At 44.0% G+C, this 143,868-nt stretch overlaps 3 protein-coding genes across 12 annotated transcripts; 2 read left to right on the plus strand and 1 right to left on the minus strand.

Annotated features, from left to right (window-relative positions):
- Positions 1 to 14,653: 14,653 nt before the first annotated feature.
- LOC133262745 (mothers against decapentaplegic homolog 4-like) lies at positions 14,654 to 40,899 on the plus strand. 5 transcript variants are annotated; one of them, XM_061442197.1, is made up of 11 exons: positions 14,667 to 15,500; positions 16,416 to 16,590; positions 17,011 to 17,040; positions 18,041 to 18,256; positions 22,213 to 22,332; positions 22,458 to 22,568; positions 30,628 to 30,678; positions 31,579 to 31,762; positions 36,657 to 36,825; positions 38,259 to 38,397; positions 39,550 to 40,899. In XM_061442197.1, the coding sequence occupies exons 1-11, from the start codon at positions 15,252 to 15,254 to the stop codon at positions 39,759 to 39,761; spliced, it is 1,656 nt and encodes a 551-aa protein (XP_061298181.1). In that variant the 5' UTR covers positions 14,667 to 15,251; the 3' UTR covers positions 39,762 to 40,899. The 5 variants fall into 5 exon arrangements, with proteins under 5 accessions (XP_061298186.1, XP_061298181.1, XP_061298182.1 ...); XM_061442198.1 differs by having other exon boundaries at positions 22,237 to 22,332; XM_061442199.1 differs by lacking the exon at positions 22,213 to 22,332 and having other exon boundaries at positions 14,677 to 15,500.
- LOC133262743 (mothers against decapentaplegic homolog 4) lies at positions 19,093 to 107,054 on the plus strand. 6 transcript variants are annotated; one of them, XM_061442193.1, is made up of 12 exons: positions 19,093 to 19,114; positions 79,992 to 80,357; positions 81,273 to 81,447; positions 81,868 to 81,897; positions 82,898 to 83,113; positions 87,070 to 87,189; positions 87,315 to 87,425; positions 96,776 to 96,826; positions 97,728 to 97,911; positions 102,808 to 102,976; positions 104,414 to 104,552; positions 105,705 to 107,054. In XM_061442193.1, exons 2-12 carry the CDS (start codon positions 80,109 to 80,111, stop codon positions 105,914 to 105,916), a joined length of 1,656 nt encoding a protein of 551 aa, XP_061298177.1. In that variant the 5' UTR covers positions 19,093 to 19,114; positions 79,992 to 80,108; the 3' UTR covers positions 105,917 to 107,054. The 6 variants fall into 6 exon arrangements, with proteins under 6 accessions (XP_061298177.1, XP_061298175.1, XP_061298178.1 ...); XM_061442191.1 differs by lacking the exon at positions 19,093 to 19,114 and adding an exon at positions 57,205 to 57,319; XM_061442194.1 differs by lacking the exon at positions 19,093 to 19,114 and adding an exon at positions 57,205 to 57,319 and having other exon boundaries at positions 87,094 to 87,189.
- A 17,634-nt stretch (positions 107,055 to 124,688) lies between these two features.
- Positions 124,689 to 132,698, minus strand: LOC133262747 (ATP synthase subunit alpha, mitochondrial-like). The gene is made up of 12 exons (XM_061442205.1): positions 132,639 to 132,698; positions 131,562 to 131,640; positions 130,291 to 130,460; positions 129,326 to 129,499; positions 129,081 to 129,247; positions 128,788 to 128,936; positions 127,725 to 127,876; positions 127,372 to 127,596; positions 127,160 to 127,267; positions 125,937 to 126,081; positions 125,573 to 125,723; positions 124,689 to 124,893 (listed from the first exon to the last, which is right to left on the minus strand). Exons 1-12 carry the CDS (start codon positions 132,696 to 132,698, stop codon positions 124,812 to 124,814), a joined length of 1,662 nt encoding a protein of 553 aa, XP_061298189.1. The 3' UTR covers positions 124,689 to 124,811.
- Positions 132,699 to 143,868: the final 11,170 nt, after the last annotated feature.

Genomic DNA, 143,868 nt, shown 5'->3' on the forward strand with positions numbered 1-143,868 from the left:
CAATGCTGATTTATTGGCTCTCAGAGTTGTTCTTGTTGATCTCACAGCTTCAGAATGTTGTAACTTACGTAGAGCCGGTATTTGCTGTGATAGTGTTTATCAAGTGTGGGGCCTGGGCTAAGGCTCTTGTCTCACTGTGCTTTATGGCAATGACTTGTAATACGGGCGGGCTCCAGTAGCAGGGCGGGACGGACGTGGCCGTGGACTTGTACCTGGCCGTCTGGCTGCTCTTCACCGTCCTGGTCCTCACCCTACTCTCCATCTTCGTGAGGCTGCGGGGAGCCGAGGGGGAGAGGTCCCGGGAGGCGGCGGCTGCTGAAGCGGCCCGGGAGAGCAGCCCCGGGGACCAAGCGGCGGCGGGACCGGGGCCGGAGGCCGCGAGGGGACGGCTGCCGGTGGAGGCGGTCGGGGCGGCCGAGGAGAGGAAGGAGGCGGCTGCCGAGCAGCGGGAGAAGGCGGCGGAGGAGCCGAGCCCCGCGGAGGAGCCGAGCCCCGCGGAGGAGCCCAGCCCCGCGACGGCCGAGAGCATTCCCCGGAAGCCGCCCGCCGAGCCCCAGGAGGATGCAGGAGACCACGCAGCATTTCCCAGCAAGGCAGAGGAGGAAGAGCTGGACTCAGGAAAAGAGAAGCCGGTGGTGGGAGAGCCGGCAAGCACAGCAGCTACACCAGCCCCAGTGACAAGCACAGCAGCATCGTTTGAGAGTTCTGAAGGCTCTGAATGGCCTTTGGGTATCCTTGGGACCTGCCTGCTGATTGTGATGGGGATCAGCATGTTGGCACACACACAGACTGTGTTCTACCCACAACCATTTTGTCTGATCTCAAAAGTTAAGCAGAGTCAGGTTTGGGTCTTGTCTGGGATTAGACGACAATATAGGGGGACCAAGAGGTTTTCCCCAAGGCTGGACAGTCATGAGTTGGCAGGGTGTGTGGGACAGTATGGGCAAGTATCTATTCCACTGGGCCCCTCCAGTGCTTTGGAAGCGTCGGAGATGGAAGGCAGCTGTATGGAGTCCCCAGCAACAAGCTGCAGAAACTGCTTAAGGGGACAGTGAATTATTTTAAGCCTGGTGTGCCCATGGCACTTCAGGCCATCAGAGCAGAGATGCAACATAGAGATGGACTCATGATCGAGGGGTGGACTTAGCAATGGACACTATTGCCCAGGTTATTCACAAGTGTGAACACTGCACACAGTCTCTCCTGCTCTGGAAGACTGTTACAAGAGATGGAGCCTGACATGGACCAGATGGACGCAGCAGCTTTATAGGGACTGGTCCATGCACTAAGATAAGAGTGCACCGAGATAAGAGTGATGGTATATTGAAAATGTGGGATCTGAGCATGACGTGAATGGTATGGAATAAGGGGTGGATAATGTCCTGGGTTCAGCAGTAGCAGTCATGTTTCTCCTTCTTGGTAGCTGGTGCAGTGCAGTGTTTTGACTTTCGGCTCGGGAACAGAGCTGATAGAGATGTTTTGGTTTGGCCAAGGACTTTGTGAGCCTCATGCTCTGCCAGGGAGGAGGGGAAGCTGGGAGGAAGCAGAGACAGGACACCTGACCCAAACTGACCAAAGAGGTATTCCATACCACAGCACGTCATGCCCAGGATGTAACTGGGAGTTAGCCGGAAGGGCTGGGAGACTGCAGGGTTGGAGGAGGTATCGGTCGGTGCTTGGTCAGGCTTGGGGGCGAGTTATCGGTCGGCTGGTGCTGAGGTGTTGTATTCCCTTGTTATTTCCTTTATCATTATTATCATTGGTGGTAGCAGTAGTGATCTGTGTTATACCTTAGTTACTAAACTGTTCTTATCTCAACCCGTGGGAGTTGCATTCTTTTCGATTCTCCTCTCCGTCCCTCCGAGAGCAGGGGGAGGGCAAGAAAGGGGGGGAAGTGAGCGAACGAATTACCTGACTGGGTTTAAACCATGACACTGTCCATTTGTCTAACCCACACTTCCTGAGCTTACCTAGGAGGATGTTATGGGAGGCAGTGTCAAAAGTCTTGCTGAAGTCAAGGGAGATAACATCCACTCCTCTCCCCTCATCAACCCATCTTGCCATGTCATCATAAAAAGCTGTCAGATTGTTCAAGCAAGATTTAACCTGTGGTAAGTTTGTGCTGACTACTCCTGATGACATTCTTTTCTTCTACATGCTTGGTGATGACCTCCAGAAAGGCCTGTTCCATCACCTTTCCCGGGATGGAGATTATGCTGACTGGACGGTAGTTTTTTGGGTACTCCTTCTTACCATTTTTGTAGATGGGAGTGACACTGGCCTTCCTCCATTCATTGGGCACCTCACCTGTTCTCCATGACTTTTTGAAGATGATGAAGAGAAGCAGAGCAGAAACATGTCCCAGCCCCCTCAGCACCAGTGGGTGCTTCCGATCAGGGCCCATGGATTTATGGGTGTTAAGTCTGTCTAGCCAATCGCTAACCCAACTCTCTACAACCAGGGGGGATGTCTTCCTTTCTCTGGCCTTCTTTTACCTCCAAGGTCTGGGATGCCCAAGGGCTGTTGGCAATAAAGACTGAGGCAAAGAAGACAATAAGTAATTATGCCGTCTCTGTGTCTTCTGTTACCAGGACACCCATCTGATTCAGCAGTAGCCCCACATTTTCCCTTATCTTCCTTTTGCTGCTGAAATACTTGTAGAAGCCCTTCCTGTTGTCCTTGATGTCTTTTGCTAGACTCAGCTCTAAGTGGGCCTTGGCCTCTCTCATCACATCCCTGCATATGCTGACATCCTTTGTGCTGCTCATCAGATGCACCCTTGCTGAACTGTGATCCCTCTCCAGTCTCTGGGCATCTCCTACTGAAACCAAATTAGCAAGTTTTTCATTGTGTATAGAGACATACTCATGGACAAGGTGTGGAATAATTATAAATTAAACTTATATTTGAAATGTAGCATTATTCACACATAAAGGAAAAATGGACTTTCAGGGGAAGATGCAGCTATACCTGGTCTGCCAGGAATGTGCACTCCACAGCAGTTCCCATGGAAACAATGATGGAGGATGGAGCAGAGTGGAGATTCTGCGGTCACGCTCTTCTTTACACCAGCAGAGATGGGAACTAGGTGGTACTAGAAACTGATAAGCTGCATAATTGCTATCCTGAGCCAACAGTCTGTCATCTTTTGACAAAGTGCTGTCCTTTGTGCAAACTTTGCTTCATAATAATGCATTTTAATACATTATAATACAAAAACACACCTCCATCTCTAACGCTACCCTCCTCCAAAGTGAGATCACCTCTCTTTGAGCATGCTCTTTGAATTCTTTGAGGTATATACCTTTAAAAGTGAAGCGAGAGAATTTTACACCAATAATAATAAAGGTACGTATGACTAGAGTCACACAAGTGGACGAGTCGAGGAAAATTCCATCAGCAGATTAACCTTGATTCCTGGGACCAGTTGACGGGCTGGATCTTTCTACCCCCCCATAGGGACACTTTTGGGTAAAACTTGCACTGTATTAAGTGCTTCCTGGGAAAATCAGGAATCTCTACATAGAGTTACTTTTCACTTTTTACTTTTATATTTTAAAGCCATGCTGTGTTATTCATAACTTTATTGTGTGTTTGTATAGCCTATTATTTGAATGTGCTTTTGCAGACAGTGTATTTATCACTGGCAATCTTTAAGAACCTGTAACTGTTGCTTTAATAAACTGCACTGTTTAAGTAGCTAGTCACAATATTTTTCTCATTGAACACGACCAAATCCTTCAGTGTGGCCATGTTAGTTCATGATCACAATTAGACTGAAGGTGCAGTGCACTATTAGTGCATCCAGAATCGTGATTTTTTGCCCAGAATATAACTTGCTAGCGCCGATGAGACCAGAAGAAACCGAGCAAACTGCCGAAATAGGCAGGGTGCGCCTTTTGCTCGAATTCCCTTAGGCCCACAGAGGCAAGGCAGGCTTTCTTCTGGATGAGCCCCCATTTGTGAAATACGAACTCACTCCTCTATATGAGATAACAAGGTTTTATTGAGGGACAAAGTCAATAAAGCAAAAGCAACAGCGCTGGGCGTGTGACCGTAGGCAGAGGCACATTGATTAGCATTTGTTACAGGATTATATACTTTCACTCTTGCATTAGTCATATACATATTCATAATTCCCACATATAGGCGGGGAATATTATAACTAGCTCCAGGAACTTATCATAAGTCTCCTCTTCTTGGCGTCTGCGCACTGCTCTCCGGTGATTGTGGGCAGGGGTCTTGAGGATGAAGTAAGCAGACTTCGTCATGTGGGCAGGGGTCTTGAGGATGAAGTAAGCAGTCTTCCTCGTGGTGTACTTTTCACCTTTGGCACAGTTGGATGCCTCAGTAATCACACAACTAGCTGAAACCAGACATATCTGTAATTCTTTTGATAGCTGGCAAAGATTTAGAACAGTGTGACCTTCCTGCAAAATTTATTGCAGGATGGGCAGACAAAGAGTATCCCAAGCTAGCAGATGTTTGGGAGGCTCTGTCTCTAAACTAACTGATAAGTAGAAGGGTGATGTGAAATAATTCATTCATGTTTAGTGGGGCCACTAAATTCCACAGACTTGTAGCACAAACATTGTTCTTTATCTTCAACCTAAGTTAGACTAAAAGTACTTTAACCCTGTTTTCCAGGCACTAGTTTTTCTTATATCAAGCCCTCCCAACCCTTTTCTTTTACCTTAACAAATTCTTTTGCTATGTGACTCCATTTTGCTCAAGAGTTCTGGCCCTTTTTAACTTGTTGTCTAATCTTGTGTCTTTAGGGAGCTTTGCGAACTCATGCAGTTATATCCACATAGCAACACCTATGATTTGCGAAAGCCAATACATTTATGTGTTTAACACATTTACCATTCCTCATCACCTCGTCCAGCAAAGGCAAACTCTCTAAAGGAATTCAGCTAAAAAGGAAAAGTTTTGTTAGGTCTTTTGTTTATTTGTTTGTTTTCTTTTTAAACTAGAAGCTGACATCTTTCTACATTTGTGGTGTTGGGCCACTGTTAGAATCATAGAATAGTTAGGGTTGGAAAGGACCTTTCATCTAGTTCCAACCCCCCTGCCATGGGCAAGGACACCTCACACTAAACCACATCAACCCAAGGCTCTGTCCAACCTGGACTTGAACGCTGCCAGGGATGGAGCATTCACAACTTCTTTGGGCAATGCACTGAAGTGCCTCACCACCCTCACAGTAAAGAACTTCCTCTTTATATCCAGTCTAAACTTCCCCTGTTTAAGTTTTAACCTGTTGTCCTATCACTACAGTCCCTAATCAAGAGTCTGTGTCAGTGACAATAGATAATGGTCCGTGGTGAAACACACACAGATGGCAAAGTATTGTTTGTACGCTTTGGCTCCTCCCCAAATAATCCTGCTTTGGTTCTTCCCCAGAAATTTCTGCTTTAGAACTCCCCAGAAAACTTCCGACCCTTGGAGACCTTACTAGGTAGGGCTGGCCACTTCTTCTGATGTAGGCTGGCCTCCTGCGTCAGAATGAGTGTGCATTTTTGTTACTATAAAAGCCTGAGTCTCATGCAATGCAGAGAAGCAGAACTTCATACCATCCAGTTCAACATTCCCTCTGCGGGGACACCCGCTATGGTAGAGCCTGCCTCCTTGCACTGCGATGATGATTCTCAGAGCTGGTTTCCTGGTCATCTTCACAGAGTCCTAAGGGATGGTAAAATATCCACTCTTCAGAAATATCCTTTGCTGTATCTATTAGATTCTCTATATTTTTCGATATTAATAAAATAGTTGAGAGTTCCTTATTAGTGTATTGTTTGTCTCACCCAGAATCCTTGAACTCTGGAACAGAGGCCCTCCCAAGCATCCCTGTAGGCCCCCTTCTTATGCTGGAAGGCTGCTATGAGGTCTCCATGCAGACTTCTCTTCTCTAGGCTGAACAGCCTCAACTTTCTCAGACTGTCCTCATACGAGAGGTGCTCCAGACCCCTGATAATCCTCATAGGCCTCCTCTGGAATTTTTCCAACAGTTCCATGTCCTTTTTATGTTGAGGACACCAGAACTGTACAGAGTACTCCAAGTGAGGTCTCACAAGAGCAGAGTAGAGGGGCAGGATCACCACCTTCAACCTGCTGGTCAAGCTCCTTTTGATGTAGCCCAGGGTACGGTTGACTTTCTGGGCTGCGAGTGCACACTGCCAGCTCATGTTCATTTTCTCATCAACCAGCACCTCCAAGGCCTTCTCTGCAGGACTGCTCTGAATCTCTTTTCTGCCCAACCTGTAGCTGTGCCTGGGATTGCTCTGACCAAGGTGTAGGACCTTGCACTTGGCATGGTTAAGCTTCATAAGGTTGGCATCAGCCCACCTCACAAGTGTGTCAAGGTCCTTCTGGATGGCATTCCTTCCCCCCAGCATATCAACTGAACCACACAGCTTGGTGTCATCGGCAAACCTGCTGAGGGTGCACTCAATCCCACTGTCCGTGTCACCGACTAAGATGTTGAACAAGACCTGTCCCAACACCAGTCCCTGAGGGACACCACTGGTTACTGGTCTCCAACTGGACATTCAGCCATTGACCACAGCTCTTTGCATGCGGCCATCCAGCCAGTTCTTTATCCACCGAGTGGTCCATCTATCAAATTGATGTCTCTCCAATTTAGAGACAAGGACATCATGCGGGACAGCGTCAGATGCTTTGCACAAGTCCAGGTAGATGACATCAACTGCTCTACCCCTGTCCATCAGTTCTGTAGCCCCATCATAGAAGGCCGCCAAATTGGTCAGGCAGGATTTCCCCTTAGTGAAGCCATGCTGGCTGTCACCAAGCACCTCGTTGTTTTTCATGTGCCTTAAGATGCCTTCCAGTAGAATCTGCTCCAATATTTTGCCATGCACAGAGGTAAGACTGACTGGTCTGTAGTTCCCTGGGAATGCAAAACAGAAGGTAAAAGGTGCGTGCAATACCATAGCCGTTGCAAAATGCAGTATATTTTTGCTAAATAAATGGTGTGTTTGGCAAGGTGCTGGTATACTATGGCAGCTGCTCTAATAAGAACGAAGAATGATGTAAAAAAAAATAAAAAAATTGCTATACCAAAATTTCCTGCTCATACTGATAAGTCATTTATAGTCATTTCCACGTCCTTAAGTGATGAAAAGCAATGTGAAATGCTGCTATGTTTGTCATCATTTCCTGCATAGATTAATCAAAGCCTCTACATGCCAGGATTTGCTGAGTGTTGATTCAGAGAAATCTGCAGGAACTCGCCAACAAAGTTTAAGTTGAGAAGCAGGTATTCTTTATTGCGGCTCCGGGAGATACAGGGAATTGCTCCTCCTAGTGTGTCTCGTCCAAGAATCAACAAGACTGTGATTATATTGTCCTTAAACATACATATTCATTAGAGTACATACCTTACATCATACTTTTAGAGAATCCCTCCTGCATGCACACTAAAATGTGGTAGTGGGCTTTGGGACCCCTGGTGGTTATTTCTTCTTCACTTTGTTTTAGGATTGTTGTCATATCAGTAACCACCAGGGGTTCTGGCAAAGCTTATCATAGTAATTTACTTTTCCCTATACTTGCTAACAAAGCCTAACGTCCTTGAAGTTACTTATTTACAACCTTATTCTTCAATCAACCCCATTCTTCAATCCACCCTATTCTTCAATCAGCCCTATTCTTCAATCCCCCCTTTTCTTGTCATATTGCAAGTTCTTTTGCAATGGGTTATTTCATTCTTATTTAAAGTTTCCTGAAGTATTTCCCTGTTTTCCATTTGTCATAGTTCATCATGGATTGTTTGCAACACCAAAAGGAGCATTGGACCGTTATACATGTAATCAAAACCATTCCTGTTATTATCAATGCTTTAAAAAACCAACTGTCTCCATCAGGAGAGATTGGGTTCCCGTAATGTTAATTTTCCCCAGATTTCCTCAGATCCCCATGAGGTGTTATCCTTTGCCACCTCATGAAATATTTTAACTTGTTTCCGTATCTTATCTATTCCAATTTGTCTTAAATGGGATAGGGAGGCCAATTAAAGAAATACCCAATCTCTCTCCTGATTTAGGTAGCTGAGTACAGATCCAGCAGTCACTCTTGTTTAAGACACTAGCAACATTTTGTATCAATCTCAGATATCGATTTTGATTCCATGCTTCTACACCTATTATTTTACAAGTCCAAATTATGATCGATGTAGTCTCATATGTGTGGGTCCTGAAGACTCGACGCACCATACTCTTTTCTCGGTTCTGGCGCCGCCTTGATTCTTGAGTAATGTATCCAAGCAGGCTGTTCCTTTATCTTCACTCCTGTAAAGATAGTCTGTAATACCTGGTATGGTCTGCTCCACTTCTCTTCTAGGGGATCACCTGCAAAATTCGTAATAAAATCCCAGTCTCCTGGCTTAAAAGTATGAATAGGATAATCTAAACCTTTGGCCCTGGTCCCTAACACTCTGCCATTTATTTCTTCTAACTGTTTTCCCAAGTTTACCAAGAACTGTTGAAGATATCCTTCTACTTCTTGAAGGCTCTCTCCTTTAAACTGAGATTGATATGGCCTTCCATATAGAATCTCTAATGGGCTAATTCCTTCCTTTGAGGTTTTGTTCTGATTCTCAATAAGGCCAATGGTAATGCTTGATACCAATATAACTTAGTCTCTTGACAAATCTTCCCAAGCTGTTCTTTAATTAACTGATTCATTTTTTCCACTTGCCCACTGGCCTGAGGTCTATATGGAACATGTAATTGCCAATCTATTTCCAATTTCTTGCTGATTACTTGTGATAATTTTGCACTGAAATGTGTACCGCAGTCAGAGGATATAGTTGTTGGTACTCCAAAATGAGTTATTATTTCACTTAATAGCACCTTAATCACTTGTTTTGCATTATTTGCCCTGCAAGGGAATGCTTCTGGCCACCCTGTAAAAGTATCTGTCAATACCAACAAATATCGATAACCTCCTTTTCTCAGTAAATCAGAAAAATCTATTTGCCACCATTGTCCCATATAATTCCCTTTTCCAGTTGTCCCTACCTGATTCCTGTTTTCAGTCTTAGGGTTATTTTTCAGACATAGTTGACATTGTTTTGTCACTAATTACACTATGGTATAGAAATTTCTTCCTATGATCTGTTTGTTTAAATGTTTATACAAGGCATTACTTCCCAAATGAGTTTTGTTATGTTCTTCTTATATGAACTTCCATAATTGATTATAAGGGATCACTACTCACCCATCAGGTATTTTTATCCAACCCTTTTCATTTTCCTGTCCTTCCAAGTCTTCAATTAGTTTCATATCTTCTTTAGAGTACCTAGGTTTATTTTGCTCAATTACCAGTTTGCCATCAGGAATTAAGGACATAACCTCAACTCTTTCTGTTTCTGCCACCCCTTTAGCCTCACGATCAGCCAAATTGTTTCCAGTCTCTTGATCAGAGTTACCTTTTTGATGTCCTTTACAATGTATGATAGCCACTTCATTAGGTAATTGTACAGCTTCTAAGAATTGCAGAATTTCTTTTGCATGTTTAATTTGTCTTCCCTGGGTATTTGAAAGTCCTCGTTCTTTCCAAATTGCTCCATGTGCATGAACTACAGCAAAGGCATATTTGGAATGAGTTCGTATGTTTATCTTAGTCTTTGAGCCAAAACCCCCAGGGCTATTCCCTGTTTCTCATAGGAATATAGCCAAAAGTGTTTAGTTATGTCTGGGAGCCCCAGAACTGGAGCTCTCATGAGTTCTGTCTTTAAACTTTAAACACTTCTTCAGCTTGATCTGTCTGTTTTAGAAAGGTTGGATTTTCTTTTAGCAGCTCCTGTAAGAGTCTTACCAAGCATCATAATCATGGATCCAGAGTCAACACCATCCTGTCATTCCCAGAAATGTCCGGAGATCTTTAACCGTTGATGGTCGTCGTGTTTGACAGATTGCTTCCTTCTTAGCTGCTCCAAGTTCTCCTTGTCCTCCTGTTATTTCCTATCCTAGATAAGATACTCCAGTTCGAATTAGTTGAGCCTTCAATTTAGATACCTGGTATCCATTTAGCCCTAGAAAGTTTAACAATTCTACAGTCCATTGAACACATTCTTTCTCAGTCTCAGTAGCAATTAACAGGTCGTCAGCATACTGTAGTAAAGTTCCTGTCTGTGTGGGTGCTTTCCAGGATTCTAATTCTCATGCCAATTGATTTCTGAAAATGGCCAGACTGTTCTTAAATCCCTGAGATAACACTGTCCAAGTGAGCTGTGTCCTCCTTCCTGTTTCAGGGTTTTCCCATTCAAAAGCAAATAAATTTTTACTTTCTTTGGCCAGGGACAGACAGAAAAATGCATCCTTTTAAGTCCAGAACGGTAAACCACTTCTGATTATTATTCAATTTGGTCAGTAAGGTATACGGACCAGTAAGGTATACGTATCCTCCACAATTTTGTTGGTTGCTATGACATCTTGAACTAATCTGTAACTTTTCCCATTGGATTTCTTTACTGGCAAGATAGGAGTATTATATTCCGATTCACATTCAATTAATCATATTTTAAAACATTATCAATTATTTCTTTGATTTCCTTCTCATCCTCCAGTTTTAAGGGATATTGTTTTATTCTAATTGGGCAGGCCTCCCTTTTATTTCTACTTTAACAGGCAAAGCATTTTTCCCTTACCTGGAACTTCAGATGCCCATACTCCCAGATATACCTGATTAAGGATTTCTTCTACTTCAGGGAGGTCCTCCTGTTTGCTTTTCTGTTGAATTAAAGATAAACTCAAGACTTCAGTTAATTGATTGGTTTTGACTCTTAATTCCATTTTGCCTTCTTTAAATGTTGCTTCTTGCCCTAATAAAGATTTTGGAGAATTTGGCATGCATAAAAATTTATGCATTCCTATTTGTTTTCCCAATTTATACTCTATAGGTTTTAGAAAGAATGCTTTTTTTTTTTGGTGGCCCATAGCTCCCACATCTGTAAAAAATTCTTTTCCCCTCTGATTAAACACTGAATAAGTTGCTTCTGTATCCCTTAAAAATTCCACTTCATTTTCTGTAGTCCCTAGCTTTAATTTAACCAGTGGATCTGCTAGGGTAGATTCCTCAGGTCCCTTTCAGTTTAGTTCTAATTCAGTCACCAAAAGCACTTTGTGGGTATTCCTTTTAGGGCAGTCTCACTTCCAACGTCCAAATTCCTTACAGTATGCACACTGATCCCTTCCCACAGGAGAATTTACTCTTTCACCTCTGCCTGACATTCCTCCTCTACCTCTGCCTTATCCTCTCACATTAGTCCCTCCCCCAGTTTCTACCTGCCCCAAAGCAGCCACCGTAGCTGTGGCTATAGCACACACGATTCAGCTTTTTCTTCTCTACATGTTCCTGACGCCTATATGCTCTCCACATTTCTTTAACATTCTCATGTCCTTCTGCTCTGTTGGCAGTGACATCAACCTCTTCCTCCTTATCAGTTGGGGTAGGTGCAGAGGGTGCTCCTCTCAGAGGTACCTGTGATACATAATCTTCCAACTTATCTTCCTGAGTAGTCTGTTTTTTTAACTTTAAACATCATTCCCCCAATATCACAGGCTGAACAACATCTCTCCAACTTAGTTTTCTGTTTTTCCCTGTCCTTTTCCAAAGCCAAAATTAGGGATCTGGCAGACCTATATTAATTTCGCTTTCCGTCTGTCACTCCAGGTGGTTTCTTACAGTGAAAAACGTATCTGCATACATCACTTCATCCCATTTTCCTTGTCATCTTAAAAATAACATTAATTGTAGCAACATATGATAATTCAAAGTCCCACTTTTGGGCCATTTTTTCTGATTCTCCAGGGTATATAATGGCCACCATTGGTTACTATATTTCATTAAAGTCTTTTTATTTACCAAGGGGGATCCTCCTAATTCTTTCCAATGAGCCAGAATACATCCCAAAGGACTCTTTTCTATTATTTCTCTGCTCCGTTTCCCATTATTTTCTTATACATGCTTTACACACACAGAGTCACATTGGATCCCAGAAATTCCACTCACTTCCTCACAATTTTGAAAACAAAGACAAAAACATACACCAAGTACACAAATACTAATTAGCAACATGATAAAAGCAAAAACATATGTCAAGTATGCAAATACTAATTAGCAGCACAATAAAAATAAAAACAGTTCGTCATTCATTATTTTCTCAAGCACAACATCAAATACCGGTTTCCAGAAATTGCATCAGATACCAGAAAAATAAAACCGTGTTCCCTTACGGAACAATTCAGAATGTATACCTGTATACCAAACGGACGCTAGCAGCCGGGTATACGCCTTTACCTACGAGATTTTCCTATCCTGATTTAGGGAAAGCTTTCTTATTCCTGCATACGCCTTACAGAATATTAACCACGTTCCTGCGTTTCTGCGTTGGATGTCTCCTACGCCTTATGGAACGCTAATTGGCATTCCTGCATAGGATGTCTCCTATGCCTTATGGAATGCCATAAAATAATCCAAAGAATATCTTTACAGTGATGGTGACGGTCCTTGCCTGCTCCCACAGTGATCTGAGTGAGTCAAGGGGTCCCTCAGAGGAAATTTGTCCCGGGGGCCCTAGGGAACCCTGTCCTCAGTGGGTCCTGCAGCCGAGCAGAGAGTGTCCCATCTGGGGTGCCAAATAGATTCAGAGAAATCTCCAGGAACTCGCCAACAAAGTTTTAAATTGACAAGCAGGTATTCTTTATTGCGGCGGCGGGAGACACAGGGGATTGCTCTTCCAAGCGTGTCTCTCCCAGGAATCAACCAGGTTGTGATTATATTGTCCTTAAACATACATATTCATTAGATTGCATACGTTGCATCATACTTTTAGAGAATGCTTCCTGCATGCACGCAAAAATGTGGTAGTGGGCTTTGGGACCCCTGGTGGTTATTTCTTCATCACTTTGTTTTAGTATCATTGCTGTATCAGTAACCACTAGGGGGTTCTGGCAAAGTTTATCATAGTAATTTCCTTTTCTCTATAGTTGCTAACAAAGCCTAACATCTTTGAAGTTACTTATTTACAACCCTATTCTTCAATCAACCCTATTCTTCAGTTGTGTTATTCTTTATGAAGAAGGGTAACTGTGCATTTACACTGTAATTTGTGTGATGCATTAACTTCTTAAGTTAGCATCCCACTCTTGTGCAATGCATTTGTTTCCAATAAATAGCTGCTACTACTGTACCTCTAATAATGTGGAAAATTCCAGTGAAGTAGCAGGTCTTTGATTGGATGTGTTCCTCAGGTAATGTTGAACAGACTTTTCTTCCTTAACTATTGAAATAAAACTTTATATATATACATTGCTGAGAACAGCATGTTGTTTTCAGCAAGGCTTATATTTTAAGCTTACTCAGGAAATGTAAATGTAGTAAAATCACTTAGGTGTTTTTTCTGGCAGTGTTTTAAGAAAGTCAGACTATGTGGTTCGTAGAATGCTGTTAGTGGAGACTACCTGTCCTGGCTTCAGCAGTAGCAGTCATTTTTCTCCTTCTTAGTAGCTGGTGCAGTGCTGTGTTTTCGACTTTAGTCTGAGAACAATGCTTTGAATGCCAACGTTTTAGTTGTTGCTAAGTAATGCTTACTTCCATCAAGGACTTTTAGTCTCATGCTCTGCCAGGGAGGAGGGGAAGCTGGGAGGAAGCAGAGACAGGACACCTGACCCAAATTAGCCAAAGGGGTATTCCATACCACAGCATGTCATGCCCAGTATATAAACTGGGGGGAGTTACCTGGAAGTGCCAGATTGCTGCTTGGGCTGGCTCTCAGTAGGCAGGTAGTGAGCAACTGTATTTTCTCCCCTTGTTATTTCCCTTATCATTATTATTATTGGTGGTAGCAGTAGTAGTTTTGTGTTATACCTCAGTTACTGGACTGTTCTTATTTCAACCCATGGGAGTTACATTCTTTTGATTCTCCTCCCCATCCTTCCAGAGCAGGGGGAGGAAGAAGTGGGGGGAGTGAGTGAATAGCTGCATGGTTCTGAGTTACTGGCTGGGCTTAAACCATGGCATTACCTGATGCCAGAGCTATTTGAAGAACCAAAGCAGCTTTTTGATGACATTAGACTCCTTTTCTGTGAGTGCACAAATCCTTCCATTCTGTTTTTCTGGTTAAAGCATAGTAATTAGCTCATTCAGAATTGAGAAAATCAGGCCAGTTCTCCTAATTTGTGAATTAAAGGGAACTTCAAAAGGCTGAGGTCTGCTGGCTTTAAGAATGACTTCATGACCTTAAACCAGTACAGGTTCTTAACAAATCAAGTGTAAAGGCCTAATGTATTAGGAGGGACTTATTCCTGCTCTTCCATTTAGTACAGTTAAGGCAGTTTAGTTTGAACCAATTTGGAAGTGCTTTTTAAATTACTTCAGTTGATTTGTCTTGATCCAGATGAACCTGGATCCAAACAAGTAAAGACAATTGTGCCAGCTGGGATTTTCATATAGAAAGATGCACACAATATTAATTTACTTAAATCTGTATTAAGCTAATGGCCAGGTACTTTTTTTTTTTTTTTGCTTTTCTTATTAGCAAAGAGTAATAGAGTTAGTCTGAGGTCAGAGTGTAGCTGAACTCCTTGAACAGGCTTATTAAGTAAAGATGATGGATGATTTTGGTGTGCGTTCATGCTTCTTCAATATTCAAATTGTATTTAAATCGATGCCCCTTGATTCCCAGTCAGTATTTTCACTTGTTTTCATCCTACCAGTATAAAACATAGGAAATCATTGTCACCGTTCTCTGTTTCCTGATTTAGAGCCTGTTCTTCTAATAATCTTTACCTTTCTATATGTACATACTGTGTGTACATGTATATAAACTATAATCTTTGTTTAAATATTGTTACTTGGGGGAAACCCCAATGATCTTATATCTAAAACTGTGCAAGCAGTGTCTTAAATGTGCTTTAGCTATCATGGGACAAGCAGCGCAGGGTTGTGGTTTTTTGTTTGGTTTTGTTTGTTTGCTTGTTTTTCATGTGTTTTTAATATCCTGCACTTAGCTTGAAAATAAAAGAAGAAAGATGCCACAGACTTCCTTTAGAAACATGATCTGCAAGTTATTAAAAACAATTCTAATGTAGATATTTTTTTCCTCCTAGGTTTTACCAAGAGACAGTACCTCTAATACTTAACTTGGATCATCTCTTGTTCATCAGCTTGAAAGTCATAACAGCCCTCAAAACTGACATTTGATCTGAAAGAAAAAGCTGTGACAAATGGACAATATGTCTATTACTAGCACACCAACAAGTAATGACGCTTGTCTGAGCATTGTTCACAGCTTGATGTGCCATCGACAAGGTGGAGAGAGTGAAACTTTTGCGAAACGTGCAATTGAAAGTTTAGTTAAAAAGCTAAAGGAGAAAAAAGATGAACTGGATTCTTTGATTACAGCTATAACCACAAATGGAGCTCATCCCAGCAAGTGTGTTACAATACAGAGAACACTGGATGGGAGGCTTCAGGTTAGTACAAGTGAAAATCAGATGTTTTCCTCCTAGCGAAGCTGGAGCAAAAGTGACACAGGGTTCTAGAGTGTTAAGGAAGAGTAGCTCTTCTCTTACATCCCCCTTTGTCCCCATTCATAGACACGTTTTGTGCCTGGAGCTCTGGATTCCCAAAAGGAGCAGAAGGTGTTGGATCAGCTGTTCTAAATGAGTGTGTGTGGGGAAATAAAATGCAGGGTCACATAACAAATTTGTCTGTTTATCCTGGTATTTTCACTACAAGCTTCTGTTAGCTCTGTGTTGGTCAGCAGTGTGAAGACAGACCTGTGATCCCTTGCTAAGGTACTCCAAGGACTCTGCACTGAGGATATACGTTAGCCTTTCATCATCAGTACTTAGTACCTGTATAGCTTGGGTTGCGATTTCCTTGTTCTATGACAGATGTCGTGTTTGCTGGCTAGCTGTCTACCCTAGAAGCATTATTTTTTATTTTCAGTATAATGGATTGGTGTTCTTATACTTGTAAATTTCTTATAGTGTAGCTTACTGCCTTGTTCCTTCTCTTCTGGGGCAAAGCTCCATCATCATCCATAGTGGGGAAGGTGACCATACATACTATATTAAGCACAAATTCTGCTTCTGATGTTTTGTATCCAGTGTTTTTTCTTAAGAATCACACTGTTGACTTGACTGTAGCAAAACCATAATAGAAATTTTTCTGTCGAGTACAGAACTTGGGTAAACTGTATACCTTGTTGATTTTTTTTTTCCCTCCATATTTTGATGGAGAAAGGTTGTGGTGGTGTTTGTCCCCTTATAGCTTTGCTCCTTACTAAAGAAGGTAAAATGTCCTTCTTACAGCTTTGCTCCTTACTAAAAAAAAATAAAATATCTTTTAACTGTCCCAATCAACTTTTGTGTCTAACTCTTTAGGTGGCTGGTCGCAAGGGATTCCCTCATGTGATTTACGCTCGTCTTTGGAGGTGGCCTGATCTTCATAAAAATGAACTCAAGCATGTTAAATATTGTCAATATGCTTTTGACTTAAAATGTGACAGTGTCTGTGTAAATCCTTACCATTATGAGCGTGTAGTATCACCTGGCATTGGTAAGTAGACTCTTGATTTAAAATGGAACAGTGGGACTAAAATGTAAAATGTTTTCCTTTTGAGTGTAGAGAATACAGGCCTAAATTAGAAACATTAATTTTTTTTAATGATCTAATAATAAATTACTCTCTCATGCTCTTGTCCATCTTCTTCATGGAATTATTCTTTTACCTTTATTCTAAATTTGAAAGAACAGTTTGTGGCTTTTTGCTTAAGCCTTTCTGTTGGTTTGCACACAGTTCTTGCAGTTAATGTGTACCTTGGGAATAACTTGGCATTGAGATTTGTGATGGAAGGGGTATAATACGTAGAGTCTGTAGTACTAATTTGTAAAGTCTGATAAACTTAATATTCAAACATAGCTGAAGATCTCTGTGTATATAATCCTCCACACCCCCTTTTCTTTTTTCTTTTTAAAGATCTCTCGGGACTGACACTACAGAGTTCTGGTAAGTAGTTCTGCTTACTGTTGCATTTCTCTGGGCACAAACTGTGTTAAACTCTTCAGTATGTATACAGTTTATTCCTGTGTATCTCCTTGGGAGGGAGTATAGAGAGCAGATGGAAATACATTTGTCTTTTTGGTTTTGGAAAACCAGAAAAGTAGCATATGAGAGGCAAGTATTAATAAATTCTTTAAAATGAGGCTTCAGCTTAGCTTGTAGGTATGTTCTGTTTTCATTGCCTGCTACTTAAAAACACCAAGAAAAAGGGAAAACAAAAACCTCACTCTTTTATTTAATAAGCATCATTTAACAAACACATGATAATATGTGCACCTGTATGATATACTAATTAATTGGATTGGGAATAATAGATGCTTATGTTTTAATAAGTAGTTTAACAAGAAAATAATAGAAATTCTGTAACTGCTATTGTAATTCTGCATGTCTGCGCTGTTAAATATAAGGTAGTGTTATAGTGTCTTTGTGAATTTGATTATTCTAGTCAATTTGGGAGCTGCTTAAAATTACTGAAGGAGTGAATGAAGTTTTTTGTGTTGTGCTCATGAATTACATTTTTCATAGGAGCTTTATTTTATTACTCTTATACTAGAAATTGGCTTGTTAGCTACTTCATTAACATATATTTAGGTGCTTGATGAAAAGCATGTTTTTCCTTTTTATTAACCATGTCCAATGACTCAATGATGGACTGGAAAACAAAACGTGGTTGGAGTCTACTACTGTGGGACTAAACTGCTTGTTTGATAGCAATCAGCAAAATAAACAGTTAGCTTTTCCATCCAGTTACACATCAAAATTTCCTGCTGCTGACTTGAAGTGTTTATTTGTAATTTAGAGGAGTGCTGTAGCAATGTTTAGATAGGTTAAATACTCCCCCAGTAGTTTTAATATCATTGCTGTTCCTTAAAAGTAGGAGTGTGACTTGTAGTTAAATCCTGAAAATAGATTTGCTTTGCATGTTTAACCGTTTGCTTCTTCACAGCTCCATCAAGCATGCTGGTGAAAGATGAATACGTTAATGACTACGAGGGGCAGCTGTCATTGTCTTCTGCCGAAAGCCATTCAGTCCAAACCATCCAGCATCCACCAAGTAACAGAGCATCTACTGAGCCTTATAGCACCCCAGCCATGTTAGCTTCTGCTGAGGCTAGCACTACCAGCACCACTAATTATCCCAACATTCCTGTGGCTTCAACAAGTAAGATTGTCAAGATTATATGAAGTACTAAACTGAAAATGTGATGGATCAAAGAGAAAGTGTATGTCAGTATGATCTGGGCAGTCTCGTAAGCATTAACATAAGGTTTTGACTTGGAGTATAATTTGAGTAATTTTTCATGGTGACCTAGTCTTTTTTTTATGAGACTGACACTGCACGAGTGTTACAAGCCTATTTAGATATTCCAAAGATTGAGTGATACCATGTTAAAACAACTGACTGCTGACATAACATTATGGCTATTATTTGAACAACTGCTTTAGGAATGGAAAAAAATTATTATTCTATTACAACAGCAACCAGGACAACAAACATGTATATTGTTAGGTGGCAGTATCGAGAGGTTTTCAGACAAATCTTTAGTGTTCCAGAGCTAACAAAATCAGTCTTTGAGTATTAACTTTAAGGGCTTCTACAAGAATATCAGCAGCAAAAGGAAGATAAGGGAAAATGTGGGGCTGCTGCTGAATCAGGTGGGTGTCCTGGTATCAGAAGACAAGGAGAAGGTGGAATTGCTGAGTGTCTTCTTTGGCTCAGTCTTCACCGCTAAGAACGGCCGTCAGGAGTCCCAGACCTTGGAGGTTAGAGATGAAGGCCAGAGAAAGGAAGAATTTCCCCTGGAAGACTTCCCCCTGGTTGTACAGAGTTGGGTTAGGGAGAGGCTAGACAGACTTAACACCCATAAATCCATGGGCCCTGATGGAATGCACCCATGGGTGTCGAGGGAGCTGGCAGATGTTGCTCTGCCTCTCTCCATCATCTTTGAAAAATCATGGAGAATGGGAGAGGTGCCCAATGACTGGAGGAAGGCCAATGTCACTCCCATCTTCAAAAAGGGTAAGAAGGGAAGGACCTGGGAAACTACCGTCCAGTCAGCATAATCTCCATCCCTGGAAAGGTGATGGAACAGGTTATTCTGGAGGTCGTCACCAAGCATGAAGAAGGCGGTGGCCATCAGTAGTAGTCAGCATGGGTTCACCAAGGGGAGATCTTGCTTGAACAATCTAATAGCCTTTTATAATGACATGGCAGGATGGGTTGATGAGGGGAGAGCAGTGGATATTATCTACCTTGACTTCAGCAAGGCTTTTGACACTGTCTCCATTAACATCCTCCTAGGTAAGCTTAGGAAATGTGGGTTAGATGAATAGACAGTGAGGTGGATTGAGTACTGGCTGAATGGCAGAGTTCAGTGGGTCGTGATCAATGGAGTAGAATCCAGTTGGAGGCCTGTAGTCAGTGGTGTTCCCCAGGGATCAATATTGGGTCTGGTCTTATTCAACTTGTTTATCAGTGACCTGGATGAAGGGCTAAAGTGTACCCTCAGCAAGCTTGATGATGACATGAAGCTGGGGGAGTAGCTGATAAACCTGAAGGCTGTGCTATCTTTTAGTGGGACCTTGACAGGCTGGAGAAGTGGCAGAGAGGCACCTAATGAGGTTCAACAAGGGCAAGTGTAGGGTACTGCACCTGGGGAGGAAGAGCCCCAAGTACCAGTACAGGTTGGGGGCTGACCTACTAGAGAGCAGTTCAGATGAGAAGGACCTGGAAGTATTGGTCGATGACAAGATGACTATGAGCTGGCAGTGTGCCCTTTTGGCCAGGAGGGCCAATAGTATCCTGGGGTGCATTGGGAGAAGTGTGGCCAGCAGGTCAAGGGAGGTGATCCTCCCCCTCTACTCGATCCTGGTGAGGTCACATCTGGAGGACTGTGTTCATTTCTGGGCTCTTCAGTACAAGACAAGGAGCTACTGGAGAGGGTCCAGTAGGAGGCCACAAGGATGATCATGGGTTTGGAGCATCTCTCTTATGATGAGAGATTGCAGGAGCTGGGCCTGTTGAGTCTAGAGAAGACTGAGAGGGGATCTCATTAGTGCCATGAACTAAAACACAAGAAGTTTCACCTCAACATGAAGAACTTCTTTATACTGAGGGTGGCAGAGCACTGGAACAGGCTGCCCAGGAGGATCATGGAGTCTCCCTCTCTGGAGGCATTCCAAACCCGCTTGGATGCTTTCTTGTGTAACCCGTTCTAGGTGGCCCTGCCTTGGCCAGGGGGTTGCACTAGATGATCTCCAGAGGTCCCTTCCAAGTCTCATGAATCTGTGATTTTTATAATGGCCCACTGTACTACCAGAGTGACAACCCTAATTAATATTTTCTGTGTGTATTTGGTACAAGTGGAAGAGTCTGGTTTGCCAACAACAAACCTCACTCTTCATTCCAGCAGGACATTAAAGCAGTTACATACACAGTGTCCTGCAGCCCTAATGTAGGGAAGCCAAACAGTTTGGAGAGGGGTTTCACACACTCTTTGTCACTTTAACGTCAAAGATGTGTGAATATAATGGATTTCATCTTAGCAAATTTGAATTATGGTAGCATGGTGTTTTGAGAATGTTATTTAAGTTTAGCTGACTATTTTGCTGAAACTAATGATGGTTTATGCCAAGTGTTGTGGTTTAAGCCCAGCCGGTAACTCAGAACTCAGCTGTTCATTCACTCTCCCCCTTCTTCCTCCCTGCTCCCGGAGGGATGGGGAGGAGAATCAAAAGAATGTAAATCCCACAGGCTGAGATAAGAACGGTCCAGTAACTAAGGTATAATACAAAACTACTACTGCTACCGCCAATAATAATAATGATAAGGGAAATAACAAGGGAAGAGAATACAACTGCTCACCACCCGCCGACTGACACCCAGCCCGACCGGAGCAGCGATCTGAGCCTTCCAGGTAACTCCCCCCAGTTTCTATACTGGGCATGATGTGCTGTGGTATGCAATACCCCTTTGGCTATTTTGGGTCAGGTGTCCTGTCTCTGCTTCCTCAAGGCTTTCCCTCCTCACTGGCAGAGCACGAGACTGAAAAAGTCCTTAATCGAAGTAAACATTACTTATCAACAACTAAAAATACATGATAATACACCAATGTTATAATACACCAATGTTCTCAGACTAAAGTCGAAAACACAGCACTGCACCAGCTACTAAGGAGAAAAATGCCTGCTACAGATGAACCCAGGACACCAAGCTAAGATATGATGTCTCTCTCCAGCAGGGAGAACAGGATAGGTGGTTTAATTTTATTGCCTTTGTATAACAGTTTATAGTCAGTAACTTTTTCTCATCAGTGCTATAATTGTTGGGAGCCCAGTGGACAGGAAAAAGCTTGGATTTTAGGTTTTAGTTCAAGTTTTCAAGTGTGTGAAGTTCTGCTAGCTACACCAGTCTGAGAGTGCAAATGTACTTGTGAAACTCCTGATCAGTTTAGTGTTAGTGGCTGATTTGAAGCCTTTTAAAATCAAATTCTGTTAACCTTTTCTGAAATATCTGTACTTTTACTTTAAAGCTTAGACAATTCTTTAAATATTCATTTGGGAGGAAAAACAACAAACCAACAACCCAGCAACTTTCTCAGGAAGGAGTCCAGTGATGTGTGCAGCCCTGTTCAAGCGCTATTTTAAAATACCATTCAGTATATTTCTAAGGAATGTAAATTTAAGTGAGTGTCTTCCTTAGGAACAGTAGTTACAACATGCTGAAAATAATCAAATTAATGGACCTACTCTTGGCCTGTTTGGATTCATACCAAATCTACTCCAGCTATGTTATTCAATAAAACCTGTGACATCTCTTCTTTCCTTTTAAGCTGAAAAGAGATGTGAGCGACACAAAGATGCGGTTGATGAACAGAGTTCTCTGCATACTTGTAAAATATTAAGGATGTCAGAGTCAAAATTAGCTGATGCAGAGCATGTTGCTTCAAATTTCCTAAGACACTCTGGTAGATGGAAAAAAATACTGAAACCAAACTTGTAGGAACTGTGTCATGCAGTACCCTTAGTTGGGTGCATTTTACTACCCAGTAGTGCTGAGCTCACTCTTCTTAATTGAAATTGTTGAATGTTCACAAATAGGTAGTCTTCTTTTACCAGGTCAACCTATCAGTATATTGACAGGTAGCCATAGTGATGGACTCTTAGAGATTGCTTCAGGGCCTCAGCCAGGAACTCCGCAGAATGGGTTTACAGCTCAGCCAGCTACTTACCATCACAGTGAGTATATACATATGTGCACTCTTAGTTTTCTAAAACCAGTTTCCAAATGTTCAGGTGAAATAGAGGATTAGAAGTGAGATGTGGAAAAACTCCCTTAACCAACTGCTCCTTTCTCTTTCTAGATAGTACTACAACTTGGACTGGGAGTCGGACGGCAGCCTACACACCTACCATGCCTCACCACCAGAATGGCCATCTTCAGCATCATCCACCTATGCATCCTGGACATTACTGTAAGTAGTACAGATTTTCACATCGCTTACTTTGTTTTCTGTTTTGTTGAATCATCCCTTGTGATGATTCCTTACCCCCAAATCCTTTTCTGTTACAGAACTACCATTACTGTGTTTAGTATATTCTGACAAATAAATATCAGAGCTTAATAGACTACTTTCCTCTGTTAAAGCAGCAGAGATTAGAAATCCAAGTAGCTATAGTGATACCATCTATATTATAGATGTCTTACTATCTAACAAAATTATAATTTCCCTTCTAAACCTGTTTTTAAAGCTTTGCAATCTTGTATTTCCTTTGTGGCAAATGAAGTTGATTCGGAATATGGTGTTTGGATATTTTTCTTTTAAGTATATGCATTATAAGAGTATTATGCAAAAAAACTCCCACCCAAATCCAAGCTTTTCTAAATTTTGTGGCAAAAGGCTAAAGAGTTCTTTATTTCCTAATACAGTATTTAACCAGATCACCTGTTTGCAGCCGCCTTTGTTAGTGGAGGGGAGAATGCACTGAGAGTTAATGTTAGAATGACTTTTCACCTTGTCTCTTCCCAAGAAAATTGTAGTTTAGATATGGTTATTAAGTTACGTTATTTTGTTCTGTTAGGATCCCACTTAATTTATCTTACATTTTGGAAGTACCAGAATGTAAACCTTTAGTGGTGTTGTAGATATTCTATAAATGCTTCTGAGTGCATGTGTCTGCATAATTAATATTTGTAACTGGCTGGTGATACCACAAAGAGCTTATCTTGGCTGCTGCCATTTTTCACTTCAGATAGTTGCATGTTTTGACACCTACCAATGTTGTGCCTGTTTGCACATCTTATTGCAGAAGCCGCTGTTATAATACCATGTTTAAGTCTTATGTTTTTGTTTTCTGCTGTCTTGTCGTGGTTTAAACCCACTCAGGTAACTTGTTCACTCACTCCCAGTGAGTGGTGCCGAGCTGACAACAATCGAGGTCCGTGTCCGTCTCCCCCCCCCCCCCCCCACACCGGGGCTCTCCCCTTCCCCGCTCCCGGAGGAACGGGGAGGAGGATCGAGAGAGTGCAACTCCTACGGGTTGAGACAAGAACAGTCCAGCAACAAATCACCACAGCTACTATCAACTACAACAATGATAAGGGAAAATAACAAGGGAAGAGAATACGATACCACCGGCCAAGAAAACGAGTTCCACCCGGAAGCCCCTGTCCTTCCGGGTAACTCCCAGTTACCCCCCCACCACGGGCATGACGTGCTGTGGTATGGAATACCTCCCCGGCTAGCCCGGGTCAGGCGCCCCGTCTCTGCTTCCTCACAGCTTCCCCTCCTCCCTGGCAGAGCATGAGCCTCACAGAGTCCTTGGTCAGGGTAAACATCACTTAGCAACAACCAAAAACATCGGCTTCACCAACACTGGAAGGTGTTCCGGGCAGTGGCATGGGGCACAGCGTATGTTTCCAGCCACCCGGTTGTTGCTTCCACCATGGTAAGCACATGGCGCTTGCCTTGGCGGGTTGGTGGCAGTGTGATATAGTCAATCTGCCAGGCCTCCCCATATTTATACTTCAACCATCGTCCTCCATACCAAAGAGGCTTTAACCGCTTGGCTTGTTTAATTGCAGCACGTTTCACACTCATGAATAACCTGGGCAATAGTGTCCATTGTTAAATCCACCCCTCGGTCACGGGCCCATCTATATGTTGCATCGCTGCCCTGATGGCCTGAAGTGTCATGGGCCCACCGGGCCAAAAATAATTCACCTTTATGTTGCCAATCTAAGTCCATCTGAGCCACTTCAATCTTAGCCGCTTTATCCACTTGTTGGTTGTTCTGGTGTTCCTCAGTGGCCCGACTCTTGGGTACATGGGCATCTACCTGATGTACCTTCACCACCAGGTTCTGCACCCTGGCAGCAATATCTTTCCACAGTGCAGCAGCCCAGATGGGTTTACCTCTGCGTTGCCAGTTGCTCTGCTTCCATTGCTTCAACCACCCCCACAGGGCATTTGCCACCATCCATGAGTCAGTATAGAGATAAAGTACTGGCCACTTTTCTCGTTCAGCAATGTCCAGGGCCAGCTGGATGGCTTTCACCTCGGCAAATTGACTCGATTCACCCTCTCCTTCAGCAGTTTCTGCAACTTGTCATCCAGGACTCCATACAGCTGCCTTCCATCTCCGATGCTTTCCCACAATACGGCAAGAGCCATCAGTAAACAAGGCATACTGCTTTTCACTTTCTGACAGTTTGTTATATGGTGGGGCCTCTTCAGCGCGCATCACCTCCTCCTCTGGTGACATTCCGAAATCTTTGCCCTCTGGCCAGTCCATGATGACTTCTAGAATGCCTGGACGACTGGGATTTCCTATTCGAGTTCGTTGTGTAATTAGTGCAGCCCATTTACTCCATGTAGCATCAGTTGCATGATGTGTAGAGGAGACCCTGCCTTTGAACATCCAGCCCAGCACGGGCAGCCGGGGTGCCAGGAGGAGCTGTGCTTCAGTGCCAATCACTTCCGAAGCAGCTCAAACCCCTTCATAGGCTGCCAGTATCTCTTTCTCAGTTGGGGTATAGCTGGCCTCAGATCCTTTATATCCCCGACTCCAAAAGCCAAGGGGTCGACCTCGAGTCTCCCCTGGAGCTTTCTGCCAGAGGCTCCAGGTAGGACCGTTCTCCCCAGCTGCAGTGTACAGCACATTTTTTACATCTGGTCCGGTCCGGACTGGTCCAAGGGCTACTGCATGAACTTTCTCGCGTTTAATTTGCTCAAAGGCTTGTTGCTGCTCAGGGCCCCATTTAAAATCATTCTTCTTCCGGGTCACATGATAGAGAGGGCTTACAATCGAACTGTAATTTGGGATGTGCATTCTCCAGAACCCCACTGCACCCAAGAAAGCTTGCGTTTCTTTCTTATTAGTTGGTGGAGACATTGCTGTTATCTTGTTGATCACATCTGTGGGGATCTGTCTACGTCCATCTTGCCATTTTATTCCCAAAAATTGAATCTCCTGTGCAGGTCCCTTGACCTTACTCCGTTTTATGGCAAAACCGGCTTTCAGCAGGATTTGGATTATTTTCCTCCCTTTCTCAAAGACTTCTTCCGCTGTATCGCCCCACACAATAATGTCATCAATGTATTGCAGGTGTTCTGGAGCTTGCCCCTGTTCCAGTGCAGTCTGGATCAGTCCATGGCAAATGGTAGGGCTGTGTTTCCACCCCTGGGGCAGTCGGTTCCAAGTGAACTGGACACCCCTCCAAGTAAAAGCAAACTGTGGCCTGCACTCTGCTGCCAAAGGAATGGAGAAAAATGCATTGGCAATATCAATCGTGGCATACCACTTGGCTGCCTTTGACTCTAGTTCATACTGAAGTTCTAGCATGTCCGGGACGGCAGCACTCAATGGTGGTGTGACTTCATTCAGGCCACGATAGTCTACTGTTAGTCTCCATTCTCCATTAGACTTTCGCACTGGCCATATGGGGCTATTGAAGGGTGAGCGGGTCCTGCTGATCACCCCCTGACTCTCCAGTCTACGGATCAGCTGATGGATGGGAATCAGGGAGTCTCGGTTGGTGCGATATTGCCGCCGGTGCACTGTTGTGGTCGCAATTGGCACTTGTTGTTCTTCAACTTTCAGCAGCCCCACAGCAGAGGGATCTTCTGAGAGACCAGGCAAGGTGGACAGCTGCTCAATTTCCTCAGTCTCCAAAGCAGCAATACCAAAAGCCCACCGGTACCCTTTTGGGTCTTTGAAGTACCCTCTCTTGAGGTAGTCTATGCCGAGGATGCATGGAGCCTCTGGACCAGTCACAATAGGGTGCTTTTGCCACTCCCTCCCAGTCAGGCTGATTTCAGCCTCCAGCACAGTCAACTCCTGGGATCCTCCTGTTACTCCAGAAATATAGATGGGTTCCACCCCTTGACAGCTTGATGGCATCAGGGTACACTGTGCACCGGTATCTACTAGAGCCTTATACTTCTGTGGGACTGATGTGCCAGGCCATCTGATCCACACAGTCCAGTAAATCCGATTGTCCCCTACCTCCACCTGGCTGGAGGCAGGGCCCCTCTAATGGTCGTCACAGCATTGGACACTTAAGTCGTGGTGAAAGGGATTATTCTTCGTTATCACAGGAGCTGGAGTAAAACCAGCTCTTCCACTCCATCTGGGAAACTGCTCACCAGAGACTGAAGCCGTAGCTCTCATGGGACGATCAGTCTTGGCCCAGCATCGGAGTAACCAGGTGATGATGTGCTCCCCTGGTTGACGGGTAAAATCTTTTCGCATATTCCGCAGCTCGGTTGAGGTCCGAGGTCGAGAAGTTACCTCTTCTTCTTCTTCTTCATCATGTGAGGATGACTCCTGATCAGATTCTGGACCGGGTGGTGAATTCATTGGTTCTTCATCTCGCTTCACCCTTTTTGCCTCCTTTTTGCTTGTTCTCTTGCGTACAGGAGCAACTGATATTGGTACGAATTGGTCCTCTGCTTTGGCTGCAGTGATTATCACTGTGGTTTGAGTAGCGACTGTACTTGTTGCTGGGGGTGGTGTAGCTACCGTGCTTGGAGCTGGGGTAACCGCGCTGTCTGTTGCAGTTGAAGTTTGAGCAGCTGCTGTACTTGCCACTGGGGTAGCTGCGCAGTTCATTGCAGCCAAAGTTTGAGTAGCGACTGTCACTTTGCCCTCAAATCCGCCAACATTCTTTTCCTTTTGAAGGTGCTGGATAGTGTTGAACAAGGCCCTGTAAGCATAGGCCAAGCCCCAGCACGTTGCCGTGATTTGTCCATCTCTGGTATGGCCAGAATGACCACACACCTCATTTAAGTGTTTTACTAATTCTTCTGGATTTTGCAGTTGTTCGGTAGTGAAATTCCAAAATACTGGAGGGGCCCACTGACCTAGATACTTGCCCATACTATCCCACACACCCTGCCACTCATGGCTGTCCAGCCTCAGGGAAAATCTCTCGGTCCTCCTACATCGTCGTTTGACCCCAGACAAGACCCAAACCTGAATCTGCTTAACTCTTGAAATCAGTAGTGGGCAAAACACACTCTGTATGCGTGTTAGCATGGTGATTCCCATCACCATCAGCAAACAAGTCTCAAGAGCATTAAAAGGCCATTTAAAAAATTCAAAACTCTCGAATGTAAATGGTCTGGGGGGACGACTAGGAGGGTAAAAGGATGTCTCCTTCACAGGTTGAGCACCTGAGGAGGAGAAAAAAGATGTGTAATTGCTAAGCACCTCCATCATATACCTCCCAAAGTATAAAGGTGGTGACCACACTGGGAACATAAGCCAGATCAGTTTCATGATCAATGATTCTATTGTATTACAAGTCATTACCATAAAGTACAATGGGATAAAAACCTTAGCCCAAGCCCCACACTTGAAAAACACTAATACAGCCAATACCGGATGGACGTAAGATATGGTATACTGAAACTGTGAGATCAAGAGGAACAACCTTGAGAGCCAATAAATCAGCATTGTGACGAGTGACTATCAATCCAGTCTGATCTGTTCTTATCTCAACCCCTCGTGCCCCACGTTGGGCGCCAAAAAGAACTGTCGTGGTTTAAACCCAGTCAGGTAACTTGTTCACTCACTCCCAGTGAGTGGTGCCGAGCTGACAACTATCGAGGTCCGTGTCCGTCTCCCCCCCCCCCCGCACCGGGGCTCTCCCCTTCCCCGCTCCCGGAGGAACGGGGAGGAGGATCGAGAGAGTGCAACTCCTACGGGTTGAGACAAGAACAGTCCAGCAACAAATCACCACCGCTACTATCAGCTAAAACAATGATAAGGGAAAATAACAAGGGAAGAGAATACGATACCACCGGCCAAGAAAGCGAGTTCCACCCGGAAGCCCCTGTCCTTCCGGGTAACTCCCAGTTACCCCCCACCCCGGGCATGACGTGCTGTGGTATGGAATACCTCCCCGGCTAGCCCGGGTCAGGCACCCCATCTCTGCTTCCTCACAGCTTCCCCTCCTCCCTGGCAGAGCATGAGCCTCACAGAGTCCTTGGTCAGGGTAAACATCACTTAGCAACAACCGAAAACATCGGCTTCACCAACACTGTTCTCAAGCTAGAAGTCAAAACACAGCACTGCACCAGTTAACACAAAGGAAAAACATGACTGCTACTGCTGAACCCAGGACATGTCTGTAAAGGACCTAGTTAGTTTATGAAAGTGGAGAGGATAAGCTGACTGATACCAAGACAGTATTCAGTTTTGGCTTTTTGGCTTTTTGTTTTTTTGGTTGTTTGGTTTTTTTTTATTTGCTTGTGGGCTTTGTCTTGTTTTTTTGTGGGGGGTGGGTTTTTTGTTTGTTGGTTTGTTTTTTTGTGGGTTTTTGTTTTGTTATTTTTTTTTAGAGAATGAGTTCTCTAGGGCTTTTTTCAGTCTTCAGGGAGTGTTTCTCATGGTCAAGTCCATAGCATGCTGGGCAACTTATTCTGTGATTGATAAATGATGAAGTGTGGTTTCTGACAGATGTATATCACATGCCTCCATACAGTTGTCGTGCTTTAAGCCCAGCCGGCAACTTGGAAGAGCCACGAAGCTGCTTGCTCACTTCCCCCCACCACCCCAAGTCCCTCGGCGGGATGGGGAGAAGAACTGAAAGATGGTAAACCCTATGGGTTGAGATGAGAACAGTCCAATAAATAAAGCATAATATAAAACTACTACTAATAATAATTATAAGGGAAGTAACAGGGGGAGAGAATATAAAAAAGGCGGGGGGGGGGAACAATAAACACAAGTGATGCATAATCCACACACCCACCAATACCCAGCCTGACCCGAACAGCGATTGGTCCCTTCCAGGTAACTCCCCCCACTTTATATACTGGGCATGATGTGCTGTGGTATGGAATACCCCTTTGGCTAGTGTGGGACAGGTGTCCTGTCTCTGTTCCCTCCCGACTTCTTGTGCCCCTCCTCACTGGCACAGCACAAGACTGAAAAGTCCTTGATCAGAGTAAGCATTACTTAGCAACAACTAAAACGTTGGTGTGTTAACAGCATTGTTCTCAGACAAAAGCCAAAACACAACACTGTTCTAGTGTTGTGGTTTAAGCTCAGCCAGTAACTCAGAACCACACAGCTGCTTGATCACTCCTGCCTTCTTCCCCCCCTGCTTCCAGAGGGATGGGGAGGAGAATCGAAAGAATGTAAATCCTATGGGTTGAGCTAAGAGCAGTCCAGTAACTAAGGTATAATACAAAACTACTACTTCTACCACCAATAATAATAATGATAAGGGAAATAACACGAGGAGAAAATATAAAACTAAAAGGGAAATAGGAAAAGAAAACAATGAACAGAAGTGATGCACAATGCAATTGCTCACCACCCGCTGACTGATACCCAGCCCGACCCAAGGAGTGATCTGGGCCTCCTGGGTACCTCCCCCCGCTTTATATCCTGGGCATGATGTGCTGTGGTATGGAATACCCCTTTGGCTAGTTTGGGTCAGGTGTCCTGTCTCTGCTCCCTCCCAGCTTCTTGTGCCCCTCCTCACTTTCAGAGCATGAGACTGAAAATGTCCTTGATTGGAGTAAGAGTTACTTAGCAACAACTATGAATATTGGTGTGTTATCAACGTTGCTGTCAGACTAAAGTCAAAAACACAGCACTGCACTAGTAACTAAGGAGAAAAATAAGTGTTACAGCTGAACCCAGGACAAGAATGATTCTTTCCTTGCCCAATTCGGGGGCAGATGTGAAGTTTAAGTCCTATTTCTGTTACATCTCTGCTAAGTCTGGTTTCTGCTTTCTCCTGGTGCTTGGTCTGGCTTGAGCAGCATGCAGCCTTTCTTTCTGGGATACTAATAGAGATCTTTGCTCTACTTGATTTCTGAGTTTTTAGGAAAACTTTATGAGTGTAATTTTCTGTGAGTGTTTTTCTCCCCTGTCAGATTTTGCCAAGTGATTCATAAATTGATGAGTTTCCTAACATGTGGCATCCTCACAAGTCTTTTATTTTTTTTGTAGGAAAACAAGAAAGAAAACCTTATTATTCCTCATGTAAAATAAACTGCATGTTTTCTTTTAAAGGGCCAGTTCACAATGAACTTGCATTCCAGCCTCCTATATCAAATCATCCTGGTAAGTAGAATCTAACATGTAATGCTAATATTGTGGAAGCTGCTAACTTTCTGGTTTAAGTCTGGGTTGGGGTATTTTTGTTGGTTTGGGGTTGGTTTTTTTGTTTGTTTTTTGTAGTTTTTGTTTGGGGTTTTTTTGTTTTTTTTTTGTGTCATTTTGTTTGTTTGATTGGTTTTGTTGGTTTGTTTTTTTTTTTGTATCAAGTACTCTGAAATTTGTGAGATACATATTCAGAAGGGGAGAAAGGAAGGGGAAGGAACCATTTTGTGACAGAGAAAACTGAATTCACCTAGAAGGTAGTTTCTCTTACATCTTAAACCACATCTGTTTCAGAGTTAGTTTCTGTCAGCCTAGTCATGAATAGGCATGTAGAATCATTGAATGATTTGGGTTGGAAGTGACCTTAAAGCTCATCTAGTTCCAACCCCCTGCTATATGCAGGGATGCCTTCTACTAGACCAGGTTGCTCAAAGCCCCATCCAACCTGTCCTTGAACACTTCCAGGGATGGGGAAGCCACAGCTTCTTTGGGCTCCCTGTATATGTATTACTTATGCTGAAGGATGACAAAATCAAGCAATAGTCATAAGGTGTAGGAATGCAGATGACTTGCAAAATCTAACTGGAATAATAAACTGTACAAAGACCTATAAGGTCATAACTACAAAACCCGCTTTTATTGGTATGTGCTCAAATAAAAGCAACAAGTCCGTGTTCATTGTAGAATGTTGTGGTTTTCTGTGCTAGCAGACATGTCTTTGTCTATCTGAACTTGCTTATGTGAATGTGCACTCTTACTCTGAATGACAAATGCAGTTGCAGAAGGCTTAATTGATTGTCTGGAATGGGTTTATAGGGATGTTTTCTGCCTTTCAATGAGTTAATAGTATATATTCTTTAGCTCCAGAGTATTGGTGTTCAATCGCATATTTTGAAATGGATGTGCAAGTTGGAGAAACATTTAAGGTCCCTTCAAGCTGTCCAATTGTTACTGTTGATGGATATGTGGATCCTTCTGGAGGAGACCGTTTTTGCCTGGGCCAGCTTTCCAACGTGCATAGAACAGAAGCTATTGAGAGAGCAAGGTATTCTGCAGAGCCCAAAAGCTCCAGCTGTCTGTGGTATTTGCTAACGTCTTGTTTTCCCTTCAGTGTGTGCTTCCCTTTGAAAATTAGTTTGGTATCTTTCTTTTAACTGAATTAACCTATAGGTAATAGATATAAAAAAGAGACATACTCTGTATAGTCCGCTATACAGAGTATATCTTTTTAAGCCACTACTGTAATACATTCAAAATGTGACCTGTGTGACAAAGACCTTCAGTGCTTTGCCATAGCATTTTGTTTTTCATTGCTCTCAAAGGTTGTGCCATCCAGGAAAAATTAGCAACTTGTGCTATTATTATAGAATCCTAGAATGGTTAGGGTTGGAAGGGACCTTAATGATCATCCAGATCCACCCCTCCTGTCCTGAGCAGGGGCACCTTCCACTAGACCAGGTTGCTCAAAGCCCCCTCCAACCCAGCCTTGAACACTGCCAGAGTTGGGGCAGCCACAGGTTCTCTGGGAAACATGTGCCAGTGTCTCGCCACCCTCACAGGGAGTAATTTCTTCCAATGTCTAATATAAATTTACCCTCTTTCCGTTAAAAGCCATTTCCCATTGTCCTGTCACTACAGGCCCTTGTAAAAAGCCCCTCTCCAGATTTCTTATAGGCCCCCTTTAGCTATTGGAAGAATGTTATAAGGTCTCCATGCAGCCTTCTCTTCTCCAGGCTGAGGAAGCCCAACTCTCAGCCTGTCTTCATAGGAAAGGTGCTCCAGCCCTCAGAGCATCTTCATGTCCCTCCTCTGTACTCACTAAAGCAGGTCCACATATCTCTTATGGGGCCCCCAGAGCTGGGGTCTCACGAGAGCAGAGAGGAAGAATCACCTCCCTTGACCTGCTGGCCACGCTCCTTTTGAAGCAGCCCTGAATGCAGTTGGTTTTCTGGGCTGCAGGTGCACACTGCTGGCTCATGTTGAGCTGCTTGTCAATCAACACCCTCAAGTCCTTCTTCTCATGGCTGCTCTCAATCCAGTCTCTGCCCAGCCTGCAGCTGTGCTTGGGATTGTCCTGACCCATGTGCGGGACCTTGCATTTGGCCTTCTTGAAATTCATGAGGTTTGCACTGGCCCACCTCTCCAGCCTGTCAAGGTCCCTCTGGATGGCATCCCTCCAGTGTGTTGACTGCACCACACAGCTTGGTGTCATCAGTAAACTTGCTGAGGGTGCACTCAATCACACTGTCCATGTTGCCAACAAAGATGTTGAACAGCAGCAGTCCCAGTGTTGACCCATGAGGCACATCGCTTGTTACTGGTCTCCATTTGGACATTGAGCCGCTAACCACAACTTTCAGCATGTGGCCATCCAGCCAGTTCTTTATGCGTGTGGTGGTCTATCCATCAAATTTGTCTCTCCAGTTTAGAGACAAGGGTGTCGTGCTGTTACCATAATAGTTAGTCAGAGATTTGCCTATACCACATCGGCCTTTTTAGTCATCAGCACGCTTGTAGTAAGCGTGGGTAAAGCCCTTCCCAAATCTTTGTTTGCGAAGTCAAGCTGTGATGATGATGATAGTCAGAGAAACTCTCTAAGACTCAATTGGGAGTTTTAGAAAGCAGCATTCTTTATTGCAGCGCTGGGTGCACACATGAATCATTTTGCAAAGGTGAGTTCACCCATTACTTGCCAGCAGCAGTTATATATTTATCATACTCGTGCATATTTACAGTTTTTCTATGAAAATTATTTACATATTCATGAGACTTCCAGGAACTAATTATAACATGTGCATTCTGTTTACACGTGCATTTTCTTGCTGAGTGGGGGGTCTCTGGTGGTCGCTGATGGTCTTCCTCCTTGTGCTTACTGAATGACCTCAGTGCTTGCGCATGCTCGGAAGGTCCTAGTACTGAGTTAGCAATTGGTATGTCTTTGCTTCTGTTCTGTTCCATGTTGAGCGCTGGAGAAAACCCCAGTGTCGGACCCTGTTTTGTTCATAATCCTAAGAGTGAAATTAAGACGCAAATGAGGTCAAGTACCGTAATTTGATTTATTACAAAAAGACAATTATTATAAAAAAGGGAAGTTATTTTAATAAAGGGGATAGCAATAGGACAGATTGGGGAAAAAAAAGAGAAAAGAAGCTAGGTTTTGGGGTGCAGAGAGAGAAGGAGGTAGTCACCACCATGGATCCAGCGGTGTCCTGGGGATCCGTCGTCATCTGAGGTGGTGGGAGTGCTCCAGGGTCCATAGTCAGTGTCAGAGCAGAGCGTCTCCAAGAGTCTGTAGTAGTCGTTGGAGGTGGGTGTCCTCGAGGAGGTGTCCTTCTGGAGTTGTCCCCTTGAAGGTACGCTCATGTAGCTGCCCTGATGGAGTTGCCTACATGGCGATGTCTCTTTGAAGGTGTGCTTCTGGAGTTGTCCTCATGGCGATCTCTTCTTTTGGTGATTAACTTTTCCCCCCTTTATAATGAGCTGGGGGAGGGGCGGGGGGGGAGCACCTCTGTTCTTAATGTGACATATTGCACATTCTTGGTGGGCCAGTTTCCCTGGTCTTGCAGCCAGCTCTTCAGCTGCACCTGTCTGCAGCAATCCTTGGGATAATGGGCAGCAATTCCTCACACCAATCCTCAAGATAATGGACAGACGAGTCTTATCTCAGTTCTTTCCCACTCATCTCTGGGGCAATGGATGGTGGAGACACCATTCAGCTCCTCATACCCTTTTCCCAGGCAATTGCCAGATTCCATTGGCCCTTTGGAGCCACTTCCCTTTGACTGGGGGGATTGATGGCAAAAATAAAAAAAAAACAAAAACAACAAAACAACAAACTACCTGTGCTCCAGCATCCCTTGCCACCGCTCCCAGTGCTCTGTAATCTTTGATAGAGCCAGGAGTAGTGTGAGGACTATCTGCAGTGCCTATGTGAAACAGCAGCAGCGGGTAATAGTCAGTGGGCTGTATGAGGCTTGGTAGTCTCTCTGTGACATCCCTGATGTGAACCCCCAGTAAGCAGCATCAGGCTGAAAAATGGGTGCCTCTCTACCCCTCAGAAGTGAGTCACCTACTACTATCACCCTTCACCTTTTCCTTTTCCTAGTTGTGCTTGTTATCTGTGGTGCAGACTGGGCTGCCATACTTACCTCAGTGTCTGTCCTGCTGTGATGGGTCTTTCATCATTGACCTGCAGAGCAGTGAATTGCTTCTGCAAGGGCACCAGTGGCGTCAGGGGAAGTCTCTTCCTCCTTCTGGTCCTTGCTGTTGCAAGCTTCCATTCCCCTTCATTATTGGACTCCCTTTCTTCTATGTGTGCTGCTGGGAGAGGTTTTGTCTGCTTGGCAGCAGCTTGACTATTGACTGCACTTGGAACCAAGCGTCTAACTCCTCCTCAGCCTCCCTGATGCTTCTCAACTTCCTCACTGCCTCCTTCAGCTCAGCCACCTTCTGCAGGAAGTTCTCCACCTGGGCACACCATTTGGGGGCAGGTATGCTGCCTGTCCCTGCCCCAAGAGAAGGGTCTAGGCACCTCCTGTAGCCTGAGGTCTGCACTGCAGCTGCTCCCTTCGGGGCTCCTTCTGGGTGAAGGCATTAGTCACCCCGGGTAGACAGTGCAGAACCCCCTGCTGGAGCTGCAGCCTTTGCTTTCCGATGAGTGCCCCCTGTTCTGCCTTGAGAGTCAGGTAGAACGAATGCCACAACTTGTACAGGTGGCCTGTGGAATCTCTACTTCGAAAAGATGCCCTCCCTACACGCCCTTATCGCTGCACTCTGTTCACAGCGCTCCCTGTAATTGCTGGTGGAGGGTGGGGGTGGGGCCCCGTTACTTCTGGCCCCACCCACAACACTTAAGCTACTCTCGTGCAAGCTGCTGCCTCTCGCCCCTGGGGTTTCCCTGGCTCAGGAAAACCTACCTGTCGGCCCCTGCTCTGCTGCGGAATGCGCATTCCCTGCAGATGAATATTAGCTCTTCATGCGAGAGTAATGTGAGAATAACTGCAATATATAGATTTTTCAAAGGAGCAAAGGAAGGTTGATTGAGACCTAGTTGGATTTTCATTCATTCTCATTGTGCATGTGCTGGGCTTTGTAGAAGCACAGAGAACCAGAGCAGTCTTGCAACTTTTTTTCCTCTTTGAAATAAAAAGGAAGGAAATTATTCTGTATCTTCAGAAGCATCGCATTGTGACAAGCAAAATGCTAGATTGCTATAACGTGATGCAAACGAACATACAGTTATTGTGTTACTGTAAAAGTTGGTCAGAGAATCTTTCTAAGACTCGATTTGGAGTTTTAGAAAGCAGGCATTCTTTATTGCAGCCCTGCGGGCACACGCAAATTGTTTCACAAATGTGAGCACACCTGTTACTTGCCTACAGCAGCTATATATTTAGCATACTCATGCATATTTACAGATTTTCCAGGAAATTATTTACATATTTATGAGATTTCCAGGAACTAATTATAATATCTGCATACCATTTATACTTGCGCTTCCTTGCTGAGTGGGGGTTTCTGGTGGTCCTACACTGCATTAAAATGCGGCTTTGTGTATGTACTTGAGTGACTTTCTATACTGGAGTACTTGTGGGATTTTACACTTCTGAACAGAACTGAAGTTCTTTGGTATTGCAGCTTTGTACTTCTGTACTGTCAATGAGTGCAGTAGTTGCTACTTCAATATCCCTACTTCTGCATGCAATGTTTCATGTAGATCTTTGTGTGGTATTACAGTTGGTTTTTTACTTTATGGTTTTGTGTAACTATCTACTAACTTGCACTTAAGATAATAACTACAGTTTGAAATCCTTGGGTGAGTGGAGTATAAATTAAGGCACCACGGATGACCAAGTGCTGGAGACTTATGTTTATTTAGTAAAGGTCTGAGTTATATCGTATGTATACAGAGATGTATTGGAACTGTTTTTCTTTTTAAGGTTGCACATAGGTAAAGGTGTGCAGCTGGAGTGCAAAGGAGAAGGTGATGTGTGGGTTAGATGCCTCAGTGACCATGCAGTCTTTGTTCAGAGTTACTACCTGGATAGAGAAGCAGGGCGTGCACCAGGGGATGCTGTTCACAAGATTTACCCAAGTGCATATATAAAGGTTGGTTTGATCTTCCTAGATGAAAATTGTGGGGGAAATTGCATACATTTGGTTCTTGTAAACATTAGGGAAGCTATGAGACACTGAAATAAATGTCAAATGGAAATTTTTAGGGTTTTTAAAAGGAGAATTTATTTACAAGTCACTTAAGATGACTTTTTAGAATTATTCTAAATTCTCTCATCTAGCTACTACAAAAGTAACTAATTTTGTATTTCATCAGTCTTGATATCAGTTGTTATACTTTTAACCTTACAGTTTTAAATTAACTACTACTATTAAATTTTTTAGCATAGATTATCGCTTTACTCTCTCTCCAAAGCAAGAGAAGTTGGGAAAGTCTGTGTAAGTGCAGAAACATAAAGTGTGTTTTAAAGTGTTACAAACCTGAAGTGATCCAGAGGGCACTAAGTTGCATGGAAACAAATTATTTTCAGGAGATTCTTATTTGGATGTGCCTCTGCTGGACTTTAAGACAAGTCACACTTGTTAAAAAAAAAAAAAAATCATTCTTGAATTAGAGAGAAGCTGCTTGAAGTGTGTGGCAGTTTTTAGTTTTGGGGGGTTTTGGGTTTTTGGGTTTTTTTGGTTGGTTGGGGTTTGTTGTTTTATTTTGTGGGTGGTGGGTGGTTTTTACTGTTCTAGGGGTGTTTTCTTGGGTTTTTTTGGTTGGTTGGTTGAGGTTTTTTATCTTCAGTTTTGCAGGCAGGTTATGTAATGAAAGTGAAAGAGACCCCAACAGCCTCTACACACAAGCTTTCTACTATGAGAACAGCGTTCCTTTATATATTAGTGCCAAGCCTGATCACAAAGATATAAAATGCCATCAAACTCAAACCTAGCTGCTGAAATGAAACTTCAGGCCTATCAGTTGGTATTTCTTCTAAATAGACTAACGCATTTCAGTAAGGCAGTAACGAAGAACAAAGTCTGACAAATTTAAGCAGGATTTATTGGCTTCTTTTTATTTACATGCCTATTTTGTGGAAATCTTGGAATTTAACTAAAAAGTTGGGATTTTATCAACTTGTAGTATCCTTCAGACTTTGATCCTGTAGTCAGTCCCACATAGGGTACTGCTTTAGCCTGCTCAGCTCAGCCAGGTTCTGGAATTGCCAGTGGTTGTAACGTTGTATGAGAAGAGTTTCTAAGAAACACCTTTAATGGATTATTTCTGTTAGAAATTCAAGTAGTCAAGGCAGGTTTGCTTTTACCCAGGTATATGGTGAGACTGTAGAAGTCTGTTTTGGGAAAGCAGAGAGGTCCAGATTATTAGGGGTGGGAGTTGAGGGATTCTTTCCTTCATTGATTTTGGTAAGTCTACATAGTTAATTTTTTTTTTTTTTTTGGGGGGGGGGGTGGGGTTTTTTGTTTGTTGGTTTGTTTTTGTGGTGTTTGTTTGTTGGTTTGTTTTTGTTTGGTTTTTTTTAAAGGTGTTTGACTTACGCCAGTGTCATCGTCAGATGCAACAGCAGGCTGCCACTGCCCAAGCTGCTGCTGCTGCTCAAGCTGCAGCAGTAGCAGGAAACATCCCTGGACCAGGATCAGTAGGTGGAATAGCCCCAGCCATTAGTAAGTACATTAACTGCTTGGTCTCCTTTGTTTCTTTACCTGAAAATATGTAACAGAGCAATCCCTCATAACAGCACACATCCCCACCCGCTGCCCTCGCAACAGTACAAATAAACTGGGAGTGAGGTAGCAGTATTGGGGTGGGTGGCATCCTGGTCACTGTATTAATTCACTCTGTACCTGTTTCACATCAGTTTTCACTCTGTAGTCTTCAGGGAATATTGGATAGGGAAGTGGCTGCTTACTGTACTGCAAGAAGCGTTGCACTACCACAGAAAGCACATTACATACAAGATCAAATAGCATACCCTATTACTTTAAACAAAGATACTTTTGGCTGCTTAGACCCAAGCCTGAAAAATGATCTTTGAAATCTAAGCTCATAGAATGTTACTCAAAACAATGGGATTACTGGGTGACAAAGTTCTTGACTAGGTTTAGGAAAACATAATATTAAGATTCTTGAGAAGAGGAAGAAGAGAGTGTGAAGAAGAGAGTATTTTTCTCTTTCTCTTCTCTCTCTTTTTTTAAGTCATTCTGGGCTAGAGTTTTCATAGTTAATGAATTCTAGATTGTACCTAAATACTTTTAAAAGCGTAAGTACTTGCATATCTCTGGCTGCTTTATGTGCTATAGTGTTTCCTGGATTCCTCGTGGTTCTTTCCAGCTATCCTACAAATTGCTTTTTGTATTTAACTTTTGTCTTGACCATACTTGTGATTTGAAGTTTGCTAGCTGTATTAGTATTTTAATTTTATTACATGTAAGTAGTGTCATTTGGAAATCAAGCTTCCTGCAGGTGGTCAGTCTGAATTCTTATGGTGAAAATGCAGCATGTGCAAACCTCAAGAATAAATATTTTTTGACTGCATTTCCTAAATAATGTTTACATGCCTTGTATCACATAAGACATTGTGTTTCATCATGTCTGCTTTATTATATGGAGTTTTCTATTTCAGCAGCCTTTCCAGATTGCAGAATGATGAAAAAAAATTAATTGGAAGAAATACAAAATAATAGAGACCTAGAAATGTGGATTGGCTTTGGCTGTGGTAGAGAGCACTGTATGGGAAGAGACAAGTAAATGGGAATGGCTAAACAAAGATAAAAGAACACATCTGTGAACACTTACTTGAAACCTTTCCTGTTTAGGTTTGTCAGCTGCTGCTGGAATTGGTGTAGATGACCTTCGCTGCTTATGCATACTCAGGATGAGTTTTGTAAAAGGTTGGGGACCTGATTATCCAAGACAGAGCATCAAAGAGACACCATGCTGGATTGAAATACACTTACACCGTGCCCTCCAGCTTCTAGATGAAGTACTTCATACCATGCCTATTGCAGACCCACAACCTTTAGACTAAGATCCCTCTGCTGCACTGCTGTGAACCATTGTGAGGATGGTGGATTGTAAAATACAATTCTGTTTATAACCTGAAGATATATTTTATTTCTGTTCTGCTTAATCTTCTAAAACCAGGTTTTAGAAATGTGTTTGCTGCCTTGCTCTTAGCAGAAAGAAACTGAACATGCAAAATTTGTATTTCAGTTACTTTCAGAATTTAATTGTCATAATACAGGGCTTAAAGTGAAAGGTAAATGCCTTATAGAGACTTTACAGTATTTGGTTTGTTCCCTTTGAAACTTTCCTTCTCTATTATGGCATCTTGGTGGTAAGCCTCACAAGAGCCTTTTGTATGCAGAATATATTATATATATATATTTAGATCTGAAAGTTCCTTCTAATAGTTACAGACACTTACCTTATAGCAACTTTACAATTCCAACTGATTTGTGATGATCTTTTTAGGGAACAGTAGTTAATAAAAGACTTATTTTGTTGACTATCTTATGATTTTTACAGATTAAAACGTAGAAGGAGTTGCCAACAGTGAGGGATGAGACATGTTGTTGGCATTGATCTAAAATAGTGAGAAAAGGAAAGGTGGCTTTTCCTTCACTAGTTTTTAAAAAAGATATCTTAAATTTTTGTTTATATAGACACATGAGTTTTAAAACATTAAAGGAAATGGATACTTTCAGTGTTGGCACTCAAATATAACATGAAATACCCAGTCTGCAAGGTTGCCACTGAAATTGCATAATGAGTACCTAATGGCAGGAACATATTTTCATAACTACTACTGACTGCTATGATTTTACTCAATTAAAACTTGGCAGGTATTTTAAAAAGTTGAATGACTTTTTATTTGCATATACCATTAAATCATGTATGATACTACATCAGTATTTAGGATCCAGGGGTTTTTTTGTATCTGTTCACCATTTCCACTCGGGGCAAGATGGCAAACTTGTTTTTATACCTCGTGGTTATTTTAAGCTCTATGCCATCAATGACGATATCAATTGGCAATGACTTTGCATAGAGAATTTATAGTAGAAAAAAAACCAAACCCTCAAATGTATTGACTGTATGACAGGTACAATATATGTATGCTTTCTTTCTAGTTAGTAGTATAAATAAAATTATGAAAACCCTGTTGTTTATAAATTTGGTTTGCTTCTGTTATGTAATTCTGCACCTTGAAATCATTGATCTTGAGCAATGGATTAAATTCCTTTGCAAGACCAATAGCAGCAGCCAATAGTGGTAGGAATTTCTGTTGCTTTCAACTTGCCAAGAAACAAGTCCAATTTTTCTTACTTTCACTGCTTCTCCATAAATGCATGTCCTGAGGATCTCTCTTTTGGCTGTTTGATGGGGTATGAGGAGGGAGCAGGAATTCCTTATTTTTCTGCATATGTGTAGGGAGTTGAAGCTTAGTTAAGCAGGCTTAGAAGTACATAGACTCCAGCTTAAATCTTTCAAGCACTGCCACTTTGGTCTGCCTACCATGCTGTTCTGAGCTGACCTGGCACCACAGCTGTAGTGGTTAACATAAGTAGAAGTCTTAAAAAAGATTATTCAGAAGCTTTTGCCAAGTTTCTTGTATAGCTTCAGGAATCTGCAGAGGGCTGTGACACACAGTGCTTAGGTGTTGCTTCCCCCCATGCACTGACATTCTTAAGAAAGAAGTCTGCAGTCACTGTTTCCATCTTAGGCGTGGAAGATTGGATGACTTAAGGGCAATGGCCAGAATGATGGATGAGTTCCTTAGTAGCTGGTGCAGTGCTGTGTTTTTGACTTTAGCCTGAGAACAAGGCTCATAACACACCAATATTTTCAGCTGTTGCTAATTATTGCTTACCCTGATCAAGGACTTTTCAGTCTCTCAAGCTCTGCCAGTGAGAAGTGGCATGGGAAGTCAGGAGGAAGCAGAGACAGGACACCTGACTCAAACTAGCCAAAGGGGTATTCCATACCACAGCATGTCATGCCCAGTATGTAAACTGGGGGGAGTTACCCAGAAGGCCCAAATTGCTGCTCGGGTTGGACTGCGTATCGATCAGCAAATGTCACTCCAGTCTTCAAAAAGGGCAAGAAGGAGGACCCGGGTAACTATAGACCGGTCAGCCTCACCTCCATCCCTGGGAAAGTGATGAAACACCTTATCCTTGGTGCCATCTTAAGGCATATCAAGGATAAGAGGGTTATGAGGGGCAGTCAACATGGCTTCACCAGGGGGAAATCATGCTTGACCAATCTCTTAGCCTTTTATGAGGAAATAACACGGTGGATGGATGATGGCAGAGCGGTGGATGTGGTCTACCTTGACTTCAGCAAAGCATTTGACACAGTCTCCCACAGCATCCTCACAGCTAAATTGAGGAAGTGTGGTCTGGATGATCAGGTAGTGAGGTGGACTGCGAACTGGCTGAAGAAGAGAAGCCAGAGAGTTGTAGTCTATGGGGCGGAGTCTAGTTGGAGGCCTGTAACTAGTGGAGTGCCTCAAGGGTCAGTACTGGGACCGGTATTATTTAATATATTCATCAACGATTTAGATGAGGGAATTGAGTGTACTATCAGCAAGTTTGCTGATGACACTAAGCTGGGAGGAGTGGCAGACACGCCAGAAGGCTGTGCTGCCATCCAGCAAGACCTGGACAGGCTGGAGAGTTGGGCAGGGAATAACTTGATGAAATATAACAAGGGAAAGTGTAGAGTCCTGCATCTGGGCAGGAACAACCCCAGGTTCCAGTATAGGTTGGGGAACGACCTGTTAGAGAGCAGTGTAGGGGAGAGGGACCTGGGGGTCCTAGTGGACGACAGGATGACCATGAGCCAACACTGTGCCCTTGTGGCCAAGAAGGCCAATGGCATCCTGGGGTGTATTAGAAGGGGGGTGGTTAGTAGGTCGAGAGAGGTCCTCCTTCCCCTCTACTCTGCCCTGGTGAGACCGCATCTGGAATATTGTGTCCAGTTCTGGGCCCCTCAGTTCAAGAAGGACAGGGACCTGCTGGAGAGAGTCCAGCGCAGGGCAACTAAGATGATTAAGGGAGTGGAGCATCTCCCTTATGAGGAAAGACTGAGGGAGCTGCGTCTCTATAGTTTGGAGAAGAGGAGACTGAGGGGTGACCTTATTAGTGTCTATAAATATATAAAGGGGGAGTGTCACGAGGATGGAGCCAGGCTCTACTCAGTGGCAAACAATGATAGGACAAGGGGTAATGGGTACAAATTGGAACACAAGAGGTTCCACTTAAACTTGAGAAGAAACTTCTTCTCAGTGAGGGTGACAGAACACTGGAACAGGCTGCCCAGGGAGGTTGTGGAGTCTCCTTCCCTGGAGACATTCAAAACCCGCCTGGACACATTCCTGTGTAACATTATCTAGGTGTTCCTGCTCCGGCAGGGGGATTGGACTAGATGATCTTTCGAGGTCCCTTCCAATCTCTAGCATACTGTGATACTGTGATACTGTGTAATATTTAGTATCCAGGTTTTTTTTTGTATGTGTTCACCATTTCCACTCAGGGCAAGATGGCAAACTTGTTTTTATACCTCGTGGTTATTTTAAGCTCTATGCCATCAATGACGATATCAATTGGCAATGACTTTGCATAGAGAATTTATAGTAGAAAAAAAACCCAAACCCTCAAATGTATTGACTGTATGACAGGTTGTCCTGGGTTCAGCAGTAGCAGTCATGTTTGTTTTTTTTTTCCTTTGTGCTAGCTGGTGCAGTGCTGTGTTTTGACTTCCAACCTGAGAACAGTGTTGGTGAAGTCAATGTTTTCAGTTGTTGCTAAGTGATGTTTACCCTGACCAAGGACTTTGTGAGGCTCATGCTCTGCCAGGGAGGAGGGGAAGCCGGGAGGAAGCAGAGATGGGGCGCCTGACTCGGGCTAGCCAGGGAGGTATTCCATACCACAGCACGTCATGGCCGGGGTGGGGGGTGACTGGGAGTTGCCCGGAAGGACACGGGGCTTCCGGGTGGAACTCGTCTTCTTGGCCAGTGGTATCGTATTCTCTTCCCTTGTTATTTTCCCTTTTCATTGTTGTAGTTGATAGTTGCGGTGGTGATTTGTGTACATTGGTTGCTGGACTGTTCTTGTCTCAACCCGTGGGAGTTGCACTCTTTCGATCCTCCTCCCCGTTCCTCCGGGAGTGGGGGAGAACCCCGGTGGGGGGGGGGACACGGACCTCGATTGTTGTCAGCTCGGCACCACTCACTGGGAGTGAATGAACAAGCTACCTGACTGGGTTTAAACCACGACACAGGTACAATATATGTATGCTTTCTTTCTAGTTAGTAGTATAAATAAAATTATGAAAACCCTGTTGTTTATAAATTTGGTTTGCTTCTGTTATGTAATTCTGCACCTTGAAATCATTGATCTTGATCTTCTGAAATCATTGATCTTCTGGGTGAAGGCATTAGTCACCCCGGGTAGACAGTGCAGAACCCCCTGCTGGAGCTGCAGCCTTTGCTTTCCGATGAGTGCCCCCTGTTCTGCCTTGAGAGTCAGGTAGAACGAATGCCACAACTTGTACAGGTGGCCTGTGGAATCTCTACTTCGAAGAGAAGGAACTTTTGAAGTATAATACATTGTTTCAATTGATGTTTTTCTTAAAGTGACAAGGAAAATGGGATGAAGGTATGTATGCAGATATGTTTTTCATTTAAGAAACCACCGGGCATGACAGACTGAATATGAAATTAATATAGCTCAGCCAGTTCCCTTAATTTTGGCTTTGGAAAGGGAGAGGGAAAAACAGAAGGCTAGGCTGGAGAGATGTTGTTCAGCCTGTGATATTGGGGAAAGATATTTAAAGTTAAAAAAAACCCAAAACAAAACAAAAAAACAAACCCAGAGTAATCAGGAAGATAGGTTGGAAAATTATCTATCACAGGTACCTCCAAGAGTAGCACCCTCTGTGTCTGTCCTATCTGATATTGATAAGTAGAAAGAGATTGCTGTCACTGGCAACAAGCAGCAGATCCACATTCAGAGTTAAGAAAGGCTTAAACTAGAAGTGCTGTTGCAGAGGCAGGCATCTGGAGACGCTGCAGTGCAGGGTGAGCTACTGTGAGGAAAATAAAAAAGGGAAAACCAAGGGGGAAAGGAGGGGAGCTCGCGCAGTTCCTGTGTTTGAGCATGGGATGGGTGCTGGGGCAGGCAGACAAGTGGGAACAGACATGTTGACAGATGGGACTGAGGGATTGCTGGACCCTCACTGGAGAAACCCTTTTATTTGTATGAAGCGATATTAATTAATAATGATGATTTAACATTAATGGTGGACAAAAGTCTAAACCCTGCTCATTTCTTATATGGGGAGCCAAAAGAAGGTTTAACCCGTATCTGTTTAGAAGTTATATAATACCAGACCAAGATTCGGGAGGATTTAATGGAACAGGCTCTCCCAGAGGGTGAAAGAATATATGTGGACGGATCGTCTAGATGTCTACAGGGAAAAAGGATGTCAGGGTATGCGCTAGTTAATAGAGAAAAGATGCAAATTGTTGAAAAAGGGAAATTACCCTCAGATTGGTCTGCTCAAACATCTGAGCTGTATGGTCTGAAAAGAGCTTTAGAATACCTAGCACATAGGAAGGTGTCGTGGTTTAAACCCAGTCAGGTAACTTGTTCACTCACTCCCAGTGAGTGGTGCCGAGCTGACAACAATCGAGGTCCGTGTCCGTCTCCCCCCCCCCCGCACCGGGGCTCTCACCCTTCCCCGCTCCCGGAGGAACGGGGAGGAGGATCGAGAGAGTGCAACTCCTACGGGTTGAGACAAGAACAGTCCAGCAACAAATCACCACCGCTACTATCAGCTAAAACAATGATAAGGGAAAATAACAAGGGAAGAGAATACGATACCACCGGCCAAGAAAGCGAGTTCCACCCGGAAGCCCCTGTCCTTCCGGGTAACTCCCAGTTACCCCCCACCCCGGGCATGACGTGCTGTGGTATGGAATACCTCCCCGGCTAGCCCGGGTCAGGCGCCCCATCTCTGCTTCCTCACAGCTTCCCCTCCTCCCTGGCAGAGCATGAGCCTCACAGAGTCCTTGGTCAGGGTAAACATCACTTAGCAACAACCGACAACATCGGCTTCACCAACACTGTTCTCAAGCTAGAAGTCAAAACACAGCACTGCACCAGTTAACACAAAGGAAAAACATGACTGCTACTGCTGAACCCAGGACATTATCCACCCCTTATTCCATACCATTCACGTCGTGCTCAGATCCCACATTTTCAATGCACCATCGCTCTCCCACATATACACATCCATATACATACAGACCAAGAGAAAAAGATCATTTTCTTAGTGCATGGACCAATCCCTATAATGCTGCCGAGTCCATTCGGTCCATGATGTTCAAAGTTCATTCTCTGTTGGGATGATGGCTGGAGGGAAGTCAGGGCCAGTCGCTGGTGACCTGGAGACATCTAGTTGATGGGCTATAAAAGCATTACACAGCAGGCAACAGCATACAATAGAGTTCACTGGCTGTTTTCCCCTAAAATCAAATCCCCTTGAGGTATACATCGGACTTCCCCATCTTCCCACATTACCCACCAAGTATATCCAGGTCCCTGAGCAAAAGCAATCCCACGAGTGGGTTTGCCTTTACCTGAAGCAGGAATAACCCAGACTGTCTTCCCCAGCAAATTCTTCATATGCACCACGGGAACTTTATCCCCCTCTACAATATGTAAAAGTTCTGACTGGGCTGGGCCGGCCCTGTTGGCAGATCCTCTGGTGTTGACCAACCAGGTGGCCTTTGGTAAGTGTGTATCCCAATGCTTGAAAGTTCCCCCACCCATTGCTCTCAGTGTAGTTTTTAACAGCCCATTGTACCGTTCGATTTTCCCAGAGGCTGGTGCATGGTAGGGGATGTGATATACCCACTCAATGCCATGCTCTTTGGCCCAAATATCTATAAGGTTATTCCGGAAATGAGTCCCATTGTCTGACTCAATTCTCTCTGGGGTGCCGTGTCGCCACAAAATCTGTTTCTCAAGGCCCAGGATGGTGTTCCGGGCAGTGGCATGGGGCACAGCGTATGTTTCCAGCCACCCAGTGGTTGCTTCCACCATGGTAAGCACATGGCGCTTGCCTTGGCGGGTTGGTGGCAGTGTGATATAGTCAATCTGCCAGGCCTCCCCATATTTATACTTCAACCATCGTCCTCCATACCAAAGAGGCTTTAACCGCTTGGCTTGTTTAATTGCAGCACATGTTTCACACTCATGAATAACCTGGGCAATAGTGTCCATTCTTAAGTCCACCCCTCGGTCACGGGCCCATCTATATGTTGCATCTCTGCCCTGATGGCCTGAAGTGTCATGGGCCCACCGGGCCAAAAATAATTCACCTTTATGTTGCCAATCTAAGTCCATCTGAGCCACTTCAATCTTAGCCGCTTTATCCACTTGTTGGTTGTTCTGGTGTTCCTCAGTGGCCCGACTCTTGGGTACATGGGCATCTACATGACGTACCTTCACCACCAGGTTCTGCACCCTGGCAGCAATATCTTTCCACAGTGCAGCAGCCCAGATGGGTTTACCTCTGCGTTGCCAGTTGCTCTGCTTCCATTGCTTCAACCACCCCCACAGGGCATTTGCCACCATCCATGAGTCAGTATAGAGATAAAGTACTGGCCACTTTTCTCGTTCAGCAATGTCCAGGGCCAGCTGGATGGCTTTCACCTCGGCAAATTGACTCGATTCACCCTCTCCTTCAGCAGTTTCTGCAACTTGTCGTCCAGGACTCCATACAGCTGCCTTCCATCTCCTATGCTTTCCCACAATACGGCAAGAGCCATCAGTAAACAAGGCATACTGCTTTTCACTTTCTGACAGTTTGTTATATGGTGGGGCCTCTTCAGCGCGCATCACCTCCTCCTCTGGTGACATTCCGAAATCTTTGCCCTCTGGCCAGTCCATGATGACTTCTAGAATGCCTGGACGACTGGGATTTCCTATTCGAGTTCGTTGTGTAATTAGTGCAGCCCATTTACTCCATGTAGCATCAGTTGCATGATGTGTAGAGGAGACCCTGCCTTTGAACATCCAGCCCAGCACGGGCAGCCAGGGTGCCAGGAGGAGCTGTGCTTCAGTGCCAATCACTTCCGAAGCAGCTCAAACCCCTTCATAGGCTGCCAGTATCTCTTTCTCAGTTGGGGTATAGCTGGCCTCAGATCCTTTATATCCCCGACTCCAAAAGCCAAGGGGTCGACCTCGAGTCTCCCCTGGAGCTTTCTGCCAGAGGCTCCAGGTAGGACCGTTCTCCCCAGCTGCAGTGTACAGCACATTTTTTACATCTGGTCCGGTCCGGACTGGTCCAAGGGCTACTGCATGAACTATCTCGCGTTTAATTTGCTCAAAGGCTTGTTGCTGCTCAGGGCCCCATTTAAAATCATTCTTCTTCCGGGTCACATGATAGAGAGGGCTTACAATCGAACTGTAATTTGGGATGTGCATTCTCCAGAACCCCACTGCACCCAAGAAAGCTTGCGTTTCTTTCTTATTAGTTGGTGGAGACATTGCTGTTATCTTGTTGATCACATCTGTGGGGATCTGTCTACGTCCATCTTGCCATTTTATTCCCAAAAATTGAATCTCCTGTGCAGGTCCCTTGACCTTACTCCGTTTTATGGCAAAACCGGCTTTCAGCAGGATTTGGATTATTTTCCTCCCTTTCTCAAAGACTTCTTCCGCTGTATCGCCCCACACAATAATGTCATCAATGTATTGCAGGTGTTCTGGAGCTTGCCCCTGTTCCAGTGCAGTCTGGATCAGTCCATGGCAAATGGTAGGGCTGTGTTTCCACCCCTGGGGCAGTCGGTTCCAAGTGAACTGGACACCCCTCCAAGTAAAAGCAAACTGTGGCCTGCACTCTGCTGCCAAAGGAATGGAGAAAAATGCATTGGCAATATCAATCGTGGCATACCACTTGGCTGCCTTTGACTCTAGTTCATACTGAAGTTCTAGCATGTCCGGTACGGCAGCACTCAATGGTGGTGTGACTTCATTCAGGCCACGATAGTCTACTGTTAGTCTCCATTCTCCATTAGACTTTCGCACTGGCCATATGGGGCTATTGAAGGGTGAGCGGGTCCTGCTGATCACCCCCTGACTCTCCAGTCTACGGATCAACTGATGGATGGGAATCAGGGAGTCTCGGTTGGTGCGATATTGCTGCCGGTGCACTGTTGTGGTCGCAATTGGCACTTGTTGTTCTTCAACTTTCAGCAACCCCACAGCAGAGGGATCTTCTGAGAGACCAGGCAAGGTGGACAGCTGCTCAATTTCCTCAGTCTCCAAAGCAGCAATACCAAAAGCCCACCGGTACCCTTTTGGGTCTTTGAAGTACCCTCTCTTGAGGTAGTCTATGCCGAGAATGCATGGAGCCTCTGGACCAGTCACAATAGGGTGCTTTTGCCATTCCCTCCCAGTCAGGCTGATTTCAGCCTCCAGCACAGTCAACTCTTGGGATCCTCCTGTTACTCCAGAAATATAGATGGGTTCCACCCCTTGACAGCTTGATGGCATCAGGGTACACTGTGCACCGGTATCTACTAGAGCCTTATACTTCAGTGGGACTGATGTGCCAGGCCATCTGATCCACACGGTCCAGTAAATCCGATTGCCCCCTACCTCCACCTGGCTGGAGGCAGGGCCCCTCTAATGGTCGTCACAGCATTGGACACTTAAGTCGTGGTGAAAGGGATTATTCTTCATTATCACAGGAGCTGGAGTAAAATCAGCTCTTCCACTCCATCTGGGAAACTGATCACCAGAGACTGAAGCCGTAGCTCTCATGGGACGATCAGTCTTGGCCCTTGCTCCCCTCTTCAGTTCACTCACCCGTTCCTCCGAAGCTGAAGTAGGTTTTCCATCCCACTTTGTCATGTCTTCTCCGTGATCCAGCAGGTAAAACCATAGGGTACCCCGTGGCGTATACCTTCTGTATCTCCTCTCTTGAACAATAGGACACCTTTTGTTAATAGCTGAGACGTGTGTTGGTACACGTGAGGAGCTGGATAAATCAGATAGATTGTCCCTCAATTGTTCGAGGTCCTGGGACAGTTTTTTCACAGCTGAGATGATGGAAGGGGTGAGATTGTCTTCGAACTCTCGGAGTTTATGAACCATTTCATCCACTGTTAGTGGTACTATGTCATTCCAGGTCACTGTTGCCAATGAATGGGCATATGATGACGGTGCATTCCGTGTAAGTTTTCGCCACATGGGTCGTGTACATTCAACTTCATCTGGATCTATAGGTGTATCCCTGTTATTCGGCTTGATGTGATAGATCATCTCTACGATGGCTGATTCCCTCAGAGACTGGATGCCTTTGTCTATAGTAGTCCACTTGGAAGAACGACTCGTAACATCGTCCTTGTATGGAAACCTTTCTTTCACAGCTGCCAAGAGCCTCCTCCAAAGGATGAGGGACTTTTTCTCTCTTGCAATTGCTTTGTCAATTCCCCCTTCTCTAGCAAGTGATCCCAGCTGCTTGGCTTCTGGACCTTCTAGTTCGTGACCATCGGCTCCATTGTCCCAGCATCGGAGTAACCAGGTGATGATGTGCTCCCCTGGTTGACGGGTAAAATCTTTTCGCATATTCCGCAGCTCGGTTGAGGTCCGAGGTCGAGAAGTTACCTCTTCTTCTTCTTCTTCGTCATGTGATGATGACTCCTGATCAGATTCTGGACCGGGTGGTGAATTCATTGGTTCTTCATCTCGCTTCACCCTTTTTGCCTCCTTTTTGCTTGTTCTCTTGTGTACAGGGGCAACTGATATTGGTACGAATTGGTCCTCTGGTTTGGCTGCAGTGATTATCACTGTGGTTTGAGTAGCGACTGTACTTGTTGCTGGGGGTGGTGTAGCTACCGTGCTTGGAGCTGGGGTAACCGCGCTGTCTGTTGCAGTTGAAGTTTGAGCAGCTGCTGTACTTGCCACTGGGGTAGCTGCGCAGTTCATTGCAGCCAAAGTTTGAGTAGCGACTGTACTTGTTGCTGGGGGTGGTGTAGCTGCTGTGCTTGGAGCTGGGGTAACCGCGCTGTCTGTTGCAGTTGAAGTTTGAGCAGCTGCTGTACTTGCCGCTGGGGGAGCTGTGCTGTTCATTGCAGCCAAAGTTTGAGTAGCGACTGTCACTTTGCCCTCAGATCCGCCGACATTCTTTTCCTTTTGAAGGTGCTGGATAGTGTTGAACAAGGCCCTGTAAGCATAGGCCAAGCCCCAGCACGTTGCCGTGATTTGTCCATCTCTGGTATGGCCAGAATGACCACACACCTCATTTAAGTGTTTTACTAATTCTTCTGGATTTTGCAGTTGTTCGGTAGTGAAATTCCAAAGTACTGGAGAGGCTCACTGACCTAGATACTTGCCCATACTATCCCACACACCCTGCCACTCATGGCTGTCCAGCCTCAGGGAAAATCTCTCGGTCCTCCTACATCGTCGTTTGACCCCAGACAAGACCCAAACCTGAATCTGCTTAACTCTTGAAATCAGTAGTGGGCAAAACACACTCTGTATGCGTGTTAGCATGGTGATTCCCATCACCATCAGCAAACAAGTCTCAAGAGCATTAAAAGGCCATTCAAAAAATTCAAAACTCTCGAATGTAAATGGTCTGGGGGGACGACTAGGAGGGTAAAAGGATGTCTCCTTCACAGGTTGAGCACCTGAGGAGGAGAAAAAAGATGTGTAATTGCTAAGCACCTCCATCATATACCTCCCAAAGTATAAAGGTGGTGACTACACTGGGAACATAAGCCAGATCAGTTTCATGATCAATGATTCTATTGTATTACAAGTCATTACCATAAAGTACAATGGGACACTTAGCAAAAACCGAAAACATCGGCTTCACCAACACTGTTCTCAAGCTAGAAGTCAAAACACAGCACTGCACCAGTTAACACAAAGGAAAAACATGACTGCTACTGCTGAACCCAGGACAGAAGGGAACTATTTATACTAACTCAAAATATGTATTTTGTGTAGTGCACACCTTTGGGAAAATTTGAGAAGAACAGGGACTTTTAAATTCAGAAGGGAAGAGGTTGATTTTCTTGGAAGTCTTGGAAGCATTAAAATTACCTGAAGAAATAGCTGTAGTGCATGTTAGGGGACATCAGAGAGGAATGACACCAGAAATAAGGGGAAATAATCTAGCAGACCAAGAAGCTAGAGATGCATCAGAAAACAGAATTGAGAGAATCATGTTGGTTCTGTTACCTGAGGAAGAGGAATTGGAGAATCCAAAATTCAGTGAGTCAGAAGAGAAAGAGTTGAGTAAAATCGGAGGAGAACAGGATCGACATGGGAAATGGAAACTCCCTGATGGGAGGCAACTCCTTAATAAACCACTGACCAGACAGATATTAGAAAACATGCATCAAAAGACTCACTGGGGCACACAGGCCCTGTGCGACCACTTTTTAAGGGAGTATGGCTGTATTGGAATTTTTGGGTTAGTGAAACAAATAACTGATATATGCATGACTTGCCAAAGAGTGAATAAAAAGGTTAGAAGAAAAACTACCTCCGGGTGATGTGAATTGGTGATGCGGCCCTTTCAAAGCATCCAAATAGATTTCACTGAACTCCCTCCTGTGCAGAGGTGGAAGTTCCTATTAGTAATAGTAGATCACTTAACTCATTGGGTGGAAGCAATTCCGGTTGTCAGGGCTACAGCAAATACAGTATCAAAAACTCTTTTGGACCTAATTATCTTGAGATATGGGATGATTAGCAGAATTTACTCAGATAGGGGAACACATTTTACATCAAAAATTGTACAACATGTAACTCAAGCCTTGGGGATAAAATGGGAATTGCACACCCCGTGGCATCCTCAAAGCTTGGGAGGAGTGGAAAAAAATGAATCAAACCTTGAAACAAACATTAACTAAACTAATGATTGAGACCCAAATGTCCTGGGTAAAGTGCTTGCCTTTAGCCTTGTTACGAGTTCGAACACAACTCAGATCGGATTTAGGGATATCTCCTTATGAAATTACGTTTGGATTACCTTTTATGACAACCCAAAAGGAGACCACTACTTATGAAGGAGGAGAGGCGAGTATCAGAAAATATGGCACCACAATAGCTCAGACTCTGGAACATTTAAGATCAAAAGGATGGATTCCCCAGACGATGCCTTTAGACTTTAAAATTCATAACATTAATCCCGGGGAGTGGGTATTGATTAAGACCTGGAGAGAGCAATCTTTCAGGTCCCTTTCAGGTATTGCTGACAATGGAAGCTGCAGTCTGGACCAGAGAAAGAGGATGGACCCACGCCAGCAGGATTAAAGGACCTGTGGAAGAACCTAGGGAGTGGACTGTAATATCTACGCCAGGTGACACCAAACTGACTCTCAAGAAGAGAACTACATAGTAATATATAGGTAATAATGCGCGAATACAGGGAGACAAAAGGTTAAGGGCGAACTTATATGACTGGTTTCAAATTTCCTTGTGGGATACTTTGAGGAAACTCCGGTTCTTTTCCTGGGGAAGTAATATTCCCCAATTTGGGGATCTGGATTATATTATTCAGATATACATGGGAACTGGCCCGGGCTTGTGATCCTGTAATAGAGGAACGAGAGCCTTCACCAAGATATATATATATACATATATTGTGTTTAAGACACCCCAATACAAGACACACTAGTTGGGTGTTCTGTCGGTGTAAGACCTGTAAGCAGAAGTGGTATTGCAGCTCCCATAACAGACACCTGAGTTGTATGCCGTGTCGTAAAAATTCATATAGACAGCTATTACGGGATGCTGACATACTTACTCTACTCTGTGCCTGGGAGTTATTGTTACCATCGGAGTGGGAGGTAACTGAAGATAAGTGGGAATCCACTATAAGGGTCTGTGAATAAAGTTTGTGTGAAAATTGAATATTAGGAAATAAGATGGCCGAGGGCAAGCCCAGGTTGGCCTCTATGCCTGCCACCGAGAAGCACAAACATACCTTGGTTGTGGGCAGCAACCCCACAGGCCGGAGGGGTGGAGGTATATGTCATACTGGACCTCTGATCATCTTATGGCTCCTGTCCCTATCATGAGTACGAGTCTCCGCCGATTGCATGGAATGTATAAAGACCACTTTGAGTGGCACTTGATCAAGCAAACTTTAATCTATCACACCCATTATCAATGCAGTGGAACCCTGCTCGAGATGTGTACCCATAATAATACAGAGTACGCTAGATGTAATGTTAAAGGCAAGATAATCTGCTATGATCCTAAAGAGAAAGTGAAGGAATGGTGGTTGGAAGTGTGGTCCCTGGGGAAAGACAGAATAGTAGTAGGGCAAACTGAAATTACCAACATAAATAGTCCAGCAAGTGTAATTTTTGATACTTGTGAAGCAATAGACAGTGGTAAGAGGGCAGGGGGATGTGGAAGTATGGAATGGGTGCGAACCTACTCCCACGACCAAAAATATATGTGCTCCTCTTGGAGGTAAAAACCTAAAATGGCAAGTTCTGATTGTACAAGGAACTGGAATTATTGTACTTCTTGGACCTGTGTTATTTGGTCCACAGATTATACTCCAGGAAAGTATACCAAGAGACTAGAGGAGCGAGGATATTGGGTAGTTAAACTAGAGAGAATGACCGCCCCAAACGAATGCAGGAGAAACCAGTGTAACCCACTGAACTTAACCATAAATAAACCCAGAACCTGGAATGAGGATTGGAAAATGGCCTAACACACTTTCGGCCAGCAGATTGACAGCACTGGTTCAGACCCAGGAAATCTAATCTATACTAAGATCCAGGAAGTTATACAGTCGGACAAGGAGGAGGAACTACTGTCCGATTCTTTCTATCATGAAATGGAAACTGGGGCCAAATGTGAAATTCCCACAATTGCCAGGAATTTGTTTGTGAACTTGGCAGAAAATATAGAAAAAGTACTCAGTATAAGTAATGGTTATGTTTGTGGAGGTACCAATATGGGGAAACAATGGCCTTGGGAGTCAAAGGAAATTAATATCACTGACAATAATATATGGAACTCAAGCAAAGTCCAGAGAGTGAAACAATGGGCACTACAGACGAGTATCATTGGCCAAAACTGTTGGCAAAAGCCCCCTGGGAGACAAGGGAAAAAAAACAGTGGGGGATTTAACTCGTGAAAACAGTAGAATTTGGAATGAAACAGTAAGAAATGGACAACTTGGGACCATCCTTTGGATATTGCAGATGGAGGGAAAAATTGGACTTTAAATAAGAATCCTGGGGAAAAGTGGGAAGCTCCAGAAGGACTATACTGTGGTAAATATGCATACTCTGAATTACCTGGGAATTGGACCGGAACATGTGTTTTGGGAAGCATCTGGACAAGTTTCTTTTTATTACTAATACGCAGGGGGGAATGATTAAGGGTGCTAGTCTATTCTGATGTATCTGAAATATCCTGGGCAAAAAGGGACCTACAGATTGGAAATTGGAAAGATGATTGATGGCCCCCAGAGTGAATTATTGCATATTACGATCCTGCTTCCTGGGCTGAGGGTGGATCCTGGGGATACCGGACTCCTATATATATGTTAAATCACATAATTAGGTTGCAAGCAGTCCTGCAAATTGTGACTAACAAAACTGGTGATGCATTAACCCTATTAGCCAAACAGAACAGCAAAATTTGTACGGAGGTATATCTAAATCGCTTAGCCCTGGATTACCTTTCAGCCCAGGAAGGGGGTGTGTGTGGGAAATTCAATCTATCCAACTGTTGTTTACATATATGTTGTTTACAATATGTTTTACATATTTTCTATCTATAGATAGAAAAGCTATCAAAAAGATAATGACTGAAATGAAAAAGGTCCTACATGTTCCTGTTCAAACCTGGAAAGGGTTTAACTTGGATATGGAAAAATGGTGGAACGATAACTGTTGGAACTTTGGGGGTTTAAGAGGAATTCTGCTGGGTTTTGTTTTGCTAATAACTGGTTTACGCGTTCTACCTTGTATTGTTCCCCTGATGAGTAGAATGGTCCATAGGACCATAGAGCAATTACGGTTTGAAATAATTACTCCTGAGGGAACAGAATCAAAAATTAGAATGTTAAAAATTCGGTCTCATGATGATCCGTTTGAGGAGGCAAAACTAATCTTCGAAAAAACTGAGCAAATGAGAAAAGCCAGAAATGGAAATTATGGCTCAAGCCAAATGGATTAAGAAAAAGGGGGGAATTGTGATAAACACATAAATGTATTGGCTTTCACAAATCATAGGTGTGGCTATGTGCATATAACTGTAGGAGTTCACAAAAACAGAAACAAAGCTCGCTAAAGACACAATATTAGACAACAAGTTAAAAAGGGCCAGAACTCTTGAGCAAAACGGAGTCACATAGCAAAAGAATTTGTTAAGGTAAAAGAAAGAAGGGGGGGACTTGATATAAGAAAAGCTAGTGCCTGAAAAACATAGAGTTAAAGTACTTTTTAGCTTAACTTAGGTTGTAGAAAGAGAACAATGTTTATGTTGTAAGTCTGTGGAATGTAGTGGCCCCACTAAACATGAGTTAATTGTTTTACACTAGTCTGCCAAAGTATCTTTAGTTTTAAAGAACAATGTTCTTGTGTTGTAAGTCTGTGGTGAGATAACAGGATTTAGTGGCCCCACTAAACATGAATGAATTATTTCACATCACCCTTCTACTTATCAGTTAGTTTAGAGACAGAGCCTCCCAAACATCTGCTAGCTTGGGATACTCCTTGTCTGCCCATCCTGCAATAAATTTTGCAGGAAGGTCACACTGTTCTAAATCTTTGCCAGCTATCAAAAGAATTACAGATATGTCTGGTTTCAGCTAGTTGTGTGATTACTGGGGCATCCAACTGTGCCAAAGGTGAAAAGTACACCACGAGGAAGACTGCTTACTTCATCCTCAAGACCCCTGCCCACAATCACCGGAGAGCAGTGTGCAGACGCCAAGAAGAGGAGACTTATGATAAGTTCCTGGAGCTAGTTATAATATTCCCCGCCTATATGTGGGAATTATGAATATGTATATGACTAATGCAATAGTGAAAGTATATAATCCTGTAACAAATGCTAATCAATGTGCCTCTGCCTACGGTCACGCGCCCAGCGCTGTTGCTTTTGCTTTATTGACTTTGTCCCTCAAAACCCTGTTATCTCACTCCTCTAGAGTGAGCTCGTATTTCACAGGAAAGCAATTGCATTTGCGGACCAGTGCATTTGTTGGGGTTGGATTTGGGGGGCTCTGTACTTTGCAGGACTGTGTATTTGATAGATTTGCATTTGCAGAGTTTTTAACTCGTGTGGACGCCAAACAAAAATAAACCTTCAACGAGCCCGCGCCCACCCTTCCCCTGCTCTCCGGCTGCCAGCGGCGCAGTAACCGCGAGGCGGCGAGCGAGGAAGTGCAGCAGCGACAGAGGAGAGACGGTTGTTACCCGGATGTCGCTCATGCGCAGTTGCGGCCTGATGTGTCCGCGGCTGTCGCGGAGCTTGTGCGGTTGGTTTCTCCCTTCTCCCGCGGTGCGGGCTTGTGAGTGCTGACTCGGCCGTTGCCTGGGTAGGGTTGAGGCCTAGCCTCTCTGCCTCACTGTACCGGGACCGCCTGAGGCGAAGGAGGCTTCCACTTTCTCTTTCCCGCCCCCCCGCTCTCCTCGCCTCATAGCCGTCTTTTTCACCGCGCCACAGCCATAGGCTGTGTTCAGAGAGCGGCTGCACCGCCGTCGCTGTCCACAGCTCAGGTAACATCCGGTCTCGGTTCTTGCCCACCCATCGAGGCCCCCCGCAGCGTGTATCCTACTCCCGCCTGCTTCTCTTGTCGCCTCGGGCCTTCGGGCTCCATTTCGTCCGTCTGTGTTTCTCTGAGTGAGAAAACAAAAATATGATCCCCGCCCCCAAACTTTTAGTGGTTTGTTGTATATTTTTTGTTTTGTTTTGTTTTTTAATCTTAGTGTTCTCCCGGTGGCCCGGCCCCAGATAAACTTTCCTCTGGTGCTGTTTGTGTAGGCCTCTCTCTTCGTGCCTTCTCCCGCACGCTGGAAAATGCCCTGGATGGTTTTGCGTGAGCCACTTGGCGTTTAGTTTTCTGAAATCTGCCCTCTTCTTTGCAATACCAGAGAGCGGTGCTTTTTAGCTGATTTTCAGGCAGCGCAGGACTGTTCAGTACAAGGGATGTTAATTAAAAATGTTTCTTTCTTTATTGTCTTTCCTCCCCATTCTTGTTTCGGGTGGGGGGGGGGGGAGTTTGTAACTTTGTGTGTAGTTGAGTTCTTACTACAGAAGGCTGGCTAATTTATGGCGTAATCTAGTTGTGGGTTAGGTGTGTTATTACTTAGAGCCCAAATTGTACCACTGCAAACCAATTCTTTTCAAACGCTTATGGGCAGAGTAGGATTGTGGTGTCTTTTACCAGTGTTCTTAACCATTTCTTGGTTAAGAACAGCATGCCACTGTCAACAGGCAAGAGTGATTTCAGACTCTGTGATAGCTGTCATCTTCTACATCGTAAGACTCTTGTACTCTTGCTTCTTTATTCATTAATGTAGGTAATTCCATGCAAGGTTGCTGAAATAGCTGTACTGCCCTATAAAGCATGTTTTTGTACTCCAGCATAGGCAACTTGTCCTTCTGGCCCTCCTCTTATGTTGGCCAAATTGCTACTAGGAGTTTATCTTCGCTTTGCATTCATGGACCTATATTGATTTCCTTGTTGCATAAGCATGCATGTTTAATATTGATATAGAAACTACGTCAAAAGAGCTGAAACCTAAAGAGAAGCAGTGTATTAAGCTGATTAAATTCCTTTTTTTTTTTTTTTTTTTAAGTAGGTGGCCCTTTACATAAGGGGATGTGAGTTTTGAGAGGTATCAACAGATTTAGTGGAGAACAGAAGTGCTGATAGTAGATCTGTGGATCCTGGTGAGGAGCAGCCTTTGCCATGCTATTGTTAAAGCTCTGCTGTAATTTTAGGACTCTCTTTTCTTATGTTGCTAACCTTGTGGAAAAATTCTACTTTTGGTTGAGGCTGGAATTTTCCGTGGAGAGAACATTATCCCTGTGCAGATTACAAAAAGGAACAGATGTTCTAATACACCTATTTTAGGGTATTGAAACATTATGTACAAGTGAAAAATCAACACCACTTCTGCCTGAACAAGGTTTGACTCTTCCTTTTTATTGCTTGGCATAGCCACAATTGTTTCCTCTGTGAGGTTTTGACAAATTACTATTTGTCCTTGTTGAAGGAAGCTTTGTGCAAGAAGATGGGTCCTGCAGGATACTCAAAGGAGGAGTTCAGTTCAGGTTTACTCTGTCATTCTAAGGCAAGGAATTCTACCACCTGCTTTCTGAATGTGGTCTCTCCTGCTGTTCCTAGGTTTTCATCCTATTCTTATCCCCTCCTCATCCTAGCACCTGGGGGTGGCTTCCTCGTCAAGACACCAAGGATGCCCTCTTGGAGGTGGTGTGGGATGCCTATATCTGTGCTGTGGAAATAGATCCAGTTGTAGAGGAGTTTGCTGCCCTTCCCACTCTGATGGTGCAACTTGCTGTGGTCTTCCTTTTCTGACTGTACGGATGCCTACATTGAAAAGAGGATTTTTTTTCAGCTGTATGTTTTGTCAAAAATAAGTAGAGAGAGAGAGAAAAGTGGAACCAGAATGAGAAATGCAACTTTCTAGGATTTAAATCGTGTCTCTATGTAGTCACATTGGCATCATAGCGCTACGTTTTCCATTGTGTCTTGCCCCTCCTCCCCCCCCCTTCAAAGACAAAGTAAGGATTTGAATGTGGTTTTTTTTTACTGTTGTACTAGTTCCTTGAACAAGATTATAAAACATAGAACCTTGTGCAGCAGAAATGTTTGCTTCATTTACAGGATCAGTCTGTTGCATTTGTAAAGGGCTTTAGAAAGCTGTTTGAGTGCACAGGTAGAAGCTGAGAGGAGTAAAGATGCTGAGCTGCACTTGGGCAGCTACATTAGATCAGTTTCTTCCACAAAGAAATGGCTGCTCATACTTTTTAACTGTGGATTTATGCTGAGGTGAAAGAGTTGTCATTCAGAGCTGTCTCTAAATTCTTCTCCAGTTCCTTTTATGCTGCTGTGTGTTTTAAACTTGTAGCTATTCACAGTGAGATGAGCAGAATTGAAACTTATGATTCTGATATGAGCACAAAATAGTATTCTCAGGAATGTTAGCTCTTATTGTACAGAACAGTGTGAGTGCAGTACCTCCTTAGTACACTTTCTCTTGCTCTTTAGTGCTAATTGTTCTTTGTTCTACAAACATTTTGTTCCTGTTCACCCTTTGGGCAAGTAAATAATAATGTGCTGGAAAGTATTTGCAGATTAATAACTTATTCATATCTTCATCAAATCATGAACTACCTTTTGTTTTATTAGTTTATGGATTTTTCTTTAGTATGTTTATTATAAAACTTCTACCACTGCATTATTAAACAGCAAAACTGTAGTAATGTTTTGGTGGTTAAAAGCTGTCAAATGCGCATACTGCTTTTTCTGACATCTGTGTGTTTGTCTAATTTTGGAGGCAGCAGCCTTTCTTTCTGAGCTTATGCAAGAGCCTTTCTTGTCCTTTATGTGAAATGTTCTAGCAAGATGTCCGTTTGTATGATATTCTAACTAGCCAGTTAGTGTTGTGTTACTGCCTGGTATCAAGATGCTGGAAATCTGGTACTGGGATGGCTGTAACTGGTAAATTGTGCTCCCAGTGCCGCAGTGGCAGCTTCAAGCAAACAATTCTTTTTTTTTTCTTAGATACATTTTTCCAAAAATAAGTTAGATTAGCAATTTGGAAATACATTTTCTTTGGCCATTAGGTTATTTTTTCCATGAATTCATTTCCCTCCTCGCCCCAGTATATGACTCCCCAGAATTGCAAGCTGTATTTTTTATGTTAAAATTGATGTTACAATATATAACATATATTAGGTAACATATGTTAACTTTTTATGTTAAAATTTTTAATGAATAAAATATATGCTAAGAAAGGGACATGGAGGGGGTTTTGGCCTTTTGCTTATATCTTAAAGTAAATATCCAGTGGCATTTGGACTGTTGCATTTTAGACTGAGTTTCTTGATGAGTTTGATCCCTCTGCAGCTGGGATTGCCTTAAAACCCCACTGTAAATGAATAGGGTCATGTATCACATCAGCGTTGGGCCTGGATTAACTTATGTTGCCCAAGATGCTGGAGTGCTGATTGCCTGGATCATAGTTCTTTGGGTGACATCCCTGACTTCTAGCTCCATCTGTAACTGCCTGGTTTGTGTAAGTGTATTATTTCCTTTTCTTGTTTGGGGTTGACTGTTCTCCACAAATTGCCGTGTTGCTTTTGTGGGAGGAGAAGGGGAAGGTAAGCAACTTGCAAGTGTGAAAAGCCTTCATTTAAGGTGGTTGTTAGTATGTAGAAGGATATGTGAGTTCTTTTTAAGAAATCTGGATTTTTAACTTCTCAGCAAATTGCAACTAGATTAGTTTATTGGAAATGGGAATTGTTTGGAGGAAGGGATTTTTCAGATAAGTTTCAAAATTTGCTTGCCTGAATGGCTAGGGAACATTGACAAGGGGTTTAGGTGAAGTCTTAATATTTTTATTTTTTTTTTTAACAGCCCCTGCCCTTATGTCTCAGTTGAGCTTCTGTACAACTGCAGTGACTCCTCTGTAAAAGCAAGGAAATCAAGTCCATGTGTGTGTTTTGTGGTTGTTTTGGGGGGTTTTGGGGGTTGTTGTTTTTTTTTCTCTAACCATGAAAAGCAGAAAAACTTTTTTCTTTCTAAACCCCCTTGTACCTTCTTCAGATTATGTGTGTGTCTGCCTACATCTGTATGCGTCTGCATGCTTTTTTTTTGGTGAAGAATTTAAAACTGAAATATACCTCAGCAACTCTTGGGCCTTGTGTGAGGCTGTCCAAATGATCTTATTTCTTAAATACCTAGTATGCTGCCTGAAGAGCTGCTGCAAATATTTTGAAGTCATGGCTCACAATGTTTTTGTTACACTTCGGCTTTGGCATGTTGTTCTTAAGGTGTGCTAGCTTATAGTATTGTCTTGCTGCTGGAGCTGAAGAGATACTGGCAAACAAGGTAGAATATTAATTTTCTGTTCCATAAATGCATTTATTATCCCTTTGGGTGAGATCTCATCTGCTTTTTTGCTTTTTGATCAGGAGCACCTTGCTTCCACAAACAGGAATGCTCTCCTGGAGCTCTAAGCTAGCTTTTGCAGAAGATGCTGAATATTAAACCTGGTCTTCCTTTTCTAGTCATGCTAGTAAAATCATAGAATCATAGAATGGTTAGGGTTGGAAAGGACCTTTAGATCATCTAGTTCCAACCCCCCTGCCATGGGCAGGAGCACCTCATGCTAAATCATATCACCCAAGGCCTTGTCCAACCTGGTCTTGAACTCTGCCAGGGATGGAGCATTCACAACCTCCCTGGTCAACCCATTCCAGTGCCTCACCACCCTAACAGGAAAGAATTTCCTCCTTATATCCAATCTAAACTTCCCCTGTTTGAGTTTGAACCCGTTACCCCTTGTCCTGTCACTACAGTCCCTAATGAAGAGTCCCTCCCCAGCATCCCTATAGGCCCCCTTCAGATACTGGAAGGCTGCTATGAGGTCTCCACGCAGCCTTCTCTTCTCCAGGCTGAACAGCCCCAACTTCCTCAGCCTGTCTTCATATGGGAGGTGCTCCAGTCCCCTGATCATCCTCGTGGCCCTCCTCTGGACTTGTTCCAACAGTTCCATGCCCTTTTTATGTTGAGGACACCAGTACTGCACACAATACTCCAGGTGAGCTCTCACGAGAGCAGAGTAAAGGGACAGGATCACCTCCTTTGACCTGCTGCTCATGCTCCTCTTGATGCAGCCCAGGATACAGTTGCCTTTCTGGGCTGCAAGAGCACACTGCCGGCTCATGTTCATTTTCTCATCAACCAACACCCCCAAGTCCTTCTCCGCATGGCTGTTCTGAATCTCTTCTTTGCCCAACCTGTAGCTGTGCCTGGGATTGCTCTGAATGAGGTGTAGGACCCTGCGCTGGGTATGGTTAAACTTCATGAGGTTGGCATCAGCCCATCTCACAAGCATGTCAAGGTCCCTCTGGATGGCATTCCTTCCCTCCAGGGTATCAACCGAACCACACAGCTTGGTGTCATCGGCAAACTTGCTGAGGGTGCACTCAATCCCACTGTCCATGTCAGCAACGAAGATATTAGACCAGTCCCGACATCGATCCCTGAGGGACACCACTCATTACTAGCCTCCAACTGGACATTAGCCATTGCCAGCCAGGAGGTCTCTGTTCGGCTGCAGGAAAATTGATGCGCGGATAAACTCCACAACTCGTTAAAAGTTGTAAAGTAGGTATGCTTTTTATTCAGCGCTGAGACGCATAGGGATAATTCCTCAAAGATATGCGTATCTCAGTGTTGTTTCCCTCTACATTTATTCTCTAAAGTTATATATATTCATGAGGTTACACAATACGCCTATACATATTCATGTCCTATCCCCGCTTCGTATTATAATGAGCCAGAAGGTCCTCTGCGCCTGCGCAGTGCCCCCCTCCGGTCATGGGCAGGGGTCTCAAGATGAAGTAAATGAGTCTTCCTCCTCTGAGCAGGGGTCTTCCAGATGAAGTAAATGAGTCTTCCTCTTCTTGCACTTTTCACCTTTTCTAGTCTTTACATGTGGCCTTAGAGTTTAGTCATTATCCTAGCCGTAAATTCTCTGCTTCTCCCCTTTATCAGTAGAGTTTGGTCAGTTTCCCAGCCATAAATCCTCTGCTTTTCCCTTTATCAGTAGATTCAGGCATCTGCTCATTAACAGGACCGGAGGTTTCAGGCATCTGCTCATTAACAGGACCGGAGGCCTCTGTTTTGCTTAGCAGGCATTTACAACAGATAGTCTATTTGTTTAAACAAATTCCTCTAGCAAACAAATTCCTCTAACCCCCTTGCACAATTCCCCGTCCAACCCCCCTGTACTACAACCCCTGTACTACCCCCCCTGCACTACCCCCCTGTACATTGGTCAACCCTTTGCATCACATGCACGTTCAGATTTTTAAGATGGTCTCGAACCAGATCCTTTCCCACATTGGGCACAAGGTCTTCATTCTCACAGTCCCTGCATCTGCCTTCCAAGACTTGGGTGGTTTGGTCAGAGCGTTTGCCAGTGAAGGCCGAGGCAAAGAAGTCATTCAGAACCTCAGCCTTCTCCAAATCCTGTGTAGCCAGTTCTCCCGAGAGCTTCCTGAGGGGGCCTACATTCTCCCTAGTCTGTTTTTTATTTGCTATGTACCTGTAGAATCCCTTCCTATTATCCTTAATACACCTAGCCAAGTTTAATTCTAACTGACCCTTAGCTTTCCTAACCTGGTCCCTGGCTTCCCAGACGACATCCCTGTACTCTTCCCAGGCCACCTGTCCTTGCTTCCACTTATTATAAGCCTCTTTTTTCATTTGAATGAAATCACTGTTTTGAAAGAGAGAATGTAGCAGTTGATCTGAGCGCACTGGAATAGTTTGAGTCGGGTACAATTTTTTTTTGCTTTCCTGCCCATAAGATAAATATAAGTACTATGAGGGCACTAGTGCGAGAGCTCAGTAATGTTACTTCCACATAGATAAGTCAATAATATATTTGGTTTTTGTTATACGAGGTAGCATACTATTATAGATGTCTGTGTTTTTAGTATCTATTTATATTGTTCAGGTAACCGTTTCTGTCAGAATTACCCAGAGACATAAAAATGGGGCATGTGGCACCAGTGTTGCATTTCTAAACAGCTGCTTCATGTTTTGAATTTCACTGCACAGGCTAAAAAGATACATCACCCTTCAGCAAGGCAGCCATGGGAAAGTAGGATGAAGGGAAGAATTAGGTTATTTGTTCCAGTCTGCATCCATTTTGAAGGAAGAGCTTCAGTTAAATTGTTACTTATCAGTTCTCCAAGATAGCAATGTGTTTGTGACAGATCATCAAAGGTAGTTTAAATTACCTGGCAATCTTAACTTCCTTTGCTTTTCAGATTTAACTCCCCTTCGGGGGATCTCCGTCTTGTTCCTATATTAGACTATCACAGAACACTAGTTATTGTCCACTTGTTTTATAGCATAGTTGTTAATACTTAGTTATTGAAATACATTATTTTCTGTAACATAAGGAGGTACATCTCTAACTTTAACTTTTTATAGTTTGACATTAGCTTGTCTTTTTTTTTTTAACCCTTCTGTGTTCTGCACACATCACACTAGTAAAAGGGAGAGAAACACCTTGTTTAGTAGGCAAAGCTGAGAGCTTCATTACAAGAGCTGTCTCCTGATGCTGTTTTTCTCGTGTTCCCTGTCTCTTCTCTCTGCTGCTTTTCCCCCAAAGCACTTTTTTGCCCGTTTCCATTAAATTCCTGTAAATCTAAGATTGAGCTGTAGTGTAGGATTGCCTACTTGGGGAAGGGGCCTGATAAGGAACGAATTAGAAGTTTCATGCTTGCACCAAGTAAATGTTAAATTACACATGCATGCTGTTGTTTTGCAGGGTATCTAACACTCTGTGTCTGAGGATATGCTGGAACCGTACCTTCAAAGGCTCACTTCTAAAAATATATAACACATTAAGACTGCATTTTGCTTTTATTTGCACACATGAAAGTAATATGATAAGGTGTTAAAGCACCTCTTGAATGTGTGACTCAGTCAAAGATATGCTCATAGAGCTATTTCTTGAGAAATTAAATTTGTGGAATGTGAATAATTGACTTGTTTGCAACATAGATTAATGCTTCTGGTGCTTTAGAAGAAATATGCCACAGCATTTATCAGTATGTGCCACACTGATAGCCACTGACCTCACCCCCTCCTTCTGGGGATTAAAATTGCAAGATGAAATCCAGGAGTTCTGTAGGGGAGGCTTCTGAATTATTGTGCAGTTATGCATCAGTAGCATGTAACAGTATTCATACTCTTAAACAAGTGGCCCAGCTTTCAAAAGTGCTGAACAGTCAGAAGTTCCTATTGAGCGCAGTGGCAGCTGAGGGGCTACTCAACATTTCTGAAAAATCATTCCACTTAAATAAGGGTTTATTTGTTTGATCTTAGTCTTCTGAAAGTCAACAAGCAAAATTCTCATTTGTGGTTTTAGGAGTGTAGGAGAGAGAGCTGCATCTCTAATTTTAAACATCTCTTTATTTAAAGCTCTTTTGGCTAATATCTTTATCAAGTCACTTATTTGTGATTAGTTATGCATATCTACCTGGGATGCTGTTTTATATATAAGGAAAATTATGTTCTATTCTGCTGTAGTTGGCAAGCTTTTACAGATTTATGTGAGTGTGAGTTGCCATGGAGAATGATAGGCAGGTTAAGCTTGATTTTATTTTTTTTTAAACAGGCTTATTAAGTTGAAGTGCAAAAAACCTAGCACTGAGGGAGAAACTTAAATAGCTAGGTAAAATGGTCTTTCTCAACCTTTTAGGTAACTGTTTTCCTTTGGGAGAAATTAGGTTCCTTTGGGAGAAATTAGGTCCAGAAGTGTCCTTACAAAAGAAGAAAACTACTAAAAATAGAGGAGGTAGGAAGGATTAGCAATGTGTTGGATATTTTTGTTCAGGTTTTTTTCTTCCAAGTATACCAAAGCATGCTGTATTCAAGTTGAAATTGGAGAAAATATTTAATAAGGAAGATGTTTCCTTTTAGAATTGTGCTGGATTTATTTTGTGATTCGGAGAAATCTCCAGGAACTCGCCAACAAATTTTTAAGTTGACAAGCAGGTATTCTTTATTGCGGCAGTGGGAGACACGGGGGATTGCTCCTTCAAGCGTGCCTCACAGTAGTTCACCCTGCTCTGCAGAGGCTGCAGATGCCTGCCTCTGCAACAGCACTTCTAGTTTAAGCCTTTCTTAACTCTGAATGTGGATCTGCTGCTTGTTTCCAGTGACAGCAGTCTCTTTCTCCTTATTAATATCAGATAGGACAGATGCAGAGAGTGCTTCTCTCGGAGGTACCTGTGTTACATGATTTTCCAACCTATCTTCCTGATTATTCTGGGGTTGTTTGTTGTTTTTTTTTTTTTTAATTTTTAACATCTTTCCCCAATATCACAGGCTGAACAGCATCTCTTCAGCTTAGCTTTCTGTTTTTCCCTGTCCTTTTCCAAAGCCAAAATTAAGGGAACTGGATGAGCTATATTAATTTCATATTCAGTCTGTCATGCCCGGTGGTTTCTTAAAGTGAAAAACATATCTGCATAAATCACTTCATCCCATTTTCCTTGTCACTTTAAGAACAACATCAATTGTAACAATGTATTATAGTTGAAAAGTTCCATTGAAGGGCCACTTTTCCCCATCTTCCAATTTATATGAAGGCCACCATCAATTACAATATTTGATCAGGGTTTTCTTATTCACACTTCCTCCTGGTGGCACCCCTATATCTTTCCAATGTGCTAAAATGCAACCTAACAGGCTCTTTCTGAGAATTCCCCCAGTCTGTTGTCCTCCCATTCTAATCCTTTAAAGATACATGATATGGTTAACCCTACAACAATAACATTGTAGCCAGAGTAAAATGTATAATGGAGTGCTGCACCCACAATGGATACACCTAAATTCCAAACAGTTCTGTAAATAAACCTCTTGTCTCCCACCAAAAGAGATAATATATTTTGAACAAGCGGGACACTTAGCTTGGATATACAAACTACAGTGATGACAGATAGGGCAACGGCTAGTTCGAGCCCCGTGCCAGGGAGCTTGAACACTACTTTGACAGTTAACCCCTATATTGCTCTTCTGGTTCTTTAGTTCTCACAAATTTCCATAAATTATTCTTACTAATTCGCCCAAACATTCAATCCGGTCCCAATCAGACCAATTTCCTGGGCAATTAACACACCAAAAATCTTGATCAAATTCCCCCACACTTTATCCTCTGAAAGAAAACATTCAAAGACAAAAATTGGTTTACACACAACACAAGGGTGGACAAGGCACCAAAACTCAACAATAGGTTCAATTTCAAAGGACATATACACTTCCTCCGTCTCTGGCCACTCTCCTCACGGAGCACACAGAACTGCAGATCATGACTCCATACTCACTTCGTAGCTGTGCCACATCTCACTCACACAAAACACTCATTCACACAAGGGCCCATCTCTCAATCGCCCACTTCACACAGAATGTTGTCTAAGCCAATAACTGGTAACACATAAATCTTAAACCATTGTTTACCTGCCAAAGGTTCGTAAAGCCATTAGTACAGTTACCCTTGTACCAAACCAACCCTTAGGGCGAGCACCAGCACTCTTTACCTCACGTAGGATAGCTCCTTACTACTTATAGGTATCCCCTTTACCTGATATTCCCCAGGAGGTAGAGCCCCTGACACCCCTAGTCTTGTATCTCCTCCTGTTGAATTTCTTTACCTTGTCCTTTCCTTTTGTACCTGAACCATATTCCCTGTTAGCTAACATAACCCCCAGTGGACTGTCCAGGGGTATTTCAGCCGGCATTTCCTTGCTCCCTTTCTTTCCCGGGACTTGGATTACCCACCCCTTGTCCCATACTTATACCCTAGGGGGTCTTTCAGTCCTTCTTCAGTTACTTTTTCATTTTGTCTCTTCACTGGCCAGTTCCCTCGTGGGAGATTGGAAATACAGTTAGAAAGACTCCGCACTCGCTTCACAGATCCTGGCTACCTGCTCTGTGTCTTATTCACACACTGATCACCCCCATATTCCCACCTAACCGAACAATACTTACAGTCCATTTTCTTGTCCGGGTCTTCATGCACATGAATTACAGGCGACCATGGTTTCCCTGAGAGCCCTTCCCTGCTTTTGCTTTATGAGTCCCCTTCTTTGCCCAGAATATAACTTGCTAGCGCCGATGAGACCAGAAGAAACCGAGCAAACTGCCGAAATAGGCAGGGCGCGCCTTTTGCTCGAATTCCCTTAGGCCCACAGAGGCAAGGCAGGCTTTCTTCTGGATGAGCCCCCATTTGTGAAATACGAACTCACTCCTCTATATGAGATAACAAGGTTTTATTGAGGGACAAAGTCAATAAAGCAAAAGCAACAGCGCTGGGCGCGTGACCGTAGGCAGAGGCACATTGATTAGCATTTGTTACAGGATTATATACTTTCACTCTTGCATTAGTCATATACATATTCATAATTCCCACATATAGGCGGGGAATATTATAACTAGCTCCAGGAACTTATCATAAGTCTCCTCTTCTTGGCGTCTGCACACTGCTCTCCGGTGATTGTGGGCAGGGGTCTTGAGGATGAAGTAAGCAGACTTCGTCATGTGGGCAGGGGTCTTGAGGATGAAGTAAGCAGTCTTCCTCGTGGTGTACTTTTCACCTTTGGCACAGTTGGATGCCTCAGTAATCACACAACTAGCTGAAACCAGACATATCTGTAATTCTTTTGATAGCTGGCAAAGATTTAGAACAGTGTGACCTTCCTGCAAAATTTATTGCAGGATGGGCAGACAAAGAGTATCCCAAGCTAGCAGATGTTTGGGAGGCTCTGTCTCTAAACTAACTGATAAGTAGAAGGGTGATGTGAAATAATTCATTCATGTTTAGTGGGGCCACTAAATTCCACAGACTTGTAGCACAAACATTGTTCTTTATCTTCAACCTAAGTTAGACTAAAAGTACTTTAACCCTGTTTTCCAGGCACTAGCTTTTCTTATATCAAGCCCCCCCAACCCTTTTCTTTTACCTTAACAAATTCTTTTGCTATGTGACTCCATTTTGCTCAAGAGTTCTGGCCCTTTTTAACTTGTTGTCTAATCTTGTGTCTTTAGGGAGCTTTGCGAACTCATGCAGTTATATCCACATAGCAACACCTATGATTTGCGAAAGCCAATACATTTATGTGTTTAACACATTTACCATTCCTCATCACCTCGTCCAGCAAAGGCAAACTCTCTAAAGGAATTCAGCTAAAAAGGAAAAGTTTTGTTAGGTCTTTTGTTTATTTGTTTGTTTTCTTTTTAAACTAGAAGCTGACATCTTTCTACATTTGTGGTGTTGGGCCACTGTTAGAATCATAGAATAGTTAGGGTTGGAAAGGACCTTTCATCTAGTTCCAACCCCCCTGCCATGGGCAAGGACACCTCACACTAAACCACATCAACCCAAGGCTCTGTCCAACCTGGACTTGAACGCTGCCAGGGATGGAGCATTCACAACTTCTTTGGGCAATGCACTGAAGTGCCTCACCACCCTCACAGTAAAGAACTTCCTCTTTATATCCAGTCTAAACTTCCCCTGTTTAAGTTTTAACCTGTTGTCCTATCACTACAGTCCCTAATCAAGAGTCTGTGTCAGTGACAATAGATAATGGTCCGTGGTGAAACACACACAGATGGCAAAGTATTGTTTGTACGCTTTGGCTCCTCCCCAAATAATCCTGCTTTGGTTCTTCCCCAGAAATTTCTGCTTTAGAACTCCCCAGAAAACTTCCGACCCTTGGAGACCTTACTAGGTAGGGCTGGCCACTTCTTCTGATGTAGGCTGGCCCCCTGCGTCAGAATGAGTGTGCATTTTTGTTACTATAAAAGCCTGAGTCTCATGCAATGCAGAGAAGCAGAACTTCATACCATCCAGTTCAACATTCCCTCTGCGGGGACACCCGCTATGGTAGAGCCTGCCTCCTTGCACTGCGATGATGATTCTCAGAGCTGGTTTCCTGGTCATCTTCACAGAGTCCTAAGGGATGGTAAAATATCCACTCTTCAGAAATATCCTTTGCTGTATCTATTAGATTCTCTATATTTTTCGATATTAATAAAATAGTTGAGAGTTCCTTATTAGTGTATTGTTTGTCTCACCCAGAATCCTTGAACTCTGGAACAGAGGCCCTCCCAAGCATCCCTGTAGGCCCCCTTCTTATGCTGGAAGGCTGCTATGAGGTCTCCATGCAGACTTCTCTTCTCTAGGCTGAACAGCCTCAACTTTCTCAGACTGTCCTCATACGAGAGGTGCTCCAGACCCCTGATAATCCTCATAGGCCTCCTCTGGAATTTTTCCAACAGTTCCATGTCCTTTTTATGTTGAGGACACCAGAACTGTACAGAGTACTCCAAGTGAGGTCTCACAAGAGCAGAGTAGAGGGGCAGGATCACCACCTTCAACCTGCTGGTCAAGCTCCTTTTGATGTAGCCCAGGGTACGGTTGACTTTCTGGGCTGCGAGTGCACACTGCCAGCTCATGTTCATTTTCTCATCAACCAGCACCTCCAAGGCCTTCTCTGCAGGACTGCTCTGAATCTCTTTTCTGCCCAACCTGTAGCTGTGCCTGGGATTGCTCTGACCAAGGTGTAGGACCTTGCACTTGGCATGGTTAAGCTTCATAAGGTTGGCATCAGCCCACCTCACAAGTGTGTCAAGGTCCTTCTGGATGGCATTCCTTCCCCCCAGCATATCAACTGAACCACACAGCTTGGTGTCATCGGCAAACCTGCTGAGGGTGCACTCAATCCCACTGTCCGTGTCACCGACTAAGATGTTGAACAAGACCTGTCCCAACACCAGTCCCTGAGGGACACCACTGGTTACTGGTCTCCAACTGGACATTCAGCCATTGACCACAGCTCTTTGCATGCGGCCATCCAGCCAGTTCTTTATCCACCGAGTGGTCCATCTATCAAATTGATGTCTCTCCAATTTAGAGACAAGGACATCATGCGGGACAGCGTCAGATGCTTTGCACAAGTCCAGGTAGATGACATCAACTGCTCTACCCCTGTCCATCAGTTCTGTAGCCCCATCATAGAAGGCCGCCAAATTGGTCAGGCAGGATTTCCCCTTAGTGAAGCCATGCTGGCTGTCACCAAGCACCTCGTTGTTTTTCATGTGCCTTAAGATGCCTTCCAGTAGAATCTGCTCCAATATTTTGCCATGCACAGAGGTAAGACTGACTGGTCTGTAGTTCCCTGGGAATGCAAAACAGAAGGTAAAAGGTGCGTGCAATACCATAGCCGTTGCAAAATGCAGTATATTTTTGCTAAATAAATGGTGTGTTTGGCAAGGTGCTGGTATACTATGGCAGCTGCTCTAATAAGAACGAAGAATGATGTAAAAAAAAATAAAAAAATTGCTATACCAAAATTTCCTGCTCATACTGATAAGTCATTTATAGTCATTTCCACGTCCTTAAGTGATGAAAAGCAATGTGAAATGCTGCTATGTTTGTCATCATTTCCTGCATAGATTAATCAAAGCCTCTACATGCCAGGATTTGCTGAGTGTTGATTCAGAGAAATCTGCAGGAACTCGCCAACAAAGTTTAAGTTGAGAAGCAGGTATTCTTTATTGCGGCTCCGGGAGATACAGGGAATTGCTCCTCCTAGTGTGTCTCGTCCAAGAATCAACAAGACTGTGATTATATTGTCCTTAAACATACATATTCATTAGAGTACATACCTTACATCATACTTTTAGAGAATCCCTCCTGCATGCACACTAAAATGTGGTAGTGGGCTTTGGGACCCCTGGTGGTTATTTCTTCTTCACTTTGTTTTAGGATTGTTGTCATATCAGTAACCACCAGGGGTTCTGGCAAAGCTTATCATAGTAATTTACTTTTCCCTATACTTGCTAACAAAGCCTAACGTCCTTGAAGTTACTTATTTACAACCTTATTCTTCAATCAACCCCATTCTTCAATCCACCCTATTCTTCAATCAGCCCTATTCTTCAATCCCCCCTTTTCTTGTCATATTGCAAGTTCTTTTGCAATGGGTTATTTCATTCTTATTTAAAGTTTCCTGAAGTATTTCCCTGTTTTCCATTTGTCATAGTTCATCATGGATTGTTTGCAACACCAAAAGGAGCATTGGACCGTTATACATGTAATCAAAACCATTCCTGTTATTATCAATGCTTTAAAAAACCAACTGTCTCCATCAGGAGAGATTGGGTTCCCGTAATGTTAATTTTCCCCAGATTTCCTCAGATCCCCATGAGGTGTTATCCTTTGCCACCTCATGAAATATTTTAACTTGTTTCCGTATCTTATCTATTCCAATTTGTCTTAAATGGGATAGGGAGGCCAATTAAAGAAATACCCAATCTCTCTCCTGATTTAGGTAGCTGAGTACAGATCCAGCAGTCACTCTTGTTTAAGACACTAGCAACATTTTGTATCAATCTCAGATATCGATTTTGATTCCATGCTTCTACACCTATTATTTTACAAGTCCAAATTATGATCGATGTAGTCTCATATGTGTGGGTCCTGAAGACTCGACGCACCATACTCTTTTCTCGGTTCTGGCGCCGCCTTGATTCTTGAGTAATGTATCCAAGCAGGCTGTTCCTTTATCTTCACTCCTGTAAAGATAGTCTGTAATACCTGGTATGGTCTGCTCCACTTCTCTTCTAGGGGATCACCTGCAAAATTCGTAATAAAATCCCAGTCTCCTGGCTTAAAAGTATGAATAGGATAATCTAAACCTTTGGCCCTGGTCCCTAACACTCTGCCATTTATTTCTTCTAACTGTTTTCCCAAGTTTACCAAGAACTGTTGAAGATATCCTTCTACTTCTTGAAGGCTCTCTCCTTTAAACTGAGATTGATATGGCCTTCCATATAGAATCTCTAATGGGCTAATTCCTTCCTTTGAGGTTTTGTTCTGATTCTCAATAAGGCCAATGGTAATGCTTGATACCAATATAACTTAGTCTCTTGACAAATCTTCCCAAGCTGTTCTTTAATTAACTGATTCATTTTTTCCACTTGCCCACTGGCCTGAGGTCTATATGGAACATGTAATTGCCAATCTATTTCCAATTTCTTGCTGATTACTTGTGATAATTTTGCACTGAAATGTGTACCGCAGTCAGAGGATATAGTTGTTGGTACTCCAAAATGAGTTATTATTTCACTTAATAGCACCTTAATCACTTGTTTTGCATTATTTGCCCTGCAAGGGAATGCTTCTGGCCACCCTGTAAAAGTATCTGTCAATACCAACAAATATCGATAACCTCCTTTTCTCAGTAAATCAGAAAAATCTATTTGCCACCATTGTCCCATATAATTCCCTTTTCCAGTTGTCCCTACCTGATTCCTGTTTTCAGTCTTAGGGTTATTTTTCAGACATAGTTGACATTGTTTTGTCACTAATTACACTATGGTATAGAAATTTCTTCCTATGATCTGTTTGTTTAAATGTTTATACAAGGCATTACTTCCCAAATGAGTTTTGTTATGTTCTTCTTATATGAACTTCCATAATTGATTATAAGGGATCACTACTCACCCATCAGGTATTTTTATCCAACCCTTTTCATTTTCCTGTCCTTCCAAGTCTTCAATTAGTTTCATATCTTCTTTAGAGTACCTAGGTTTATTTTGCTCAATTACCAGTTTGCCATCAGGAATTAAGGACATAACCTCAACTCTTTCTGTTTCTGCCACCCCTTTAGCCTCACGATCAGCCAAATTGTTTCCAGTCTCTTGATCAGAGTTACCTTTTTGATGTCCTTTACAATGTATGATAGCCACTTCATTAGGTAATTGTACAGCTTCTAAGAATTGCAGAATTTCTTTTGCATGTTTAATTTGTCTTCCCTGGGTATTTGAAAGTCCTCGTTCTTTCCAAATTGCTCCATGTGCATGAACTACAGCAAAGGCATATTTGGAATGAGTTCGTATGTTTATCTTAGTCTTTGAGCCAAAACCCCCAGGGCTATTCCCTGTTTCTCATAGGAATATAGCCAAAAGTGTTTAGTTATGTCTGGGAGCCCCAGAACTGGAGCTCTCATGAGTTCTGTCTTTAAACTTTAAACACTTCTTCAGCTTGATCTGTCTGTTTTAGAAAGGTTGGATTTTCTTTTAGCAGCTCCTGTAAGAGTCTTACCAAGCATCATAATCATGGATCCAGAGTCAACACCATCCTGTCATTCCCAGAAATGTCCGGAGATCTTTAACCGTTGATGGTCGTCGTGTTTGACAGATTGCTTCCTTCTTAGCTGCTCCAAGTTCTCCTTGTCCTCCTGTTATTTCCTATCCTAGATAAGATACTCCAGTTCGAATTAGTTGAGCCTTCAATTTAGATACCTGGTATCCATTTAGCCCTAGAAAGTTTAACAATTCTACAGTCCATTGAACACATTCTTTCTCAGTCTCAGTAGCAATTAACAGGTCGTCAGCATACTGTAGTAAAGTTCCTGTCTGTGTGGGTGCTTTCCAGGATTCTAATTCTCATGCCAATTGATTTCTGAAAATGGCCAGACTGTTCTTAAATCCCTGAGATAACACTGTCCAAGTGAGCTGTGTCCTCCTTCCTGTTTCAGGGTTTTCCCATTCAAAAGCAAATAAATTTTTACTTTCTTTGGCCAGGGACAGACAGAAAAATGCATCCTTTTAAGTCCAGAACGGTAAACCACTTCTGATTATTATTCAATTTGGTCAGTAAGGTATACGGACCAGTAAGGTATACGTATCCTCCACAATTTTGTTGGTTGCTATGACATCTTGAACTAATCTGTAACTTTTCCCATTGGATTTCTTTACTGGCAAGATAGGAGTATTATATTCCGATTCACATTCAATTAATCATATTTTAAAACATTATCAATTATTTCTTTGATTTCCTTCTCATCCTCCAGTTTTAAGGGATATTGTTTTATTCTAATTGGGCAGGCCTCCCTTTTATTTCTACTTTAACAGGCAAAGCATTTTTCCCTTACCTGGAACTTCAGATGCCCATACTCCCAGATATACCTGATTAAGGATTTCTTCTACTTCAGGGAGGTCCTCCTGTTTGCTTTTCTGTTGAATTAAAGATAAACTCAAGACTTCAGTTAATTGATTGGTTTTGACTCTTAATTCCATTTTGCCTTCTTTAAATGTTGCTTCTTGCCCTAATAAAGATTTTGGAGAATTTGGCATGCATAAAAATTTATGCATTCCTATTTGTTTTCCCAATTTATACTCTATAGGTTTTAGAAAGAATGCTTTTTTTTTTTGGTGGCCCATAGCTCCCACATCTGTAAAAAATTCTTTTCCCCTCTGATTAAACACTGAATAAGTTGCTTCTGTATCCCTTAAAAATTCCACTTCATTTTCTGTAGTCCCTAGCTTTAATTTAACCAGTGGATCTGCTAGGGTAGATTCCTCAGGTCCCTTTCAGTTTAGTTCTAATTCAGTCACCAAAAGCACTTTGTGGGTATTCCTTTTAGGGCAGTCTCACTTCCAACGTCCAAATTCCTTACAGTATGCACACTGATCCCTTCCCACAGGAGAATTTACTCTTTCACCTCTGCCTGACATTCCTCCTCTACCTCTGCCTTATCCTCTCACATTAGTCCCTCCCCCAGTTTCTACCTGCCCCAAAGCAGCCACCGTAGCTGTGGCTATAGCACACACGATTCAGCTTTTTCTTCTCTACATGTTCCTGACGCCTATATGCTCTCCACATTTCTTTAACATTCTCATGTCCTTCTGCTCTGTTGGCAGTGACATCAACCTCTTCCTCCTTATCAGTTGGGGTAGGTGCAGAGGGTGCTCCTCTCAGAGGTACCTGTGATACATAATCTTCCAACTTATCTTCCTGAGTAGTCTGTTTTTTTAACTTTAAACATCATTCCCCCAATATCACAGGCTGAACAACATCTCTCCAACTTAGTTTTCTGTTTTTCCCTGTCCTTTTCCAAAGCCAAAATTAGGGATCTGGCAGACCTATATTAATTTCGCTTTCCGTCTGTCACTCCAGGTGGTTTCTTACAGTGAAAAACGTATCTGCATACATCACTTCATCCCATTTTCCTTGTCATCTTAAAAATAACATTAATTGTAGCAACATATGATAATTCAAAGTCCCACTTTTGGGCCATTTTTTCTGATTCTCCAGGGTATATAATGGCCACCATTGGTTACTATATTTCATTAAAGTCTTTTTATTTACCAAGGGGGATCCTCCTAATTCTTTCCAATGAGCCAGAATACATCCCAAAGGACTCTTTTCTATTATTTCTCTGCTCCGTTTCCCATTATTTTCTTATACATGCTTTACACACACAGAGTCACATTGGATCCCAGAAATTCCACTCACTTCCTCACAATTTTGAAAACAAAGACAAAAACATACACCAAGTACACAAATACTAATTAGCAACATGATAAAAGCAAAAACATATGTCAAGTATGCAAATACTAATTAGCAGCACAATAAAAATAAAAACAGTTCGTCATTCATTATTTTCTCAAGCACAACATCAAATACCGGTTTCCAGAAATTGCATCAGATACCAGAAAAATAAAACCGTGTTCCCTTACGGAACAATTCAGAATGTATACCTGTATACCAAACGGACGCTAGCAGCCGGGTATACGCCTTTACCTACGAGATTTTCCTATCCTGATTTAGGGAAAGCTTTCTTATTCCTGCATACGCCTTACAGAATATTAACCACGTTCCTGCGTTTCTGCGTTGGATGTCTCCTACGCCTTATGGAACGCTAATTGGCATTCCTGCATAGGATGTCTCCTATGCCTTATGGAATGCCATAAAATAATCCAAAGAATATCTTTACAGTGATGGTGACGGTCCTTGCCTGCTCCCACAGTGATCTGAGTGAGTCAAGGGGTCCCTCAGAGGAAATTTGTCCCGGGGGCCCTAGGGAACCCTGTCCTCAGTGGGTCCTGCAGCCGAGCAGAGAGTGTCCCATCTGGGGTGCCAAATAGATTCAGAGAAATCTCCAGGAACTCGCCAACAAAGTTTTAAATTGACAAGCAGGTATTCTTTATTGCGGCGGCGGGAGACACAGGGGATTGCTCTTCCAAGCGTGTCTCTCCCAGGAATCAACCAGGTTGTGATTATATTGTCCTTAAACATACATATTCATTAGATTGCATACGTTGCATCATACTTTTAGAGAATGCTTCCTGCATGCACGCAAAAATGTGGTAGTGGGCTTTGGGACCCCTGGTGGTTATTTCTTCATCACTTTGTTTTAGTATCATTGCTGTATCAGTAACCACTAGGGGGTTCTGGCAAAGTTTATCATAGTAATTTCCTTTTCTCTATAGTTGCTAACAAAGCCTAACATCTTTGAAGTTACTTATTTACAACCCTATTCTTCAATCAACCCTATTCTTCAGTTGTGTTATTCTTTATGAAGAAGGGTAACTGTGCATTTACACTGTAATTTGTGTGATGCATTAACTTCTTAAGTTAGCATCCCACTCTTGTGCAATGCATTTGTTTCCAATAAATAGCTGCTACTACTGTACCTCTAATAATGTGGAAAATTCCAGTGAAGTAGCAGGTCTTTGATTGGATGTGTTCCTCAGGTAATGTTGAACAGACTTTTCTTCCTTAACTATTGAAATAAAACTTTATATATATACATTGCTGAGAACAGCATGTTGTTTTCAGCAAGGCTTATATTTTAAGCTTACTCAGGAAATGTAAATGTAGTAAAATCACTTAGGTGTTTTTTCTGGCAGTGTTTTAAGAAAGTCAGACTATGTGGTTCGTAGAATGCTGTTAGTGGAGACTACCTGTCCTGGCTTCAGCAGTAGCAGTCATTTTTCTCCTTCTTAGTAGCTGGTGCAGTGCTGTGTTTTCGACTTTAGTCTGAGAACAATGCTTTGAATGCCAACGTTTTAGTTGTTGCTAAGTAATGCTTACTTCCATCAAGGACTTTTAGTCTCATGCTCTGCCAGGGAGGAGGGGAAGCTGGGAGGAAGCAGAGACAGGACACCTGACCCAAATTAGCCAAAGGGGTATTCCATACCACAGCATGTCATGCCCAGTATATAAACTGGGGGGAGTTACCTGGAAGTGCCAGATTGCTGCTTGGGCTGGCTCTCAGTAGGCAGGTAGTGAGCAACTGTATTTTCTCCCCTTGTTATTTCCCTTATCATTATTATTATTGGTGGTAGCAGTAGTAGTTTTGTGTTATACCTCAGTTACTGGACTGTTCTTATTTCAACCCATGGGAGTTACATTCTTTTGATTCTCCTCCCCATCCTTCCAGAGCAGGGGGAGGAAGAAGTGGGGGGAGTGAGTGAATAGCTGCATGGTTCTGAGTTACTGGCTGGGCTTAAACCATGGCATTACCTGATGCCAGAGCTATTTGAAGAACCAAAGCAGCTTTTTGATGACATTAGACTCCTTTTCTGTGAGTGCACAAATCCTTCCATTCTGTTTTTCTGGTTAAAGCATAGTAATTAGCTCATTCAGAATTGAGAAAATCAGGCCAGTTCTCCTAATTTGTGAATTAAAGGGAACTTCAAAAGGCTGAGGTCTGCTGGCTTTAAGAATGACTTCATGACCTTAAACCAGTACAGGTTCTTAACAAATCAAGTGTAAAGGCCTAATGTATTAGGAGGGACTTATTCCTGCTCTTCCATTTAGTACAGTTAAGGCAGTTTAGTTTGAACCAATTTGGAAGTGCTTTTTAAATTACTTCAGTTGATTTGTCTTGATCCAGATGAACCTGGATCCAAACAAGTAAAGACAATTGTGCCAGCTGGGATTTTCATATAGAAAGATGCACACAATATTAATTTACTTAAATCTGTATTAAGCTAATGGCCAGGTACTTTTTTTTTTTTTTTTGCTTTTCTTATTAGCAAAGAGTAATAGAGTTAGTCTGAGGTCAGAGTGTAGCTGAACTCCTTGAACAGGCTTATTAAGTAAAGATGATGGATGATTTTGGTGTGCGTTCATGCTTCTTCAATATTCAAATTGTATTTAAATCGATGCCCCTTGATTCCCAGTCAGTATTTTCACTTGTTTTCATCCTACCAGTATAAAACATAGGAAATCATTGTCACCGTTCTCTGTTTCCTGATTTAGAGCCTGTTCTTCTAATAATCTTTACCTTTCTATATGTACATACTGTGTGTACATGTATATAAACTATAATCTTTGTTTAAATATTGTTACTTGGGGGAAACCCCAATGATCTTATATCTAAAACTGTGCAAGCAGTGTCTTAAATGTGCTTTAGCTATCATGGGACAAGCAGCGCAGGGTTGTGGTTTTTTGTTTGGTTTTGTTTGTTTGCTTGTTTTTCATGTGTTTTTAATATCCTGCACTTAGCTTGAAAATAAAAGAAGAAAGATGCCACAGACTTCCTTTAGAAACATGATCTGCAAGTTATTAAAAACAATTCTAATGTAGATATTTTTTTCCTCCTAGGTTTTACCAAGAGACAGTACCTCTAATACTTAACTTGGATCATCTCTTGTTCATCAGCTTGAAAGTCATAACAGCCCTCAAAACTGACATTTGATCTGAAAGAAAAAGCTGTGACAAATGGACAATATGTCTATTACTAGCACACCAACAAGTAATGACGCTTGTCTGAGCATTGTTCACAGCTTGATGTGCCATCGACAAGGTGGAGAGAGTGAAACTTTTGCGAAACGTGCAATTGAAAGTTTAGTTAAAAAGCTAAAGGAGAAAAAAGATGAACTGGATTCTTTGATTACAGCTATAACCACAAATGGAGCTCATCCCAGCAAGTGTGTTACAATACAGAGAACACTGGATGGGAGGCTTCAGGTTAGTACAAGTGAAAATCAGATGTTTTCCTCCTAGCGAAGCTGGAGCAAAAGTGACACAGGGTCCTAGAGTGTTAAGGAAGAGTAGCTCTTCTCTTACATCCCCCTTTGTCCCCATTCATAGACACGTTTTGTGCCTGGAGCTCTGGATTCCCAAAAGGAGCAGAAGGTGTTGGATCAGCTGTTCTAAATGAGTGTGTGTGGGGAAATAAAATGCAGGGTCACATAACAAATTTGTCTGTTTATCCTGGTATTTTCACTACAAGCTTCTGTTAGCTCTGTGTTGGTCAGCAGTGTGAAGACAGACCTGTGATCCCTTGCTAAGGTACTCCAAGGACTCTGCACTGAGGATATACGTTAGCCTTTCATCATCAGTACTTAGTACCTGTATAGCTTGGGTTGCGATTTCCTTGTTCTATGACAGATGTCGTGTTTGCTGGCTAGCTGTCTACCCTAGAAGCATTATTTTTTATTTTCAGTATAATGGATTGGTGTTCTTATACTTGTAAATTTCTTATAGTGTAGCTTACTGCCTTGTTCCTTCTCTTCTGGGGCAAAGCTCCATCATCATCCATAGTGGGGAAGGTGACCATACATACTATATTAAGCACAAATTCTGCTTCTGATGTTTTGTATCCAGTGTTTTTTCTTAAGAATCACACTGTTGACTTGACTGTAGCAAAACCATAATAGAAATTTTTCTGTCGAGTACAGAACTTGGGTAAACTGTATACCTTGTTGATTTTTTTTTTCCCTCCATATTTTGATGGAGAAAGGTTGTGGTGGTGTTTGTCCCCTTATAGCTTTGCTCCTTACTAAAGAAGGTAAAATGTCCTTCTTACAGCTTTGCTCCTTACTAAAAAAAAATAAAATATCTTTTAACTGTCCCAATCAACTTTTGTGTCTAACTCTTTAGGTGGCTGGTCGCAAGGGATTCCCTCATGTGATTTACGCTCGTCTTTGGAGGTGGCCTGATCTTCATAAAAATGAACTCAAGCATGTTAAATATTGTCAATATGCTTTTGACTTAAAATGTGACAGTGTCTGTGTAAATCCTTACCATTATGAGCGTGTAGTATCACCTGGCATTGGTAAGTAGACTCTTGATTTAAAATGGAACAGTGGGACTAAAATGTAAAATGTTTTCCTTTTGAGTGTAGAGAATACAGGCCTAAATTAGAAACATTAATTTTTTTTAATGATCTAATAATAAATTACTCTCTCATGCTCTTGTCCATCTTCTTCATGGAATTATTCTTTTACCTTTATTCTAAATTTGAAAGAACAGTTTGTGGCTTTTTGCTTAAGCCTTTCTGTTGGTTTGCACACAGTTCTTGCAGTTAATGTGTACCTTGGGAATAACTTGGCATTGAGATTTGTGATGGAAGGGGTATAATACGTAGAGTCTGTAGTACTAATTTGTAAAGTCTGATAAACTTAATATTCAAACATAGCTGAAGATCTCTGTGTATATAATCCTCCACACCCCCTTTTCTTTTTTCTTTTTAAAGATCTCTCGGGACTGACACTACAGAGTTCTGGTAAGTAGTTCTGCTTACTGTTGCATTTCTCTGGGCACAAACTGTGTTAAACTCTTCAGTATGTATACAGTTTATTCCTGTGTATCTCCTTGGGAGGGAGTATAGAGAGCAGATGGAAATACATTTGTCTTTTTGGTTTTGGAAAACCAGAAAAGTAGCATATGAGAGGCAAGTATTAATAAATTCTTTAAAATGAGGCTTCAGCTTAGCTTGTAGGTATGTTCTGTTTTCATTGCCTGCTACTTAAAAACACCAAGAAAAAGGGAAAACAAAAACCTCACTCTTTTATTTAATAAGCATCATTTAACAAACACATGATAATATGTGCACCTGTATGATATACTAATTAATTGGATTGGGAATAATAGATGCTTATGTTTTAATAAGTAGTTTAACAAGAAAATAATAGAAATTCTGTAACTGCTATTGTAATTCTGCATGTCTGCGCTGTTAAATATAAGGTAGTGTTATAGTGTCTTTGTGAATTTGATTATTCTAGTCAATTTGGGAGCTGCTTAAAATTACTGAAGGAGTGAATGAAGTTTTTTGTGTTGTGCTCATGAATTACATTTTTCATAGGAGCTTTATTTTATTACTCTTATACTAGAAATTGGCTTGTTAGCTACTTCATTAACATATATTTAGGTGCTTGATGAAAAGCATGTTTTTCCTTTTTATTAACCATGTCCAATGACTCAATGATGGACTGGAAAACAAAACGTGGTTGGAGTCTACTACTGTGGGACTAAACTGCTTGTTTGATAGCAATCAGCAAAATAAACAGTTAGCTTTTCCATCCAGTTACACATCAAAATTTCCTGCTGCTGACTTGAAGTGTTTATTTGTAATTTAGAGGAGTGCTGTAGCAATGTTTAGATAGGTTAAATACTCCCCCAGTAGTTTTAATATCATTGCTGTTCCTTAAAAGTAGGAGTGTGACTTGTAGTTAAATCCTGAAAATAGATTTGCTTTGCATGTTTAACCGTTTGCTTCTTCACAGCTCCATCAAGCATGCTGGTGAAAGATGAATACGTTAATGACTACGAGGGGCAGCTGTCATTGTCTTCTGCCGAAAGCCATTCAGTCCAAACCATCCAGCATCCACCAAGTAACAGAGCATCTACTGAGCCTTATAGCACCCCAGCCATGTTAGCTTCTGCTGAGGCTAGCACTACCAGCACCACTAATTATCCCAACATTCCTGTGGCTTCAACAAGTAAGATTGTCAAGATTATATGAAGTACTAAACTGAAAATGTGATGGATCAAAGAGAAAGTGTATGTCAGTATGATCTGGGCAGTCTCGTAAGCATTAACATAAGGTTTTGACTTGGAGTATAATTTGAGTAATTTTTCATGGTGACCTAGTCTTTTTTTTATGAGACTGACACTGCACGAGTGTTACAAGCCTATTTAGATATTCCAAAGATTGAGTGATACCATGTTAAAACAACTGACTGCTGACATAACATTATGGCTATTATTTGAACAACTGCTTTAGGAATGGAAAAAAATTATTATTCTATTACAACAGCAACCAGGACAACAAACATGTATATTGTTAGGTGGCAGTATCGAGAGGTTTTCAGACAAATCTTTAGTGTTCCAGAGCTAACAAAATCAGTCTTTGAGTATTAACTTTAAGGGCTTCTACAAGAATATCAGCAGCAAAAGGAAGATAAGGGAAAATGTGGGGCTGCTGCTGAATCAGGTGGGTGTCCTGGTATCAGAAGACAAGGAGAAGGTGGAATTGCTGAGTGTCTTCTTTGGCTCAGTCTTCACCGCTAAGAACGGCCGTCAGGAGTCCCAGACCTTGGAGGTTAGAGATGAAGGCCAGAGAAAGGAAGAATTTCCCCTGGAAGACTTCCCCCTGGTTGTACAGAGTTGGGTTAGGGAGAGGCTAGACAGACTTAACACCCATAAATCCATGGGCCCTGATGGAATGCACCCATGGGTGTCGAGGGAGCTGGCAGATGTTGCTCTGCCTCTCTCCATCATCTTTGAAAAATCATGGAGAATGGGAGAGGTGCCCAATGACTGGAGGAAGGCCAATGTCACTCCCATCTTCAAAAAGGGTAAGAAGGGAAGGACCTGGGAAACTACCGTCCAGTCAGCATAATCTCCATCCCTGGAAAGGTGATGGAACAGGTCATTCTGGAGGTCGTCACCAAGCATGAAGAAGGCGGTGGCCATCAGTAGTAGTCAGCATGGGTTCACCAAGGGGAGATCTTGCTTGAACAATCTAATAGCCTTTTATAATGACATGGCAGGATGGGTTGATGAGGGGAGAGCAGTGGATATTATCTACCTTGACTTCAGCAAGGCTTTTGACACTGTCTCCATTAACATCCTCCTAGGTAAGCTTAGGAAATGTGGGTTAGATGAATAGACAGTGAGGTGGATTGAGTACTGGCTGAATGGCAGAGTTCAGTGGGTCGTGATCAATGGAGTAGAATCCAGTTGGAGGCCTGTAGTCAGTGGTGTTCCCCAGGGATCAATATTGGGTCTGGTCTTATTCAACTTGTTTATCAGTGACCTGGATGAAGGGCTAAAGTGTACCCTCAGCAAGCTTGATGATGACATGAAGCTGGGGGAGTAGCTGATAAACCTGAAGGCTGTGCTATCTTTTAGTGGGACCTTGACAGGCTGGAGAAGTGGCAGAGAGGCACCTAATGAGGTTCAACAAGGGCAAGTGTAGGGTACTGCACCTGGGGAGGAAGAGCCCCAAGTACCAGTACAGGTTGGGGGCTGACCTACTAGAGAGCAGTTCAGATGAGAAGGACCTGGAAGTATTGGTCGATGACAAGATGACTATGAGCTGGCAGTGTGCCCTTTTGGCCAGGAGGGCCAATAGTATCCTGGGGTGCATTGGGAGAAGTGTGGCCAGCAGGTCAAGGGAGGTGATCCTCCCCCTCTACTCGATCCTGGTGAGGTCACATCTGGAGGACTGTGTTCATTTCTGGGCTCTTCAGTACAAGACAAGGAGCTACTGGAGAGGGTCCAGTAGGAGGCCACAAGGATGATCATGGGTTTGGAGCATCTCTCTTATGATGAGAGATTGCAGGAGCTGGGCCTGTTGAGTCTAGAGAAGACTGAGAGGGGATCTCATTAGTGCCATGAACTAAAACACAAGAAGTTTCACCTCAACATGAAGAACTTCTTTATACTGAGGGTGGCAGAGCACTGGAACAGGCTGCCCAGGAGGATCATGGAGACTCCCTCTCTGGAGGCATTCCAAACCCGCTTGGATGCTTTCTTGTGTAACCCGTTCTAGGTGGCCCTGCCTTGGCCAGGGGGTTGCACTAGATGATCTCCAGAGGTCCCTTCCAAGTCTCATGAATCTGTGATTTTTATAATGGCCCACTGTACTACCAGAGTGACAACCCTAATTAATATTTTCTGTGTGTATTTGGTACAAGTGGAAGAGTCTGGTTTACCAACAACAAACCTCACTCTTCATTCCAGCAGGACATTAAAGCAGTTACATACACAGTGTCCTGCAGCCCTAATGTAGGGAAGCCAAACAGTTTGGAGAGGGGTTTCACACACTCTTTGTCACTTTAACGTCAAAGATGTGTGAATATAATGGATTTCATCTTAGCAAATTTGAATTATGGTAGCATGGTGTTTTGAGAATGTTATTTAAGTTTAGCTGACTATTTTGCTGAAACTAATGATGGTTTATGCCAAGTGTTGTGGTTTAAGCCCAGCCGGTAACTCAGAACTCAGCTGTTCATTCACTCTCCCCCTTCTTCCTCCCTGCTCCCGGAGGGATGGGGAGGAGAATCAAAAGAATGTAAATCCCACAGGCTGAGATAAGAACGGTCCAGTAACTAAGGTATAATACAAAACTACTACTGCTACCGCCAATAATAATAATGATAAGGGAAATAACAAGGGAAGAGAATACAACTGCTCACCACCCGCCGACTGACACCCAGCCCGACCGGAGCAGCGATCTGAGCCTTCCAGGTAACTCCCCCCAGTTTCTATACTGGGCATGATGTGCTGTGGTATGCAATACCCCTTTGGCTATTTTGGGTCAGGTGTCCTGTCTCTGCTTCCTCAAGGCTTTCCCTCCTCACTGGCAGAGCACGAGACTGAAAAAGTCCTTAATCGAAGTAAACATTACTTATCAACAACTAAAAATACATGATAATACACCAATGTGATAATACACCAATGTTCTCAGTCTAAAGTCGAAAACACAGCACTGCACCAGCTACTAAGGAGAAAAATGCCTGCTACAGATGAACCCAGGACACCAAGCTAAGATATGATGTCTCTCTCCAGCAGGGAGAACAGGATAGGTGGTTTAATTTTATTGCCTTTGTATAACAGTTTATAGTCAGTAACTTTTTCTCATCAGTGCTATAATTGTTGGGAGCCCAGTGGACAGGAAAAAGCTTGGATTTTAGGTTTTAGTTCAAGTTTTCAAGTGTGTGAAGTTCTGCTAGCTACACCAGTCTGAGAGTGCAAATGTACTTGTGAAACTCCTGATCAGTTTAGTGTTAGTGGCTGATTTGAAGCCTTTTAAAATCAAATTCTGTTAACCTTTTCTGAAATATCTGTACTTTTACTTTAAAGCTTAGACAATTCTTTAAATATTCATTTGGGAGGAAAAACAACAAACCAACAACCCAGCAACTTTCTCAGGAAGGAGTCCAGTGATGTGTGCAGCCCTGTTCAAGCGCTATTTTAAAATACCATTCAGTATATTTCTAAGGAATGTAAATTTAAGTGAGTGTCTTCCTTAGGAACAGTAGTTACAACATGCTGAAAATAATCAAATTAATGGACCTACTCTTGGCCTGTTTGGATTCATACCAAATCTACTCCAGCTATGTTATTCAATAAAACCTGTGACATCTCTTCTTTCCTTTTAAGCTGAAAAGAGATGTGAGCGACACAAAGATGCGGTTGATGAACAGAGTTCTCTGCATACTTGTAAAATATTAAGGATGTCAGAGTCAAAATTAGCTGATGCAGAGCATGTTGCTTCAAATTTCCTAAGACACTCTGGTAGATGGAAAAAAATACTGAAACCAAACTTGTAGGAACTGTGTCATGCAGTACCCTTAGTTGGGTGCATTTTACTACCCAGTAGTGCTGAGCTCACTCTTCTTAATTGAAATTGTTGAATGTTCACAAATAGGTAGTCTTCTTTTACCAGGTCAACCTATCAGTATATTGACAGGTAGCCATAGTGATGGACTCTTAGAGATTGCTTCAGGGCCTCAGCCAGGAACTCCGCAGAATGGGTTTACAGCTCAGCCAGCTACTTACCATCACAGTGAGTATATACATATGTGCACTCTTAGTTTTCTAAAACCAGTTTCCAAATGTTCAGGTGAAATAGAGGATTAGAAGTGAGATGTGGAAAAACTCCCTTAACCAACTGCTCCTTTCTCTTTCTAGATAGTACTACAACTTGGACTGGGAGTCGGACGGCAGCCTACACACCTACCATGCCTCACCACCAGAATGGCCATCTTCAGCATCATCCACCTATGCATCCTGGACATTACTGTAAGTAGTACAGATTTTCACATCGCTTACTTTGTTTTCTGTTTTGTTGAATCATCCCTTGTGATGATTCCTTACCCCCAAATCCTTTTCTGTTACAGAACTACCATTACTGTGTTTAGTATATTCTGACAAATAAATATCAGAGCTTAATAGACTACTTTCCTCTGTTAAAGCAGCAGAGATTAGAAATCCAGGTAGCTATAGTGATACCATCTATATTATAGATGTCTTACTATCTAACAAAATTATAATTTCCCTTCTAAACCTGTTTTTAAAGCTTTGCAATCTTGTATTTCCTTTGTGGCAAATGAAGTTGATTCGGAATATGGTGTTTGGATATTTTTCTTTTAAGTATATGCATTATAAGAGTATTATGCAAAAAAACTCCCACCCAAATCCAAGCTTTTCTAAATTTTGTGGCAAAAGGCTAAAGAGTTCTTTATTTCCTAATACAGTATTTAACCAGATCACCTGTTTGCAGCCGCCTTTGTTAGTGGAGGGGAGAATGCACTGAGAGTTAATGTTAGAATGACTTTTCACCTTGTCTCTTCCCAAGAAAATTGTAGTTTAGATATGGTTATTAAGTTACGTTATTTTGTTCTGTTAGGATCCCACTTAATTTATCTTACATTTTGGAAGTACCAGAATGTAAACCTTTAGTGGTGTTGTAGATATTCTATAAATGCTTCTGAGTGCATGTGTCTGCATAATTAATATTTGTAACTGGCTGGTGATACCACAAAGAGCTTATCTTGGCTGCTGCCATTTTTCACTTCAGATAGTTGCATGTTTTGACACCTACCAATGTTGTGCCTGTTTGCACATCTTATTGCAGAAGCCGCTGTTATAATACTATGTTTAAGTCTTATGTTTTTGTTTTCTGCTGTCTTGTCGTGGTTTAAACCCACTCAGGTAACTTGTTCACTCACTCCCAGTGAGTGGTGCCGAGCTGACAACAATCGAGGTCCGTGTCCGTCTCCCCCCCCCCAGCCCCGCACCGGGTCTCTCCCCTTCCCCGCTCCCGGAGGAACGGGGAGGAGGATCGAGAGAGTGCAACTCCTACGGGTTGAGACAAGAACAGTCCAGCAACAAATCACCACAGCTACTATCAACTACAACAATGATAAGGGAAAATAACAAGGGAAGAGAATACGATACCACCGGCCAAGAAAACGAGTTCCACCCGGAAGCCCCAGTCCTTCCGGGTAACTCCCAGTTACCCCCCACCCCGGGCATGACGTGCTGTGGTATGGAATACCTCCCCGGCTAGCCCGGGTCAGGCGCCCCGTCTCTGCTTCCTCACAGCTTCCCCTCCTCCCTGGCAGAGCATGAGCCTCACAGAGTCCTTGGTCAGGGTAAACATCACTTAGCAACAACCGAAAACATCGGCTTCACCAACACTGGAAGGTGTTCCGGGCAGTGGCATGGGGCACAGCGTATGTTTCCAGCCACCCGGTTGTTGCTTCCACCATGGTAAGCACATGGCGCTTGCCTTGGCGGGTTGGTGGCAGTGTGATATAGTCAATCTACCAGGCCTCCCCATATTTATACTTCAACCATCGTCCTCCATACCAAAGAGGCTTTAACCGCTTGGCTTGTTTAATTGCAGCACATGTTTCACACTCATGAATAACCTGGGCAATAGTGTCCATTGTTAAGTCCACCCCTCAGTCACGGGCCCATCTATATGTTGCATCTCTGCCCTGATGGCCTGAAGTGTCATGGGCCCACCGGGCCAAAAATAATTCACCTTTATGTTGCCAATCTAAGTCCATCTGAGCCACTTCAATCTTAGCCGCTTTATCCACTTGTTGGTTGTTCTGGTGTTCCTCAGTGGCTTGACTCTTGGGTACGTGGGCATCTACCTGATGTACCTTCACCACCAGGTTCTGCACCCTGGCAGCAATATCTTTCCACAGTGCAGCAGCCCAGATGGGTTTACCTCTGCGTTGCCAGTTGCTCTGCTTCCATTGCTTCAACCACCCCCACAGGGCATTTGCCACCATCCATGAGTCAGTATAGAGATAAAGTACTGGCCACTTTTCTCGTTCAGCAATGTCCAGGGCCAGCTGGATGGCTTTCACCTCGGCAAATTGACTCGATTCACCCTCTCCGTCAGCAGTTTCTGCAACTTGTCGTCCAGGACTCCATACAGCTGCCTTCCATCTCCGATGCTTTCCCACAATACGGCAAGAGCCATCAGTAAACAAGGCATACTGCTTTTCACTTTCTGACAGTTTGTTATATGGTGGGGCCTCTTCAGCGCGCATCACCTCCTCCTCTGGTGACATTCCGAAATCTTTGCCCTCTGGCCAGTCCATGATGACTTCTAGAATGCCTGGACGACTGGGATTTCCTATTCGAGTTCGTTGTGTAATTAGTGCAGCCCATTTACTCCATGTAGCATCAGTTGCATGATGTGTAGAGGAGACCCTGCCTTTGAACATCCAGCCCAGCACGGGCAGCCGGGGTGCCAGGAGGAGCTGTGCTTCAGTGCCAATCACTTCCGAAGCAGCTCAAACCCCTTCATAGGCTGCCAGTATCTCTTTCTCAGTTGGGGTATAGCTGGCCTCAGATCCTTTATATCCCCGACTCCAAAAGCCAAGGGGTCGACCTCGAGTCTCCCCTGGAGCTTTCTGCCAGAGGCTCCAGGTAGGACCGTTCTCCCCAGCTGCAGTGTACAGCACATTTTTTACATCTGGTCCGGTCCGGACTGGTCCAAGGGCTACTGCATGAACTATCTCGCGTTTAATTTGCTCAAAGGCTTGTTGCTGCTCAGGGCCCCATTTAAAATCATTCTTCTTCCGGGTCACATGATAGAGAGGGCTTACAATCGAACTGTAATTTGGGATGTGCATTCTCCAGAACCCCACTGCACCCAAGAAAGCTTGCGTTTCTTTCTTATTAGTTGGTGGAGACATTGCTGTTATCTTGTTGATCACATCTGTGGGGATCTGTCTACGTCCATCTTGCCATTTTATTCCCAAAAATTGAATCTCCTGTGCAGGTCCCTTGACCTTACTCCGTTTTATGGCAAAACCGGCTTTCAGCAGGATTTGGATTATTTTCCTCCCTTTCTCAAAGACTTCTTCCGCTGTATCGCCCCACACAATAATGTCATCAATGTATTGCAGGTGTTCTGGAGCTTGCCCCTGTTCCAGTGCAGTCTGGATCAGTCCGTGGCAAATGGTAGGGCTGTGTTTCCACCCCTGGGGCAGTCGGTTCCAAGTGAACTGGACACCCCTCCAAGTAAAAGCAAACTGTGGCCTGCACTCTGCTGCCAAAGGAATGGAGAAAAATGCATTGGCAATATCAATCGTGGCATACCACTTGGCTGCCTTTGACTCTAGTTCATACTGAAGTTCTAGCATGTCCGGGACGGCAGCACTCAATGGTGTTGTGACTTCATTCAGGCCACGATAGTCTACTGTTAGTCTCCATTCTCCATTAGACTTTCGCACTGGCCATATGGGGCTATTGAAGGGTGAGCGGGTCCTGCTGATCACCCCCTGACTCTCCAGTCTACGGATCAACTGATGGATGGGAATCAGGGAGTCTCGGTTGGTGCGATATTGCTGCCGGTGCACTGTTGTGGTCGCAATTGGCACTTGTTGTTCTTCAACTTTCAGCAACCCCACAGCAGATGGATCTTCTGAGAGACCAGGCAAGGTGGACAGCTGCTCAATTTCCTCAGTCTCCAAAGCAGCAATACCAAAAGCCCACCGGTACCCTTTTGGGTCTTTGAAGTACCCTCTCTTGAGGTAGTCTATGCCGAGAATGCATGGAGCCTCTGGACCAGTCACAATAGGGTGCTTTTGCCATTCCCTCCCAGTCAGGCTGATTTCAGCCTCCAGCACAGTCAACTCTTGGGATCCTCCTGTTACTCCAGAAATATAGATGGGTTCCACCCCTTGACAGCTTGATGGCATCAGGGTACACTGCATCGGTATCTACTTGAGCCTTATACTTCTGTGGGACTGATGTGCCAGGCCATCTGATCCACACAGTCCAGTAAATCCGATTGTCCCCTACCTCCACCTGGCTGGAGGCAGGGCCCCTCTAATGGTCGTCACAGCATTGGACACTTAAGTCGTGGTGAAAGGGATTATTCTTCATTATCACAGGAGCTGGAGTAAAATCAGCTCTTCCACTCCATCTGGGAAACTGATCACCAGAGACTGAAGCCGTAGCTCTCATGGGACGATCAGTCTTGGCCCTTGCTCCCCTCTTCAGTTCACTCACCCGTTCCTCCGAAGCTGAAGTAGGTTTTCCATCCCACTTTGTCATGTCTTCTCCGTGATCCAGCAGGTAAAACCATAGGGTACCCCGTGGTGTATACCTTCTGTATCTCCTCTCTTGAACAATAGGACGCCTTTTGTTAATAGCTGAGACGTGTGTTGGTACACGTGAGGAGCTGGATAAATCAGATAGATTGTCCCTCAATTGTTCGAGGTCCTGGGACAGTTTTTTCACAGCTGAGATGATGGAAGGGGTGAGATTGTCTTCGAACTCTCGGAGTTTATGAACCATTTCATCCACTGTTAGTGGTACTATGTCATTCCAGGTCACTGTTGCCAATGAATGGGCATATGATGACGGTGCATTCCGTGTAAGTTTTCGCCACATGGGTCGTGTACATTCAACTTCATCTGGATCTATAGGTGTATCCCCGTTATTCGGCTTGATGTGATAGATCATCTCTACGATGGCCGATTCCCTCAGAGACTGGATGCCTTTGTCTATAGTAGTCCACTTGGCCGAACGACTCGTAACATCGTCCTTGTACGGAAACCTTTCTTTCACAGCTGCCAAGAGCCTCCTCCAAAGGCTGAGGGACTTTTTCTCTCTTGCAATTGCTTTGTCAATTCCCCCTTCTCTAGCAAGTGATCCCAGCTGCTTGGCTTCTGTACCTTCTAGTTCGTGACCATCGGCCCCATTGTCCCAGCATCAGAGTAACCAGGTGAGGATGTGCTCCCCTGGTTGACGGGTAAAATCTTTTCGCATATTCCGCAGCTCGGTTGAGGTCCGAGGTTGTCGTGGTTTAAACCCAGTCAGGTAATTCGTTCACTCACTTCCCCCCCTTTCTTGCCCTCCCCCTGCTCCCGGAGGGACGGAGAGGAGAATCGAAAAGAATGCAACTCCCACGGGTTGAGATAAGAACAGTTTAGTAACTAGGGTATAACACAGATCACTACTGCTACCATCAATGATAATAATGATAAAGGAAATAACAAGGGAAGAGAATACAACACCTCAGCACCAGCCGACCGATAACTCGGCCCCCAAGCCCGACCAAGCTCCGACCTATACCTCCTCCAACCCTGCCGTCTCCCAGCCCTTCCGGCCAACTCCCAGTTACATCCTAGCCATGACGTGCTGTGGTATGGAATACCTCTTTGGTCAGTTTGGGTCAGGTGTCCTGTCTCTGCTTCCTCCTGGCTTCGCCTCCTCCCTGGCAGAGCATGAGGCTCACAAAGTCCTTGGCCAAACCAAAACATCGCTATCAGCTCTGTTCCCGAGCTGAAAGTCAAAACACTGCACTGCACCAGCTACCAAGAAGGAGAAAAATGACTGCTACTGCTGAACCCACGACAGAGGTCGAGAAGTTACCTCTTCTTCTTTTTCTTCGTCATGTGATGATGACTCCTGATCAGATTCTGGACCGGGTGGTGAATTCATTGGTTCTTCATCTCGCTTCACCCTTTTTGCCTCCTTTTTGCTTGTTCTCTTGTGTACAGGGGCAACTGATATTGGTACGAATTGGTCCTCTGGTTTGGCTGCAGTGATTATCACTGTGGTTTGAGTAGCGACTGTACTTGTTGCTGGGGGTGGTGTAGCTACTGTGCTTGGAGCTGGGGTAACCGCGCTGTCTGTTGCAGTTGAAGTTTGAGCAGCTGCTGTACTTGCCACTGGGGTAGCTGTGCTGTTCATTGCAGCCAAAGTTTGAGTAGCGACTGTCACTTTGCCCTCAAATCCGCCGACATTCTTTTCCTTTTGAAGGTGCTGGATAGTGTTGAACAAGGCCCTGTAAGCATAGGCCAAGCCCCAGCACGTTACCGTGATTTGTCCATCTCTGGTATGGCCAGAATGACCACACACCTCATTTAAGTGTTTTACTAATTCTTCTGGATTTTGCAGTTGTTCGGTAGTGAAATTCCAAAGTACTGGAGGGGCCCACTGACCTCGATACTTGCCCATACTATCCCACACACCCTGCCACTCATGGCTGTCCAGCCTCAGGGAAAATCTCTCGGTCCTCCTACATTGTCGTTTGACCCCAGACAAGACCCAGACCTGAATCTGCTTAACTCTTGAAATCAGTAGTGGGCAAACCACACTCTGTATGCGTGTTAGCATGGTGATTCCCATCACCATCAGCAAACAAGTCTCAACAGCATTAAAAGGCCATTCAAAAAATTCAAAACTCTCAAATGTAAATGGTCTGGGGGGACGACTAGGAGGGTAAAAGGATGTCTCCTTCACAGGTTGAGCACCTGAGGAGGAGAAAAAAGATGTGTAATTGCTAAGCACCTCCATCATATACCTCCCAAAGTATAAAGGTGGTGACCACACTGGGAACATAAGCCAGATCAGTTTCATGATCAATGATTCTATTGTATTACAAGTCATTACCATAAAGTACAATGGGATAAAAACCTTAGCCCAAGCCCCACACTTGAAAAACACTAATACAGCAAATACCGGATGGACGTAAGATATGGTATACTGAAACTGTGAGATCAAGAGGAACAACCTTGAGAGCCAATAAATCAGCATTGTGACGAGTGACTATCAATCCAGTCAGATCTGTTCTTATCTCAACCCCTCGTGCCCCACGTTGGGCGCCAAAAAGAACTGTCGTGGTTTAAACCCAGTCAGGTAACTTATTCACTCACTCCCAGTGAGTGGTGCCGAGCTGACAACAATCGAGGTCCGTGTCCGTCTCCCCCCCCCCTGCACCGGGGCTCTCCCCTTCCCCGCTCCCGGAGGAACGGGGAGGAGGATCGAGAGAGTGCAACTCCTACGGGTTGAGACAAGAACAGTCCAGCAACAAATCACCACCGCTACTATCAGCTAAAACAATGATAAGGGAAAATAACAAGGGAAGAGAATACGATACCACCGGCCAAGAAAGCGAGTTCCACCCGGAAGCCCCTGTCCTTCCGGGTAACTCCCAGTTACCCCCCACCCCGGGCATGACGTGCTGTGGTATGGAATACCTCCCCGGCTAGCCCGGGTCAGGCGCCCCATCTCTGCTTCCTCACAGCTTCCCCTCCTCCCTGGCAGAGCATGAGCCTCACAGAGTCCTTGGTCAGGGTAAACATCACTTAGCAACAACCGAAAACATCGGCTTCACCAACACTGTTCTCAAGCTAGAAGTCAAAACACAGCACTGCACCAGTTAACACAAAGGAAAAACATGACTGCTACTGCTGAACCCAGGACATGTCTGTAAAGGACCTAGTTAGTTTATGAAAGTGGAGAGGATAAGCTGACTGATACCAAGACAATATTCAGTTTTGGCTTTTTGGCTTTTTGTTTTTTTGGTTGTTTGGTTTTTTTTTATTTGCTTGTGGGCTTTGTCTTGTTTTTTTGTGGGGGGTGGGTTTTTTGTTTGTTGGTTTGTTTTTTTGTGGGTTTTTGTTTTGTTATTTTTTTTTAGAAAATGAGTTCTCTAGGGCTTTTTTCAGTCTTCAGGGAGTGTTTCTCATGGTCAAGTCCATAGCATGCTGGGCAACTTATTCTGTGATTGATAAATGATGAAGTGTGGTTTCTGACAGATGTATATCACATGCCTCCATACAGTTGTCGTGCTTTAAGCCCAGCCGGCAACTTGGAAGAGCCACGAAGCTGCTTGCTCACTTCCCCCCACCACCCCAAGTCCCTCGGCGGGATGGGGAGAAGAACTGAAAGATGGTAAACCCTATGGGTTGAGATGAGAACAGTCCAATAAATAAAGCATAATATAAAACTACTACTAATAATAATTATAAGGGAAGTAACAGGGGGAGAGAATATAAAAAAGGCGGGGGGGGGGAACAATAAACACAAGTGATGCATAATCCACACACCCACCAATACCCAGCCTGACCCGAACAGCGATTGGTCCCTTCCAGGTAACTCCCCCCACTTTATATACTGGGCATGATGTGCTGTGGTATGGAATACCCCTTTGGCTAGTGTGGGACAGGTGTCCTGTCTCTGTTCCCTCCCGACTTCTTGTGCCCCTCCTCACTGGCACAGCACAAGACTGAAAAGTCCTTGATCAGAGTAAGCATTACTTAGCAACAACTAAAACGTTGGTGTGTTAACAGCATTGTTCTCAGACAAAAGCCAAAACACAACACTGTTCTAGTGTTGTGGTTTAAGCTCAGCCAGTAACTCAGAACCACACAGCTGCTTGATCACTCCTGCCTTCTTCCCCCCCTGCTTCCAGAGGGATGGGGAGGAGAATCGAAAGAATGTAAATCCTATGGGTTGAGCTAAGAGCAGTCCAGTAACTAAGGTATAATACAAAACTACTACTTCTACCACCAATAATAATAATGATAAGGGAAATAACACGAGGAGAAAATATAAAACTAAAAGGGAAATAGGAAAAGAAAACAATGAACAGAAGTGATGCACAATGCAATTGCTCACCACCCGCTGACTGATACCCAGCCCGACCCAAGGAGTGATCTGGGCCTCCTGGGTACCTCCCCCCGCTTTATATCCTGGGCATGATGTGCTGTGGTATGGAATACCCCTTTGGCTAGTTTGGGTCAGGTGTCCTGTCTCTGCTCCCTCCCAGCTTCTTGTGCCCCTCCTCACTTTCAGAGCATGAGACTGAAAATGTCCTTGATTGGAGTAAGAGTTACTTAGCAACAACTAAGAATATTGGTGTGTTATCAACGTTGCTGTCAGACTAAAGTCAAAAACACAGCACTGCACTAGTAACTAAGGAGAAAAATAAGTGTTACAGCTGAACCCAGGACAAGAATGATTCTTTCCTTGCCCAATTCGGGGGCAGATGTGAAGTTTAAGTCCTATTTCTGTTACATCTCTGCTAAGTCTGGTTTCTGCTTTCTCCTGGTGCTTGGTCTGGCTTGAGCAGCATGCAGCCTTTCTTTCTGGGATACTAATAGAGATCTTTGCTCTACTTGACTTCTGAGTTTTTAGGAAAACTTTATGAGTGTAATTTTCTGTGAGTGTTTTTCTCCCCTGTCAGATTTTGCCAAGTGATTCATAAATTGATGAGTTTCCTAACATGTGGCATCCTCACAAGTCTTTTATTTTTTTTGTAGGAAAACAAGAAAGAAAACCTTATTATTCCTCATGTAAAATAAACTGCATGTTTTCTTTTAAAGGGCCAGTTCACAATGAACTTGCATTCCAGCCTCCTATATCAAATCATCCTGGTAAGTAGAATCTAACATGTAATGCTAATATTGTGGAAGCTGCTAACTTTCTGGTTTAAGTCTGGGTTGGGGTATTTTTGTTGGTTTGGGGTTGGTTTTTTTGTTTGTTTTTTGTAGTTTTTGTTTGGGGTTTTTTTGGTTTTTTTTTTGTGTCATTTTGTTTGTTTGGTTGGTTTTGTTGGTTTGTTTTTTTTTTTGTATCAAGTACTCTGAAATTTGTGAGATACATATTCAGAAGGGGAGAAAGGAAGGGGAAGGAACCATTTTGTGACAGAGAAAACTGAATTCACCTAGAAGGTAGTTTCTCTTACATCTTAAACCACATCTGTTTCAGAGTTAGTTTCTGTCAGCCTAGTCATGAATAGGCATGTAGAATCATTGAATGATTTGGGTTGGAAGTGACCTTAAAGCTCATCTAGTTCCAACCCCCTGCTATATGCAGGGATGCCTTCTACTAGACCAGGTTGCTCAAAGCCCCATCCAACCTGTCCTTGAACACTTCCAGGGATGGGGAAGCCACAGCTTCTTTGGGCTCCCTGTATATGTATTACTTATGCTGAAGGATGACAAAATCAAGCAATAGTCATAAGGTGTAGGAATGCAGATGACTTGCAAAATCTAACTGGAATAATAAACTGTACAAAGACCTATAAGGTCATAACTACAAAACCCGCTTTTATTGGTATGTGCTCAAATAAAAGCAACAAGTCCGTGTTCATTGTAGAATGTTGTGGTTTTCTGTGCTAGCAGACATGTCTTTGTCTATCTGAACTTGCTTATGTGAATGTGCACTCTTACTCTGAATGACAAATGCAGTTGCAGAAGGCTTAATTGATTGTCTGGAATGGGTTTATAGGGATGTTTTCTGCCTTTCAATGAGTTAATAGTATATATTCTTTAGCTCCAGAGTATTGGTGTTCAATCGCATATTTTGAAATGGATGTGCAAGTTGGAGAAACATTTAAGGTCCCTTCAAGCTGTCCAATTGTTACTGTTGATGGATATGTGGATCCTTCTGGAGGAGACCGTTTTTGCCTGGGCCAGCTTTCCAACGTGCATAGAACAGAAGCTATTGAGAGAGCAAGGTATTCTGCAGAGCCCAAAAGCTCCAGCTGTCTGTGGTATTTGCTAACGTCTTGTTTTCCCTTCAGTGTGTGCTTCCCTTTGAAAATTAGTTTGGTATCTTTCTTTTAACTGAATTAACCTATAGGTAATAGATATAAAAAAGAGACATACTCTGTATAGTCCGCTATACAGAGTATATCTTTTTAAGCCACTACTGTAATACATTCAAAATGTGACCTGTGTGACAAAGACCTTCAGTGCTTTGCCATAGCATTTTGTTTTTCATTGCTCTCAAAGGTTGTGCCATCCAGGAAAAATTAGCAACTTGTGCTATTATTATAGAATCCTAGAATGGTTAGGGTTGGAAGGGACCTTAATGATCATCCAGATCCACCCCTCCTGTCCTGAGCAGGGGCACCTTCCACTAGACCAGGTTGCTCAAAGCCCCCTCCAACCCAGCCTTGAACACTGCCAGAGTTGGGGCAGCCACAGGTTCTCTGGGAAACATGTGCCAGTGTCTCGCCACCCTCACAGGGAGTAATTTCTTCCAATGTCTAATATAAATTTACCCTCTTTCCGTTAAAAGCCATTTCCCATTGTCCTGTCACTACAGGCCCTTGTAAAAAGCCCCTCTCCAGATTTCTTATAGGCCCCCTTTAGCTATTGGAAGAATGTTATAAGGTCTCCATGCAGCCTTCTCTTCTCCAGGCTGAGGAAGCCCAACTCTCAGCCTGTCTTCATAGGAAAGGTGCTCCAGCCCTCAGAGCATCTTCATGTCCCTCCTCTGTACTCACTAAAGCAGGTCCACATATCTCTTATGGGGCCCCCAGAGCTGGGGTCTCACGAGAGCAGAGAGGAAGAATCACCTCCCTTGACCTGCTGGCCACGCTCCTTTTGAAGCAGCCCTGAATGCAGTTGGTTTTCTGGGCTGCAGGTGCACACTGCTGGCTCATGTTGAGCTGCTTGTCAATCAACACCCTCAAGTCCTTCTTCTCATGGCTGCTCTCAATCCAGTCTCTGCCCAGCCTGCAGCTGTGCTTGGGATTGTCCTGACCCATGTGCGGGACCTTGCATTTGGCCTTCTTGAAATTCATGAGGTTTGCACTGGCCCACCTCTCCAGCCTGTCAAGGTCCCTCTGGATGGCATCCCTCCAGTGTGTTGACTGCACCACACAGCTTGGTGTCATCAGTAAACTTGCTGAGGGTGCACTCAATCACACTGTCCATGTTGCCAACAAAGATGTTGAACAGCAGCAGTCCCAGTGTTGACCCATGAGGCACATCGCTTGTTACTGGTCTCCATTTGGACATTGAGCCGCTAACCACAACTTTCAGCATGTGGCCATCCAGCCAGTTCTTTATGCGTGTGGTGGTCTATCCATCAAATTTGTCTCTCCAGTTTAGAGACAAGGGTGTCGTGCTGTTACCATAATAGTTAGTCAGATTTGCCTATACCACATCGGCCTTTTTAGTCATCAGCACGCTTGTAGTAAGCGTGGGTAAAGCCCTTCCCAAATCTTTGTTTGCGAAGTCAAGCTGTGATGATGATGATAGTCAGAGAAACTCTCTAAGACTCAATTGGGAGTTTTAGAAAGCAGCATTCTTTATTGCAGCGCTGGGTGCACACATGAATCATTTTGCAAAGGTGAGTTCACCCATTACTTGCCAGCAGCAGTTATATATTTATCATACTCGTGCATATTTACAGTTTTTCTATGAAAATTATTTACATATTCATGAGACTTCCAGGAACTAATTATAACATGTGCATTCTGTTTACACGTGCATTTTCTTGCTGAGTGGGGGGTCTCTGGTGGTCGCTGATGGTCTTCCTCCTTGTGCTTACTGAATGACCTCAGTGCTTGCGCATGCTCGGAAGGTCCTAGTACTGAGTTAGCAATTGGTATGTCTTTGCTTCTGTTCTGTTCCATGTTGAGCGCTGGAGAAAACCCCAGTGTCGGACCCTGTTTTGTTCATAATCCTAAGAGTGAAATTAAGACGCAAATGAGGTCAAGTACCGTAATTTGATTTATTACAAAAAGACAATTATTATAAAAAAGGGAAGTTATTTTAATAAAGGGGATAGCAATAGGACAGATTGGGGAAAAAAAAGAGAAAAGAAGCTAGGTTTTGGGGTGCAGAGAGAGAGGGAGGTAGTCACCACCATGGATCCAGCGGTGTCCTGGGGATCCGTCGTCATCTGAGGTGGTGGGAGTGCTCCAGGGTCCATAGTCAGTGTCAGAGCAGAGCGTCTCCAAGAGTCTGTAGTAGTCGTTGGAGGTGGGTGTCCTCGAGGAGGTGTCCTTCTGGAGTTGTCCCCTTGAAGGTACGCTCATGTAGCTGCCCTGATGGAGTTGCCTACATGGCGATGTCTCTTTGAAGGTGTGCTTCTGGAGTTGTCCTCATGGCGATCTCTTCTTTTGGTGATTAACTTTTCCCCCCTTTATAATGAGCTGGGGGAGGGGCGGGGGGGGAGCACCTCTGTTCTTAATGTGACATATTGCACATTCTTGGTGGGCCAGTTTCCCTGGTCTTGCAGCCAGCTCTTCAGCTGCACCTGTCTGCAGCAATCCTTGGGATAATGGGCAGCAATTCCTCACACCAATCCTCAAGATAATGGACAGACGGAGTCTTATCTCAGTTCTTTCCCACTCATCTCTGGGGCAATGGATGGTGGAGACACCATTCAGCTCCTCATACCCTTTTCCCAGGCAATTGCCAGATTCCATTGGCCCTTTGGAGCCACTTCCCTTTGACTGGGGGGATTGATGGCAAAAATAAAAAAAAAAAAACAAAAACAACAAAACAACAAACTACCTGTGCTCCAGCATCCCTTGCCACCGCTCCCAGTGCTCTGTAATCTTTGATAGAGCCAGGAGTAGTGTGAGGACTATCTGCAGTGCCTATGTGAAACAGCAGCAGCGGGTAATAGTCAGTGGGCTGTATGAGGCTTGGTAGTCTCTCTGTGACATCCCTGATGTGAACCCCCAGTAAGCAGCATCAGGCTGAAAAATGGGTGCCTCTCTACCCCTCAGAAGTGAGTCACCTACTACTATCACCCTTCACCTTTTCCTTTTCCTAGTTGTGCTTGTTATCTGTGGTGCAGACTGGGCTGCCATACTTACCTCAGTGTCTGTCCTGCTGTGATGGGTCTTTCATCATTGACCTGCAGAGCAGTGAATTGCTTCTGCAAGGGCACCAGTGGCGTCAGGGGAAGTCTCTTCCTCCTTCTGGTCCTTGCTGTTGCAAGCTTCCATTCCCCTTCATTATTGGACTCCCTTTCTTCTATGTGTGCTGCTGGGAGAGGTTTTGTCTGCTTGGCAGCAGCTTGACTATTGACTGCACTTGGAACCAAGCGTCTAACTCCTCCTCAGCCTCCCTGATGCTTCTCAACTTCCTCACTGCCTCCTTCAGCTCAGCCACCTTCTGCAGGAAGTTCTCCACCTGGGCACACCATTTGGGGGCAGGTATGCTGCCTGTCCCTGCCCCAAGAGAAGGGTCTAGGCACCTCCTGTAGCCTGAGGTCTGCACTGCAGCTGCTCCCTTCGGGGCTCCTTCTGGGTGAAGGCATTAGTCACCCCGGGTAGACAGTGCAGAACCCCCTGCTGGAGCTGCAGCCTTTGCTTTCCGATGAGTGCCCCCTGTTCTGCCTTGAGAGTCAGGTAGAACGAATGCCACAACTTGTACAGGTGGCCTGTGGAATCTCTACTTCGAAAAGATGCCCTCCCTACACGCCCTTATCGCTGCACTCTGTTCACAGCGCTCCCTGTAATTGCTGGTGGAGGGTGGGGGTGGGGCCCCGTTACTTCTGGCCCCACCCACAACACTTAAGCTACTCTCGTGCAAGCTGCTGCCTCTCGCCCCTGGGGTTTCCCTGGCTCAGGAAAACCTACCTGTCGGCCCCTGCTCTGCTGCGGAATGCGCATTCCCTGCAGATGAATATTAGCTCTTCATGCGAGAGTAATGTGAGAATAACTGCAATATATAGATTTTTCAAAGGAGCAAAGGAAGGTTGATTGAGACCTAGTTGGATTTTCATTCATTCTCATTGTGCATGTGCTGGGCTTTGTAGAAGCACAGAGAACCAGAGCAGTCTTGCAACTTTTTTTCCTCTTTGAAATAAAAAGGAAGGAAATTATTCTGTATCTTCAGAAGCATCGCATTGTGACAAGCAAAATGCTAGATTGCTATAACGTGATGCAAACGAACATACAGTTATTGTGTTACTGTAAAAGTTGGTCAGAGAATCTTTCTAAGACTCGATTTGGAGTTTTAGAAAGCAGGCATTCTTTATTGCAGCCCTGCGGGCACACGCAAATTGTTTCACAAATGTGAGCACACCTGTTACTTGCCTACAGCAGCTATATATTTAGCATACTCATGCATATTTACAGATTTTCCAGGAAATTATTTACATATTTATGAGATTTCCAGGAACTAATTATAATATCTGCATACCATTTATACTTGCGCTTCCTTGCTGAGTGGGGGTTTCTGGTGGTCCTACACTGCATTAAAATGCGGCTTTGTGTATGTACTTGAGTGACTTTCTATACTGGAGTACTTGTGGGATTTTACACTTCTGAACAGAACTGAAGTTCTTTGGTATTGCAGCTTTGTACTTCTGTACTGTCAATGAGTGCAGTAGTTGCTACTTCAATATCCCTACTTCTGCATGCAATGTTTCATGTAGATCTTTGTGTGGTATTACAGTTGGTTTTTTACTTTATGGTTTTGTGTAACTATCTACTAACTTGCACTTAAGATAATAACTACAGTTTGAAATCCTTGGGTGAGTGGAGTATAAATTAAGGCACCACGGATGACCAAGTGCTGGAGACTTATGTTTATTTAGTAAAGGTCTGAGTTATATCGTATGTATACAGAGATGTATTGGAACTGTTTTTCTTTTTAAGGTTGCACATAGGTAAAGGTGTGCAGCTGGAGTGCAAAGGAGAAGGTGATGTGTGGGTTAGATGCCTCAGTGACCATGCAGTCTTTGTTCAGAGTTACTACCTGGATAGAGAAGCAGGGCGTGCACCAGGGGATGCTGTTCACAAGATTTACCCAAGTGCATATATAAAGGTTGGTTTGATCTTCCTAGATGAAAATTGTGGGGGAAATTGCATACATTTGGTTCTTGTAAACATTAGGGAAGCTATGAGACACTGAAATAAATGTCAAATGGAAATTTTTAGGGTTTTTAAAAGGAGAATTTATTTACAAGTCACTTAAGATGACTTTTTAGAATTATTCTAAATTCTCTCATCTAGCTACTACAAAAGTAACTAATTTTGTATTTCATCAGTCTTGATATCAGTTGTTATACTTTTAACCTTACAGTTTTAAATTAACTACTACTATTAAATTTTTTAGCATAGATTATCGCTTTACTCTCTCTCCAAAGCAAGAGAAGTTGGGAAAGTCTGTGTAAGTGCAGAAACATAAAGTGTGTTTTAAAGTGTTACAAACCTGAAGTGATCCAGAGGGCACTAAGTTGCATGGAAACAAATTATTTTCAGGAGATTCTTATTTGGATGTGCCTCTGCTGGACTTTAAGACAAGTCACACTTGTTAAAAAAAAAAAAAAATCATTCTTGAATTAGAGAGAAGCTGCTTGAAGTGTGTGGCAGTTTTTAGTTTTGGGGGGTTTTGGGTTTTTGGGTTTTTTTGGTTGGTTGGGGTTTGTTGTTTTATTTTGTGGGTGGTGGGTGGTTTTTACTGTTCTAGGGGTGTTTTCTTGGGTTTTTTTGGTTGGTTGGTTGAGGTTTTTTATCTTCAGTTTTGCAGGCAGGTTATGTAATGAAAGTGAAAGAGACCCCAACAGCCTCTACACACAAGCTTTCTACTATGAGAACAGCGTTCCTTTATATATTAGTGCCAAGCCTGATCACAAAGATATAAAATGCCATCAAACTCAAACCTAGCTGCTGAAATGAAACTTCAGGCCTATCAGTTGGTATTTCTTCTAAATAGACTAACGCATTTCAGTAAGGCAGTAACGAAGAACAAAGTCTGACAAATTTAAGCAGGATTTATTGGCTTCTTTTTATTTACATGCCTATTTTGTGGAAATCTTGGAATTTAACTAAAAAGTTGGGATTTTATCAACTTGTAGTATCCTTCAGACTTTGATCCTGTAGTCAGTCCCACATAGGGTACTGCTTTAGCCTGCTCAGCTCAGCCAGGTTCTGGAATTGCCAGTGGTTGTAACGTTGTATGAGAAGAGTTTCTAAGAAACACCTTTAATGGATTATTTCTGTTAGAAATTCAAGTAGTCAAGGCAGGTTTGCTTTTACCCAGGTATATGGTGAGACTGTAGAAGTCTGTTTTGGGAAAGCAGAGAGGTCCAGATTATTAGGGGTGGGAGTTGAGGGATTCTTTCCTTCATTGATTTTGGTAAGTCTACATAGTTAATTTTTTTTTTTTTTTGGGGGGGGGGGGGGGGTGGGGTTTTTTGTTTGTTGGTTTGTTTTTGTGGTGTTTGTTTGTTGGTTTGTTTTTGTTTGTTTTTTTTTAAAGGTGTTTGACTTACGCCAGTGTCATCGTCAGATGCAACAGCAGGCTGCCACTGCCCAAGCTGCTGCTGCTGCTCAAGCTGCAGCAGTAGCAGGAAACATCCCTGGACCAGGATCAGTAGGTGGAATAGCCCCAGCCATTAGTAAGTACATTAACTGCTTGGTCTCCTTTGTTTCTTTACCTGAAAATATGTAACAGAGCAATCCCTCATAACAGCACACATCCCCACCCGCTGCCCTCGCAACAGTACAAATAAACTGGGAGTGAGGTAGCAGTATTGGGGTGGGTGGCATCCTGGTCACTGTATTAATTCACTCTGTACCTGTTTCACATCAGTTTTCACTCTGTAGTCTTCAGGGAATATTGGATAGGGAAGTGGCTGCTTACTGTACTGCAAGAAGCGTTGCACTACCACAGAAAGCACATTACATACAAGATCAAATAGCATACCCTATTACTTTAAACAAAGATACTTTTGGCTGCTTAGACCCAAGCCTGAAAAATGATCTTTGAAATCTAAGCTCATAGAATGTTACTCAAAACAATGGGATTACTGGGTGACAAAGTTCTTGACTAGGTTTAGGAAAACATAATATTAAGATTCTTGAGAAGAGGAAGAAGAGAGTGTGAAGAAGAGAGTATTTTTCTCTTTCTCTTCTCTCTCTTTTTTTAAGTCATTCTGGGCTAGAGTTTTCATAGTTAATGAATTCTAGATTGTACCTAAATACTTTTAAAAGCGTAAGTACTTGCATATCTCTGGCTGCTTTATGTGCTATAGTGTTTCCTGGATTCCTCGTGGTTCTTTCCAGCTATCCTACAAATTGCTTTTTGTATTTAACTTTTGTCTTGACCATACTTGTGATTTGAAGTTTGCTAGCTGTATTAGTATTTTAATTTTATTACATGTAAGTAGTGTCATTTGGAAATCAAGCTTCCTGCAGGTGGTCAGTCTGAATTCTTATGGTGAAAATGCAGCATGTGCAAACCTCAAGAATAAATATTTTCTGACTGCATTTCCTAAATAATGTTTACATGCCTTGTATCACATAAGACATTGTGTTTCATCATGTCTGCTTTATTATATGGAGTTTTCTATTTCAGCAGCCTTTCCAGATTGCAGAATGATGAAAAAAAATTAATTGGAAGAAATACAAAATAATAGAGACCTAGAAATGTGGATTGGCTTTGGCTGTGGTAGAGAGCACTGTATGGGAAGAGACAAGTAAATGGGAATGGCTAAACAAAGATAAAAGAACACATCTGTGAACACTTACTTGAAACCTTTCCTGTTTAGGTTTGTCAGCTGCTGCTGGAATTGGTGTAGATGACCTTCGCCGCTTATGCATACTCAGGATGAGTTTTGTAAAAGGTTGGGGACCTGATTATCCAAGACAGAGCATCAAAGAGACACCATGCTGGATTGAAATACACTTACACCGTGCCCTCCAGCTTCTAGATGAAGTACTTCATACCATGCCTATTGCAGACCCACAACCTTTAGACTAAGATCCCTCTGCTGCACTGCTGTGAACCATTGTGAGGATGGTGGATTGTAAAATACAATTCTGTTTATAACCTGAAGATATATTTTATTTCTGTTCTGCTTAATCTTCTAAAACCAGGTTTTAGAAATGTGTTTGCTGCCTTGCTCTTAGCAGAAAGAAACTGAACATGCAAAATTTGTATTTCAGTTACTTTCAGAATTTAATTGTCATAATACAGGGCTTAAAGTGAAAGGTAAATGCCTTATAGAGACTTTACAGTATTTGGTTTGTTCCCTTTGAAACTTTCCTTCTCTATTATGGCATCTTGGTGGTAAGCCTCACAAGAGCCTTTTGTATGCAGAATATATTATATATATATATTTAGATCTGAAAGTTCCTTCTAATAGTTACAGACACTTACCTTATAGCAACTTTACAATTCCAACTGATTTGTGATGATCTTTTTAGGGAACAGTAGTTAATAAAAGACTTATTTTGTTGACTATCTTATGATTTTTACAGATTAAAACGTAGAAGGAGTTGCCAACAGTGAGGGATGAGACATGTTGTTGGCATTGATCTAAAATAGTGAGAAAAGGAAAGGTGGCTTTTCCTTCACTAGTTTTTAAAAAAGATATCTTAAATTTTTGTTTATATAGACACATGAGTTTTAAAACATTAAAGGAAATGGATACTTTCAGTGTTGGCACTCAAATATAACATGAAATACCCAGTCTGCAAGGTTGCCACTGAAATTGCATAATGAGTACCTAATGGCAGGAACATATTTTCATAACTACTACTGACTGCTATGATTTTACTCAATTAAAACTTGGCAGGTATTTTAAAAAGTTGAATGACTTTTTATTTGCATATACCATTAAATCATGTATGATACTACATCAGTATTTAGGATCCAGGTTTTTTTTTGTATCTGTTCACCATTTCCACTCAGGGCAAGATGGCAAACTTGTTTTTATACCTCGTGGTTATTTTAAGCTCTATGCCATCAATGACGATATCAATTGGCAATGACTTTGCATAGAGAATTTATAGTAGAAAAAAACCCAAACCCTCAAATGTATTGACTGTATGACAGGTACAATATATGTATGCTTTCTTTCTAGTTAGTAGTATAAATAAAATTATGAAAACCCTGTTGTTTATAAATTTGGTTTGCTTCTGTTATGTAATTCTGCACCTTGAAATCATTGATCTTGAGCAATGGATTAAATTCCTTTGCAAGACCAATAGCAGCAGCCAATAGTGGTAGGAATTTCTGTTGCTTTCAACTTGCCAAGAAACAAGTCCAATTTTTCTTACTTTCACTGCTTCTCCATAAATGCATGTCCTGAGGATCTCTCTTTTGGCTGTTTGATGGGGTATGAGGAGGGAGCAGGAATTCCTTATTTTTCTGCATATGTGTAGGGAGTTGAAGCTTAGTTAAGCAGGCTTAGAAGTACATAGACTCCAGCTTAAATCTTTCAAGCACTGCCACTTTGGTCTGCCTACCATGCTGTTCTGAGCTGACCTGGCACCACAGCTGTAGTGGTTAACATAAGTAGAAGTCTTAAAAAAGATTATTCAGAAGCTTTTGCCAAGTTTCTTGTATAGCTTCAGGAATCTGCAGAGGGCTGTGACACACAGTGCTTAGGTGTTGCTTCCCCCCATGCACTGACATTCTTAAGAAAGAAGTCTGCAGTCACTGTTTCCATCTTAGGCGTGGAAGATTGGATGACTTAAGGGCAATGGCCAGAATGATGGATGAGTTCCTTAGTAGCTGGTGCAGTGCTGTGTTTTTGACTTTAGCCTGAGAACAAGGCTCATAACACACCAATATTTTCAGCTGTTGCTAATTATTGCTTACCCTGATCAAGGACTTTTCAGTCTCTCAAGCTCTGCCAGTGAGAAGTGGCATGGGAAGTCAGGAGGAAGCAGAGACAGGACACCTGACTCAAACTAGCCAAAGGGGTATTCCATACCACAGCATGTCATGCCCAGTATGTAAACTGGGGGGAGTTACCCAGAAGGCCCAGATTGCTGCTTGGGTTGGACTGCGTATCGATCAGCAGGTGGTGAGCAATTGTATTGTGCATCACTTGTGTTCATTGTTTTCTTTCCCTTTTCCCCTTTTAGTTTTATATTCTCTCCCCTTGTTATTTCCCCTATCGTTATTATTATCGGTGGTAGCAGTAGTAGTTTTGTATTATACCTTATACCTTGAGGTCCGAGGTCGAGAAGTTACCTCTTCTTCTTCTTCTTCTTCTTCTTCGTCATGTGATGATGACTCCTGATCAGATTCTGGACCGGGTGGTGAATTCATTGTTTCTTCATCTCGCTTCACCCTTCTTTCCTCCTTTTTGCTTGTTCCCTTGCATACAGGGGCAACCGATATTGGGACAAATTGGTCCTCTGGTTTAGCTGCAGTAATTATCACTGTGGTTTGAGTAGCAACTGTACTTGTTGCTGGGGGTGGTGCAGCTGCTGTGCTTGGAGCTGGGGTAACCACGCTGTCTGTTGCAGTTGAAGTTTGAGCAGCTGCTGTACTTGCCACTGGGGTAGCTGCGCTTACTGTTGCTATGCCCTCAGATCCGCCAACATTCTTTTCCTTTTGAAGGTGCTGGGTAGTGTTGAACAAGGCCCTGTAAGCATAGGCCAAATCCCCAGCATGTTGCCATGATTTGTCCATCTCTGGACTGGGAGGGTAAAAGGATGTCTCCTTCACAGGTTGAGCACCTGAGAAGGAGAAAAAAGATGTGTAAATGCTAAGCACTTCTATTATATACCTCCCAAAGTATAAAGGTGGTGACCACACTGGGAACATAAGCCAGATCAGTTTCATGATCAATGATTCTATTGTATTACAAGTCATTACCATAAAGTACAATGGGACAAAAACCTTAGCCCAAGCCCCACACTTGAAAAACACTAATACAGCAAATACCGGATGGAAGTAAGATATGATATACTAAAACTGTGAGATCAAGAGGAACAACCTTGAGAGCTAATAAATCAGCATTGTGACGAGTGACTATTAATCCAGTCAGATCTGTCGTTATGTCAACCCCTCATGCCCCATGATGGGCGCCAAAAAGAACTGTCATGGTTTAAACCCAGTCAGGCAATTTGTTCACTCACTCCCAGTGAGTGGTGCCGGGCTGACAGCAATCGAGGCCCCCCCCGCCTCCACCGGGGTTCTCCCCTTCCCCGCTCCCGGAGGAACGGGGAGGAGGATCGAAAGGGTGCAACTCCCACGGGTTGAGACAAGAACAGTGCAGCAACCAATGTACAACACTAATCACCACCGCTACTACCAACTACAACAATGATACGAGAAAATAACAAGGGAAGAGAATATGATACCACTGGCCAAGAAACGAGTCCCACCCGTGTCGTGGTTTAAACCCAGTCAGGTAATTCGTTCGCTCACTTCCCCCCCTTTCTTGCCCTCCCCCTGCTCTCGGAGGGACGGAGAGGAGAATCAAAAGAATGCAACTCCCACGGGTTGAGATAAGAACAGTTTAGTAACTAAGGTATAACACAAATCACTACTGCTACCACCAATGATAATAACGATAAAGGAAATAACAAGGGAACAGAATACAACACCTCACCACCCGCTGACCGATAACTCGCCCCCCAAGCCCGACCGAGCTCCGACCGATACCTCCTCCAACCCTGCAGTCTCCCAGCCCTTCCGGCTAACTCCCAGTTACATCCTGGGCATGATGTGCTGTGGTATGGAATACCTCTTTGGTCAGTTTGGGTCAGGTGTCCTGTCTCTGCTTCCTCCTGGCTTCCCCTCCTCCCTGGCAGAGCATGAGGCTCACAAAGTCCTTGGCCAAACCAAAACATCCTTGTTATCAGCTCTGTTCCCGAGCTGAAAGTCAAAACGCTGCACTGCACCAGCTCCCAAGAAGGAGAAAAAATGACTGCTACTGCTGAACCCAGGACATTATCCACCCCTTATTCCATACCATTCACATCATGCTCAGTTCCCACATTTTCAATATACCATCACTCTTATCTCAGTGCACTCTTATCTTAGTGCATGGACCAGTCCCTATAAAGCTGCTGAGTCCATCTGGTCCATGATGTCAGGCTTCATCTCTTGTAACAGTCTTCCAGAGCAGGAGAGATTGTGTGCAGTGTTCACACTCGTGAATAACCTGGGCAATAGTGTCCATTGTTAAGTCCACCCCTCGATCATGAGTCCATCTCTGTGTTGCATCTCTGCTCTGATGGCCTGAAGTGCCATGGGCCCACCAGGCTCAAAATAATTCACTGTCCCCTTAAGCAGTTTCTGCAGCTTGTTGCCGGGGACTCCATACAGCTGCCTTCCATCTCCGACGCTTCCAAAGCACTGGAGGGGCCCAGTGGACTAGATACTTGCCCATACTGTCCCACACACCCTGCCACTCATGACTCTCCAGCCTTGGGGAAAATCTCTTGGTCCCCCTATATTGTTGTCTAACCCCAGACAAGACCCAAACCTGACTCTGCTTAACTTTTGAGATCAGACAAAATGGTTGTGGGTAGAACACAGCCTGTGTGTGTGCCAACATGCTGATCCCCATCACAATCAGCAGGCAGGTCCCAAGGATACCCAAAGGCCATTCAGAGCCTTCAGAACTCTCAAACGATGCTGCTGTGCTTGTCACTGGGGCTGGTGTAGCTGCTGTGCTTGCCGGCTCTCCCACCACCAGCTTCTCTTTTCCTGAGTCCAGATCTTCCTCCTCTGCCTTGCTGGGAAATGCTGCGTGGTCTCCTGCATCCTCCTGGGGCTCGGCGGGGGGCTGCCGGGGAATGCTCTCGGCCGTCGCGGGGCTGGGCTCCTCCGCGGGGCTCGGCTCCTCCGCGGGGCTCGGCTCCTCCGCGGGGCTCGGCTCCTCCGCGGGGCTCAGCTCCTCCGCCGCCTTCTCCCGCTGCTCGGCAGCCGCTTCCTTCTGCTCCTCGACCGCCCCGGCCTCCTCCACCGGCAGCCGTCCCCTGGCGGCCTCCGGCCCCGCTCCCGCCGCCGCTTGGTCCCCGGGGCCGCTCTCCCGGGCAGCTTCAGCAGCCGCCGGCTCCCGGGACCGCTCCCCTTCGGCTCCCCGCATTCTTTTGATTCTCCTCTCCGTCCCTCCGAGAGTAGGGTGAGGGCCAGGACGGTCAAGAGCAGCCGGACGGCCAGGTACAAGTCCACGGCCACGTCCGTCCCGCCCTGCTGCTGGAGCCCACCCGTATTACAAGCCATTGCCATAAAGCACAGTGAGACAAGAACCTTAGCCCAGGCCCCACACTTGATAAACACTATCACAGCAAATACCGGCTCTACGTAAGTTACAACATTCTGAAGCTGTGAGATCAAGAGAAACAACTCTGATACCCAATAAATCAGCATTGTGACGAATGACTATTAATCCAGTCAAATCTGTCGTTATCTCAACCCTTCGTGCCCCACGTTGGGCGCCAAAAAGAACTGTCGTGGTTTAAACCCAGTCAGGTAATTCGTTCACTCACTTCCCCCCCTTTCTTGCCCTCCCCCTGCTCTCGGAGGGACGGAGAGGAGAATCAAAAGAATGCAACTCCCATGGGTTGAGATAAGAACAGTTTAGTAACTAAGGTATAACACAAATCACTACTGCTACCACCAATGATAATAACGATAAAGGAAATAACAAGGGAACAGAATACAACACCTCACCACCCGCTGACCGATAATTCGCCCCCCAAGCCCGACCAAGCTCCGACCGATACCTCCTCCAACCCTGCAGTCGCCCAGCCCTTCCGGCTAACTCCCAGTTACATCCTGGCCATGACGTGCTGTGGTATGGAATACCTCTTTGGTCAGTTTGGGTCAGGTGTCCTGTCTCTGCTTCCTCCTGGCTTCCCCTCCTCCCTGGCAGAGCATGAGGCTCACAAAGTCCTTGGCCAAACCAAAACATCCTTGTTATCAGCTCTGTTCCCGAGCTGAAAGTCAAAACACCGCACTGCACCAGCTCCCAAGAAGGAGAAAAAATGACTGCTACTGCTGAACCCAGGACAACCCGGAAGCCCGTGTCCTTCCAGGTAACTCCCAGTTACCCCCCACCCCGGGCATTACGTGCTGTGGTATGGAATACCTCCTTGGCTAACCTGGGTCAGGTGCCCCATCTCTGCTTCCTCACAGCTTCCCCTCCTCCCTGGCAGAGCATGAGCCTCACAAAGTCCTTGGTCAGGGTAAACATCACTTAGCAACAACCGAAAACATCAGTTTCACCAACATTGTTCCCAGGCTGGAAGTCAAAACACAGCACTGCACCAGCTATCATGAAGGAGAAACATAACTGCTACTGCTGAACCCAGGATATGACTCAAGAAAGAACAGAGCCCTTGATAAAATTAAAAGTGGGTTCCTGGCAACAAGAAGTTGAGTTCCTAGTGGACTCAGGAGCAGAAAGATCAACTGTTCAAAAATTGCCCCGAGGATGTAAGATATCCCCGGAGATGGTACAGGTTATTGGAAACAAAGGAAAACCAGGAATAAAAATTGATTATTGAGAATCAGAAAATTGGTGGGCTCATAAGTGCCTTTAAGGGCGGCTACCTATATCCAAAATGGGAGATGATTGGAACAAGGGGAACATATACCTGAGAGCCCTAAACTCTGCCCTCAAGGATATTAGGATCCAACTATGGCTGAGCCCCTGAAGACTAAGACTGCTGCCGCCAAGAAGAAAAATGACCTCGCTGTTCCAGGCAACGGAGTAGGCGATGGAGGCAGAGACGTACTAAGGTGGGGATATAGAAGAGCCATAGTTACCAAAAGTTTAGGGTGGAAAGAGGTGATGGGCCAGGTGGGTAGTAAGACCCCTAACAAATTTCAAGGGAAGAATTGGAAATCTGGATTTATGAGAGGAGGTAACCCACCAGTTTTCTGGATCATCTAATGGATATGGGGATGGACATTAATCCCGGTAAAAGGATATGTCCATCAACCTTTCAAGTGGACCTTGTACAGATGGGAAGATTAACAAGTAGTCCAAAGTATAACCACATCAGGAGGGCCCACATTTACTGCTAGCCTCTGTCAACTAGTACCTAGAAGCCCGTGTTTAGATCGTGTGGGATTTTACTTCTGCCCGAGTTCGAATCTAGGAAGGGGATATTGTAAACACCCCGGGGAATATTATTGTGCCTACTGAGGATGCGAAACAATAGCCTCAGATTTGGTCCCTGGAAATCCGGACAAGTTTTTAAGGGTACAATGGGGGCCTTATAAGGAACCAGGAGCAGATAGTGGGGGCCTCATTTTAATAAAGAAGGAACCAATCCCACAAGATCCTAAACCCGTAGGACCTAAGAGCGTAGTAGCAGAAAAACCATCAGAGGAAATTCCTAAAATAGACAAAGTGGGGGTTAAAAATGACACAATCATTTCCAACAACTCAATGATTCTCGTATTAAATGACACACAAAATCCTAAGGACAGTAATGGAGACAACTTTCTTTGGAAATTAATGAAAGCTAGTTACCAGTTGTTAAATGCCACCGATCCCAACCTAACCGAACATTGCTGGCTGTGTTATGGGATAAAGCCTCCTTTTTATGAAGCAGTGGGAGTTACTACAAAGGCTAGGCGTGTAAATGGTTCTAACCCAGCAGAATGTACATGGGGAAAGGAAAATCAAGGGATAACATTGACTCAGGTCACTGGGAAGGGCAGATGTATAGGAAAAATTCCAAAACGTCAAAAACATCTATGTGAAGTTAATACAATTGCTGCTAAACAGAAAAAAAAACAGCTAAGTGGTTATTACCAGCCAAAAATGCCAAGTGGGTTTGCTCAAACATAGGTGTAACACCTTGCCTGTCGCTAGAATTGTTTAATGATTCCTCAGATTTTTGTATCCAAGTAATGATAATACCAAGAATTCTTTACCATCCTGAAAATTTTATGTACCACCAGACTGCCCAAGACCATCACCTGTTTAAACGAGAACCTTTCACTGCATTAACGATTGCCACTTTGATGATCTTGGGAGGTACAGGAGTAGGTACAGGAATAGCCTCATTAGTAAAACAAAGTAAAGAATTTCACACCTTAAGAATGGCTGTAGATGAGGACTTAGTCAGAATCCAACTATCTATAAGTGCCCTGGAAAAATCTGTAGGGTCGTTATCTGAAGTAGTGTTACAAAATCAAAGAGGATTAGACCTAATGTTCCTACAACAAGGAGGGCTTTGCACCGCACTTAAGGAAGAATGTTGTGTGTATGCTGATCATACTGGAATTGTAAGAGATACCATGACCAAGCTTTGAGAAGGACTAGAAAAAAGAAAAAGGGAGTGAGAAGCCCAACAAAGTTGGTATGAGTCATGGTTTAATTACTCTCCATGGTTGACTACATTACTGTCTACCATTGCAGGGCCCTTAATATTGGCAATTCTGGGACTAACTTTTGGCCCCTGTGTGTTTAACAAAGTGATTGCAATTGTAAAAAGCAGGCTAGAGGCCACCCACTTGATGCTCATTAGGGCTCAATACCAGCCACTAGATAAGGAATCTGCAGTAGAAGACGCCTTAATTTTAAGCCACGCGGCACTCCAAAGATTTGATGAACAAAATGGTAAACAGAAAAAGGGGGGATTGTAATGAATAAATTCCTGTTTGTTAATCAAATCTTGCTTGCTTAGGAGTTACTTGCTTAGTTACTTGCTTGCTTAATAGTTACTGAAAAATTACGGTGCTTTGACATGTTGCTTAAAGACAGCGGGTATCCGTTAAAGTAAACCATGCATGGGGAAGGCGATAAGGAGCCTTCCTCCCCACACCCACCAGGAGACAGAATGAAACCCCGAAGGAGATAAGGAGCCTTCCTCACCACACCCACCAGGAGACAGAATGAGACCCCTTATCTAACACCCACCAGGAGACAGAATGAGACCCCTTATCTACAGATCAGACAGATGCAGAGGATGCCAGGAGGTGACACGTATATCGGATGAAGAAGAGTATAAAACCAGTGACTTTGAGGAAGTGGGGTGCGTGCCGTTGGCGGAGCGGAGACTCCCCGGCCGCCCAGCACTGTTTTGCTTGCTGTCGCTTGCTCAATAAACCGATTTGATTCATTGGTCCGGCTCTCGTCAATTTATTTGAGCCACATTTATAACAATTGTCTCTTTTTTTTTTTTTTTCTCTGCCACCCTGATGCTGCTTAGGTGACGGCTCATAAAGCTTGTGGTTGCACTACCCCTCTCACTTTTTTAGTTAGCAGTTCTTATTTCAACTGATCTATCTATTCCTCCAAGTCTTGGATTCACCCCCAGGTTACCTTAAACATACTAAGCAAGGCTCCTACCATGCACCCACTGTGTTGTGGGTGCTCTTTAGGCTTTGTCTGTGGTGACTCTACAAACTGCCTCAATACATCAATAGATTGAGAGGTTGGGTTTTGTTTTGTGTTTGTTTTTGTTTTTTTCCTTCACTCCTCGGCTCTGGAGTCTATCCTGGCCGTTCCGCCGGTGGAGCACCAGGGGCTGAATCGGAGGTCAGGTTTTTGTTTTGTTTTGTTTTCCAAAAAGTCGCTCACCCTGCTTTGCACAGATACAAACGCCGGCCTGCTCGGCAGCAGCTACAGATGTCTGCCTGCTTCAGCAGCAACCATAAATACCTGCCGGCAGCCGCACTTTTGCATTAACCCTTTCTTGCCCGAAATGTTAAACTGCTACCGGTTAAAAACTTTTACATGAACCCAACAACAAAAAATACACATAACACCGTCTGCCCTCAACACACACACACACACACACGTATGGGATCCCACAAGCACACGCCACACAACTACAATATTTGAAGCACAAAATCCAGACAATCATTACTCCCACTACAGTCCCACGTACAGTACGTGGCACAAGGACCCTGTGGAGACCAACAGCAAACCAACTCCGAGAAGCATCATTGCAGTGCGAGGTGGCAGGCTCAACCTTAGCGGGCGTCCCCGCAGAGGCTCTGCCTCCCCCACATCGTATGAGGCTTGGGCTTTTATACTGACCAAAATGCACACTCATTCCGACACAGGTGGCCAGCTTATGTTGGAAGAAGTGGCCAGCAATATCTATAAAGGTCTCCAAAGGTCGACAGAAACATGGACATACTTATATTTACCAACTTCTAGTACATGAGTATCACAGAGAGACTGTATTAAATGAGTTGTATAAGGGATCCCAAGTCCACAGTCCGTCACAGTATGCCTAATACCCCTGATAAGAGCATAAAAGAGGCCTTCCCACCACCAGAAAATCACACAATACGTCTGTATCACACGCTGATCTCACTTCCCTGGAGGTTTGGGGGAGGGGGCCGTGGGGGTGGGTGGTGGGTTTTTTTGTTTTTTTTTGTTTGTTTGTTTGTTTGTTTACTTTAACGTAAAAAAGGTTGCTCCCTTCACTTTAAGAAGGACTGAAAACATCCATAAAACTGATGTCTTAAGCTCAAATTTCAATTCATTCAATCACTGACAACGGGGGTGTCCTGGAGCAGTGGTGACTCTTTCCAGGGTTTCACCCATTGAGCTGGCACCCACTGCAAACCGGAATCTGTAATTTACACACATATAACCTCAACCAGTTAGTTTTACTTCCGCAGGACCTTTCCAAATGCCGGTTTCCAAATCCTTGTACTGGACCAGAATACCCGGAGTTTTAGTCATATAACCTGAACCTAAGGCCTGACCATGTATTATAGCAGGCGGATCATTAAAGTCTCCTGTCAATCAAAAAAAAAAAAATCATAACATATACAGCTTGAGTATAAGAGGATTTTAACCCATATGTGGTCACTGCTTGTCAGGCCTCCTTAACTATTTTGAGATCAAAAGCTTCCCACTCTTTAACCCCCTGCTGCGTAGTAAACACAGGATATGCAGAGAGGCCCACTGCAGAAAATTCACCAGTAATAATGCATCTTTGATTAACCCGTGCCAACAGTGGGCAGGATTTGTGCCCCTGATACCTTTCCCACCCCCTCCCCTGGCTGCCTGCTTTAAGGAAGGGGTTTTGCAGAGGATAAGGTGGTGGCACCGATAGAGATGTGTCAATCCGAGTCTCGAGGGCTTCAAGATTTTTCATCAATTGTTGCAGCTGAGCGTCTCCAAGGCCAGTGAGTAGTTGCTGATGAGCTTAGCAGACCGACCCAGGAGACGAAGAGTCAGAGTCTGGAAGCACAGGATATAAATATGGCTCGGATTCAGGGGACTCGGAGTCTGATCCTGGGTCGAACTCAGGGTCTCCTTTGTTCGCAGCTATGTCTTTCTTGTCAGGTGTCTCTCGTTCGGTATGTGGCCATCTGCGGACCTGGCTCTTGCTTTCATTGGCTCGGGGCATTGATTTTTTTGGCGCCGTTCCAGGTACCACAGGAGGTGCAGAAGTCATAGCCACAGCACTATGATGGGGGTTAGGGGAGACAGCCCCTTCTGGAGCTGTGGCGGCAAATACAGAAGCTACCACCGCCCTTTCCAATTTCATCTCTGTCGTGGTTTAAACCCAGTCAGGCAACTTGTTCACTCACTCCCAGTGAGTGATGCCGGGCTGACAACAATCGAGCCCCCCCCCCACCGGGGCTCTCCCCTTCCCTGCTCCCGGAGGAAAGGGGAGGAGGATCGAAAGAGTGCAACTCCTACGGGTTGAGACAAGAACAGTCCAGCAACCAATGTACAACACAAATCACCACCGCTACTACCAACTACAACAATGATAAGAGAAAATAACAAGGGAAGAGAATACGATACCACCGGCCAAGAAACGAGTCCCACCCGGAAGCCCGTGTTCTTCCGGGTAACTCCCAGTTACCCCCCACCCCGGGCATGATGTGCTGTGGTATGGAATACCTCCCTGGCTAGCCTGGGTCAGGCGCCCCATCTCTGCTTCCTCACAGCTTCCCCTCCTCCCTGGCAGAGCATGAGCCTCACAAAGTCCTTGGTCAGGGTAAACATCACTTAGCAACAACCGAAAACATCGGCTTCACCAACACTGTTCCCAGGCTGGAAGTCAAAACACAGCACTGCACCAGCTACCACAAAGGAAAAACATGACTGCTACTGCTGAACCCAGGACAATCTCTTTCAAAGTCTCAAACACCAATCTCCAAAGTATAGAGTGTTTCTGTGCACCTTTGGTCCCTTTACTAACCTCGCGATCACGGGACCACTTTAACAGCCTCTGTAAGGCAGCACTATCATAGTGCAGTCCTCTCTTAGAATGTGTTGGAGGAGCTTCACCACCGCCTGTTCCTCTTTGGATAGCAAGTGCCCCATCTCCTCCCCGGCCGCTCACCTGATCAGGGCGAGATTCCCGAAGTTTTGCAGACGTTTGACTTCTCAGCGCCGGGGCAGCGCTGAATTTCGGCCAGCTCTCTGCCCCCTCCTTTTCGTCGGACCTTCAAACTCGTCTTCGTCGAGTTACCGATCAGAGGGTCCCTGTTCGGGCACCACTTGTTGACGCGGGAGTCACGGACAACGCAGAGACGATCAATGTGATCAAGCGATTGCCAAATTTATTACAAAGCCTTAACTCCTTATATACTATTTCTTACATGCACTTACAGTGATTTGGCATATTATTGATTGGATACATGTCTTGAAGACCCTTAGTGACTAACATATAATTGGTTAAGCACAGGTGTGAGAACTTGACTTCGAAAGCTTGCCAACAGTCCACAGTTCTCATAAACTCAGTGAATTCCAGCTTCTTATCTTGCTTGCTTAAGCTTCTTCGGGCCTCTCACGGCCTTGCTGTATCTTTCAGGATTATTCAGAGTTTATGTACTACTTATGCATTCTCCCGTGAGAACACTGTCTCCACAAAATCTGAAGAACTTTATTGTGTGTCTCGCATCCCTTTTATAGTCCACTAAGTGCTAAGCAGTAACTTTCCATTCTCTTACTTCCTTGTCATGCTGATTCAGCAAAACTACTAAGGGTTAGAAATATTTACATTGTTTGGCCTGTCTTTAAGTTGCACATCCTGCTTTATCTTGCAAACCACCTGCTTTGTTTTGCCAACCGATCTTGACACTTCATTTTTCTCTTTACCATTCCCAAGGCTTAAGCCCAACCAGGGCAATAATGCCTGGATCTATTTCATTAACTATTTCTGTCCAGTCGCCCACATGGTTGATATGCTGGAGGGAAGGGGTGCCATCCAGAGCGATCTTGAGAGATGAGCCAATGCCAACCTCATGAAGTTTAACCATACCAAGTGCAAGGTCCTATACCTGGGTCAGGGCAATCCCAGGCACAGCTACAGGTTGGGCAGAGAAATGATTCAGAGTGGCACTGTGGAGAAGGATTTTGGGGTGTTGGTTGATGAGAAACTGAACACAAGCTGGCAGTGTACATTTGCAGCCCCCCCAAAAAAACTGTAGACTGGGCTGCATCAAAAGAAGCTTGACCAGCAGGTTGAAGGTGATCCTGCTCCTCTACTCTGCTCTCATAAGGCACCACTTGTACAGCGTGCACTTCTGGTGTCCTCAACATAAAGAGAACATGGAGCTGTTGGAACAAGTCCAGAGAAGGCCACAAGGATAAGGGGTCTAGACCACTTCCTGTACAAAGACAAGCTAAGAAAATTGGGACTGTTCAGCTTAGAGAAGGTTGCATAGTGACCTCATAGCAGCCTTCCAGTATCTTAAGGGGGCCTATGAAGATGCCCGAGAGGGACTCTTCATCAGGGACTGTAGCAATAGGACAAAGGGTAATGGGTTCAAACTAAAACAGGGGAAGTCGGGGTTGGATATAAAAAAGTTCTTTACTGTGAGGGTGATGAGGCACTTGAACGGGTTTCCCAAGACAATGCTAAATGCTCCATCCCTGACAGTGTTCAAGGCCAGGTTGGACAGAGCTTTAGGCAGCATAGTCTAGTGGGAGGCATCCCTACCCATGGCAGGGGGGTTGGAACTAGATGATCTTAATGTCCTTTCCAACCCTAACTCTTCTGTCACTCTACGTGCTTTGCTTACAACAGTGCATCATGAGCATCATGCCCTGAACCAGGTTCCAGTACAGGAAAAGAAATGTTTTTATCCAACCTCTGTCCCAGCGCCCAGGCACATTTCCTTGGTGAGGGTGAGGAGTTGAGGCACACAGCATTCAGAAATGAAAAAGCCAAGCAAAATTCCTGCCAGCACCAGGTTTTGGGCTCAGCAAGAATTGGGGATCATTCAATAAATAGCTGCGTTTGTTTACAATACAGGGGGTGGGTCAGAAGTTAGTGCCCCATGCAATGTTCCAGCTCCTCCTTGCTATTTTCTCCCACCCCACCCCACCCCCTTGTCCTGGGTTCAGCTGTAGCAGTCATTTTTCTCCATAGTAGCTAGTGGAGTGCTGTGTTTTTGACTTCTGAGAGTAATGTTCATAAAACATTGGTGTGTTTAGTTGTTGCCAAGTAATGTTTACTCTGATCAAGGACTTTTCAAGGCTCATGCTCTGCCAGTGAGGAGGGACACAGGAAGTTGGGAGGAAGCAGAAACAGGACTCCTGACCCCAACTAGCCAAAAGGTGATTCTATACCACAACATGTCATGCCCATTATATAAACTGGGGGGAGTTACGTGGAAGGCTCAGATCTCTGCTCAGGTCCAGCTGGGTATGGGTCAGCAGGTGGTGAGCAATTGTATTCTCTCCCTTTGTTATTTCCCTTACCATTATTAGCATTCGGGGTAGTAGTAATTTTGTGTTATACCTTAGTTACTGGACTGTTCTTATCTCAACCCATAGGAGTTACATTCTTTTGATTCTCCTCCCCCTCCCTCTGGCAGCAGAGGGAAGAAGAGGGTGGAGCGAACGAGCAGCTGCCTTGTTCTGAGTTACCAGCTGGGGTTAAACCATTACACCCCTCCTCCAACATCCTCCTTTAAGAAGCACCATACCTCGGTGGAAGAGGAACAAACCAAAGCCAGCCCTACAGCAATGACCTCATTCACTGCACCACCAAATCAGAAGCCCACCCCCTCTACTTGGCATCACAGTTACGGCACCCCCGCCGCCCCCCCCCGTGGATGCTGCCACCACTCTTGCATCCCTCCCTTCTTGCACATTTGCAAAGCAAAGAAGCACTATTGAAACATCTTGGCAACAAATAGCTGAGAAATGTTGCCAGATACAAAGCTTGCTTTAAATTCCAAGCCAGGTTTGATACCTATGTGGGTATCACTACACATATTTGACAGCACTGTGGCAGATAACACTCTAATGATGCTTCTCGAGTCCAGTGGTCTGCACTTGTCCTTCTCATCCCCACAACCCTCAGCACCCACTCCTGCCAGGGCCCATGTACTTTCCCCCTTGTACTGTAAGATGGGAGCAGTTTCCCAGGCATCATCTGGGAACCACTGAGGGCCATTCACAGATGGGGATTTTCAGCCCCCAAAGACAAAATTTTGCAATTAATTTCCTGGTTGCCAGTACCTGGAAAAAAGGCCTGCACCCCAAGAGGAACCAAGCAGCCACAGCACCAATGCTCTGCAACAGCTAAGTGGAGATTCAGCACTTTTCCATTTCTAAAAGCACAGTTCAGACTCAAAAGAATAAATTGCCATTTTCCCTGAACTGTGGCTTTTCCTACGCAGTTTGGCAGCAGGACAGAAGGACTTGCTCCTAGTCATGGATTAGCTCACATCAAAGAATCTGTTTCGGAGACACCATGGCCAAGTAGTTCACCAGTTGCCCAATTATTATCAAACCCTCAGCCCAGCACCAACTTCCTCCACAACAACAGTAGCAGCTCGCTGGGATATATTTTAGTTGGACAGGGCAGGTTGCAAAGCCTCAACTCTGAGGATACACATGGATGGGCAGAACTTGCTGAGAGATGCTCAAAGCCTTCAGCAACAGCACCCCAGGCTGACAAAGGCAGTTTTGGAGCCAACTCTGACCAGAATGGGGTCACCTTCCCAACCTAGATGGTAACTCAGCACCATGTAGTTGCTCCCTCACCCCCCACCCCCAAGGCAGGATGGGGAGAATTGAAAGAACGCAAAACCCACAGGTTTTATAGTTAACAGTCCCTTCTGGGTGACTCCCCCCAGTTTATATACTGGGCAGGACCTGCTTTGATATAGAATATCCTTTTGGCTAGGTTGGGTCAGGTGTCCTATCTATGCTTACTTCTGGCTTCTTGTGCCCCTCCTCACTGGCTGATCAAGGCCTTTTCAGTCTCATGGTTTGAGTAAGCATTACTTAAGCAACAATTAAGACACTGGTGCGTTAATCAGCATTTTTCTCAAATTAAAGCCAAAACACAGCACTGCACTAGGAAGTAGAAAAATAACTATTACAGCTGAATCAGGACACCCCCCCAGTACAGCCCTGTCCTCAGTCACCCATAAGTGGTTCAACTGTATCTCCCACATACTGCAACCACCACCACACTCCACTGCCACTCTGTCCTGCTGGCCCCACCCTGTGCCATTGTGTCCCTATCCAGTCCCCCCAAAGAAACACAGTCACATCTACCCCACTTACTCCTGCTTTTCTGTGGTTGACTGGGTTGGGGGTAGCAGGTGGGCAAGGATGCAAGGCACAGCATCAGCATACCTTGGGGAGAAACCCACTACTGACAATGGTCAATTGATTCACACACAGTTTCACAAAGGAAACGGAGCAGAGGGTGAGCATGGCAGCTACACAGCAACCCACAGCACCTTCCCTGCCTGGCATGACCTTCCTTTTGGGAAGGTTTCACAGTACATGCCCTGTTCCCATGTCACCACCTAGGACAAGGCCTGGGCAAGCAACTTCTGAACCATTCTTCAAAGCTATGAGAGCTTTAACACGGGGAGAGCTACAACAGTCCGGTAATGTAAAAAAAAACAGAACAAAACAACAAAAGCACACAAACAACAAAACAAACAAAACCAACAAAAAAAAAAAAGAAACCCACAAAATAAAAAAAAAAAACCACAACCAAAAACCAAACCCCAAAACCACCCACTTCTAAAGTTTATACCAACAAAAGCAAGTTTTCGTGGATTTTATTTCCAGTGTTCGTAGCTGCAGGTTATGCCACATCTGTTTCAGATCTGAAATGTTTCAGTCAAAGCTCTGAAAAGGTTTCAGCAACCTCATTTGAACATCTATCAATCAGCTGAGGTACAACCTGCCCAGCTGCAAGCACACATAAAACCTCCAAAGTATGAATTCTGGAATAAATTTCCTCATTTTCTCCATCTGATCTGGCTGCACTGGAAGGGCAGGCTTTAGGACAGGCAGGTAAGCCCAAGTGGGGTCAAGGCCAGAAGCAGCACAGATGAAGGCAAAGCAGCTGAGGTCAGTGGGCACAAGGGGCATCATCAGCCCTACAGCAACAGGTAGGTGTTATAGTAACAACAGCAGTTATTTGTCACAGGACACTATGCTTTAACAGTGCATTTCTGGGATCTTTCTGCAACTTTCTAAATCAGCTCTTCAGCAGATTCAAACAGACAGACCCTGCACACACTCTGAAGAGGGCACAGACCCTCCCCGCAAACCCATGCTGCCACCACCCACTTGCTACTTCTCAGCTTTCTGGCAGCAGTCCACAGCACGCCTGAGGACTGCCAACCAACCCTCTAAAACCAGTCCCACCATCCCTCTTGTCTAACCAGACCAGAGGTATTCACCACACAGTGCATTAAGTTAATGAGAAAATTATCTTCACAAGTAACAGCAGCAACAGGGCAGAAATCAGAACTTCAGAATATTTCTCTCTTACTTTACTAGAAACGAATACCTGTGCAATTTTGGATTAAGACACCCATAAGCTTAGTGCTTCCTAACTACAGCACAATGCAAGTAAAATACGACACAGCAACACCAACGAGTAACTGGGGTTTAGTCACTGTGCAAGAAGAGAGTAAAAGCTGCCCTGGAGGGGACAAGCAATGTCAGGCAGGTAGAGCAAAAAAAAGGCTGCACCACAGCATTCCTTCAGAGCTGGGAAGCCACTCAGCCACCTGTTCTGGAGCCATGGGTGCAAGGAACAAGACTGAAAGGCAAAAGGATGCCATCCTCCAAGAGCATTGCACTATTTCAACACACCAACTCTTCTTAGAAAAATGCCTAACACTCTTGGACTAAAAGTGTTTATTTTTCCCTGTTCTGCAGAAGCAAGAGCTCATCCTCTCTAAGCACTCTATTAATAGAGAAGCTTATTAGGCTGAAACCATGAGAGAGGTTTAGATGAAACATTTCCAGCTGCCTGTGACACAGGAGGTTTTAACTTGTAGGTAAGGGTGCTCCTGGGAAGGATGTTAACCAGGGACAGTGCAGATATCCTCAGTGAAAGTCCTGATCACCAGCAATTGCAGTGCAGAGGCTCACCAAGGATGAAGAACTGAGCTCCAGTGTACCCAATGCAACCTCAGCAGTCAGTTCTAAAAGAACCCACCTTCCAAAAGCCAGGCACCAGGAGAGGTAAGGCAGCAAGTCTAAGAAATACTATTACAGCATCAGACTCAAAGAAAAAGGTGGGGTCCAATTAGTTACCACCCATGACAAGATAGCAAAGCAACTTCCTCAGCTGTATGCTCTCCTCAGAAATCAGCTGCCCAGCAAACAGGATGAAACCTGCAAGAGAAACCTCATCTCTGTCAGTCTTGGCCATAGAATCCAGCCACTACTCCTATTCAATCTTCTACAGGAGTATGATCCACCCAAATTTGAACCCCCTGTTTTGAATTTTCAGAGTTATTTTGACAACCATGTGTCCAGGGGAGTTCAACCCTGTGGTTTTAAAGGAATGTGTGGTGCACAAAGCCAGCCAGAAAGGCAGTAATTCAGAACAGAACATACAAGCCTTTTTACATGGGATCTTTTATTCTCGCCGAGATCTGTACATTCAAGACACACATACTTTTAAGTCTTTGATGGAGCTGGAGCACAGGTTCACAACAGCTTGGTCTGAACAGTTTTAAGAGTTTATGCCTCAAAAGTAGCTAGAAAACTTGTGACTACTTCCTTCAACTTTGTTTCTGTCTGGTCAGAGATCTTCCCTTCAGTCCTGTGGAAAGAGTTAAACTTCTGACACAGAAATAGAAAACAGTCAATCCCTGACTAAGATGAAGAAAAAACCCTACAATCAATCTTCTAAGAATATTAGCAGATAAATTAACACCTTTTTGTTTGATGCATAAAGCTATACCACTGAAACTAACATCCCTTTCTCCTAAGGCAGTTAGTCCTGTTTAAAGAACTGAGGTTTGTTACAAATACTTTCAAACCAGCTGTACATAGTTCAACAAGGCTCTGCCTTCTACAGAGTAGTGCCTTGGAGATGGAAGGCACATGATTTGATTCATGACAAGACAAGCTAGGACTAGGACAGGACTACAGAAACACTCAATCCACAGCAGTCCACTCAGCAGCAGGGAAGGCAACAAGCAGCACTTAATCCACACCACCCTAACAGTTTAAAGCTGTCAAAAATACAGGAACTAACTAGATTAAATTAAGTGTTTTCAGGTATGCAAGTAGGTTCAATTTTAAACACCAGCTGGATTTCTTAAGTAAAAGCTGGAGCCATGAAGCTGAGCTACAGCAGTGCAAGGACAATAGAAAAAGGCTGATTTGACTTCCAGTTCTGGTACAGGCAGCTCAAGGCCTGATGTTCTAGGATACACTAAATTAACAGTTCTGTAACCATTAATATCCTTGGAATGACATAAAATAAATCACCATACCTGATTGTGGAGAGGAGGACCTGATGCTGGCTCAGTACGTGAGCTAGGAAAGCACTCTCAAATTTAGTGATCTTGCTGGGCTCAAGCTTGTCCAAGTGACCTCTTACGCCAGCATAAATGACTGCAACCTGTTCTTCAATAGCCATGGGAACTGCAGAAGAGAAAGCATTCATGCCACTGGTAACTGACATCAGGACACATCAGTGCTACAGAGTCCTTCTGTGAAGATCAACTGCACATCTACAACATGGTTCAATACAGTCTGCATTCATGCATTCACAGAATGGACACAATGCTGCCACAAAAACCAACCTTGTTAACACAAGACTAACAGGAAATGCAGACTTAAGTCCAAAACACTCACCGTATTGTCCTTGTTTGAGAAGCTCTGTCAGACGTACACCACGGTTCAGCAGCTGCTGTGTGGCAGCATCCAGATCAGACCCAAACTGAGCAAAAGCAGCTACTTCACGATACTGAGCCAATTCCAGCTTCATGGTACCTGCCACCTACCACACAAGATACAGATCAGGCTAAATTTGACCACCTTTTAAATTTGTCTAGTAGTTTGTAGGTTATCTTTAGCTGACAGCTGTCACAAGTCAGCTTTGCTTGGCATACCAGTCAAATGAATCCCAAGATTCTGACAATTATATGCATTTCTAAAAAATCCCACAGTCTGCTTGGCCTTTTAACACAAACATGCCATTCCTCCCTGAAATAGTGACAGTTGATATTAAACCTAATTCCATATCTAGACTAAAAGCATGGGATTAGGAGAGCATTTTCTATTTCTAGTTAGATCAGTACCCAGCTGTCCTGGGTTCAGCAGTAGCAGTCATTTTTCTTCTTAGTAGCTGGTGCAGCATTGTGTTTTGACTTTCGGCCTGGGAACCGAGCTGATAATACTGATGTTTTGGTCTGACCAAGGACTTTCCGAGCCTCATGCTCTGCCAGGGAGTAGGGGAAGCCGGGAGGAAGCAGAGACAGAACACCTGACCCAAACTGACCAAAGAAGTATTCCATACCACAGCACAGCATGCCCAGGATGTAACTGGGAGTTACCTGGAAGGGCTAGGAGACTGCGGGGTTGAAGGAGGTATCAGTCGGTGGTGCTGAGGTGCTGTATTCTCTTCCCTTGTTATTTCCTTTATCAATTGTTATTATTGGTGTCAGCAGTAATGATTTGTGTTATACCTTAGTTACTAAATTGTTCTTATCTCAACCCGTGGGAGTTGCATTGTTTTCGATTTTCCTCTCCATCCCTCCGGGAGTAGGGGGAGGGCAAGAAGGGGGGAGTGAGTGAACAAGCTGTCTAGCTGGGTTTAAACCACGACACCAGTTTAACATATTGAAACTTAACAGTCCTACATCATTATGCAGATATTATTTTCCTTCTCCCCTCCCCCCCCAGCAAGCAACAGAAATATCAAAGATCCCCAAAGTTTGTTCTTCTATAATTTCATAACACTAAGGAATTAAAAAGCTTTTTTCCCCCTCTCTATTCACAGCTATTTAGAGTGAAATGGGTTGGAAAGTCTACACACAACTTGTCTGTATTAAGAGAAGCAGCAGTTTCATGCTTACCTGCTTCATAGCCCTGGTCTGAGCAGCAGAACCTACACGGGACACAGACAGACCAACATTGATGGCTGGACGGACACCTTTGTAGAACAACTCTGTTTCCAAGAAAATCTGTAGGAAAAAATTGTTCTATTATCTTGGTCAGAAGCCTGGAAACCTCCTTAGAGACCTGCCAGTAAATTACACAGAAGTACTGGAATGTGAAGAAGTCCTACCTGTCCATCAGTGATAGAGATGACATTGGTCGGAATGTAAGCAGACACATCACCAGCCTGAGTTTCAATGACAGGCAAAGCAGTCAGAGAGCCACCTCCAAAAGAATCATTCATCTTGGCTGCTCTCTCCAGCAGGCGGGAGTGCAGGTAGAACACATCACCTGGGTAGGCTTCCCGACCGGGGGGGCGACGCAACAGCAGAGACATCTGACGATAGGCAACAGCCTGTGTGGTATAAAGAAAGATTTCAGACTTCAGCTCATTTAAAATTTTGAATTTCTAAACCTAGAGGTGTTCTTAAAGCTACAAATGCCCATACTAGACTATGAGGCCTACAAACAATGTTTCCTGACCTGTTTGGATAAGTCATCATAGATGATTAATGCATGTTTTCCGTTGTCTCTGAAGTATTCCCCCATGGAGCAGCCTGAATAAGGAGCCAGATACTGCAGGGGTGCTGCATCAGATGCTGTGGCAGACACCACAACAGTGTACTTCATGGCATCTGGAAAGAGTTTGAGACACATGGAGTATATTATATATTACCTCATCATGCCTGTAATCAGCAAACACAACATGCATGTGAAATACTAGCTGCTGAAGCAAGCCCAGACAGCATTGCTACACTATTACAGGAAAGACCACTGTACTAGATTAGTTGTGCTGACAGATGTGCTAATGTCTAACACTTGCAGACTTTCCCATTTAAAATCAAGTTTAAACTTTCACTAAGACAGACTTTAGTTTAGAAGTAACTTGGCCTAGAAATCCATGGTTTCCTGGCTGTTGCAAGGTGATATTACCCTTTTTTTCATAGTCCCAAACAAATTATGCTGATTGTTCTGCTGGCTTTTTTTCCCCTGCTAGGTATGAATCTGCTTGACCAGCAAGCAAGAGGTAAGGTGCCTGATCTCTTGCAAGCTCTATTACATATGCAGCCTTGATCAATGAGATCACTGTTCTGAAAAGATGCTAGCATTTAGTCCCTTACATTTGGGCAGTAAAATCTCTCCACCAAATTTGTAACTGACATACATATAAAAGAAATTTACTGCATACATATAAAAGAAATGCCAAATCCAGAAGTACTTGTAGGCCACAGCTTGTCATCAGGCCTGCCTGACTGCCAAAAGGAAACTCTCAACTCTGCTAAAACAAACAAACAAAAAAAAACCAACAACAAAACCCCAAAACAAACAAACAAAAAAACCCACAAAAAACAACACAAAAGCAGAAAGGGTTTTCTTTTCCCCAGATACTTAGAAAGATTTCTTGTCCACAAAAGCAAGTATCTCACTCATAAGGAAATAATTCTGCCTATACTTGCAGCTAGAAGAGGTCATAGTAGTATTCAACATACTAAAGAAAACAGGATGTCACGAGTTGCCAGGCTCAACCATCTTCAAAAATCTGTACCTGTATCAGTGAGCCTCTTCACCAGCTGAGCAACAGTAGATCTCTTCTGACCAATTGCAACATAGATACAGTACAGCTTCTTTTTCTCATCTGTTCCATCATTAAATTGTTTCTGGTTGATTATTGTGTCAATTGCAATTGAAGTTTTCCTGTGTAACACAGAGGCTGGTAAATTAAGCTGCCTACAGTTCTCCCAACCTCTATGACCTTCTGTGTTCAGCTTTGTACATCAGCACACACTGTATTCTAGTCTCTGTTTAAGGAAACATTTTTAGCTCAGGCATTTAACTTACCCAGTCTGCCTGTCACCAATGATCAGCTCACGCTGGCCACGACCAATTGGCACCAAGCTGTCCACAGCCTTAATACCAGTCTGCATAGGTTCACGCACAGAGATTCTGGGAATGATCCCAGGGGCCTTTAAGCCAACTCTTCTACGTGTCTTGGATGTAACAAGACCCTTAAAAGACAAGAAAATCACTGTTGCAGTCTATCACATAGATATAAGCAGAGGCAGTAAACAACTAGTTACACCTACCTTCCCATCAATGGGATTGCCCAGGGCATCTACAACACGGCCCAGCAGCTCTTCCCCAACTGGAACATCCACAATGGCACCAGTCCTCTTCACAACATCCCCTTCCTTGATCAGTCTGTCATTACCAAATACGACAACACCAACATTGTCAGGCTCCAAATTCAAGGACATACCCTAGGACAAAGATCACATTGTCCTGAGAAAACCCATACAGACATTTACAAACATTTTGACAGTTTAAAACTGATGTGATTATTCTACAGCGTTAAATACCCAGCATAATATACTTCAATCTTATCTGTAACAATAGTCAATGTTCTCCTTCTATGTACAAGGTGTGTATGTTCTTCCATGCTGGTTACAGAGCCTGCCTAAGCCTTCATCTTACTACATAACTATATTTGCAGCAGTCTAGCATTCAGTCCTTAATCTCTGAAAGGAACAGAAAGAATAAGCAGGGCTCAAATACAACATTTGGTCTCCTGCCTAGGAGCTGGACAAGGGAAAAGCACTGGCTCCTTCTCTGCCTAAGGCAAGCTAGGTCATTAAAAATACTGTAAGAGCTATTGCAGTACTCTCAGAACAGACAGCTTTTTAACTCTAGGCTACTGTTAGGACTGCAAAAGGTCAGTAAACTGCACACTATATTGGAGCAGAGAGGCTATTATTCAAAAGTGAACAGAAAAGCCAGCCTGAAACCAAAGAAAACAAAAATCCAACACCAGATTAGCTCTTATACTTCCTAGATGAAAACAAACTCAAATGTTGGTCAAGAACCGGAAAAGCAAAGTGTTACAAATTCAAAGAATATTTGGGGTTTTATAGTATCATTTCAACTAGTTACTACATATTAAAATGAAGTCTGTAAAAGGTCCATACCAGCACCTCCAAGTATAGTCTTATGTTCTCCCTAAAAGTCTTCCTTATATTTCTAGGCTAAACCAACTGCTTTAGTGAAAGCTTACTTTCAGCCCAGAAGAGAATTCAACCATTTCTTCTGCTTGGACATTTCTTAGGCCATACACACGGGCAATACCATCACCAATTGAGAGCACACGACCAGTTTCCTCAAGCTCAGCTGAGGTGTCAGCTCCCAAAATACATTCCTCTAGAATAGAGGATACCTCAGCAGTACCTGGAAAGAGACATTTCAAACCAGATTTAGCACATTAAGGCACCATATGAATTCAATCAGCTTGTCTTGAACTCACAAGCCATCAAACCCTTTCTCAGGTATACCACAAGGTTTAGCAATCAACAGTCTTCCTTACATAAGATGCATAAGATAAATAATAGCTTCTGTATTCACAGACAATAAAAGCAGCTTTAACTCATTATTATGAGCCAGCTTTAATCAAAACATTGATGGCAGTTATCAATTACCTTTGTTATGTCCTACACTATCAGCAATCTTCCCCCCTTAGAAATTGGATTAAATAATTAGCCTTAGCCCATAAAGAATGGACATGCTAGCTCCATTTGCAGAGTATTTGCTTCAACTAGAGGCATCCAAACACCTTGTCAACCAATTTGTAATCCAAAGCCAAATATAATTAAAGGAACTTAATACATTTAAGGAGCAAGTTGTTCAGTATAAGCTGTAAAAATGTATTCTCCAGCTTCCTCAAACTTGTTTGGCAGTGTTCCTCCAATAACTTTGTTTCCTCAGCTAGAAAACAGTAAATAACACTGTAAACTAATAATACATTTAATCACCCTAAACCACTTCAGAAATTGTACATGAACCACTACCAAAAACATAGCTATGCAGTGCCACAACCTAACCACCAAGATGCTGGCAGCCAAAAAGTTATATTCAAAGACACAAGGGCAAATCCAGGTAGGCCTGGGAAAGTCATCTGCTCCTTCATACTGTTACAAGCAAGACAGGAAACCAGAATTGGAGGCATTTTTTGAAAATAATTCTGCAGGAGTTAAAGACTGAACTGAATCCTCATGAAGCAGGCAAACTAAGGGACATGTGACTACGCCTTTGGTTTGGGCATAACTTGAATAGTTATTAAATATTGAATATTGAATAGTTATTAAAGTGAAGTCTCCTGGATGTGACTGTGTAACAGACAATTCACTGTTAAACACTATCAGTACATAAATGTCCTCAAATGCTTTCTCAACTGACACACACACATCCCTCACACTCCAAATTCAAACTCCTTTTTGTGTGATAGAGCAAGTGCTGAAGCCACACTTGTATGAAGACCTTTCTCAGACTCACCAGTTTTCTGAAAGCATGCTTTGGAGTCATGGATGTTTCTTGTAGCAACAAATACTGCACCCAGGGTGTGTCTGGAAATCTAAAATAATTGTTTCAGTAACAGTGAGATTTCCTCAGTCACTCAGAAAATGTTAAAAGATAACGTGATCATGAGCTTATATGTTTAATGTGTCTCAGTTTTGAATTGAGCTCCACACCACTCCATTCACAAGTTGCAGTTATGGAACCAAGTCTAGAGCATGACTAAGCATGGACAGATAGTAAAGGAGTTTGCTCTTAATTACTTGCTGCATTTTTCTGCAATGCATTTATGCTGCATCACAGCACTGCAGCAATAACTCCCAAAGCAACACTTCCTCGCGTTTGCCACCTTTGTGCTGAACATCAAAAGTTAGGGGGATAAAGAAATCAGCACACCCTTCCTGGTTACATACAAGGGAGAAATAATATTTCCTTCTAAAGAGCTGACCTTTCCAAGAAAAACCTAACTGCAGGATTTCTAAAGTACGATTAGAACACATACAATAGCAGAAACAAACAAAAACCCCCAAATCTAGGATAATGAATGCATTAAAAAAATTATAAATCTACATGCCAAACAAAGCTCCCAATACAGTCCCATGTATCGTAATTTTTACTTCTCTGAAGGCCTAGGCAGGCCTCTCCTCCCTTCACAAGAAACACCAGCCAAGCATAGGTCCTAACAGACCTTCACACCCTCACTCTCCTCAGAGACACGGGAAAAAGAATGCCACCTAGCCAAGCCTCACAGTTCAAAGCCCTAACTCAGACTAGGATCTAGCAGCTTTCAGACATTAACCTGAACCATAACAGCGCCAATCCACATCTCCGGGGAAGGGAAGACGATGCCCTAGAAAGCCCACCCACCAAATAAGGGTGACCCCGCTTCTTTTAGGGGATCGGGATCCCACTATCACTCAGAACTAAGGCGAGCCCCACACATATACCCCATCCCAGACTCTCGAAAGCAGGAGACCACAGTCCTCAAGATGGCGGCGACGGCAGCGACGCCTGACCACGATCCCGCTCACCCTAGGAAAAAGGAAGCGCGCTCACCAAGCTGGCCTGTTGCGGCAAGAAGCGGACGAGGGCAGCAGCCACATGGGCGACGAACATGGCGGCAAGCAGAAACTTCTCCAGGGACAACTGAAGCACACAAAAGGAACCTGCTGCCTCTGAGCTCTTTACAAAATGGCGGTGGCCCACTCCGCCCCTTTTGGTGGCAAGGCCACAACCCCGGGGCGGAGCGCCGTCCAGAAGTGTCTTCCCCAGAAGAAAATCGTAACGGAGAAGCGTTTATATCTCTCCTGCGCTCTGAAAATGAGTAAAGAGACGTGATATGTAGTGCTTTGTTGTTTTGTTTTTTGTTTTTTTTTTTTTTCTGTTACTGATACAGGGTTAACCAATGTACGGGGGGTTAGAGGAATTCGCTTGCTTAAACAAAAGTATTGTCTGTACCTATCATACCTGCTAAGCAGAACAAAGACACTAACCATTGATAAGGAAAAGCAGACACCTGATTCTATTGACAAGGAAAAGCAGATGCCTGATTCTACTGATAAGCAGCTATTGATAAGGAAAAGCAGACCCCTGAAGGAGGAGAAGCAGATGGTTTATGGCTGGGACACTGACCAAACCCTAAGGCCGTATGTGAAGACTAAAAGGTGAAAAGTTCAAGAAGAGAAAGACTCATTTACTTCATCTTGAAAACCCCTACCCACAGGAGGAAGACTCATTTACTGCATCTTGAGACCCCTACCTATGACCAGAGGGGGCACTGCACAGGCGCAAAGGACCTTCTAGCTCATTATAATACGAAGCGGGGATAGGACATGAATATGTATAGGCGTATTGTGCAACCTTATGAATATATATATAACTTTAGAGAATAAATGTAGAAGGAAACAACACTGAGGCACGCATGACTTTGAGGAATTATCCCCGTGCGTCTCAACGCTGAACAAAAGCATACCTACTTTACAACTTTAACGAGTTGTGGAGTCAGTCCGCGTATCAATTTGGCGAGCCAGCCAGGAGACCTCTGTTCGGCTGCAGGATCGGCTGACATCCTAGGCGCCCCAGGCCGCTTGCCTGGAGGAGCTCCGCTCCTTGTCCGCTCACTGCGAGGACAGACAACAACCTGTGCCGGCTGCGGCGAAACGGTATACTTAATATTTAGGGGGCCTGTAAGGCGTACGCGTGGCCCGGAGCTGCTGGTAAGGCGTGCAGAGACGTCTGGCGCACAGCGTAGTTCCCCTTGGCAAGTAGGGCTTGCAAGCAGGAGACTCATTCAGTCAGCTGATCGGAGCTAGCCCAACTAGAGCCGCAGCCGGCACGCTTCAGCGACCTCGAGGTTCAACAGAAATTAGGAAAATCAGAGAGAATAGCACAGAAGCATCGCAATTCCCGACATCTCCCGAAACCCCAGCAGCCCTTGCGAGACAGCGGCTGACGTAGCGGGGGGCGTTCCCACGGTGACGGCGACCACCGCCCTGCCCCTTGCCTTGAAAGAGCCTCTGAGAGGGCAGCGACGTGTCGCTGCCTACCAGGCGCAGGGAGGAACAAGCAGGTCGTGTTGCTGACCCTGTTGCTGGTGTCCCAGACTGCTGACCAATATGGTCGCCTCCAGAAAGAGAGCTTGCAGTAAGAAGACTGCAGCAACTCAGACAGAGACCCTGTCCCAAACTGTGGCTGTTCAGGTCTCTGGATGCAGGGAGTGCCAGAGCCTGCTGCTGCCCGGGGAGGGAGGACAGCATTCCACCTGTGTGAGGTGTGAGCAGGTAGAAGATCTGCTTAGCTTGTTGGCAAAACTTAAGGAGGAGTTTGAGACGCTGAGGACCATCAGGGAATGTGAAAGGGAGATCGACTGGTGGAGTAACTCCCTGGCGTGCCAGTTGGAACGGTTCCAGGGAGGTACCCCCCAAAAGGGGATTGGACCCTCTGCCCTCTCAGACAGAGGGGGATGGCCCGAGACAGCCCCTGCCCTGTAGCTGTTGCGCAGAGGTAGGGAACCAAAAAGACAACGAGGGTTGGAAGCGAGTTCCAGTTCAGTGTCGTGGGAAACCCTCCCCCCTTCCTGCCCTGCTTCCCCAGGTGTCCCTCCGTAATAGGTTTGAGGCCCTGGATCTTGAAGGAGAGGTAGGTGAGAATGTGGTGCAAGGCCTGCCTACAAGGCCACATAGGAAAAGGCGGTTGACTTGGCACCTCAAGACTGCCTCTGATAAGAAAGAAAGAAGGGTCACCGTAGTAGACAGTTCCCTTCTGAGAGGAACAGAGGGCCCGATATGCAGAGTTGACCCTCATCTTAGGGAAGTGTGTAGTCTGCCTGGAGCCCGGATCAGGGATATCACCAGGATGCTCCCCAACCTGGCAAGCTGGTGCACCCGACAGACTACTACCCGCTGCTGGTCTTCCAGACAGGTGAGGGGGAAGCTGCTTCCCGCAGTCTGAAGGGGATGAAGAAAGACTACAGGGCCTTGGGGTGGATGGTGAAAGAGTCTGGGGCTCAAGTGATCTTCTCCTCACTCCTTCCATCTTCCACTGATGATGTGGGACGGAATGGGAAAATTCAATCCATAAGCGATTGGCTTCAAGACTGGTGCTGCAGGCAGGGCTTTGGATTCTTTCATAACAGCTGGTTTTATAGGGCACCAGTCTGGACAATGGCATGTGGGAAAAGTTTATCTCACAGAGGCAAAAGGATGCTGGGGCACGAATTAGCAGGGCTCATTGGGAGAGCTTTAAACTAGATTCGAAGGGAGATGGGGTTGTAGCTGGGCTTGCCCCAGTGGGGCAGCACTCCAGAATTGATGAAGACTGGGAGGCCTCCTATAATCCTAGGGTGAAATCGGTGTGCTCAGCTCGCTCCCTGGAATGTCTGTACACCAACGCGCGCAGCATGGGAAATAAGCAGGAGGAGTTGGAAACCTGTGTTAAGTCAGGAGACTATGATCTGGTGGCAATTACAGAGACGTGGTGGGACAGCTCACATGACTGGAATATAGTCATGGAGGGCTATGTCCTTTTCAGGAAAGACAGGCCAGGCAGGCAGGGTGGTGGGGTTGCTCTTTATGTGCGAGAGCAGCTACAATGCACCGAGTTCTGTCCAGGGACAGATGATGAGCGAGTTGAGAGTCTGTGGGTGAGAATTAAGGGGCAGGCTGGCAGGGGGGATACTGTTGTGGGTGTCTGTTACAGGCCACCAGATCAGGGTGAGGAAGTTGATGAGGCCTTCTACAGGCAGCTGAGAGTGGCCTCACAGTCACAGGCCGTGGTCGTCATGGGGGATTTTAACTTCCCTGATGTTTGCTGGAAGGACCACTCAGCAACCCAGCCGCAGTCCAGGAGGTTCCTCCAGTGTATGGATGATAACTTCCTCCTGCAAATGGTGGATGAGCCAACCAGGAGAGGAGCGCTGCTGGATCTCATCCTCACTAACAAGGAGGGTCTGGTCGAAGCAGTAAAGGTTGAGGGCTGCCTTGGTTGCAGCGACCACGAGATGGTGGAATTCAGGATCTTGTGTGGTAGGACCAGTAGAATAGCAAGTAGAATTGCAACCCTGGACTTTAGCAGGGCAAACTTTGGCCTTTTCAAGCAATTGCTAGGGGAAATCCCATGGGCAAGGCTGTTTGAAGGTAAAGGGGCCCAAGATAGTTGGTTGGCATTCAAGGATTGCTTTTTCCGAGCTCAAGATCAGAGCATCCCGACACATAGGAAGTCAAGGAAGAGGGCCAGGAGACCTGCGTGGCTAAATAGGGAATTGCTGGGTATGCTCAAGTGGAAGAGGAGAGTTTACAGGTCATGGAAGGAGGGGCTGGCCACTTGGGAGGAATATAAGGCTGCTGCTAGAAGATGTAGGAAGGCAGCTAGGATGACTAAGGCCTCCTTAGAATTAAATCTGGCGAGAGGGGTCAAGGACAGCAAAAAGAGCTTTTTCAAATACATGGCAGATAAAACTAACACCAGAGGCAGTGTAGGCCCACTGATGAACGGGATGGGTGACAGAAGATACAGAGATGGCAGAGTTACTGAATGCCTTCTTTGTCTCTGTCTACTCTGCTGCAGGCAGTCCTGAAGAGTCCTTTACCCCTGAGACCTTAGATGAAGTCAGGTCAACAGAGCGGTTTGCCTTAGTCGATGAGGAATGGGTTAGAGACCAGTTGAGCAATCTGGCCATCCATAAATCCATGGGTCCAGATGGGATGCACCCGCGGGTGCTGAGGGAACTGGCGGAAGTCATTGCTAGACCACTCTCCATCATCTTTACCAAGTCTTGGGAAACGGGAGAGGTGCCTGAGGACTGGAGGAAAGCAAATGTCACTCCAGTCTTTAAAAAGCAAGGAGGACCCGGGTAACTATAGACCAGTCAGCCTCACCTCCATCCCTGAGAAAGTGATGGAACACCTTATCCTTGGTTCCCTCTTAAGGCATATCAAGGATAAGAGGGTTATGAGGGGCAGTCAACATGGCTTCACCAAGGGGAAGTCATGCTTGACCAATCTCTTAGCCTTTTATGAGGATATAACATGGTGGATAGATGATAGCAGAGTGGTGGATGTGGTCTACCTTGACTTCAGCAAAGCATTTGACACAGTCTCCCACAGCATCCTCACAGCTAAATTGAGGAAGTGTGGTCTGGTTGATCAGGTAGTGAGGTGGACTGCGAACTGGCTGAAGGAGAGAAGCCAGAGAGTTGTAGTCTATGGGGCTGAGTCTAGTTGGAGGCCTGTAACTAGTGGAGTGCCTCAAGGGTCAGTACTGGGACGTACTGGGACCAGTATTATTTAATATATTCATCAACGATTTAGATGAGGGATTTGAGTCTACTATCAGCAAGTTTGCTGATGACACTAAGCTGGGAGGAGTGGCTGACATGCCAGAAGGCTGTTCTGCCATCCAGCGAGACCTGGACAGGCTGGAGAGTTGGGCAGGGAATAACTTGATGAAATATAACAAGGGAAAGTGTAGAGTCCTGCATCTGGGCAGGAACAACCCCAGGTTCCAGTATAGGTTGGGGAACGACCTGTTAGAGAGCAGTGTAGGGGAGAGGGACCTGGGTGTCGTAGTGGACGACAGGATGACCATGAGCCAACACTGTGCCCTTGTGGCCAAGAAGGCCAATGGCATCCTAGGGTGTATTAGAAGGGGGGTGGTTAGTAGGTCGAGAGAGGTCCTCCTTCCCCTCTACTCTGCCCTGGTGAGACCCCATCTGGAATATTGTGTCCAGTTCTGGGCCCCTCAGTTCAAGAAGGACAGGGAGCTGCTGGAGAGAGTTCAGCGCAGGGCAACAAAGATGATTAAGGGAGTGGAGCATCTCCCTTATGAGGAAAGACTGAGGGAGCTGGGTCTCTATAGTTTGGAGAAGAGGAAACTGAGGGGTGACCTTATTAGTGTATATGAATATATAAAGGGGGAGTGTCACGAGGATGGAGCCAGGCTCTACTCCGTGGCAAACAATGATAGGACAAGGGGTAATGGGTACAAACTGGAACACAAGAGGTTCCACTTAAACTTGAGAAGAAACTTCTTCTCAGTGAAGGTGACAGAACACTGGAACAGGCTGCCCAGGGAGGTTGTGGAGTCTCCTTCCCTGGAGACATTCAAAACTCGCCTGAACACATTCCTGTGTAACCTTATCTAGGTGTTCCTGCTCTGGCAGGGGGATTGGACTAGATGATCTTTTGAGGTCCCTTCCAATCTCTAGCATACTGCGATACTGTGACTCACGGAGCGATAGAGCGACCGCTAGCGATCGATCCTGAGGGTGGATCGGGTGAGTCTGGGTTTTCGCTGTGTCCAAGTTTTGGGAGCCAGGAAGGATCTGCTAATGACCACAGTGGAAGAAGGTGAAGGGTAGGCGAACCCAACAGGTCTCTGCTGCATCTCAAATTTGGGCACCAGGACGGACCTGCTACCATAAGAAGCAGGAGGAGAGTAAGGCGGAACCATAGTGTGAGTGTGTGGGATCCCATGTGTGTTTGTGTTTCTGTGTGACTGTGACATAGCATAGCTACGAAGCGAGTGTGGAGTCCTGATCCGCGGTTCCGTGTTCTCCGCGGGGAGAGCGGCCGGAGACAGACGAAGCGTCTTTGTTTTGTATTGTGCCTAAGTGCTTTGTGTGTGTATATGTCTGTCGTTAGTGTTAAAGATTACAGTGTTTAAGCGGTGGGGGAGGAGTAGACAAAAGTAAACTGTGGCTAATGGGGGAGGGGTGTGGGTGTGTGTGTGTTAAGAAGAGTTCCCTCTCTGCGCCCCAGTGGCTGTATAAGAGAAGTATAATCTCTAATATCTGTAGTACTACTCTTGAGACCTGGACTTTACACTCAGTACCAGAGGCTTGTAGCCACACATATGGGTGCATAGTAACTTTTGAACTGTGGAACCTGCCGTGGATACTAGGGCAGTGTAAATTCTGCTGGAACCGAAACTATCATCTGACAACAGGGAGCTGATCTGCAGAACCCGGAGATATATTTTACTGAACCCCCTGAGAATATCATAAACTTGTGTGTAGGTGCTGTCATATTTTTAAGTGCATTTGCAGAGCACTGGGAAAGAGAAGCTATAGAGATTTGTAAAAGATTGTTTGAAATGGGAGCTGGTCAAAACAAGGGAATTCTGAAGAAAAGCCCATTGGGTTACATTTTGGCACACTGGAAAGAACTGGGAGGGTCTTCTGGGGGCTCGGTAAACAAGAAAACGTTGATAAAATATTGTAACCAATGTCTGGTTTTAGTTAGACTATTGCCAGCTTAAAAGTTACAATTCTCCACTCCTGTAATTTTGCATAATGTACACCCCTGTTATTTTTAATTTGTAAAATTTGATATGAAACTTCTCTGGATAAAGTTGAGTACCTGATGCGTACGTATGGAATATCAGGTCTTGTGTACAGGTGTATCTTTTTATAAAGACTGTGATGTTCTTATATGTGTATGAATTGTATCTGTAAAAACATTGTGAGTGTAAAAAGCTTGCTTTTGAAAAGTTAATTTCCAAGCTTGTGATTGGTTATTAGATTGGGGAAAGTATTAATTGGGATTTTGGTGTGAAGTCTCTGAAGTTAAGTACCAGAGGACAGGTATTAGCCCCCTATTTATTATATGCTTATCTGTAAAAAACCCATAAGACATTCAGGAATGATATGGAAAGAGAACAGTGTGTCAATGAAATGACTCTTTCCCATGGTCATCATCTGTATGTGTTTGATTTGCTTTTCCAGACTTGGATTGCTCTGGAGACTGCTAAGCATTTTTCCAATATGATATTGAATTTTCCCTGGCTTGGATTCCTCCTTCTGTCTGTCGTGTGTTAGGGTTTGATAGCAGTTCTTTAAGGCTGTTTGATGCCTAAGGCAGAGGATCCTTTATGGCAGTGTGTACATGTATAATTTATTTATTTTAAATTTGTCAGATCAGAAAATGGGGCTACAGCTCCCATTGTCTGGTAACTCTTAGTGAATTTAATTAGATAAAGCAATGAAAATGGTTGAATTGTAGGAGAGAGGTATAAAAAAACACATTTTAATCTCATAATGACATGTCTCAAGCTGGGCATGTGGATGTTTAGTCTGGGTATTAGGAAAAATTTCTTCACCAAAAGGTGATCAGGCATTGGAACAGGTGGCCCAGGGAAGTGGTGGAATCAGTGTCCCTGGGAGTGTTCAAAAAACATTGAGATGAGGCCTTTAATGACATGGCTTAGTGGTGGTTTTGGCAGCCCTGGGGTGATGGTTGGACTTGATGATCTTAAAGGTCTTTTCCAACCTGGTTAATTCTACAATTCTGTGATCAGGAGAAATGGCCTAAAAATGGAACTCTGAATTATAATAGTTTGTTACAATTAATGTGGGTTTTGAGGTGGCCAGGAAAATGGGATGAAGTACTATATAGGTTCCTTATTTTGGCTTTGGAAAAGGACAGGGAAAACCAGAAAGCTAAGCTGGAGAGATGTTGTTCAGCCTGTGATACTGGGGGAATGATGTTTAAAAGTTAAAAAACAATAATCAGGAAAATAAATAGAAAAATTATATATCACAGATACCTGTGAGAGGAGCACCCTCTATCTGTCCTATCAGATATTGATAAGGAGGAGGAGATTGCTGTCACTGGCAACAAGTAGCACATTCACATTAAAGCAGAAGTGCTGTTGCAGAGGCAGGCATCTGTAACCCCTGCAGAGCAGGGTGAGCAGCTGTGAGAAAAAAAAAAAAAAAGGAAAAACAAGGGCGAAAGGGGGGGAGCTCACACAGCTCCTGTATTTGAGCACGGGATGGGTGCTGGGTCAGGCAAACAAGTGGGAACAGACATGTTGATAGATGGACTGAGGGGTTGTTGAATGCTTTGAAACTGCTGGAGGAGGAAATGTCGGGCAAAGGTGGGGGAAGTGGGTTCTTCTCCTATGGGACCGAATCGGTGTGTGTATGCTGTGGGGAATTTTGGACTTTAGAAGTGAGACTGCCCGGGGGGGGGGGGGGGGAGTGCCATGGGGTGGCTCCGGTGGCTGAATTGGAACTAGAGTGACAAGGGACCTGGGGAATCTACCCTAGCAGATCCACTGGTTAAATTAAAACTAGGGACTAGAGGAAATAAAGTGGAATTTTAGTGGATACAGGAGCAACTTATTCGGCATTAATTCAGAGGGAAAAGAACTTGTTACAGATGTGGGAGCTACCGGCCACCAAGGAAAACAAAAACAACAACAACAAAAAAGGCAAAAAGAGGCGTTCTTTCTGAAACTCTTAAAGTACAAATTGGGAAAACAAATAGGAATGCATAAAATTTTTATGCATGCTAAATTCTCCAAAATCTTTGTTAGGACAAGAAGCAACATTTAAAGAAGGCAAAATGGAATTAAAGAGTTAAAAATCAATTAATTGCAGTTTTGAGTTTATCTTTAATTCAACAGAAAAAGTGAACAAGAGGACCTCCCTGAAAAAGAAGAAATCCTTAATCCAGGTATATCTGGGAGTATGGGCATCTGAAGTTCCAGGTAAGGAAAAAAAAAAAATGCCTTGCCTGTTAAAGTAGAAAGAAAAAGGGGGGGCTGCCCAATTACAATAAAACAATATCTCTTAAATTTGCAGGAAAGGGAATTAAAAAATAATTAATAAATTATAAAATATAAGTTCTTAATTGAATGTTGGAATATAATACTTCTATCTTGCCAGTAAAGAAAAGTTGCAGATTGGTTTAAGATCTCAGGAATCAAGAAATTTGTAGAGGATATTCAGTAATAGCTAATCCGTATACCTTATTGACTAAATTGAATCAGAAATGGTTTGCTGTCTTGGATTTAAAGGACTCTTTCTTTTACTTACCATTGGCCAAAGAAAACCAGAATTTATTTGCTTTTGAATGGGAACATCCTGACACAGTAAGGAAAACCCAATTAACTTGGACAGTATTACCTCAAGGGTTTTAAAACAGTCTAGTGATTTTTCGAAATCAGTTGGCACTGGAACTAGAATCATGGAAACCACTCACTCAGATGGGGACTCTGTTTCAATATGTGGATGATCTATTAATTGCCACAGAAACAAAGGAAGAATGTGTCCAGTGAATGGTGGGATTATTGAATTTTCTGGGACTGAATGGTGTGAGTTACATCACAGTGATTCGTGTCAGGAACTCAGGGGTCCTAGTGATCATTGCACTTTGTGTGGAGATGGAATCCCTTGTGATCATTGTGCTATGTGCAAAGGGTATGATAAGTGTCCCTGTCAATACCACAGTGAGGAGGAAGAAGAAACAAGGGAATAATTCCCCTGGGTCAACCGCAATATTGTGCAAAGAAACGTTTTGTTCATTGTTTAAATTGCATGAATGTTCTTAGGAAAGGGGGGGGGGGGTAGGTAACTTGGAGATAAGTCCTGTTACAGAACGTTGTGAAATCTGTGCGCTGAACAAATAAACACATAAGGAGTGGAATTTATGGGGGCTAAGATGGCGGTCAGAGTTGTGATAGATATAATATTGCTTCACCCAGAGACAAGACCCCAGCAACCGGTGGAGAAGCCCAGGAAAAGAAGACAACAGGATTGGCTGAAGAAGCCTGGGAAAAGAAGACAACAGGATTGGCTGAAGAAGCCTGGGAAAAGAAGACAACAGGATTGGCTGAAGAAGCCCGGGAAAAGAAGACAACAGGATTGGCTGAAACCCAAGAAGCCCGGGAAACCAAAAAGTATAAGATACTATCCCCATAAGTTCCCTGTGCGCGTCTCGGGCAGAGCAGAGACTCCCCGGCGCACCCAGCGCTGCTTGCTTATTGTCTCTCGATATTAATTATAGTAAAAATCAATTAAAACAGATTGGCTACATTTTTATAACAAAATTGGTGACCCCGATGTGATCTCTGTGTGGCTGCCTGGGACTATAGCTCTTAGGAGGGGCGCCCCACAACTTGTGGCTCGGGAGCGGTAGCCCCGGACAGTCTCGAGAGATGAATGAACCGAGAGGCAATAACCAAGGAATTCGAGCTCCCAGGAAAACTGCAGTATAAATTACCCATAATTCTTGTGCACGAAGACCCGGACGAGAATAACGGACTGTAAGTAGCGTTTGGTTGGGTGGGAAGGCCAGTGTGTGCGTGTGACTGAGACGTTTTCCTCTGTGAAGAGACGGAGGGCTTGGAGATTTGTGTTTGCGCATGACTGAGACATGGACTGGGTATACTGACCCGTGAAATACAGGCCAGGGCATCGAGATGTGTGAAGCGAGTTTGGACTTCTTCTAAGTGCGTTTCCAATCTCCCGTGAGGGACTTGGCTGCTGAAGGAGGGAAGTGATAGTGATCGATTGAGGGGAAGCACACCCAGCGGGAAATGGGTCAGAGTAAAAGTCGTAACTCTAACCCAGGAAGGGGCCCATGGAGAGGTCCCAAGGATAAGGCAGGGAGCGAATTACCAGAAATACCCCCAGACAGTCCCTTGGGGGTAAGGGAAATGGGTCAGAGTGAAAGCTGTAGCCCCTGCACTGAGCGCGGGGAGACCTCCGGCGGGACCCCCGCCGTGGGGCGAGGTGGAACCATCCAAAGCGGGGGAGTGGGAATAAAGGTGGTGGGGAAGAAAAAATATGGGAAGGGGTTTGATAAATACACAAGGTAAAGAGTTAATACATGAGGATTTAGAACTATGCCAAATTCGACAACTGGAATTGATAAGCAGATAGACTCCACAACTTGTTAAAGTTGTAAAGTAGGTATGCCTTTATTCAGCTGAGGCGCATGGGGGATTACTCCTCTGAAAGCATGTGCACCCCAGCGCTGTTCTCCGCATTTATCCTCTAAAG

This window comes from Pezoporus flaviventris, unplaced genomic scaffold (genome assembly GCF_033815535.1).
Source record: "Pezoporus flaviventris isolate CSIRO_AGI_PZ_B2104156 unplaced genomic scaffold, CSIRO_AGI_Pfla_v1 ptg000219l, whole genome shotgun sequence".
NCBI lineage: Eukaryota > Metazoa > Chordata > Aves > Psittaciformes > Psittacidae > Pezoporus > Pezoporus flaviventris.

Excerpts from the sequence above, each read along its gene's own strand:
- LOC133262745 (XM_061442197.1), top strand. The coding sequence starts at position 15,252 with ATGGACAATATGTCTATTACTAGCACACCAACAAGTAATGACGCTTGT. Across the intron at positions 15,501-16,415 it reads CACTGGATGGGAGGCTTCAG|GTGGCTGGTCGCAAGGGATT; the intron begins GTTAGTACAAGT and ends CTAACTCTTTAG. Across the intron at positions 16,591-17,010 it reads TGTAGTATCACCTGGCATTG|ATCTCTCGGGACTGACACTA; the intron begins GTAAGTAGACTC and ends TTCTTTTTAAAG.
- LOC133262743 (XM_061442193.1), top strand. The coding sequence starts at position 80,109 with ATGGACAATATGTCTATTACTAGCACACCAACAAGTAATGACGCTTGT. Across the intron at positions 81,448-81,867 it reads TGTAGTATCACCTGGCATTG|ATCTCTCGGGACTGACACTA; the intron begins GTAAGTAGACTC and ends TTCTTTTTAAAG. Across the intron at positions 102,977-104,413 it reads ACCCAAGTGCATATATAAAG|GTGTTTGACTTACGCCAGTG; the intron begins GTTGGTTTGATC and ends TTTTTTTTAAAG.
- LOC133262747 (XM_061442205.1), bottom strand. The coding sequence starts at position 132,698 with ATGTTCGTCGCCCATGTGGCTGCTGCCCTCGTCCGCTTCTTGCCGCAA. Across the intron at positions 129,248-129,325 it reads GCAATCCCATTGATGGGAAG|GGTCTTGTTACATCCAAGAC; the intron begins GTAGGTGTAACT and ends TTGTCTTTTAAG. Across the intron at positions 127,877-128,787 it reads GAAGAGGCTCACTGATACAG|ATGCCATGAAGTACACTGTT; the intron begins GTACAGATTTTT and ends AACTCTTTCCAG.